Below are 103,303 nucleotides of genomic sequence, written 5' to 3' on the forward strand. Positions count from 1 at the left end.
TTTGCTCATCATTGCAATATCATAAAACGAAGCTATTTCTCAAACCAGTATGGAGACATTCTTAAACATGTGTTGCCACATTACCATGACCTATTTCATCACTGTAGTCAACACCGAAGGACATGCAGCAGTACCTGCTTTTATGGACATTCATTTTGAAAGAAACATAGATATAAATCATAGAGTGAACAGGGTGAAAACACCAGCAGAACGAGTATGGGAACAGATCTGAAATTCAGGGGTGAAAAAGTACTCAGCTGTTGGAACACCACTGAGAAGGGCCCTCGTCCTACAACTGATAAATCACAGGTCAGAAGGTAATGCCATCCTCCTAGGGAATGCTATGAACCTGGGAAGCTGCTGCATGATTCAACCTTTGGTCCGAATTTAAGAGGGATCATATTGCACTAGCCGCCTGGTTATCCCTGTCCTGATTACTCTGGAAAGGAGCCTCTTATGAATTAGAGCAAGAGAAAGAACTGAAAACCTTTCTTTCTCTCTCTCCCCTCCCCTAGTCTTAAAATCAGATTCGAGAAGCCAGACAAGTAAAAGTTTCCAAAGCCAATCTTCCTACTGCAAACCACCCCCTACTTTCCTGAAAGGGCTCAGGCAGCACGGCATCAATATTTCCATTTCTAGCCATGAGGAGCTTCCTCTGTCTTCCCATGTCTCTACCCCAAACTTCACCAAAATGGAAGCACATTTTTTTTAAAGATTTTACTTATTTATTTGACAGACGGAGATCACAAGTAGGCAGAGAGGCAGGCAGAGAGGGAAGCAGGCTCTCCGCTGAGCAGAGAGCCCGATGAGGGTCTCGATCCCAGTACCCTGGGATCATGACCTGAGCCAAAGGCAGAGGCTTTAACCCACTGCGCCATTGTTTTACCCAATAATGGTGACTGTTTCTTTTTCTTTATTTTTTTTTTAAAGATTTTATTTATTTATTTGACCGACAGAAATCACAAGCAGGCAAAGAGGCAGACAGGGTGGGTGGTGGGGGGAAGCAGGCTCCCCGCTGAGCAGAGAGCCTGAGCAGGGCTCCATCTCTCAGGACTGTGGGATCATGACCTGAGCTGAAGGGAGAGGCTTTAACCCACTGAGCCACCCAGGTGCTCCTCTTTTTCTCAATTTTAAAAGCCAAAAATAAACACACAATCTTTCAAAAGAAAAAAAAGAAAGGAAGAAAGATAAAGGAAAAAAAAAGAAAAGAAGATTAAAGAAAAGAAAAAAGACAAAAGAAAGGAAAGGAGAATAGAAAAGATAAGACAAGAAAAGAAAAAAGAGGGGCGCCTGGGTGGCTCAGTGGTTAAAGCCTCTGCCTTCAGCTCGGGTCATGATTTCAGGGTCCTGGGATTGAGTCCCACATCGGGCTCTCTGCTCGGCGGGGAGCCTGCCTCCTCCTCCTCTCTCTCTCTGCCTGCCTCTCTGCCTACTTGTGATCTGTCTGTCAAATAAATAAAAAATAATAATAATAAATAAAAATTAAAAAAAGAAAGAAAAGAAAAAAGAAGGAAAGAAAGAAAAAAAGTTTGGTGCTAATATGTAACTTCTATTGATTTTTCCTCCTACAGGTCAATGGCTGCTCCCTGCAGCAGGCCAGATAATGCTTCCCCTCAGGGCTGCCCTGTATATTGGCGGATGTTTAGCAGCATCTGTGGCCTCTACCCAGTGACATGTGACTCTACCACCCTGTGACAACTAAAATGTATCTCGTTGCCAACTATCCCCCGGGGGTATAAAATCACCCCTTTGAAAACCACTGCCTTCCAGGATGGGCCTTCAGGATAACAGACTAATAAAACATTAGCATGAGAATTATCAAACTAGGCCTAGGGGTGCTGCCCATCTTGTGATCCTTTTGCCCTTCAACACTTCTTCTTTTCTTAGCTTCATTCCATCTATCTCTGATCTCTCCATTTGTCTACCGTGGTTGGGATCCATACACACATATATTTCAAGAACACCCCTCCTGAAGGAGCTTTCCAGGCGTGATGGGAATGATCTATAAATTAATAGGGATTTAGGTTACACGGATCTATACATTTGTCAAAACTCATGGAATGTACTTAAGATGTGTGTGTTTCATTGTATATACACTTTACATCAAAAGAAGAAACCATAGACAAATATTGAACTCTAGTTAATGATATACATCTGAAGTGTTTAAAGGGGAAGTGTCCTGATGTCTGCAATTTACATGGCAGAGCATTAATAAAATAAGATAGACTGGCAGGTGGAGAGAAGAATATTTATTATGCTTGTTTTATATATGTGATAAATATAGCATAATGTAGGATCTAGGTGATAGATAAATGCATGATTGCTATAAAATTATTTAATCTTTTCTTTTTAAAGATTTTATTTATTTATTTGACAGAGAGAGATCACAAGTAGAGAGAGACAGGCAGAGAGAGAGGAAGGGAAGCAGACTCTCCGCTGAGCAGGGAGCCCGATGTGGGACTCGATCCCAGGACCCTGAGATCATGACCTGAGCTGAAGGCGGAGGCTTAACCCACTGAGCCACCCAGGTGCCCCAAATTATTTAATCTTTCATGAATGTTCAACATTTTTTCACACTAAAATGCTGGAAACACACACACACACCATTCGTCACAGAAAATCAAGAAACAACATTTCAGAATGCAAAGTTGGAATACATCGCCGTATTTACTCTTTTGCTTTTTTTTTTTTTAACTTTTTAACATCAAGGAAATTTTCTTTAGCTGAAGGAATCTGCTTTTTTTTTTTTTAACTTTTTAACATCAAGGAAATTTTCTTTAGCTGAAGGAATCTTTGGTCCTCTTTAAGGATACATATCATATCTTCTTTATGGCTTTCACTCACCCTATCCATCATTCCCTTCTCTGGCTCCCACACACTATATTAACCTCTCCCCTAAGGCAGCTGTAACTTGAAGACGAGTTACATAAATTCCTCTTTCCCCCACTCAGAGACAGAAACAGGACCTACGTCTTCATATTTTCCCAGAACCTAGAGCCAAGTTCTGCATGCAGCTTAATTTAGAGTAAACTCTCTCTGGTTATAAAATCCTGGAATATTCTGATCTAATTCTTTGCAGCTTTGTGAATACTGTAGAGTTTGGTTCTAAAGAAAGCGAATTGTGAGTTACTCCTACAAAGGATACATAGAAAAAGAACAAACTGGGGCTCCTGGGTAGCTCCATCGGTTAAGCATCTGCCTTCGGCTCAGGTCATGATCCCAAGGTCCTGGGACTGTATCTGGCTCCCTGCTCCAGAGGGAGTCTGTTTCTCCCTCTGCTTCTCCCCCACTTGTGCATGCTCTCTCTCTCTCTCAAGTAAATAAATAAAGTCTGTTTTTTTTTTTTTTTTTTTAGTTTATTTTTGAGTGATAGTACAAAGTTCCTGAAGAGGGAGGGGTCGTGATCTCAGGTCTGGGAGACTGATGGAGGCTGCATGGGGCTCCACGCTCAGCAGGGAGCCTGCTTGAAGAAGCCTCCCCCTCCTCTCCACTCCCATACTGTCCCTCTCTCTCTAGGATGGGTAAATAAATCTGTAAAAAAATAATATAAAGCATATACACAGGGTGCCTGGGTGGCTCAGTCATTAAGTATCTGTCTTCGGCTCAGGTCATGATCCCAGCATCCTGGGATAGAGCCCAGCATGGGATTGGCTGCTGCTCAGTGCAGAGCCCGCTTCTCTCTCTCCCACTCCCCCTGCTTATGTTCCCTCTCTCACTGTGTCTTTCTCTGTCAAATAAATAAATAAATAAATAAATAAATAAAATCTTTTTAAAAACAAGCTTTATTTTTAGATGTTACAGAAAAGTTTAAAAATAGTATGGAAAGGAACGCCTGGGTGGCTCAGTTGGTTAAGCGACTGCCTTCGGCTCGGGTTATGATCCTCGAGTCCTGGGATCCAGTCCCACATGGGGCTCCCTGCTCCACAGAGAGTCTGCTTCTTCCTCTGACCCTCCCACTTCTCATGAGCTCTCTCTCTCTCATTCTCTCTCTCAAATAAATAAATAAAAATCTTTAAAAAAAAAAAGTATGGAAAGATCCTGTATACCCGTCACTTAACTTCCCCTAATGTTAGCATCTTAAATAATCCTAGGAGTATCAAAATTGGGAACATATTGACAGAATGCCGTTGACTAAATGGTAGACCTTATTCTAGTTTCACCAGTGTTTTAATACTCTATCTCTGGTCTGTTACCTAATTCAGGATTGCACACTGCATTTGGTTGTTATGTTGTTATGTACAATGGCTCAGTTGAAGAGCTTCAGTCAGTTATTTTGTAGAATGTCTCTAAATTGGAGTTTTCAGATGTTTTCTCATGCTCAGATTAAGGTTCTATTGAAATGTGCTTTTAATTGTTGATAGTTGCATAAATTGTGTGATTTCATACACAGTCACATTACACTTGTGGTTTGTAGCATTGCTGCCCTAGAAACGGGAATTCTGATCAATCATTTTTTCATGTATTCACAACAAAAGAGAAGAAATGGTACGTGTTAAAATTGCATAGGCTGTATTGTTGAACAATTTACATTTTGACGAGGCATGGATGAGAACCAAACATTCCACTTAACCTTTTACCTTTTTATTTTTTTTTAAGATCTTACTTATTTATTTGACTGAGAGAGAGAGCGCGGAAGCAGGGCGAGTGGCAGGCAGAGGGAGAAGCAGGCTTCCCGCTGAGTTGGGAGCCCGATGAGGGGCTCCATCCCAGGACCCTGGGATCATGACCTGAGTTGAAGGCAGATGCTTAACCTAGTGAGCCACCCAGATGATTGGAAGAATTTTCCACTGATTAGCTTCTAGCTCCATACATTTCTTTTTTATTTTAGGATTTTTATTATTTATTTATTTATTTGAGAGAGATCGGGGCTGAGGAGAGAGAGAATCTCAAGCAGACTCCACGTGGAGCGTGAACCCTGATGTGGGACTCAATCCCAGGACCCTGAGACCATGTTGTGAGCCACAATCAAGAGTCAGATGCTTAACCGGCTGAGCCACCCAGATAGATGCCCCTGGCTACATGCACTGCAAACCTAATTACTCATTTCCTACCCACAAGTCTGCAGTGCTAAGCACTATGAGTTGCATTCATACGGTGACACAGTCTCTGGCTTTCCTACACCTGCCGCTATAAATCAGAGGGAGATTTCTTTCCCAGAGCAGTGAAAAGCCAAACAAGTTGAAGGTTTCAGAAAGTTATTCTGCCACATTTATTTTAACAGTCTTTGATCATTATGTTATATTTTAATGATAAAGATGTAACCTAATCACTCTATCTTTTGATTTTACCTAAAGTTGACCTAAACCCCTTTCCTATATCTATTGGCAAGACCAAGAATCTCCCTAAGGTTTCTGTGAATTCCTGCAGGCTTCCATTTGTGTGCAACAGATATTCCAAAAAAGGTTTGGGAAGAAGGAGTGGGTTTACAATGTGGAAGCATAAATGATAATACAGTACTTTTTAAAAATTTTAAATTCAATGAATTAACATATAATGTATTATTGGTTTCAGGTCTGTGATTCATCAGTCTTACATAATACCCGGTCCTCATTTCAACATATACCCTCCCCAATGTCCATCACCTAGTTACCCCATCCCTTCACCCTCCTCCCCTCCAGCAATCCTTAGTTTGTTTCCTATGATTAAGAGTCTCTTACAGTTTGTCTGCCTCTCTAGTTTCATCTTGTCTCATTTTTTTCTCTCTTCTCCTATGACCTTCTGCCCTGTTTCTTAAATTCCACATATGAGTGAGATCATATGATAATTGCCTTTCTCTGACTGACTGACTTCACTTAGCATAATACCCTCTATTTCCATCCATGGCATTGCAAATGGCAAGATTTCAATTTTTGATGACTGTGTAATACTTCATATATATGTGTGTGTATATACATACACCACATCCTTATCCATTCTTCTGTCAATGGACGTTTGGGATCGTTCCATAATTTGGCTATTGTGGGCATGATGGGGTGCAGGTGCCCCTTGGGATCACTACATTTGTATCTTTGGTGTAAATACCCAGTAGTGCAATTGCTGGGTTGTAGGGTAGATCTATTTTCAGTATTTTGAGGAACCTCCATACTGTTTTCCAGAGTGGCTGCACCAGCTTTCATTCCCACCAACAGTGTAGGAGGATTCCCCTTTCACTGCATCCTTGCCAACATCTGTTGTTTCCAGACTTGTTAATTCTAGCCACCATTCTGACTGATGTGAGGTGGTATCTCATAGTAGTTTTGATTTGCATTTCCATAAGGCTTAGTGATGTTAAGCACTTTTTCACGTGTCTTTTGGCATTTGGATCTCTTCTTTGGGCAAATGTCTGTTCCTGTCTTCTGCCCATTTCTTGATTGGATTATTTGTTCTTTGGGTGTTGAGTTTGGTAAGTTCTTTATAGATTTGGGATACTAGTCCTTTATCTGACAAGTCATTTGCAAATACCCTCTCCCATTCTGTCAGTTGTCTTTTGGTTTTGTCAACTGTTTCCTTTGCTGTGCATAAGCTTTGTATCTTGATGAAGTCTCAAGAGTTCATTTTTGCCTTTGTTTCCATTGCCTTTGGAGCCATATCTAGCAAGAAGTTGCTGCGGCTTAGCTCAAAGAGGTTGCTGCCTGTGTTCTCCTCTAGGATCTTGATAGATTCTGGTCTCACATTTAGGTCTTTCAACCATTTTGAGTCTATTCTTGTGTATGGTGTAAGGAAATGGCCCAGTTTCATTCTTCTGCATGTGGCTATGCAATTTTTCCAACACCATTTGTTGAAGAGATGGTCTTTTTTCCACTGGATATTCTTTCCTGCTTTGTCTAAGATTAGTTGACCATGGAATTGACGGTCCATTTCTGGGTTCTCTATTCTGTTACATTGATCTATGTGTCTGTTTGACAATACAGAACTTTAAACAGCCCTGTTCTTTTTATTTTTCTTTTTTTTTTTTTTAAACAGCCATGTTCTTAAAGTCCTTTGGCTACCCTGATACTGAACTTTTTTCACTCATCAATTTTATCTGTAAATTCTAGCTCATGACATTTTTCTCAACTCTCTCTATTTTTAAGCTTTATTGAGGTATAATTAAGAAGTCAAATGAGAAGATATTTAAAGTGTATAGTGTAGTGGCTTGTTACCTCTCTTCTTTGGTGAGTCTAATCTTCTATCCTTTTTAACTGTTAGTCTGAACTCCCAAATTTCTGTATCTTCTCATATAAGACAGTTTAGCTATTTCTTTTTTTTTAAAGCTATTTCTTTATTAAACTGTCTCTTCAGGTCTCCTTCCCCTTCCTAAAGATTCTATTAAGGTATTGTCCCAAAACAAGCCAGTTATCACCTCTAAGAGAAACTATGTTTTCCAGCTTCTAAATGCCTTTTTATTTGACTTCTTACATAGAGTAAATAGTAGTAAAACAAAATTTGTACCACTTGTAACCATGATGCATAGGAAGAAACAAGAGAACGTGAGAGTTAAGCCCTCATTCAGGGCCACATTTCCTGGGTCCAAAATCCTGGCTTATTTTTTTTTTTTTAAGATTTCATTTATTTGTATGTCAGAGAGGGATCACAAGTAGGCAGAGAGATAGGCAGGGTGAGAAGAGGAAGCAGGCTCCCCGCTGAACAGAGAGCCCCATGTGGTGCTCGATCCCAGAACCCTGAGACCATGACCTGAGCCAAAGGCAGAGGCTTAACCCACTGAGCTACTCAGGCTCAAAATCCTGGCTTTATTCAACAATAAAATAGTAAGTAACACAATTAAAACTGGGCAAAGGATTGGAATAGACATAGCTCTCTGGAAATGTTTCCAAAAATAAAATGTCCAATACATACATTAAAAGAGGCTTAGCGGAGCACCTGGTGGCTGCCTTCAGCTCAGGTCATGGTTTCAGGGTCCTGAGATAGAGCCCCACATGGGGCTGTCTGCTCATCAGGGAGCCTGCTTCCCCCTCTCTCTGTGCCTGCCTCTCTGCCTACTTGTGATATCTCTGCCAAATAAATAAATAAAATCTTGAAAAAGAAAAAGAGGCTTAGCATCGTTAGTCCTCAGGGAAAGGCAAATCAAAATGACAGTGAGACAATACTCACATCCATTAGGATGACTAAAACCAATAGACAATAACAAGTATTGACAAGGATGTAGAGAAATTGGAAACCCATATGGTGCTGGTAGGAATGTAAAATGAAATAGTGTCTTTGGAAAATGGTCCCATAGTTCCTTAAACATTTAAACATAGTGTTAACATATTATCTAGCAATTCTATCCCCAGGTATATCTCCAAACTAAATGAAAACACCCATTTACACAATTACACAGAGACTTGAACACAAATGTTATAGGTGACTTCATTACCTTCCATTGAGCCAGCAATTCCCTGGACCTTCAGTCCCTTGATCTCCTCATCTCCAAGAACCTCGTTCCCTATCTCATCCCTGCCCCTCAGTCTGTCAACACCTGGAACCATCCACCACAAACTTCCTATATTCATACCCCCCGCCATCTTGAAGGACCTCCGACTCACCTAGGACCTACAGACCATTATAGCGCCCCCCCCGCTGCCGTCACTTCCTCAAATTATCCCACCGAGACTCCACACTCATCACTTTAGTCATTCTCTTGACAATCTCCTCAGCCTCCTGGCTTGTCTCTCTGCCCCTAGAGTCTGAGAAAACCCCAACTCTCAATGAACTATCCATCTGTCTGCTTTGTGAGGCTGACTGATGAGAGCTGCTACAGAAAAATCACATTGCCTTCCCTGTTGATGCCGTTATAATATACAGCCACTGGCATCACCCAGGGCCTCCAGTTAAACCATCCATCCTTTCTTTATTTCCTTAATCCCACTGACCTAGTCTCTACAACGATTATCTCACATGTTTGCTACTCTTCTTACTCTTCTTGCCTACACTCTCAGTTTCCACATATGTCCTGGCCTTTTCACATGCACACATACACACAAATAGGGACCATGAGAAGGAAAATTCCTCAATATCCGGCTACCAAGCTCATAAATCTTTTTGAGTTTGTGCTCAGCATATCTTTCTCTCCTTCTAAGATGAATTTGTCTCCATCTCATCCTCTTCTGCTTTCTTGGGGGAACTTCATTTGTCGTTTATCTTCTATCTCCTCATTCATCATTTTTCTCTGTGCTCTTTGGAAGTGTTCCTACAGGGGCACCTGGGGACTCAGTGGGTTAAGCATTAGACTTTCGGTTTTGGCTCAGGTCATGAACTCAGGGTTGTGGGATCAAGCCCCAGGGCGGGGCTCAGGGCTCAGCAGGGAGTCTGCTTGGGATTCTCTTTCTCTTTCTCCTCCAGCTCCTGCTCTCTCTCTCTCTCTCTCTCTAAAATAAATAAATAAATCTTTTTAGGGGCGCCTGGGTGGCTCAGTGGGTTAAGCCTCTGCCTTTGGCTCAGGTCATGATCTCAGTGTCCTGGGATCGAGCCCCGCATGGGGCTCTCTGCTCGGCAGGGAGCCTGCTTCCCCCTCTCTCTCTGCCTGCCTCTCTGCCTACTTGTGATCTCTATCAAATAAATAATAAATAAAATATTTTAAAAAATTACAAAATAAAATAAAATAAATAAATAAAATTTTTTTTTAAAAAATGCTCCTACCATTCCACCTCACCCTTCTGATATGAACCTCTTCTCTCCTTCCTACCTTGGTAGAGTTGGCTACATTTTCCTTACTTTCCACTCACCCCTCAGCCTATTCCACTCCAATCAGGCTTCCACCCACCACATCTCTGAAACGTCACCAGTCATTAATATTATACTACATCTGTTGGACACATTTCAGTTCTTATGTTGCTTGACCTTTCAGTAGTGTAGACTACTTGAATACCTCTTATTTTTAACAGCTTTATTGATGTGTAATTGATATGCAATAATCTGCACATGTTTAAAGTATACACTTTGGGGCCGCCTGAGTGGCTGGATGGGTTAAAGCCTCAGCTTTCAGCTCAGGTCATGATCTCAAGGTCCTGGGATTGAGCCCCACATTGAGCCCCACTGTCTGTCAAATAAATAACTAAAATCTTTTTTAAAAAATAAAGTATACACTTTGATGAGTTTTGATCTTTGTATACACTCATGAAACTATCACCACAGTTAAGACAATGAACATGTCCATCACCCCCCAAAGCTTCCTCATATTCCTTGGTAAAACCTTCCTATCCCTCTCCACTTCCTCCCATCCCCAGGAAGACACTGATCTGTTTTCTTTCTCTCTCTCTTTCTCTTTCTTTCCTTCTTTTTTTCTTTTTTATGATTTTGTTTATTTCTTCAGAAGAGAGAATGAGAGAGAGGAAGAGCGTGAATGGCGGAGACAGAGGGAGAAGCAGATTCCCCGCTGAGCAGGGGGCCTGAGGCAGGGCTTAGTCCCAGGACCCTGAGATGAAGACCTGAGCCAAAGGCAGATGTTTAACCAACTGAGCCACCCAGGCGTCCCAGACAGTGATCTGCTCTCAATCACCACAATCTATAATCCCCATTTTGCATTTTCTAGAATTTTACGTAAATGGAATCACATAATATGCCCACATTTTGTCTGGCTTCTCTCATTCAACATAATTACTTGGAGATCCATTCAGGCTGCTGTGTGTGTTGGAAGTCTAGTCCTTATTTCTGAATAATACCTATTTCACGTGTGCATATAGAACCGCTTGTTTATCTCTTCAACTTCTTGCTGGACGTTTGGATTGTTTCCTGTTTCTGATCATGGCAAATAAAGCCATCAGGATCATTCACACACCAGTCTTTGTATAAATAAACTTTAATTTCCCTTGGGAATTACCAAGGAATAATAAGATAGGTACATGTTTAACTGACATAACTTTTTTTTTTAAGATTATTTATTTATTTATTTGACAGAGATCACAAGTAGGCAGAAAGGCAGGTAGAGAAAGAGGAAGAAGCAGACTCCCTACTGAGCAGAGAGCCCGACGCGGGGCTCATTCCCAGGACCCCGGGATCATGACCTGAGCCGAAGGCAGAGGCTTTAACCCACTGAGCCACCCAGGCGCCCGACATATAACTTTTTAAAAAAATGACAAACTATGTTCCAAAGTTGTTGCAGATTTTATATTCTCAAAAGTGGTGTGTGAGAATTTCGGTTGCTCCACATTCTCATCAGTTCTTGGTATGGTCAGCCTTTTTTATTTTAGCCCCTATAGTAAATGCGGGGTGGCATTTTATTGTGGTTTTAATCTGCTTACCCTTAATAACTTATGATATTGAGCATTTTTTCCTGTGGCTAATTAGCCATCTGTGTATCTCTTGGGGGGATGTACTGTTCAAATCACTTGACAGTTTAAAAAATGGAGTTATTTTCTTAATCCGGAGTTGGGGATTAAAACAAAATCTGACTACAAATACTTTATCAGGTATGTGATTTGCAAATATTTTCTCCCCAGATTTAGTTTCTTTTCATTATCTTTCAAAGAGAGGAAATTCTTAATTTTGATGTAATCCAACTTATCAATTTGTTCTTTGGATCATGCTTTTGGTGCCATAAGTGCTGCTTCTTGAAACGCCTTGTTAACGTGTTCTATTACGCCAGTCCCCAGCTTCCCTCCTGTACCAGTTATTGATTCATTGCCTGTCAGGACCAATTCATCCTTTTCGCCTGCTCTGTGATAGTGGAAATGGACCCTTGAAATATGTTTCTCTTTGCCATCTGGCATGATGTTAAACTTGGGTGAGACATTGCAGGAGGATAGGGGTTTGCCGGCTGAGCTCCCGAGGGGCACACACTTTCCCTATCAGCACTCAGTGGCCAGCAGCTTCCTCGTCAGTGTTTTGTAACAGAGCTCCTTCTGCGAGACACCTCCCTGTGGACAGCTTTCCCTGACACCTAACAGTAGGTGTCCAGCAACCTCTCTGCCTTTCAGTACACTCTACCTGTCCCTCTCCAGCAAGGTCTGGGAGCAAAGCCATCTCTTCCTCGGGGGCTCGCTCTCAGCCCTAAGTAGTGGCTATTTTATATTATGTTGTATTATTTCTATTACATCTGTGATTACATTTTTAATATATTATATTTTTATCTGCTCTTTTAACCTTCTTGAGAGTTCTCTTTACTTCCATCTATCACACAGGTTAACAAACCATGGGCTAAATCCAGCCCAAGGCCTGTTTTGTAAATAAATTTTACTGGAATACGATCATTCAACTACATATCGTTTAAAGCTGCTTTTACCGCTGCAATAGCACAACTGAGCGGTTGCAGCAGAGACCAGATGGCCCCACAGCCTAAAATATTTTTTCTGTACAAAAAACATTTAGGGATGCCTGGGTGTCTCAGTCAGTTAAACATCTGCCTTCAGCTCAGGTCATGATCCCAGGGTCATGGGATCAAGTCATGCCTCAGGTTACCTGCTCAGTGGGGAGTCTGCTTCTTTTTCTGCCTGCCGCTCCCCTTGCTTATGTTCTCTCTCTCTGACAAATTCATAAAATCTTAAAAAGAAAAAGAAAAAATTTAATAACCCCTATACTAGCCAGTTCCTCATTTCTCCAATCCCGTTAGGTTTCATAATTCTTGATATTAAACTCTCCCTGTTCAAGTTACTGTGTGACTTCTCTAACCCCATTGAACCCAGTCTAACCCCTCACCAACCTCTCTGTCCCTTTGTCGCTGTCCATTTTCAGGCTCACCTTCCTCTACCTACCCCACAATGTTAGTGCTCCCAAAGACCCTCCTCTCTGCTTTTGTCATAGCTTCTCTGAGCCAGTCGTTGGCTTACTCATCTTTCGTTAGTAGGTTTAACCGATGGTTTTTAATCTAGATTCTCTGAATAAAATTGCATGCAAATTTTGTGTGGATGTGCAAAAGCACAGACATACGGGGAGGTGTCCAGCCTCCTCTTTGGGCAACATGGCCTTTATCCAGGGCACAGAGCCTGGATATATCCTTCTTAAGTTTGAATCCCAGTTCTGCCACTATGGACTGGGATAATTTATTTAACCTTGCTGTTGGCTCAGTATCCTTGTCTATAAAATAGAAAAAAATTGTAGTTATTAGGGGAATTAAGGTAGTTAATAGCACTTGGACAGGGTCTGGCACATAATAAGCACCATTTAGGCATTGGCTATTGTCATTTCTTTCTAGCACTCCCTTTTGCCTCTGTGTCACAGCTAGACCAATGTTTTCTTTCTTTTTTTTTTTTTAAGATTTTATTTACTTATTTGACAGACGGAGATCACAAGTAGGAAGAAAGGCAGGCAGAGGGAGAGGGGGAAGCAGGCTCAATCCCAGGACCCTGGGATCATGACCCGAGCTGAAGGCAGAGGCTTTAACCCACTGAGCCACCCAGGCACCCCTAGACCAATGTTTTCCACTGTCCTAGTGCTCCTGCTTTCTCTGACTCTGAGCTCTCCAATGGGCTCTTCCCTCTGCTCAGAGCACTCTCGCCAGTATGTTGCCCACTAACTCCTGACCTTTCCTCAGGCCTCAGCTCAAATGCATTTCTTCAAAGAAGCTTTTCCTGATCTCCAGACCAGGAGGAGCTTCAGGCTATGACCTCCCAAACCTTTATTTTCCCTCATAACCCTCATCACAGTTTATTCAGGGTGATCACGTAAAGTTCCTCCCTGACAGGCCACAAGCTCTGAGAGGACAGAGGTCATTTTTGCCGGCTCCCTGCTGATCCTCAGTTCAGTGCCTCGTACACTGTAGGAAGAGCACATTTGTCAAATGAATAAGTGAATGAATAAGGTACAAAACACATGAAAGTCTTTTAATAAAGGTGTAAAAGCCTATACATCTATTAGGTACCACAATGAGCATTTGACAAAATCTGATGATTATTAGATAATCTAACATTAAATCAGTAAAAATTTGTATTGTGTGAAGGAAACCTCTTCAATTTCTGTAAGATATATTCATTTAAATTGAGCTTGGAACATGTTTTTCCATCAAATGGAAATGAATTATCCAGTTATTGGCTTGCTAAAACATCTTCTACATCTACCTCTTGGAAGCTAGATATAAGCCTCAGATGGCAGAGCAGGAAGAAATAATTGAACAGGGAAACTGTTTGTTCTCAAAGAATTTCCATGGCCTTAATTCAAGACAGGATTACAGACTCTCACGAGTAAGCAAAACCAACTGTACTAATCTGGGAAATTCATGGCCACCCTGGGAATTAACATATCTAATCCAAGTCACCAGGAAAACTATGGTCTGTTATCAATTAACACTCAAACAACAGGAAAATGATGATAGCATTATAATACAAAACAGATACAATAAAGCGATTCTCCTGGATAGTTCTTCAGGGATGGGTTGCTTACACTCCCCTGGAATGAAGGAATTCCTAAGGAGGAAGGATTCCCACCTCCCCACTTCCTTCCCAACTGTCAGACTCCAACGGCTCCTCTCCTGTGTAATCAGCCTCATAACACTCCCCAGACGCCAATCTTTGATCTCCAGGAGGAACAATGCGGTAACGGTTGCACGATGATAAGGGAAAACTTAACCAGGATCTGGAATTGGGCACCAAGAGCTAGAGGACTAGGGAGGTTTCACGACAACCGTGGTGGCCAGCGGGCTGTGGGAAAGCTGGACGATCCTAGAAGGCCTAGAATCTAAATAGTTGGGGATTTGTTACGTGTCGGCTTGCTAGAGCAGCCGGGAGCAGCGCCCGTCAGCCCAAGCTGCGGACTACATTTCCCAGACGGCTTTGCTCCCTGGGCTGCCGTACTAAGATTAGGGCGTGTCTGGGAGGAGCCGCACGGTCCTCGAGCACTGGTGGGGCATCTTGCTCTGCTCCTACCTCGAGACACCGCAGCCGTCTGGCAAGATGATCGGGGTCCTGCTGCTCCTGCTCCTCCTTCTACCCCTTTTCCTGTACATCGCTGCACCCCAAATCAGGTCTGTGCAAATGTATTGCCTTCTCTTGAGAAGAATTCAGGAGGACGCTAATCCTCACCGAACCTCTGTTTAAAGAAGAAGGAAAAGGAAAATCCCTGGGGGCTTTCCAAGTAGGTCGAGGCCGGATGTTCGGTTGGTTGGAGGAGGTCCAGCTGTCCTGGATACAGGGGAACGAGATCAGGAGACCCCAGGCGGTGGGAAGGGGCTGTAGTCCGGCTCACCTGACTCTGTTTCTCCCGATCCTTTTTTTCGTCTTAGAAACCCTTGCTTTCTGCTCGAGAGAACCCTGAGTGCAAGGCTACCCTCAGACACATAAGTTATCAGCATTGGGAGATTTCCGACCCTAAAGTGGGGTGTGGACCTTAACACTCATTTTCCCCTTATCTCCCACGCCTTGAACCAGCCCTATCTATCGTCTTGCTTCCAGCCTTTGAAGTAAGGTGGAGCGATTCGACCTTTTGCTCTCTGAAACTCTGTCGGTGGGAATCGTGCGGTTTGCAGGCCCGTTGCTTGCTCTCTTGTTGCAGATAGATTCGCCTTTTTTTCTGGGCGGATGTTGTAGAGGAACGAAATGGAAGGGTTTCATCATGAGCCGCATTGTGCCTTCAGAGCAGGAGTATGTGGGGGACCTGAATCATGCCCAGGGTTTGGGGGTGAGGCCGAGAGGAATAAGGGTCGTCGTCCCCGGACCTGGTGACAAATCAGCCAATGGCTGGCTGAGTGCGGCAGAGAATCGAAGAGCTGCACTAAGGGCGCCTGCTGATTGGTTCTGAGTAAATCACCAGTAGTGACGGTGAACCGGAGACTGAAGAGACAGTCCTTCCTCGGGAGCGGGGGACGGGGGCGTGGTCACCATCCACCCTCGTGCTCCTCTTTTACTTTTATTTTTCCTCCCCTCTGAACGCCTAGTGCTCCCACTCAGATGAGAACGCTTTGTATTTCTTTCCACCACAAGATCCTTTAACCCAAATAGAATCTCGAAAATAGTGCTCACACCGCTGCGAGATTTTTCTCAGGAAGATTTTACTGCAACCTTTATACTCCCAGCCACTTGGCTAGGTCAGGGGAGCTAGCCCGGAGCTGGACTTTTCATAGTTGATTGTTTCTTTCATTCCTGTTGGTAAAGAGAAGAAAGAACTCAGTAGAGGTCCTGATATGTTGTCGCTCCTGGGGCGAACCCTGAAAGGATGTGAAAAACTGAGCAGGGAGGCTTGTTCTCTGAGGAGGAAGATACCTTTTGGTGAGCACCAGTTTGCTTCCTTACGGGCTTGTGTGCCCTAACCAGGTAGCTTTAGTGGCTAGGAGTGTGTGCCTTGCGACTCCCAGTTCAATGAAGAAGGCTGAAATGCTCTTTAAAAGTGTATCTCCTGGGGCGCCTGGGTGGCTCGGTGGGTTAAAGCCTCTTGTCTTCCGCTCAGGTCGTGATCCCAGGCTCCTGGGATCGAGCCCCACATCGGGCTGTCTTCTCAGCAGGGAGCCTGCTTCTTCCTCTCTCTGCCTGCCTTTCAGCCTAGTTGTGATTTGTCTGTCAAATAAATAAATAAAATCTTAAAAAAAAAAAAAGTGCATCTCCTGATCAAGAGAGTCTTTTAACTTGAGTCTTGAAATTTGCAGAGAAGAAAAAAAGAACAATTTGGGACGTGCTGATCCCTGTTTGTGCATTCATTTCTTTGGAAAAGGAGGGGAGTGTAGTGCTTAGGAACAAGGACACTAATTAAACCAGGACTCGAATCCCAGCTCCCATTGGTACTGATTTATGTCTTTTCTTTGTCTTATTTTTAATTGTGTGTATGTGCGTGTTTCTGTTTGCTTTACCACAGCAAACAAACTTCCATAATTTTAACTTTTTGTATTGGATTAGCTGCATATCAAGGCCAAAAAGTGCCAGTTGTGGACAGATTGTCATAAGTGGACCAGTTCTTGCTTCTTCTAGGCTGAATCTTATGATTCCGTAAGCCTGTCAGAAGGCTCAAACTGAAGCCGGGTGCCTGGATAATCAAATACTTCCCCAGTTCTTGTACTGCAGGGGGCAGCTCTAAGGTTTGCCCTTACAATAGAATCGTTTTTGTTCCCAAGCAAGAAGCAGAAAATTTTAGAGCAAAAGCCCTTGAGCAAGAGCAGAAAATTTTTCTTCAGTCTTCCTTAAATCTATAAAATGACAGCACTAGAAAGAACCAAAGCAAACTCTAGTCTTGGGATTGGAAGGCATGGTAGTTACAGGAACCTCTGGCTAAGACAAGAACGAAGAACTGATGAGCTCTCCTTCTCTACAGGAAAATGCTGTGTAGTGGGATGTGTACATCAACTGTCCAGCTTCCTGGGAAGGTAGCTGTGGTCACTGGAGCCAACACGGGCATTGGAAAGGAGACAGCCAAAGAACTGGCTCAAAGAGGCAAGCTCATCTGCTTCTAATTCCCTCCTACTCCTGCCATTTTATCCCTCACAAGGATGACCATGCTCATTATTCCCTCCCAGTCTTGGAATTCAAGAACTTTCCAAGTGTCCCACAGATTCACTGCTCTGAACCTAGTATAATGCTCTCTATATAACGGACACTTCGTATTTTGGTTTATTTTTCTTTTTTGTTGTTGTTGTTCATCAACTACCCCTGTCATGAAGTAGGCATAAAATTCCCACTAAAAAAAAAAGTAGGGGCACCTGGGTGGCTCAGTGGGTTAAGCCTCTGCCTTCGGCTCAGGTCATGATCTCAGCGTCCTGGGATCGAGCCCTGCTTCCCCATCTCTTTCTCTGCCTGCCTCTCTGCCTACCTGTGATCTCTGTCAAATAAGTTAATAAAACTTTTTTTTTTTTAAAAAGTAGAAAATAACATTTATAAGTCTGTAGGTTTATAGCGTCCACTCAAAAGCAGAGCTGACAGTGTGTCTCTTTTACGTATTTGTTGACAGGTGCCCGTGTGTATTTAGCATGCCGGGATGTGCTAAAGGGGGAATCAGTAGCCAGAGAGATCCAGCTCATAACGGGGAACCAACAGGTATTAGTACGAAAACTGGACTTGGCTGATACGAAATCTATTCGAGCCTTTGCTAAAGACTTCTTAGCAGGTAAGTACAGAACTGGAGATTATGTTGTTGATCTTGCAATCAACATGGCAGATTGGGTTAAAGGAAACGATCCTTCTCTTTAATACATAGAAATACTAGGTAAATTATAATAAAAAATTTCATTCATAGCTGAACTCCTTAGTAACAAGTGGGAATCCTCAAGAAGCAGCAACAAAAAAGGAGTTTAAAAAGTCATAGCAGTGCATAAGAACTAAAGCCAAAAACTTCACAGGAGTATCAGAACTCAACATGAGCTTTAGGATCTGGAGTCTAAAGACTGAAAGGAGATGAGGCCTCAGGCCCTGAGAGTGGGGAGCTATATCTTGGGCTCCACATAAGGTTGAGACTCACAAAAACTCATCAGGTCCATGGTATGGGGGCTTAAAAAAAACAGGCCACCAGATCCAAGACATGGCAAAGAAGCTTATCTTCTCTTTAGGACATAGTGGTTAGAGAGTCAACTGCAAAATATTAGAACCTCAAGTTGGCATCATCTATGGGGGAGAATTTATTACATCATCAAACAGTGTAAGAATCTTGAGCTGAGGAGTTAACATAAAACCCTGTAGTATCACATCAAAATCAAACCCAAGAGTACTCTGTAGGCATAACCCCTCATAACACATGGATCTTGGCCTCCCTAGGTAAAAAATGTCTATAGATATGAGCTCATAGTTAGAAACTACAAATCATGTGAGAAAATAAACCACGAAAAGAGTTGCCAGATGCAACAAAGAGTTGAAACCAATATTTCTTTTGGCACCTTTTGGAGTTCTCCGGTGGCAAGGGGTGTGTACAGAACAGCCTGTTAGTTCTTGCTTTGACTCTTCTGATTCAGCTCGGGAAGTCCTTCTATTAGGAAATGTGAACAGAACTTTCCCCCAAAGCAGTGAGTGAGTAGCTCCCTAAATGGAAAGATCGGAAAGGCAACTTGGTTGTGTAAGATGGAATTTTGCTCTGTAGTAGGTAAACAATGAAAGTCTTAAACAATGAAAAATGATACAAACCACATATGAAGGAGAAATGGAGGAAGAGTAAAGTAAGTTATGCATCCCCATTTTCAAAGCCCGGATGTAAGGCAGATTTCTCAGATGTAACTGCTATGGCTGGCTGCTTCCCCCTCACATCTCCTCTTCCCTGCAGAGGAGAAACATCTACACATTTTGATCAACAACGCAGGAGTGATGATGTGTCCCTACTCTAAGACAGCAGATGGCTTTGAGATGCACATGGGAGTCAACCACTTGGGTAAGAAATCTAGTCTCATCACAAAACTAGAAGAAGCTTAAAGTTCTTCTTGAAAAACCTAGGGGTCAGACTGAGCTGCTTCTGGGCCCTAAGAGACCATAAGTGGATAGTGAACATTCTGGTCCTTTCGTGATAGCTCAGAGATAAACTTGGGCCTCCTCAAGGTGCCACCCACTTTTTAATTTGCAATCCAGATTCAACTTACCTTGGGGCCTTTTTGAACAGCCTCATTGGACTGGGGGCTGTGCTGCTTTCTTTGTGGGGAACCTCATGACCAGCATCAGGCAGAGGCTGCCTGCTCTTCAAGAGTGATACTAATCCAAGTTGGAAGGAGACAAGAGTTCATATTCACATAATCCAGACCCCCCTCATGGAGGGATGGCTGTCCTATTTCCCCAGACGCTCCCTGACCTTGTTCTGCAGTTTATAATGAATTAATAAGGCAAAAAGCCTTGTTCCTGTGTTCTCTCCAAGGGTCACTATGACTCCCTTCACCCTGGCATTGGTCCTGAACTCTGTTAATTCTAGTTTTTCCCATAGGTCACTTCCTCCTGACCCATCTGCTGCTAGAGAAGCTGAAGGAATCAGCCCCATCGAGGATAGTGAATGTGTCTTCCCTAGCACATCACCTGGGAAGGATCCACTTCCATAACCTTCAGGGCGAGAAATTCTACCATGCGGGTCTGGCCTACTGTCACAGCAAGTTAGCTAACATTCTCTTCACCCAGGAACTGGCTCGGAGGCTCAAAGGTAGGCTTAGAAGAAGTAATTATAGAGATACCAGTCAATGGAAAGTAGCAAAAATACCGTTTTCTGGAGCCCATTCCCTGGACAAACCTGCTGCTATGACTATAACTGGGTATTATTTTAGTAAATAGCCCACAGCTGACTATTGGAGGTGGCTGGCAGGAGATGGGGACATTCTGACTTTGAGCTGTAAGGCTTGACTTTTAGTACTTACTGGCTGTGCGACCTGCAACAAGTTTCTTAACTTTTCCAGACTTATTTCCTCATAAGTAAAATAGGACTACTTTATAGGTTATTGTCCTCATTAAGTCGGGCCTCACAATCAAGCAAGGTTTTTTACTCATAATGAGACTAGATAGAAGGGAAGGACCTGGGGGCGCCTGAGTGGCTCAGAGGGTTAAGCGTGTGGCTCTTGGTTTTGATTTAGGTCATGGTCTCAGGTTGTGAGGTCAAGCCCTGGGTCTGGCTCTGGGCTCAGTGCAGAGTCTGCCTGAGATTCTCTCCATCCCCCTCTCTGCCCTTCCTGCACATGTGCTCTCTTGCTCTCTAAAATAAATAAATAAAATCTGGAAAAAAAAAATGGCAGAGGGAGGGACCTGAGCTGGCACTAGATACAACCATTAGGATAAAAAAGGTCCTGGGACTATGGGGGTGGTGGTGGCAGGGGAGTGTCTTCCTAACAGCAAAAGATTATATAAGAGAGAAATGTATGCTTGAAGAGGTCACAAATATACAGAGGTCCTTAACACTGCCTACTCTGAATTTTCGAAAAAGAAGGGTAATTCAGGGTGGACAACTAGAGTCACTTAGGAGTTGCGGTAGGAGGAATTCTGGTTAGGAATCAGACACAGGAGCCCCATCGTTGATACGGGATCATCAAGCTACATGGAAATTAGATGAATTACAGAGTGGGTGGGATGAGGCATCTGGGGATATTGAGAAACATTCCAGGCAGATGGAAGAGAATGCACAAAGGTCTAGGTTTAGTTTGAGTAACTGAGAGGCTGCTGTGATTGAAATGTAGAAAGCAAAGGGAGCAGAGGTCTGAACTGAGACAGTGGACAAAGTCAAAACCCTTAGAGTCTATGGTAAGGACTTTAGTGGAAGAACAGGAGAGACTCTTCAGAATGAAAGCCTTTTTAAAATGGGGGACCAGAGTGTGTGCAGCAGGTGATTTCTGTAGTCTAGGTGAGAAGTGAGGGTGTCCTGGACTAAAGTGGTGGAGATGGAGGGTAATGGACACTCCTAAGAGATAGTTACAATGGGAAACCCCCAGGGCTTGTTGACCGATATGTGTGGTAAGGTGGGGAATGGTCAAGAACTGCTCTGTGTGCCTGCCTGATTGGGAGTTATGGAACATTGCAAGATCCAGGTTTGGCCTTTAAAGTATGAAGTTAGTTTGGGGCCTCTGTGTCAGCATTACTATGGGTCATCTAGAGAAGGTATCAAGGGACACCTGGGTGGCTCAGTTGGTTAAGCCTCTGCCTTCGGCTCAGGTTATGATTCCAGGGTCCTGGGATCGAGCCCCGCATTGGGCTCCTTGCTCAGTGGGGAGCCTGCTTCTCCCTCCGCCTGCTGCTTGTGCTCTCTCTCTCTCTGACAAATACATAAATAAAACCTTAAAAGAAAAAAAGAGTAGATGTCAAATTGGAAATAATATATGTCCATAGTCCTTTATCTGCAATCATGAAATCCACAAAGACCTGAGAATTCAATTTTTTCAGAAGCTTGACTCCAAAGCTCATTTGGCAACAAAACCTCCCTTGTACCAGGGAGATTAGGTAATAAGAAATATATGTGTCTGTGTCATATTATTTTTCTAAAATCAGTAAAAATTTGGAAACCTCTCTGGCCCCAAGATTCTAGTAAAGAACTAGGGACCTGACCTAGCACATGCCTAAGTTTCATTTAGCACTTACCATGTACCAGAGACTATCAAGTCTCTTATAGATATGAATCCATTTAATCCTCCAAACCACCTTGTGAGGTGCAGGTATTAGGATTATCCCCATTTCTTTTCTTTTTTTTTTTTTTTTAAGATTATTTATTTGTTTATTTGACAGAGAGAGAGATCACAAGTAGATGGAGAGGGAGGCAGAGAGAGAGAGAGGGAAGCAGGCTCCCTGCTGAGCGGAGAACCCGATGCGGGACTCGATCCCAGGACTCTGAGATCATGACCTGAGCCGAAGGCAGCGGCTTAACCCACTGAGCCACCCAGGCGCCCCTCCCCATTTCAAGAGGAAAGTGAATCACAACATAGGGAGCTTGCCCAGGGTACAGCTGGGATTTGAAACTGGACAGTCTGACCACAGAGCCCATGCCCTTAGCCACTCAGAGTCAGCCAAGAGTTCAAAGTAGTACAATGTGCATAAAAATGCATGCCATATAGTTATAGAGAGGGATTTAGCAAGATATGGGAGCTCCAGCATTTGCAGTTTGGGTAGAAGATGAGGAACTGGTCCAGGAAACTGAGAGGAAGCAACAAGAAAGGTTTGGAAAAACAGAGAAGTGTGGGATCACAGCAGCCAATAAAAAGGCAGCTTTGAAGAAAGAGTGATCCCTAGAGTCAAAGTGCAGGAGAGATGTTTGACTCCTGGCTCTAGTGTTTCCTTTATTATTATTATTATTTGTAAGATTTTATTTATCTGTCAGAGACAGAGCACAAGCAGGGGGAGCAGCAGAGGGAGAGGGAGAGGCAGGCTTCCCACCAAGCAGGGAGCCCAATCGGGGCTCGATCCCAGGATCCTGGGATCATGAGCTGAGCCGAAGGCAGTTGCTTAGCCAACTGAGCCACCCAGGCGCCCCTCTGCTGTTTCCTAACAGTTAATAACCTCTTTGAGCTTTAATCCTAACCTGTGAAATAGGGAGGTGTAAGTTACTGTGAGGAGTGCTTGTAATACCATTTTGGGAAGGGAGTCTTCCTGGGGTTAAATGTTTATTCACGGCCCCTGCTGTCCTAGGCTGTCCAGCAATATCAAGTCCTGCCTTCCTCTCTCTGTGGGGTACCCCCATTAGGCTCTGGCGTCACGGCATATTCTGTCCACCCGGGTACAGTCAAGTCTGAACTGATTCGGCACTCATCGTTCATGAAATGGATGTGGTGGCTTTTCTCCTTCTTCATCAAGACCCCTCAGCAGGGAGCACAGACCAGCCTGTATTGTGCTCTCACGGAAGGACTTGAGGTTCTAAATGGGCATCATTTCAGGTATGAATGTGTCTGTTTTTGAAGATGGGGTTTTTATGGCTCAAGGGAAATAATCTGGATTTGTCTGGTATACTGTACTCCTAAATTGTGCGGCATAGCTTATGTCTTTTGACTAGTGTTTTTACCTTGTAGTGAGGGGGTTGACTCATTTGCATTTTTCATGGTACTGCTGGGTTTGGTTTTCTCTGTGGCTATCTTTTATGATGTTTTCTGGTTGTTTCTGTTCTTCCTACCTTTTGTTATGTCCGTCGAGTTTTCTTTGTTCCTTTTTGGACTCCTAGTTCAATTTTTTTCCCCCTGTACGTTAGAAAGAATTAGAGGGGTGCCTGGGTGGCTCAGTCCTTAACTGTCTACCTTCAGCTCAGGTCATGATCCCAGGGTCCTGGGATCAAGCCCTGCATCAGGCTCCCTGCTCAGCAAGAAGCTAGCTTCTCCCTCTCCCACTCCCGCTGCTTGTGTTTCCTCTTTCTCGCTGTGTCTCTCTCTGTCAAATAAATAAAATCTTTAAAAAAATTTAAAAAAAAAAGAATTTGAATCTGTATTTCTCTATTGTCTTCAGGAGTAAAATAGTATCGATGGACTCCCTTCATGATTAAGTGAAGACTTTTAAAACTTTTTATTATAGAGAACTTTGAATATGTGTAGTAGTAGATAAAACAGTTGAACCCCCATATACCCATAATATGGTCTCAACAACCATTAAGCCATGGCCAGTACTCCCCCATCCCCATGCACCAGCCCTTCCCATATCTTTTCCCTCTCATACTATTTTTAAGCAGGTCTCAAGCATCATATTAGATTGAAGTTTTAGGGGCACACCTGGATGGCTCAGTCAGTTAAGTGTCTGCCTTTGGCTCAGGTCATGATCTCAGGGTCCTGGGTTTGAGCCCCATATCAGGCTCCCTGCTCAGTGGGGAGCCTGCTTCTCCCTCTCTCTCTGCCTGCTGCTCCCCTGCCTGTGCTTTCTCTCTCTCTCTCTGTCAAATAAATAAAGTAAAATCTATTTAAAAATAGAAATTTCAGCACGTTCTTACCTCCCCCTTCAAGATTTTATGGAAATAACTTGAAATTTTATAGAAAGTGCTATAAATAAAATTGGAAAGAAAGGTAGAAAGATCATGAAAGGCCCTTAACGCCAGGCTTGGAGAGGAGGCACAGAAGTTGTTCCAGTGGAGAGAGAAATAATCTGCGCAGAGAAACATCCCTGGTGACTTTGCTTGATGAATGAGTAAATAACCCAAGTGAGAGAGAATGAATTCCTGATTTAGGGTAATGACAGTTGGAATACAAAGAAGGTTTAAGTGGGAGAGGCCCTGAAAAGGTGGAATTTTTATGGCTTGATGACTAAATGAGCGAGGGGTCTGGGAAGAGTTAGTGACCTGGGATCAAGCCTGACTTACTAGGAGACTGATGATGACATCAACTGAGACAGCAGACTTGGAAAAATCATGGGTAGAGCTTAGAGTTCTTTGATTCCAGAGCAGTGGAAACAGACGCATGCTAACTTAAGTAAGAAGGGAATTTATTAAAATATGGGCGTTCTCCTAAGAATGAAAGAGAAGACTGAAGAGCCAAGCTTAGAACAGACAGAGTGGCCAGTCAGCTGGCTCGGGCACTGCTGCTGGAATGAGTATAAGCCAGTTATCCTCAGTCTTTGTTTTGTTGCTCACCATTCCCCTCTAGCAAGGAAGCTCTACATCTTCCATCCTCTCATCCTCACTCCCTTGGTTAGGCAGAGACAGGCACTCGATTAATGGGGTGGGAAAGAGGTCATTCCTCAGAAAAGGATCAGGTTGCTGTTGCGAAAAGAATGTGGAAGCGGGGGGGCGGCGCCTGGGTAGCTCAGTTGGTTAAGCGTCTGAGTCATGATCTTAGCTCAGATCTTAACCTCAGGGTTGTGAGATCGAACCTTACATCAGACTCCATGCTGGGCATGGAGGAGGCTCTCCTCCTCCCTCTGCCCCTCTCCCCTTCCCTCTGCCCTCTTCCCTCCTTAAAAAAAGGAGAAAAAAAAAAAAAAAGAATGTGGAAAGGATCCGTTGCCCACTACGTAGTAAACCTGGCTCTGTCCGTGTTCAGTGTGTATCCATAAGACTCCATGTGAGTAGAAGTGTAGAGCAGATGGAAATGTGCAGCTAAAATCCAGAGAGATAAATTTACATAGTTTTATATACTAGAATGATTTTCTATGGGTGACTGGTTTCTTCTTCCCTGGAGATTTTGAAGTTTTGACTAAATAGCTTAAAGCAAGTGAGCCTCAAATCCATGACATAGTAATTATTTAATTGACTTTTGAAAAGCCTTTCCAGTGCCATGGATTCTTAATTTTAAGCATTTTGGAGATCCAGCAGCAACTGTGTTGACCACAGTCAAAAAATGAACATAAGTCTGTCTTGACTGAAGCATTAGAAACTTTGCACTGGTTATTTTTCCTGACTGAGACAACAATTCTATTTTTTGTCTCTATGGATCTGCCTGTACTGGACATTTCCTATCAATGCAGTTATAATAGTGGCCTTTTGTGACTGGCTTCTTGCTAAATTAGCAGAATGTGTTCAAGGTCATCCACCCCAAAGCATGTACCAATACATCATTCCTTTAGTTGCGAAATAATATTTCATTTTTGGATATACCACATTTTATTGATCCGTTTATCAATTGTGGACATTTGGTTATCACTTTTTGGTTAGTTGAATAACGATGCTGTGATATTCATGTACAGATTTTTGTATGGTGATTTCTCTTGGTTTATATACCTAGAAATGGAATCCCACTGAAATATGGGTCATATGTCAACTCTGTTTAACTGTTGAGGAACTATCAGATTGTTTTCCCAAGTGGCTGCACCATTTCGTGTCGCCACCAGCAGGGGATGAGGGTCCCAATCTCTACACACCCTTCCTTACACTTATTATCTGTCCTTTTGATTTTAAGCCCTCCTGGTAAGCACGGAGTAATTTTTCTACTCAAGTTTTTCTAGTTTTTCTCATTATGGTTTTCATTTGCATTTTCCTGCTAATGATATTAAGCATCTTTTCATGCACTTATTGTCCATTTGCTTATCTTTGTTGGAGAAACATTTATTCAAATCCTTTGCCCATTTTTAAAATGGATCATTATCTTTTTATTATTTAATTGTAAGAGTTCTTTACATAGTTATAAATATATATATACGGTTCTTTATATAGTCTGGATGCAAGTCCCTTATCAGATGTGTGATTTATAAATATTTTCTCCCATTCTTTGGTTTGTCTTTTTATTTTCTTTATGGTATCTTTTGAAGCAGAGAAGTTTGATGAAGTCTAACTTACCGATTTTTTCTTTGGTCACTTGTGCTTTTGGTGCCGTATCTAAGAAACCATCGCCTAATCGCCTAACCAAAGGTCACGAAGGTTTACTACTATGTTTTCTTCTAACACTTTAATAATTTAAGCATTACATTTTGGTCTATGATTCATTTTGAATTAATTTTTACATATGGCGTGAAGTAGGGATCTGTCTTGACTTCATTTCATTTTTGCATGTGGATATCCAATTGTCCCAGAACTGTTTGTTGAAAAGATTATTCTTTCCATTGAATTTTCTTGGTAGCTGTATTAAAATTCCTTGGGCTGGGGCACCTGGGTGGCTCAGTTGGTTGAGTGTCCAACTCTTGATCTTGATCTTGGCTGTGAGTTCAACCCCCTCATTGGGCTCAAAAAAAAAAAAAAAAAAAAAAAAATTCCTTAGGCTGCTATAACAATATCAGAAACTAATTTTCTCACAGTTCTGGGAATGGGAGTTCAAGATCAAGGTGCCGGCAGGGTTGGTTTCTGGTGAGGCCTCTATGCCTGGCTTACAGAAGGCTGCCTTCTTGCTGTGTCCTCAGATGGCTTTCACTCTATGTGTGCACACTCCTGGTGTCTCCTCTTCTTATAAGGACACTAGACCTGTGGAATTACGACCCTACCTTTATAACCTTACTTACCCTTAATTATCTCCTTAAAAGTCCAATCTCCAGCTACTTATAGATTAGGGATTCAACATATGGACTTAAGGGGACATGATTCAATCCATAATAGATTTATCAAAAATCAATTGACCATAAATGTAAGGGTACTTCTACACTTTCAGTTCTGTTCTATTCATTTATATGTCTATCCTTATGCACAGTGTCTTGATTACTATGGCTTTGTAGTAAGTTTTGAAATTGGTCTTTTTATATATACTGATTGATACTTCTCAAAACCCTACTGGAAATACCAGCACCATGACTGTACTGATGCCATAACCACACGTAAGTAGCTTTTACTCAGGTATTTGAATAACTTTTACAGCATGTCATAAATTATGACACAAGGCACCTTCCTGTCCATGTGTCATTTGCTATTCATCGTAACCTTGCAAAGAACATAAGGCATCATGCAGTAGAGGCTACAGAGGCTTACAAAGGCCAGCTCATTTCTAGAGTCTTACAGAGCCTTTGGCTCTCTGTGATGGTCTTTCTGCTCAGCAGTGGCAGGTTGTGCTGGTCATGCTGGTAAGTTTCCTTAAACAGCAGTACTATACTTACAAGGCTTGTTTTGTAATTGTGAATGTATCTTTAAGTGGTGTTTCTCAAACTTTCATGTGCTTTAGAACCATCTGAGGAAGTGCCTGAAGACAAATTCCTGGGGCTCTGCCCTCCAGATTCTGATTCAGCAGGTTGAGAGGGGACCTGAGAATTGGCATTTCTAACAAACTCCCTGATGATGCTCCTGCTAGTCCATAACCTACTCTTTGATTAGCAGTGTCTTTATGGACATAGTGTTAAGAGTTTGCTTCATGTACTTTTTTCAGACTTGCCAACTTTCCTTTCACCTTCAGAATTTGCTAAGGATGTCCTGGAAGCAGTTCTCTTGAAATAGTATATAACTTCTTACATTGCTTCTTACGTGACTTAAAAGATTACAGTCCATTTACTCAATCACTTTTCAAAAACCCCTTTATTGAATACCCACTGTGTACTAGATGCAACTAATGAAAAATGAGTAAAATGTTCTTTGAGAAAATTTCTGAGCAGTGCAGAGTTTGAATACGCCTCCTGCATTTAATGGGGATTTTGAATTATGGAGATTACAGCAATGAAGAGAAGGTATATGAAACACACAGTATTTTATTGTTACATTTCTTTTATGCTATCATCTTTGCCTTCCTTCATTGTTTATGAGGCTGGCTTTACTTGTTATTTGAGTTTAAAAACACTTATAATTGGGGGTGCCTGGGTGGTTCAGTTGGTTAAGTGTCCAGCTGTTGGTTTTGGCTCAGGTCATGATCTCAGGGTCATGAGTTTGAACCCTGCATCAGGTTTCACGCTCAGTGGGGAGTCTGCTTGGGATTCTCTCTCTCCCTTTCCCTCTGCCTTTCCCCTGGTACACACTCTTTTTCTCTCAAAAATAAATAAATCTTTTAAAAGATTTTTTAAAAAGTTGGGATGCCTGGGTGGCGCAGGAGGTTAAGCCTCTGCCTTTAACTCATGTCATGATCTCAGGGTCCTGGGATCGAGCCCCGCATCAGGCTCTCTGCTCAGCAGGGAGCCTGCTTCCCTCTCTCTCTGCTTGCCTCTCTGCCTACTTGTGATCTCTCTCTCTCTCTCTCTGTCAAATAAATAAAATCTTTAAAAAAAAATTTTTTTTTTGAAGTTATAATTGCAGTAGGCCAGAAATAGTAAGGTGTTTTTTTGCTGAGCAGAGAGCCCAATCGGGTTTTGATACCAGGACTCTGAGATCATGAGCTGAAGGCAGAAGCTTAACCCACTGAACCACCCAGGCACTTCCAGGAATAGTAAGTTTTGAAGGTGGTTTTGTTTATTTTTACCACTCCAGGCATCTGTAACCAGTGTAATCTCAGCAACAAGATACTGTACAAGGTCTTGTGTGAACAGCTGGACATACATAGGTGTCAGGTGGACACTGATATTAATTAAATATATATATATATAAAGGGGAATATAAGGACTAAATGCTATGCATTATGTATCAGACATTCTGGTCAGAGGAAGTCTAGTGAGGAGATCTACTAAACAGTAATTACATTTTCTTTTGGGTAAGGATTAGAGAATGAAGAGAAGACAAAGACTGGCCCTATGAAGTGTATAGAGGACATGTGATCCCTAGGTTGTTTTTCTGTCACATTCCTTGTTCCAGGCAGAGAACAGACTCCATTCATAAACCCTGTGTTTTAAGCCTCTCTCTTTTCCTTCTAGTGACTGCAGTGTGGCTTGGGTCTCTGCCCAGGCTCGGAATGAGACGATAGCAAGGCGGCTATGGGACGTCAGCTGTGACCTGCTGGGCATACCTATGGAATGACAGGTGGTGGCAGGTGGACTCAAGAGAAACCTCCAGCAGACTACTTAGTACTCCCTGCCAAAATGATTCTCCTTCATAATGGCCAAAACCTCCAGCACAAAGAAAACAAACCTTCCAGGCTTGCCTGCTTGATGTCTGATAAAAGCCCAATGTACAGCCAGATTGATCAAAACACCCTGCATTAGTCCAGATTGACTTTGCTCTTGTTACTGCCAGACTTACAGGAGGTATCCTAGGATAAGATCTTCATATGACCTGCAAACTCATATTTGCCTTCTGAAACCTACTACCTGGGAGAATCTTAGCTATGGCAGGGTCAATTTATGGCAGTTTTGATTAGTTTCTACCAACTTTGTTAACAATATAGTTCCTCCCAGCCACCAGCCAGCTTTTTTTTCAGGAGGGCTGTACTGCAACCCTAGTTCAACTCCCACAGTCAATAGTGGGTTGGCTAAAGAGCAGGGCTCATCCCTCACCTGCTAAGAAAACCATCATAAGCCAACATCTGGATTCTTCCAGGAAACTCTTAACTACATCTGGATTATGGCATGAGCTTTATCTCCGGCAACCTAAAGCCACTGCTGTTAAGACACCTTTACATGTCTGGACCACATAAGAGCTTCCTTTTCTAAGAAGTTTGTGGGGTTGGGAGGATGGCAGAAATTTGGGGGAAGGCAGAAATAAAAATCAAGTTTAAGTCACCATTTTCCTACTGTTTCTCAGGCCAGCAAGTGGGTAAAGAAAGGAGCAGTACTGGAAGGTAGACCACCTACCTGTCTTCAGTTTATGGACCCCAGACCCATGGAGGCCTTCATGTGCCTTAGTTTCTCTTAGAAAACCGGAAGAAGAAAAGAAAGGCTATTTGGTGATTGTCACTGAGTATATCTTTGTATGTGTTCTTATGTAGCATGCAATTGGGATTATTTTTACAAAATTCAAAATAGCTACAAAGGATCAGTATTAAACTGGACGCTGGGGCAGGTAAGTGTTCAAAGATGGAGTAAACAGTGTCATCCAGTCTTTAATACAAATGGGTGGTGCTACAAAGGGAAACACATTGTGTATATGTGGATAACTACTCACCAAAATGCACATGGGTAGCAGGGAAGAAGTCCAAAAAAGAGAAGAATCCTGGAAGATAATGTGAACAGTGAAGGGACTAGTTAAGGAATAAAATGAACAAACAAACAAACAAAAAAAAACAGCTAAAGATGGCAATATGTAACTATGGAAGAATTAAATTAGCAAGACTGATCCTACACTGTCTTTAACAAGTGCCAATCAACCAATGTGGTAGAAAAAGACCCCAAACAAAAAACCCCAATTCTTTATTAGGCAAAATTGTCCTAAGGACTGATACTATAATTTACAGTCAATTTAATAATCTTCAGGGCACTTCCTTACATTATCTTGACAAGATTAAAATGTCTATATGCTGGGCGCCTGGGTAGCTCAGTGGGTTAAAGCCTCTGCCTTCGGCTCAGGTCATGATCTCAGGGTCCTGGAATCGAGCCCCACATCGGGCTCTCTGCTCAGCAGGGAGCCTGCTTCCTCCTCTCTCTCTGCCTGCCTCTCTGCCGACTTGTAACCTCTGTCAAATAAATTAATTAATTAAATAAAATAAATGTCTATATGCTAAAAACCTACATTTAATTTGGAGAACTTTTTAAAAAGATTTTATTTAGGGGCGCCTGGGTGGCTCAATGGGTTAAAGCCTCTGCCTTCAGCTCAGGTGGTGATCCCGGGGTCCTGGGATCGAGCCCCGCATCAGGCTCTCTGCTCAGCAGGGAGCCTGCTTTCCTTCCTCTCTCTCTGCCTGCCTCTCTGCCTACCTGTGATCTCTGTCTGTCAAATAAATAAAATCTTCTTTAAAAAAAATTAAAAAAAGATTTTATTTATTTGACAGAGGCTCGATCCCAAGACCCTGAGATCATGACCTGAGCCAAAGGCAGAGGCTTTAGCCCACTGAGCCACCCAGGTGCCCCTAATTTGGAGAACTTTTATCAAAGGTAATGCAGCCATAGGAAATGGAGGAATTAGTAATGTTCCCATCACTTGTTTGGAGTATTCTAATAGTTTGTGATTGTCTTGGACTGACAATTACATATTCACTTTGGTGGGGGGAAAGAGTTATAGGACCACAATCTACTCATATTTGTAAATGAATATTCTTTTGTTGAGCTTGCTTTGACTTTTAAGGTATATAATTTAGAAATGGTCATTTTATGGAAAAATTGGAAAATTTTAATAATAGTTAAGTAGCATCATTGAACTAATATTTTACTTAATTTATGTTGAACTGTCAATGACAAATAAAACTTTTTTGATTACTATGTTTTTATTCATCAAAATAACTAAGAATTAAATGAAAGTTTAGAGTCAACAGAAGAAAACAAAGTTTAATTATAAGAAGAGAACACTTTTCATTATTATAGTTATACAATCGTTTCTCATTTATTTTTTTTTATTTTATTTTTTTTAAGATTTTTTATTTATTCATTTGACAGAGATCACAAGCAGGCAGAGAGGCAGGCAGAGAGAGAGGAAGAGAAGCAGGCTCCCTGCTGAGCAGAGAGCCCAATGTGGGGCTCGATCCCAGGACCCTGAGATCATGACCTGAGCCGAAGGCAGAGGCTTTAACCCACTGAGCCACCCAGGCGCCCCTCGTTTCTCATTTAAGGATAATTTGTCCCCAGAATCTAGCCACAGTACAGCCTCAATTCAGATGTTCTAACTTAATGTTGTGTGATAATGTAATTGTTGATTCACCCATTTGTCTACTTGTCTTTTATGGTACTGTTCAAAGATCCCTTTTTTTTCCACATCTCCTTTTTGTACCTGCCCCTTCTCTAACAGTGCTGTGGGACTTATGACAGTACATTTCCACTATCTCAGATTTTGCTGTCTCTATACTCAGTGAACATTAGGAGCTCAATGTATGTGTTCAATCAGTGGTCAATGAATCAGTCTAATAAAAATAAAGGTCCAGGAATTATAAATCACTTCATTTCCCCCTGAACAGTCATATATCTTTTAATATGTCTGGGCTGTTTTATATCTTGGGCTGCCAAGCAAATACTTCAGAAAGGGCTTCGAAAGGAAAATCATGAAATAAGTTGAAAACCGGAATTTCCCGCCACTGAACCATGAAAACCCATGAAATGCAGAAAAGGACTCTGTGATTGTTAACACATTGCATGGTGGGAAAGAGACATGATGAAGCCGGGCCCGCCTTGCTCACCACATTATAAAATAACCGCGCGCGGAGTGGCTCTTTTATTCAACAACGTATGCCCCTACCTGGTGTGATGACTACGGGTAACATTGACAAAGACCTGCTGAGTGAAGGAATGCACTAGGCGAGCCCAGACGCGAGAGGCTGAGTGTGTCTTCGGGAATCACACTGGAGACCATTTCTGAAAGCATATGACCCTGGTCAGTTGACTTGCCCAGTGAAAGTGCTTTACCGCTCGAGGGCAAGCTGGAACCTGGCCCGGCTAGCTTTCCGGGGTTGAAAGCTAACGTTTAGTCAGGACGCGAACTGAGGAAGTCAGAGCGGCCAAACAATGAGATGACAGTGAAGATAATTTCCAGTCGCTTGCCGATACCAAACTATAGCGTCTCAGCACAATCCACTGCGGCTGTGGCGCCGACAGAACCACCGCCCCCACCAACGCGTGACCACGGAGTCGGGCATCTTTCGCGCCGAACTACAGCTCCCAGCATGCACTGCAGCGTTTCGCCCCCACCCCAAGGCGGAGCCGTGGGGACAGGTCGGCGCGCTGCCCGTCCCGCGGGTCCTCATAGTCCCTTCTGCTGTGACGCTCTCTCCAATCCTGGACAGGGTATTTCCGGGGTTTCAGGACTGTCTCTAGCCCGGCCCGCTGCCACCCTCTCAGGAATTGTCCGGGCGGGCAGCCAACCCGACTTTCCGTCAGGCTTTTGCGCCCGGCGCTCCCTCAGTGACGGAATGTAGGGAGGGTGGGCATTCCGGCTCGGGAGGACCCCGCCCCGACCCCGGAAGCGTCTCGTCCTCGGCAGTGGTGGAGGTAGTCGCCGTGATGTCTGCGGGTTTGGGCGGCTGACCGCCCGGATAGGAGCGGGCCCAGTGCCCCAAATCTCGGTGGCCAGTGCTGGAGCGCGGCCTGCGCCATGGCCACCTCTGCCGCCTCCTCAGAGCATTTCGAGAAACTTCACGAGATCTTCCGCGGCCTCCATGAAGACCTGCGAGGGGTGCCGGAGCGGCTCCTGGGGATGGCCGGGACAGGTGAGGCGAGGGCGGGACGAGCCGTGGGGAACTCGGCCCCGCGCGGGTCTAGGGAATAAGAGGTCCCCCCCACACCCCCACTCTTCTCCTGAACCGGGTCTCTCTTCCCATCCGATGCATATTCAGACACGCCCCCTAGGGTTGGCTGGGTCTGGGCGCTCAGTATTTCCCTGCTACCACTTGAGGGTGCTCGGGAGTGAACCTCGGAGTGTTGTCTCCTAGGGATTCTTCCTCTTGATCCTGCTGTGCCGTCAAAATTTTCTTGTCTCATTTTCACCCTGGCAGGAAGAGCATAGGAGACTGGTTTCTTTCACAACTGCCTGTACTTTTTATTTTGTGCATTTAAAAGCGTTCCCAAGAGAAGTCTGTAGTTCTCACCCGACTGGCAAAGGATCCATAGCACCAAAAGGGCTAAGAAGCCAAAGGAAAAATAACTTTGGGGTTGGTAAAGTATCAGGTTGGGGTAGGGAGGGTCTTTAAAGTCAGGATTGTGGGTTTAGGTGTGGATGCTTAAAATGTTTCCTATTCCTTGATTCCAAAATTCAGCTGGATGCAAGCTTTGCCTGGTGGAGTTAGTTTTCCTATTAAATCTCTAGGAAGACCCGCCAGGTTCTTTGCCAGTCAGAACAAATAGATCTTGATGTCAAGACTGATAAGACTTGGTTTTGTTTTTACTTAAGGTTCAGGGCTTGAGAGTGTTTGCGAGTTTCCTGAGGTCAGGTGAATTGAATGACTCTGGTGAGAATGCCAGAGAATGTTAAAGGTATTTATTGAAAGAGACTCCTGTGTTCCAGGCACTCTGGTAAATGCTGGTAATATTGCAAATTATTGCAGTGAGGAGACTTACAAATTCTTGTTCTAGTGGGTTGATGATATATAAATATTAAGAGGAAAGTAATGCGGGTCAAAGGAATGGAAGAGAGGACTCTAGTATTAAATAGGGCGGCTGTGAAAGGCTTTGAGAAGGTGGCATTTGAGCAAGGACTTGAATGAATTAAGAATATGTGAAGGGGCGCCTGGGTACTCAGTGGTTAAAGCCTCTGCCTTCGGCTCAGGTCATGATCTCAGGGTCCTGGGATCGAGTTCCGCAACCAGCTCTCTGCTCAGCAGGGAGCCTGCCTCCTCCTCCTGTCTCTCTCTGCCTGCCTCTCTGCCTACTTGTGATCTGTCTGTCAAATAAATAAATAAATAAATCTTTGGAAAAAAAAAGAGTATGTGAAAATTTGGGAGAAGTGAGTGTGAGGAGGACACAATAGCATTGCAAAGGTCCTTAAGCAGAAATGAGCTTGGTGGGTTCTAGAAGGAGCAAGGAGGCCAGTGTGAAATAAGCAAAGGAGACAGTGGTAGCGGATGAGGCTAAATAGAGGTAGGCAGGGCCAGATCACCTGTGGCCTTATAGACCCCAGTGAAAGAGTCACACTTTTTTCTAAATATGATGGGATGCACTTACAGGGTATTGAGCAAGAGAGTGATGGGATCTGATTTACATGGTTGAAAAATAGACCATTTTTTCAGCTCAGTGCTGAATTAAATTTTGCAGTGTTCATTTCTGGAAGGGTTAATAGCACAAGAGGGTATTCCATTTTGAAAAACAGAAAACTGAGTTATGTTCACTTTTATCATCTACCTAACCTTCTCATTACTACAAAGAGGACAGTTAAAAAGGTATGAATGTGGGGCGCCTGGGTGGCTCAGTGGGTTAAAGCCTCTGCCTTCGGCTCAGGTCATGATCCCAGAGTCCTGGGATGGAGCCCCGCATCCGGCTTTCCGCTCCACGGGAAGCCTGCTTCCTCCTCTCTCTCTGCCTCCCTCTCTGCCTACTTGTGATCCATGTCTGTCAAATAAATAAATACAATCTTTTTTAAAAAAAAAGGTATGAATGTCTACCCAAGAACACAATACTCTTAATACATGTTGCTGGAAATAGACTTGATTGTTTAATGGGTAAATAAATACAATGTACACATATCCATAGATTTAAAAAAAAGAATTTCAACAGCTTTCAATCTCTGCTCACTACTTTGTTCACACTGTTCAGTAAATGTTTGTTGAATAAGTTGAATTTAGCTGAGCAAACACACAGTGCCTCATCTCTGAATCCTTTTTTCTAATTCTGAGATTACTTCATAGGCTTTTCAGAGCTTTATTTTCCATCATGAATTATTAGGTTCTGAATAATGTACAAAATACAGCTCTTGTGTTTGTTCATGCTCTATAAATGAACTCCATCTGGTTCTCAGTAAATACTTAAAAATTATTATGTATCGGTCACTGTCCTGGGCCTTACGAAGTTTCAAGAGTTCTTGCCTTAAATGGGACCAGATGTACACCAGAGTTTGTGATTGGTCCTAAGATGGTTTTGAGACCATAAAGAAAAGGCTTACTTGAGTGTTGGGAGAGGGAAGCTTAGCAGAAAGGAGAACTGAGTATAAGGGGTTGAATGGGAGTTTGCCAGACAGAGGGAAATGGGAAGAAGCAACAACAGAATAGAAAGTTGAATACTCACAGCCAGACAGAGCTTAGGGTATGTGTGGGAGAATAATCGTAGATGAGCAGAGTAAGACACAGCCAGATTGTGAAGGGACCTGTATATCTCATTAAGACATTTGGGCTTCGGGCACCTGGGTGGCTCAGTTGTTAAGCAGCTGCCTTCGGCTCAGGTCATGATCCCAGGGTCCTGGCACTGAGGCCCACATGGGGCTCTCTGCTCGGTGGGAAGTCTGTTTCTCCTCCTGCTCCCCCCTGCTTGTATTCCCTCTCTCTGTGTCTCTCTCCCTGTCAAATAAATAAAAGTCTTAAAAAGAAAAAAAAAGACATTTGGGCTTCTCACAAAGTACTTGACATATATAAGAAGTACTCAGGAGAGGCCCCCCCGGGTGGCTCAGTGGGTTAAAGCCTTTGCCTGCAGGTCAGGTCATGATCCCAGGGTCCTGGGATTGAGCCCTGCATCGGGCTCTTTGCTCAGCCAGAAGCCTGCTTCCCTTCCTCTCTCTCTGCCTGCCTCTCTGCCTACTTGTGATCTCTCAAATGAATAATAAATAAAAATCTTAAAAAAAATAAAGTACTCAGCAAAACATTTTATTTGTCAAATATTTATTGAGCACATATTATGCAGCCTTCTCTGAGCTAGGTGCAGAAATACAGTAGTCAAAGACACAGTCTTTGCTCCTATGAAATTTAAGTGCAGAAGAGAAAACTTAAAGCAAATATTTGTTTAACTTTCATTCATCAGATATTCACTGAATATTTACTGTAAGTCAAAAGCAAATAATTACCCGAGTATCTTTCTGTATATAATTGTGATCACTGGTCTGGATAAACAAATTACCTATATGGAAAAAAAAGACATTTGGGCGTGATATGAAGAATCAGTAAAGAATTTTAAGCAGCTAACTAATATGGTCAGATTTTATTTTAGAAGGAGAATGCTGGTGGCTGAATAGAGAATGAGGGAGAAGCATAAGACAATGGATAGAGTGGACCATGTTAGGAGCCTTTGTGGCAATTCTCTGAGTAACATAGGAATCTAGAGTGTCCTAAATCCAGTTTCTGAGGCAGAAATTAACCAGACTGTTTGGACATGGGGAGTGAGAGGGAAAGATTCAAGGTGTCTGCATTTTCTCACTTGGTCATTGGACTGAATGATAAACTTAAATGAGAAATATAAAAGAGGAGGCACCTGGGTGGCTCAGTGGGTTAAAGCCTCTGCCTTTGGCTCAGGTCATGATCTCAGGTCCTGGGATTTAGCTCTGCATCGGGCTCTCTGCTCAGCAGGGAGCCTGCTTCCCCCCTCTCTCTCTGCCTGCCTCTCTGCCTGCTTGTGATCTCTCTCTCTGTCAAATAAATAAATAAAATCTTAAAAAAAAATAAAAGAAACATGCTTATTTGGGTTGTAGATGAAAGCATCAGGGTGCTTCTAGAATAGAGAGCATAATGTATATCCAGTCTAGCCCTTCAAAGCCTTCAAAGTAGTTCTCTTGACATTAAAAATAACATTTAGGAAGAAGATACTATGTGAATTGAGAGGCAGTATACTACAATATTTAATAGCAAGGATTCTAGAAACAGACTGCCTGGGTTCACATCCTGGATCCATCTCTTAGTAGCTGTGTGACCTTGGACAGCTTACTTCAACCTAACTACTTTCTCTCTTCAAAATGGGGATAAATCATGGTATTTTTTTTTAATAAGGGTTTTGTGAGGATTAAGTTATTTAATATATATAAAGCCCTTAAAATACTGCCTGACAAGAGCCATTAGCCATTGTTACTGTTCTTGGGAATTTGGATATTTTATTTAGATAAAACTTAAGAATACCAGCTCTGTATGCAGCTATTATGTTGTACTACTTTCTTTTTTTTCCTAGAGCACTTACCTTCTAACATACTAGACGCTTTGTGTATTTCTGAAGTTTATAGTGTAGTATTTGTCTTCCTTTCACTAGAACAGTGTTTTTCGAAGTGTTATCCCTGAACCACTAGCATCACCATCATTTGGGACCTCTTTAGAAATGGAAATTATTGGGTCCCACCCAAGCTTTACTGAATTATTAACTGTTTTGAACAGTTTGTTTTTGTTTGGGTTTTTTTTTTTTAAGATTTTATTCATTCATTTGACAGAGAGGGAGAAGACAGTGGAGAGAGGGAATACAAGCAGGGGGAGTAGGAGAGGGAGAAGTAGGGTTTCTGATGAGCGGGGAGCCTAATGCGGAGCTCCATCCCAGGACCCTGGGAGCATGACCTGAGCCAAAGGCAGACGCTTAACAACTGAGCCACCCAGGTGCCCCTTAACAGTCTGTTTTAACATCCATCCAAAGGATTTCTGATTCACGTCAAGTTTGAAAGCAACAGCAAAAACCAAGCTCTCTGTTTTCTTCACATCTTTGTTAACACTTGTTATTTCTTATCTTTTGTTAATTGCCATCCTCTGATAGGTGTGAGGTAGTATCTCATTCTAATTTGATTTGCATTTCCCTGATGATTGTGATGTTGAGTACCTTTTCTGGTACTGTTGGCTATCTCTATGACTTCTTTGAAAAAATTCTATACAGATCTTCCACCCAATTTTTTTAGTCAGATTGTTTAGGTTTTTGTTTTTTTTTTTTTGCCCTTGAGTTGTATGAGTTATTTATATATTTTGGATATTAATCCATTATCAGATACATGATTTGCAAATCTTTTCTCCCATTTGGTAAATTGCCTTTTTATTTTGTTGGTAGTTTCCTCTGCTGTGCAGAAGCTTTTTAGTTTGATGTAGTCCCACTTGTTTATTTTTGCTTTTGTTACCTTTTGGTTGTCAAATCCAAAAAAATCATCACCAAGACATGTTGAGGAACTCTTATGTTTTCTTTTAGTTGTTTTATGGCTTTAGGTCTTACATTCGAATCTTTGGCCATTTTGAGTCAATTTTGTGTATGGTATAAGATAGTAGTCCATTTCCATTCTTTTGTATTTTTCTGTAAAGTTTTCCCCAAACTGTGTATTGAAGAGATTGTCTTTTCCTGTGAGGTAACACAAATATATATATAGATATATTGGTCTCTGTCCCTGGTTCCTGCGTAGAACCCCTGAAATCCTTGTCATTTCCTAAGTGATAAGAACACCAGGAGCATCTTTTGTTCTAAGGAGATGACTCTGGGTGGCCTCTTGGGTGGGGACTGGTTGTCAGAAAGACCAATCAGTGATTAGAAGCTTGGATTTCAGCTCTACCCCTTGTCCTCCAGAGAGGAAAGAGGTGCTGAAATTGGAGTTACTAATTGACCATGCCTATGTGAGGAAGCCTCCATAAAATCCCAATAGTATATAGGGTTCAGGGAGCTTCCAGGTGGGTGAACATATCCAGACCTGGAGGGTGATGCACCCCAGCTCCACAGGAACAGAAGCTCCTGCACTTAGGACCCTCCCAGACCTCACCCTGTGTATCTCTTTATCTGGTTGTTCCTCTGTATTCTTTATCATAACCCTTAATAAGTTGGTAAGTGTAAGTGGCCATCTCCCTGAAGCGGGTGAGCATATCTAACAAATTAATAGAACCTGAAGAGAGCGTCATAAGAACCGCCAATTTGTACCCAAATTGGACAGAAGCTGTGGGTTAACCTGGGGACTACTACTTGTCACTGACATTTAAAGTGTGTGTTTGGGATGGGGGTAATCTCGTGAGACTGAGTCCTTAACCTGTGGAATCTGATGCTGTCTCCATGCAGATAGTGTCCGAATTGAGTTGAACTGTGGACACCCACTTGGTGTTGTAGAGAATTGTTTGGTGTGGAGAAAAACCTCCATATATTTGGTGACCAGAAGTGAAGTGTTCTATATGAGTAGTAAAGGAGAAACTTAAGAAGCATACACACAGGGTTTTTCTCTATACAGAGAGAAAGACACAGGAGTGGGAAAGACTGGGTTTTCCCCGTATAGTTTCCCATTGTATATTCTTGACTCCTTTATTGTAAGTTAATTGGCTGTGTGTCAATGTTTATTTCTGGTCTCTGTATTCTATTCCATTGATTTTTTTTTTTCATCTGTTTTATTACAGTACCATACTGTTCTGATGACTATAGCTTTGTAACATCCGGAAGCATGATACTTCCAGCTTTGTTCTAGTTGGGGTCTTTTGTGGTTCCGTACAAATTTTTGGATTGATTATGCTATTTCTGTGAGAAATGCTTTTGGAATTATTTATTTATTTATTTATTTTTAAAGATTTTATTTATTCATTTGACAGACAGAGATCACAAGTAGGCAGAGAGAGGCAGGCAGAGAGAGGAGGAAGCAGGCTCCCCGCGGAGCAGAGAGCCCGACGTGGGGCTCAATCCCAGGACACTGGGATCATGACCTGAGCCGAAGGCAGAGGCTTTAACCCACTGAGCCACCCAGGCGCCCCTGCTTTTGGAATTTTGATAGGGATTGCAAAGTCTGTAGATTGCTTTGGGTAGTATGGACCTTTAGCAGGATTAATTTTTCCAGTCCATTGGCATGGACTATCTTTCCACTGATTCGTCTCTCCCGTTTCTTTCCTCAGTGTCTTATAGTTTTCAATATACATGTCTTTAACTTCCTTGGTTAAATTTAGTGGTTTTTTTTTAAGATTTTATTTATTTATTAGAGAGAGAGAGAGCGAACAAGAGTGGGGGTAGAGGGAGAGGCAGACTCCCCACTAAGCAGGGAGTCTGATGCAGGGCTCGATCCCGGGACTCCAGGATTATTACCTGAACCCAAGGCAAGATGCCTAACTGACTGAGCCGCCCAGGCTCCCTAGTGTTTTACTCTTTTTGTTGCAATTGTAAATGCACTGTTTTCTTAATTTCTCCTTCTGATAGCTTATTCTTAGTGTATAGAAATGCAGTCAGTTTTTATATATTGATTTTGTATCCTGCAGCTTTACTGAATTTGTTTATTAAGTCTGACTGCTTTTTTTGGTGGAGTCTTTAGGGTTTTCTGTGTATAATATGTCATCTGCTAATAGTGACGGAATTTACTTCTTCCTTTCCAATTTGGATACCTTTCATTTTTTCTTGCTGTTTGCTCTGGCTAGGACTTCAATACTATGTCGAATAAAAATGGTGAGAGTGGGCATCCTTGTCTTGTTCTTGATCATAGAGGAAAAGCTTTGAGCTTTATACTCACCAGTGAGTATAATGTTAGCTGTGGGCTTGTCACGTATGGCCTTTATTTTGTTGAAGTATGTTCCTTTTGTATCCAGTTTGTTGAGATTTTGTATAATAAATGGATGTTGAATTTTGTCAAATGCTTTTTTTGCATCTTTTGAGCTAATCATACGATTTTTACCCTTCATTTTGTTAATGTGGTATATCATGTTGATTTGTGGATACTGAACCGTCCTTGTGTCCCTTGAGTAAATCTCACTTGATCATGATGTATGATTCTTTAATGTTTCATTGAATTCGGTTCGATAATTTTGTTGAGGAATTTTGCACCTGTGTTCATCAGGGATAGTTTTTGTCGTATCCTTGTTTTCTTTTGGTATTGCCATATGCTGACTTCATAAAAGTTTGTATGTGTTCCCTTTCTTATCACAAGCTCTGTCTTTTGTCAGTTTTGTTTATTGTGTATCCTAACCACCTAGAAGAGTGCCTCATACATACGAGGTGCTCCATAAATATTTGTTGAATGGTTGTATAAGTACTGTGAATTGCTGGGGAGAGACTATTAATAATATATGATTGGGTGTTGAAACTGAGTGTAATTTTATTTTTATTCTGCCACGTTTTCCACATTTTTATCACTTTTAAAAATTTTTTTAGATTTATTTACTTACTTTAGAGAGAAAACACGCATGCTAGGGGAGGAGCAGAGAGTATTTTAGGCAGACTCCAAGCTGAGCGCAAAGCCCAAGGCAGGGCTCAGTCCCACAACCCTGAAGATCATGACCTGAGCTGAAACCAAGAGTCAGTTGCCCTGCCGACTGTGCCACTGAGGAGCCCCGTCATTACTTATAAACTAGGTATCCACACCTATTTAAACAAAGGATTGAATAATAGACAAAATATGTTACTTTTTAGGAAGTTTGTATGGCAATGACAGTCTGTTAATATATGTGATTATTAAGCCATTTAATATTATATTAAACACAGCCATAATTTCTAGTTTTAGTTTTGTAGCATCTGAAGTTCTCTCCAAATACCTCAGAATGCTACAAATTATTATCCAGATAATACAATAAATGCCCCTCATCATGTTCTAGTTTTGATTTCCTAGTGCCTGAAAGCAGCTCCAAATATATTAATGAGTGTTGTAAAATTATTGAAAGCTTGCCATTTTGATTCACTCAAATTGTAGTATGTGTCCACAGGACCCCATTATTTTGGGAAACAACAAAAATAATCACCATGGATAATCATATGCAACTGGTTGGTGAACACCAATTACTCATTGAATTAATTTTTCTTTTTTTTTTTTTTTTAAGATTTTGTTTATTTATTTGACAGACGGAGATCACAGTAGGCAGAGAAGCAGGCAGAGAGAGAGGAGGAAGTAGGCTCCCCACTGAGCAGAGATCCCAGGACCCTGGGATCATGACCCAAGCCAAAGGCAGAGGCTTTAACCCACTTAGCCACCCAGCCGCCCCTGAATTAATTTTTCTAATACTTCATATTCTTTGGTGAATTTTGTTTTTGCTCTTAGTGTTCCGTCCCATCTAAGGATTTACTTTTAAAAATAATGGTGGTTACTGTTTATGAAACTCTTAATATGCCTAGCATTTACTAAGTGCTTATTATGTGTGTTATCTTTTAAACCTTTCAGACAACCCTACAAGGTCAGTACTGTTAAATTTCTTTCCTGCAGCTAAAGATAAGGGCTTAGAGGGCTCTAATACAGGCATCTCTTATTTTGTTGCCCTTCACTTTATTGTACTTCACTTCATTGTGTCTCTCAAATACTGCATTTTTTTTTACAAATTGAAGATTTGTAGCAACCCTGTGTTGAGCAAATTTATTAGTACCAATATTCCAACAGCATTTGGTCCCTTTGTCTGTCTCACATTCTCACAACACTTCAGACTTATATTAGGCCAATTAATAACCCTACCTTGACCTCTTAGTGTTCAAATGAAGAGTTACACATCTCTCACTTTAAATCTAAAGCTCAAAATGATCAAGCTTAGTGAGGAAGGCATATTGTAAGCTGAAATAGGCCAAAAACTTCAGCCTTTTCAAAGAATTAGCCAAGTTGTCAACGCAAAGGGAAAGGCTTTGAAGGAAATTAAAAGTGCTTCTCCATTGAACACATGAATGATAAGCAAGCAAAACAGCTTTATTGCTGATATGGAGAAAGTTTTAGTGGTCTGAATAAAAGATCAGACTAGCCACAACCTAATCCAGAGCAAGGCCCTAACTCTTCAGTTCTGTGAAGGCTGAGACAGGTAAAGAAGCTGCAGAAGAAAAGTCTGAAACTAGAAGGGGTTGGTTCATGAGGTTTAAAGAAAAAAGCAGTCTCCATAACATCAAAGTGCAGGGTGAAGCCCCAAGTGCTGATGTAAAAGCCACAGCAAGTTATCCAGAAGATCTAGATAAGATAATTAATTAGTATCTCCAGGGTATGCCTGTGCTTTTATCTTTTATATGTAGTATGAGATCAGGTAAACTATTGTGTACAAATAGAGGATGTAGGTCCTAGAAATGCCACAGTGGGGCGCCAAAAGCAAATTAACCACTTGATCCTGGTGAAACTGAAGTTTTCACCACAGCTCTAATGGGTCAAGGTTAGTCATTCTTGGGATAGTAAATGAGGAAGAGAGGCTGCCACCTTAGTTAAACATTAAGGTAGGCTTTCTCTAGCTGTTTCGGAGCTGACCCTTTCATGATGCCCCCATCCACCCAGTTTACCAGTTAGTGAGTCTTAGAGTGAGTCATGGCCATGTGACTACTCTGGGAAGGCATGTGGGATGGGAGATAGTGTTTGAAATGGCTCACTCTTTTTTTTTTTTTGGTGCCCATTCCTCTCAGCATGCAGTCTTGCAATTTTGTAGTTAACTGTGGTGTTAACTCTAACTCCGCAAAAAAAGGTCTGAACAAGTTTTCTGAAGGCTGTTCCCTGGGAGCACAAAAATGTCCCTCAGTGCTATATATAATATACAGAAGCCTTGGATTGGGAGTCAGGAGACTTGCATTCCAGAACGAGTATCACTACACATTTGCTCTTCCTATGACCTTAAGAAAGGCAGTTTCTCCAGGCTCTAGTTTCCTCAGCTATAAAATGAGAAGGTTAGATTAGATGATCTCAGAGATCCATTTCCACTCTAACATTTGTGGGTTTCACAATTCTGAGACTTAACGTATAAAGAAGCACCTACTGATAACCTCTCAGTTGGGTAGAGTTCAGCCTCTTTTGAACCTTTAAATATCTTCCTCCCTGGCTTCATCATCAGAAGGCGGAATTTCAGAGGCTTTTTTTTTTTAACCTTAGGATTCCATAAAGGATCTCATAATGTGGTAAAATTCTTAAAATTGTTTTCACAGGGAGCATATTTCTTTTAAAAATATACAGGCTGTAGAACACTCCTAAGAGAAGGTATGCCTTCTGAAATTAGGTAGAGAGTGGAGTACCCCACCAAAAAGACCGAGGAACAGAATCAAGGAGAAAGGAAATAATCAAGGTGAAAGGATCGAGATTCTGTGAGCTGTTCTTTGCTCCCTATTCTTAATTATGTAACCACATTCTTTGAATCATTCTGGAGTTAGCCTCTTAAAAATGCAGATTTTCCTGTCTTTAGCAAAGGAAGAATAAAGAAGGAAACTTTATGACTAACAGTTGTAGAAAAATCAAAGCTAGGAAGGGAATGCACTTACATGTAGAGTATTTCTTGGATCAGAAGTGAGTGGTTGAATGTGGAGATGGTGCCTATTCAGAGGCGTAGTGACACTCAGCGACAGCGTTTTACGGAGTAATAGGATACCTCTCCATTGAAGTAGCCATTCTTGATTGCAGATTTTATTTCACTGCTGGTGTCTGAAAACACTACTCCGGGATAGTGACAGCTGCTTTTGTGCTTACATCAGTTACATCATGGATGGTCAAGATGCAGACCATTTGCCATGGCTGAACTTTCTCCTATTTAAAACAACAACAAACCCTCGGTTTTGTGAGCGGTATAAAGTGAGAAATAGTTCACTTGGAATGTCTTATGTGTATTAAGGGTATGTCGCATAACAGTGGAGGAGGCATAGGAAAGGGTGCATTGTCATTTGCTCTTGCAGGCAGTAGTAACATCTAAGGAACCTTCTGCCAGGTTAACAGTCCTGGAAGCTATGGGATTTATAAAAGAAAAAGTAAATTTCTCTCTTATAGAGGAGTTTGATCTCCTTGTGAATATAGAATGTCCATGTCCAGAGTGGTTCATGATCACTTAAAAAGCAGCTGACAATTGACATGATAGATGCTGTTGTGATTAACAGAATGTAAATCCATATAAAGCATTACAGTGATATTATATCTTATATGGGATTGTGTTCAAATACTTACGATGACAACTAGGGTAAAGAAAATTAGCCAAGAAAATCTGAGGACAGCATGTTGAATACCCACATGCCATCCCTCCATAAGCCCAACTCAGCTGTTTTCTTTGGCATTGAATAAAATTGCTCTTTTTTCAGTTGAAGTGCTGGCTTGTATTTAGGAGTCACAATGAATAAAAAATAACATAGCTTTGAAAGAACATGTCTGCATACACATGATGCAGCATGGATGAACCTTGAGGGCGCTATGCTAAGTAAAATAAGCCAGACACAAAAGGACAAATATTTTATGATTTTATGATACCTAGACTCATCAGATTCATAGATATAGAGAGTAAAATGGTGGTTACCAGAGTTTGGGGGAATAGGAAGTGGAGAATTAGTGTTCATTGGGCATGGAGTTTCAGTTTGGGTGGTGAAAAGGTTCTGGAGATGGGGTAGTGTTGATGGTTGCATAACAGTGTGAATGTACTTATTGCCACTTGGCTGTATACTTAAAAATGGTCAAAATGGTAAATTTTATGTTATATAAATTTTACCAAAATAAAAAAAAGGCTATATCCCCAGATTGTAAAGATAATTCCAAAAGATGAACTCAAAAAAACAATGTAAGCAGTGATAACTTTTTGGTAGTAAGTAGGTTGCTTGTATGTAGATTTTCAGGGAGAATATTCATTCGGATGCACACATTTTTAGAAATGAAACTGCTCATAAGTAGGGCTAATCTTTGCTTGTTAATATGAAGGGATGACCTGCCTCCTGTTTTATACTTAATGAAGGAGGTCAGGTCCCAAGGAGACGAAGAATTATTATCCAGGCTTACATGTCGAGTCAACCCCAAGGAAAGGTCCAAAATCTAACTCCATTTTCACACCAGCAGTTCTCTCTTACACAAATGTTTACCAGGTGATACCATGCCAGTACTCCCTTCATCATTTTTGCCATGTCCAAGTACCATTTTTTACTGTCACTTAATTGTTTTCTTTATATCAAGTTCTAAAATAAATTTACTTAATATATAGTTATTTTAAAAGGAAATTTCACATTACTGCTTTAAATGGAAAATCTTTTTTTTAGTTTGAAGTATTTGAGTGTTTATGTAAATTTCAATTCTCCAAATATTGCTATTTAATTAAATTTTTTTTAGAAAGATTTCAATTTTATTTGACAGAGAGCATGAAAGAGCGCAGGAGCACTAGCAGGGGGAACTGCAGAGGAAGAGGGAGAAACAGGCTTAGGGAGCCAGATCCCAGGACCCTGGGATCATGACCTGTGCCAAAGGCAGATGCTTAACAAAAAAAACAGTGTTTTTGTTTTGTTTTGTTTTGTTTTTTTAAAGATTTTTATTATTTATTTGACAGAGATCACAAGTAGGCAGAGAGGCAGGCAGAGAGAGAGGAAGGGAAGTAGGCTCCCCGCCGAGCAGAGAGCCCAATGCAGGGCTCAATCCCAGGACCCTGGGATCATGACCTGAGCTGAAGGCAGAGGCCCCAACCCACTGAGCCACCCAGGCACCCCACCACCCCAGTTTTTTAAAATTTATTTTTCTTTTGGCTTTTTTTGATGTATAATTAACATAGTGTTGTATTAGTTTCAGGTATACAATATAATGATTCAGTAATTCTATACATTATTCAGTGCTCATCAAGAGAAGTGTACTTAATTCCCTTTATCTATTTCACCCATCCCCCATCTGCTTCCACTTTAGTAACCATCAGTTTGTTCTCTGTGTTTAAGAATCTGGTTTATTCTTTGTCTCTTTTTTATTTTGTTCATTTGTTTCTTGAATTCCAAAATATGAGTGAAATCATATGGTATTTGTCAGGGGGCCTGGGTAGCTCAGTCGGTTAGGCGTCTGCCTTTGGCTCAGGTCATGATTGCCTGGTACTGGGACTGAACCCCGAGTTGGGCTCCCTGCTCAACAGGGAGTCTACTTCTCCTTTTCCCTCTGCCCCTTCCTCCTGCTCATGCATGCACACACTCGTGCTCTCTCTTTCAAATAAAATCTTAAAAAAAAAAACCATATAGTATTTGTCTTTCATTTTGACTTTCTTCACTTAACATTATGCCCTCTAGATCTACTCATGTTGTCGCAAATGGTAAGATCTCATTCTTTTCCTTTTTTATGGGTGAATCATATTCCATTTTGCATATTCATATACACATACACACACACCCCACATCTTAATCCATTTATCTATAGGTGGACACTTGGGTTGCTTCCATATCTTGGTTATTGTAAATAATATTAAACATAGGGGTGCATATGTCTTTTCAAATTAGTATTTTTGTTTTCTTGGGGTAGTTAACCCAGTAGTGGAATTACTGGATCATATGGTGATTCTATTTTTAATTTTTGAGAAAACTCCGTACTGTTTTCCACAGGGGCTGCATCAGTTTGCATTCCCACGAACAGTGCATGAGGGTTCCTATTTCTTCACATCCTTGCCAACACTTATTGTTTCTTGTGTTTTTCATTTTGTTTTATTTTATTTTATTTCTTTTTAAAGATTTTATTATTTATTTGACAGACAGAGACAGAGAGCAAGCACGATCACGGAGAATGGCAGGCAGGGGAGAAGCAGGCTCCCTGTTGAGCAAGGAGCCTAATGTGGGGCTCAATCCCAGGGTCCTGGGATCGTGACCTGAGCCCAAAGGCAGCCGCTTAACCGACTGAGCCACCCAGGCTTCCCTTGTGGTTTTTTTTTTTTAGCCATTCTGACAGGTGTAAGATATCTCATTGTGGTTTTGATGTGCATTTCCCTAATGATTAGTGATGTTGAGTATTTTTTCATATGTCTGTTGGCCATCTGTAGGTCTTCTTTAGAAAAATGTTTATTCAAATCCTTTGCCCATTTTTTAATTGGATTATTAGGGGGGTTTTTTGGTGTTGAGTTTTCTAAGTTCTTTATGTAGTTTGGATATTAACCCCTATTGGATATATCATTTGCAAATTCAGTAGATTGCCTTTTTGTTTTGTTGATGGTTTACTTTGCTGTGTAAAAGCTTTTTCTTTTGGTGTAGTCCCCAAAATTTCATTTTGCTTTTGTTTCCCTTGCCTGAGGAAACATATCTAGAAAAAATGTTTCTGTGGCTGTTGTAAAAGAAATTATTGCTGGGGCACCTGGGTGGCTCAGTGGGTTAAACCTCTGCATTTGGCTCGGGTCATGGTCTCAGCGTCCTGGGATCAAGTCCCATATCGGGCTTTCTGCTTGGTGGGGAGCCTGCTTCCCCTTCTCTCTCTGCCTGCCTCTCTGTCTACTTGTGATTTCTCTCTGTCAAATAAAGAAATAAAATCGTTAAAAAAAAAAAAAAGAAATTATTGCTATGTTTTCTTCTAGGAGTTTCATGGTTTCAGGTCTCATTTAGGTCTTTATCCATTATATATGTGTATAGTGTAAGAAAGGGGTCCATTTTCATTCTTTTGCATATAGCTGTCTAGTTTTCCCAGCACCATTTGTTGAAGAGACATTTTCCTGTTAATATATTCTTGCTCCTTTATTGTAAATTAATTGGTCATGTGAGCATGGATTTACTTCTGGGCTCTCTCTTCTGTTCCACTGATCTATATGTCCATTTCTTTGCCAGTACCACACTGTTTGATCACTACAGCTTTATAGTGTATGTTGAAATCTGAGATTATGGTACCTCCAGCTTTGTTGTTCTTTCTTAAGATTACTTTGGCTATTCAGGGTCTTTTGTGATACTATGTAGATTTTAGTATTATTTGTTTTAGTTTTTATGAAAAATGCTGTCGGTAGGGTGCCTGGGTGGCTCAGTTGGTTAAGTGACTGCCTTTGGCTTGGGTCATGATCCCTTAGTCCCGGGATCAAGTCCTGCATTGGGCTCCCAGCTCCATGGGGAGTCTGCTTCTCCCTCTGACCTTCTCCCCTCTCATGCTCTCATTCTCTCTCTGAAATAAATAAATTAAATATTTGGGGAAAAAAAAAAAAGCTGTTGGTATTTTGATAGGGATTGCATTAAATCTGTCAATTGCTTTAAGTAGTGTGGACATTTTAACAATATTTGTTCTTCCAGTCCACGAGCATGGGATATCTTTCTGTTTGTCAGGTTCAGTTTCTTTTATCAGTGTTTTATAGTTGTCAGAATACAGATCCTTCACATTGTTGGTTAAGTTTACGAGGTATTTTATTATTTTTGGTATGATTGTAAATGGGATTGTTTTCTTAATTTCTCTTTCTGCTACTTCATTATTAGTGTACAGAAATGCAGCAGACTTTTGTACATTAATTTTGTTTTTTATGACTTCACTGAATTCATTTATTCTGGTAGTTTTTTGCTGGAGTCTTTAGAGTTTTCTGTATATAGAATCATGTCATCTGCAAATAGGGAATTTTTTACTTTTTCCCTACCATTTGTATGCCTTTTATTTCATTTTGTCTGATTCCTGCAACTAACACTTCTGGTACTTTGTTGAATAAAAGTGCTAAGGGTGGACATCTTTTTTTTTTTTTTTTTTTTTTAAGATTTCATTTATTTATTTATTTATTTATTTTTAAGATTTTATTTATTTATTTGACAGAGATCACAAGTAGGCAGAGAGGCAGGCAGAGAGAGAGAGGAGGAAGCAGGCTCCCTGCTGAGCAGAGAGCCTGATGTGGGGCTCGATCCCAGGACCCTGGGATCATGACCTGAACCGAAGGCAGAGGCTTTAACCCACTGAGCCATCCAGGTGCCCCAGATTTTATTTATTTTTTTGACAGACAGAGATCAGAAGTAGGCAGAGAAGCAGGCAGACAGAAAGAAAGGGAAGCAGGCTCTCTGGCAAGCAGAGAGCCAGACATGGAGCTCGATCCCAGGACCCTGGGATCATGACCTGAGCCGAAGGCAGAGGCTTTAACCCACTGAGCCACCCAGGTGCCCCAAGATATCTTTGTATATCTTTGTCTTGTTCCCCCTTCTTAAAGGAAAAGCTCTCACTTTTTCTCCGTTGAGTATGATGTTAGTTGCGGGTTTTTCATATATGGCCTTTATTATGGTGAGGTATGCTCTCTCTAAACCAACTTTGTTGAGAGTTTATCATGAACAGATGTTGTACTTTGTCAGATGCTTTTCCTGCATCTACTAAGGTGATGGTAATGGTTTTTTATTCTGTTATTGATGTGATACATCACATTGATTCATTTGCAAATACTGAGCCATTCTTGAATCCCTGGAATAAAGCCCACTTGATTGTGGTGAATGGCTTTTTTAAGGTATTGTTGGATATGGATTGCTAATATATATTTTTTAAAGATTTTATTAATTTATTTGGCAGAGAGAGATCACAAATAGCATACAGACCGGCAGAGGGAGAAGGGGAAGCAGGATCCCTGCCAAGCAGAGAGCCTAATGTGGGACTCGATCCAGGACCCTGAGATCATGACCTGAGCTGAAAGCAGAGGCTTAACCCACTGAGCCACCCAGGCGCCCGGATTGCTAATATTTTGATGAGGATTTTTACATCTCTGTTCATCAGGGAAATTGGCCTGTAGTTTTTGTTGTTGTTGTGTCTTACCTTTTAATATCAGGGTTATGCTGGATTAGAATGGATTTAGAAGTTTTCCTTCCTTTTCTATTTTTTTGGAATAGTTTGAGAATAGGCATTAACTACCCTGTACATGTTAGAATTTGCCTGTGGAGCTCTCAGGTCCTGGACTTTTGTTTGTTGGGAGTGTGTTGATTACTGATTCAATATATTTGCTGGTAATCAGTCTGTTCAGTTTTTATTTCTTCCTGTTTCAATTTTAGTGATCTATATGTTTCTAGGAATTTATCCATTTCTTCTAGGCTTTCCAGTTTTTTGGCATATAGTTTTTCATAATCCTATAATTGTATATCTTGGTGTTGGTTATTTCTCCTCTCTCATTTATGATTTTGAGTCCTTTCTTTTTTTTTCTTAAGTCTGGGTAGAGGTTTATCAGTTTTGATTTTTTTTTTCCCCCCAAAGAACCAGCTCCTGGTTTCATTGATCTCTTCTGTTGGTTTTTGTTTCTGTCATTTATTTATGCTCTAATCTTTATTATTTCCTTCCTTCTGCTGGTTTTAGGTTTTGTTTCTTGTTCTTTTTCTAGCTCCTTTAGGTGTAAGGCACTCCATTGTTTTTGAGGTTTTGTTTGGTTTGTTTTTATCTCTGTTCCATTTATTTCTGTGCTAATCTTTATTATATCCTTTCTTCTACTGGCTTTGGACTTTGTTCTTTCCCTTGGTCCTTTAGGTGTAACGTTAGGTTATTTCTTTCAGAGTGTTCTTATTTCTTGAGGTAGGCTTGTATTGCTTTAAACTTCCCCCTTAGAACGGTTTTTGCTGCATCCCAACAATTTTGGACCGTTGTGTTGGTCTCTATGTACTTTTTTAAAAATTCCAGTATAGTCAACATACAGTGTTATATTAGTTTCAGGTATACAATATAGTGATTCAGCAATTCTGTACATTATTCAGTGCTTATCATGATAAGTGTCCTCTTAATACCCTTACCCTTCACCTATTTTCCCCTTCCTCCCTCCTTCCTCACCTCTGAAAAAGACCAGTTTGTTCTTTGTATTTAAGCATCTGGGTTTTTTCTCTTTTTTTTTTTCCTGTTTGTTTTTTTGTTTTTAAGTATTTTATTTATTTATTTGACACAGAGAGAGATCACTAGTAGGCAGAGAGGCAGGCAGAGAGAGAGGAACGGGGAAGAGAGAGAGAGAGAGAGGGAGAGGAAGGGAAGCAGGCTCCCTGTTGAGCAGAGAGCCCAATACAGGGCTCGATCCCAGGACCTTGAGATCATGACCTGAGCCGAAGGCAGAGGCTTAACCCACTGAGCCACCCAGGCGCCTCTTCCTGTTTGTTTTTGTTTCTTAAATTCCACATCTGAGTGAAGTCATATGGTGTTAAGTCTTCCTCCAGCTGACTTATTTCACTTATTAGCATTACACCCCTAGATCCATCTATGTTGTTGCAAATGGCAAGATTTTATTCATTTTTATGGCTGAGTAATATCCATGTGTTTGTGTGTGTGTGTGTGTGTGTGTGTGTGTGTGTGTGAGTGTGTGTGTGACATATCTTACCCATTCATCTGGGATAGACACTTGGGCTGCATTCATGTTTCTTGGCTAGTGTAAATAATGCTGCAGTAAACATAGGGGTGCATATATCTTTTTGAGTCAGTGTTTCTGTTTTCTTTGGGCAAATAGTAGTTGATTTACTGGGTCATAGGGTAGCTCTATTTTTAATTTTTTGAGGAACCTCCATATTGTTGTCCACAGTGGCTGCACCAGTTTGCATTCCCACCAACACCACATCAGGGTTCCTTTTTCTCCACATCCTTGCCAATACTTGTGTCTTAATGTATTTTTTTGATGTCCTCTTTGTTTTCTTGGTTGACCCATTCATTGTTCAGTAGCATGTTATTTAGCCTCCATATATGTGTTCTTTCCAATTTTTTCTATGATTGATTTCTAGTTTTGTACCATTGTGTTCAGAAAAGATGCATGATAGAATTTCAGTCTTTTTAAATTTACTGAGACTTGTTTTGTGGCTAATATGTGATCTATCCTGGAGACTATTCCACGTACACTTGAAAGGAATGTGTATTGCACTGTTTTTGGATGGAATAATATATATATCTATTCAGTGGAAAATCTTTCAAACCTACCTAAGTGATCAGAAAAATACAGTGAAGGCAGAACAGTGTTGTTTTAGTTAGGTGTTACTGCTTGGCAGCTGAAGCCTGCTCTTTTTGTTTAAAGAAGAAATTAGTAGTTTTAGGTATTAAAGACATACTAGTCAATTAAGCGTATAAAGACCAAATGACAAGATAAAGGATTGAAACAGAATTGAAAGGGGAATGACTCAACTATGTGAGTCAGTGGTATTTGCATCATTTTACGTATTACCATCAGTGGGTATGGCCAAGAAATATGTACCATGCCATGCACTCTCCCCAGCAAGCAGAGTAGGTGAGTTTTGAATTTGTTTTGCAGAAAAGCAGTTGATAAGGGTTATATAAAGAAGTGTTTTACAGTGGAGGTAAAAGTGGGGACAAGGGTCCACCTGGGTGGCTCAGTCGTTGGGAGTCTGCCTTCAGCTCAGGTCATGATCCCAGGGTCCTGGGATCAAGCCCCGTATTGGGCTCCCTGCTCAGTGGGAAGCCTGCTTCCCAATACTGATTTCAAATAATCAGTATTGCTAAACATTCTTGTTGATGAAAGTGTGCGTGATCCTTCTAGGGGACCATTAATCGACAGTGATTAACTTAGACCTGTACTGTTTCTTAGTAGGATAATACTAACCTTTGGGGTCAGATAATTGTCATGCAGGAGTGTCCCAAGCATGGATATTTTTGTTCCCTGAGTACTAAATTCCATTCATAATACCTACCCTTTCCCTTCCCCCATCATCATGATAACAATTTCCAGTGCTTTTCTAAATGCTTTTTACGGGTGGCCAGGTGGCTCAATCTTAAGGTTAAGCATTCAACTCTTGATTTTGGCTTTGGTCATGATCTTAGGATCATGAGATACAGCCCCACGCCACATCGTCCTTGTGCTAGATGTGGAATCTGCTTAAGATTCTTTCTCTCCCTCTCCCCCTCCTCCTCCTTACCCCCATCAGCTCACATGTACTTGTGCTAAAAAATTGTAAAAAAAAAAAAAAAAAAAAAAAAGAAGAAGAAGAAGTACTTTTTAGAGATGATTAAGTACTACTAGTCCCATCAGGGGAGGGTTGGGCAGTTTATTCTAAGCAGAGGGAATGACCTCTAAATATATGAAAAGAGGACTTAGCACTTAAAACTTGTCTCTCCTTTCTAGAAGAGAAGAAGAAGCTGATCAGAGATTTTGATGAAAAGCAACAAGAAGCAAATGAAACGGTGAGTACAGGGAACAAAGCCTTACTTTTTCTATCTGGAGTTAGTCTTTTCTAGAAGTAATGCTTATTACCTGATCACAGATTAACTGTTCCTGTCTATTGATCTTGATTTTGATTATTTCTTACTAAATGAGGCCATTGGTTGGGTACGTGATGAGGGAGTTTGACAAACACAAATGGATAAAGCTTGGATACTCTCTTAAAATGAGTCTTTGATACATAATACATTACTGATATGAGTTAGTAAGGGCATTCTCAAACCTTTACCTGCGTGGTCTTTTAAAATTTCATTTAGGGGCACCTGGGTGGCTCAGTCTTTTAAGCGTGGTTTCATCTGGGATCATGATCTTATGGGCCATGGGATTGGGCTGTATCAGTCTCTGCACTCAGCAGGGAGTCTGCTTTAAAATGCTCTCCCTCTGCTCCCCCCACATGCACACACTCTAGAATGAATAAATAAATCTTTAAAAAAAAATTGTGGGTCCCTGGGTGGCTCAGTCAGTTAAGCATCAGCCTTTGTCTCATGATATCAGGGTCCTGGGATCGAGCCCTGTGCAGGGCTCCCTGCTCAGCGGGGAGTCATCTTCTCCCTCTGCACCTTCCCCCTCTCTCTCTCAGATAAATACAATCTTTAAAAAAAATAAAAAATAAAATTTCATTTAAAAAGCTGGCCATTGGGGCACCTGGGCAGCTTAGTTGGGTGTCCAACTCTTGATTTCAGCTCAGTCTTGATCTTAGAGTCATGGCATCAAGTCCCAGTTGTCTCATGCTGGGCATGGAGCCTGCTTGGGATTCTCTCTTTCCCACAGCCCCTCTCCCACATTTCCCCCCGTCTTCTCTTTCTCTCTCAAAAATAAAAAGCTGGCCATTAAAATCAGTTATTCTTGGGGCGCCTGGGTGGCTCAGTGGGTTAAAGCCTCTGCCTTTGGCTCAGGTCATGATCTCAGGGTCCTGGGATTGAGCCCCACGCCAGGCTCTCCGTTCAGCAGGGAGCCTGCTTCTCTTTTTCTCTCTCTCTCTGCCTACCTCTCTGCCTACTTGTGATCTCTGTCTGTCAAATAAAAAAATAAAAATAATAAAATAAAATCAGTTATTCTTCTTGTTAAACTTACTAAATCGCCAAAAAACTGTACCTCAGAAGTGGTTGTAGCCACATTCCCTTTTGTTTTAAAAGACATCTGCAAAGACATTAGCAAAATTAACCAATCCAACTCTGTCCATCTCAAGCAGATGAAAATAATTTATAGCCTCTTGAGAACATGTGTGGGTGTTACATTTTACTTACCCAATAAAATGGAAATCTGATTTGGACCCTTGGTTATCCACATGGAGACAAATGACTGATTTTCAGAAAGAAGAGGAAAAAAGAATGCCAGACCCCTATCATTTGTAGTATAGTAGACTTCAGAGTGCTTCATGATAGCACTTGAACCATAACAAACAAACAAATTGGTATACTGAAAAGGGAATTTGGAGATTTGTGGAATCTTGAGCAGATTTCTTCAATTCTTATATATGAAATAGAAGTAGTATCTCCTACCTTATTGAGGGCAGGGGAAAGATTAAATGAGGATTAAATAAAATAATGTATATAAAAATGTTTAATAGGAAGTAAGATCCTTGTTAGTTTTTTCACTCATTCATCACATACTTTTTGAATGCCTCTTCTCTGCATGCTAGGCACTATGCCAGGCACTCAGAGAAAAGAGGTCGACATGTCACATGTGATCCCTGCCTTCGTGGAACACAGGGTTGAATACTTATTTGCAGTTGCCGTGGTTTCGTTAGTCCAAACTAGGCATATGCCCAGATGAGAGAGAAAAATACCCAGCCCATCTGTTCTCTACTTTCTGCCTTCCTAGCTGGCAGAGATGGAAGAAGAACTACGTTATGCACCCCTGTCTTTCCGTAACCCTATGATGTCTAAACTCCGAACCTACCGGAAGGACCTTGCCAAACTCCATCGGGAAGTGAGAAGCACCCCTTTGACAGCCACACCTGGGGGCCGAGGAGACATGAAATATGGCTCATATGCTGTAGAGAATGAGCACATGGTAAGCTTCAATTGTTTTTTCCCCTTACGGGCCTGTGGCACAAAGATTAGTCATGTTGTACAGTCTTGTTCTTCCCACCTGTTTCCTGCATCCAACTCCCCTTTGTCTCTTGGGTAACCATCTCTACTCTATTTAATGCAGATCTTTCCAATCCATGCTTATTTAGATTTCTTAGTATCTTTTATGTACTAGTACTTGGTGCTTAGTGGAAGAATACAAGTGTTTCCTATTCTTCATATCCGGATTTTGATCCAGTTTTTCATTGATCCAGTTTTTCACTTACACTAAAAAAATTCAGTTAGGTTTTTAATTTATCCGGAGTATTGTTACAGGTTAACCCTAGCTGTCCTTTACATTATATCAAGATGGCCCAAGACCAGAGACCTAGTAGAGAAGGCAGGAAGCTTCTCAGGCGGGTGCTAATAGCTCATTTAGTTGTAATGGAAAGTAAGCCATAGTGCCTTTCTAGACTCCACTATTCTGATTTATAAAATTAGATGGACAGAATTGAAAATCTATATTTTGAAACTATCTAGAGAAGCTCGATAAAGGAATACAAGTTTACAAAGATTAAATGTGATGTGTTGCATTTGGAATTAACACTCCACTACACAAAGTATAAGTGGCCTGGCAAGTGGTTTGGCAAATAGTGTGGAAGAGAGGTGGAGGGGGCCCCACAACCACAGACTGCACATATGTAGAAAGGCTAATAGTGCAGTGTTAAACAATCCTGTTTCATGATGCATCCTGATTGTGATTCAGAAGACATTCGTATGATACTGGTCTGACATTGCTGATGTCAAAACTAGAGGGAATAATAGAAACTTTTCAGAATTCAGTTGTGAAGAGAGACTGGGAAATGGCAGTCAGATGAAGCTTGTTAAAGTAAGATGAGAGGTATAATGTGACTTTGGGTGTTTGTTACCAAAAATCAACAGTAACCCCAAAAAAGGGGAGATAAAACCAAACAATAATTTGCTTTAAAATTACTAGTTTCAGAAAATATAAAGACAGTTTATACATATGACCCTCATGGCATTATTGTTCCAAACCTGGGGTTGATTTATATGATCTTACTGCTCTTCAGTCTAATTAGTTAAAAATCCCCGTCTTTTACTTGGAAAAAAAAAAAATCCTTATTTCTGCTTCTTTTAAGCTAAAGTTAACTGGGGTTAACTTTAGGCAGTGTCATGCAGTGGTTCTGTCGTCCACTGATGTGTATGCCAAATATGAAAAGACTAGTTACTTATCTGAAAACTCAGTATTTTGGTTTCTTGATGTGGTATCTAGTTCGAGGAGTCACCTGTTTAGTAATAGGCCCTGTGAACCAACCCCTTTGTGAATGTGTAAGTGCTTTGAATAGTGAAGAACTTACCCATTTGTCAGTGGTTAATTCTGACTGACAAGGGCTACTTCTGTCATCTTGCCTTCTATGCTTGGGATTATAGGTGAAGTAAAACTTTGGCAGGGATTTAGAAAATTAGGGCACTTGGGAAATGAGGGCAGCTTATTTGGACCCAGATCCTCCTTCCCTGAGAGCAGTCACCATTGTGGCAACTTCAGAGTTTTGTTTTGTCTGAGGTGAAATTCTTTTTGGGTTTCCAAGACTGTAATCGCTTAAGTGTCTTCCAAAATGCGATAGTGTTTCAGACTTCTATGTGAATTCTGTATGTGCTGCAAATGAATAGCTTATTCATGGTCGCTCATTCCTCAGTACTGGTCAGGTGGAAATCTTCAGTGAATTAATCTAGTTCTAGGCTGTGGAGTTAAGTTGGTTGGTTTGTTGCCCTGTCAACAGTTACAGGTTGTACGCATATTCGGATAGCTCCTGCACCCCAAACTTGGGCCACTGCCTCTCAGTTGTTGTTAGTCCACAAGTCAGTTCAAATTCACCACCAAATCAGGGAAAGTGCTCTGATGTTTTTAATTCTTTTCTTCCCTCACATTTAAGTATAACAAGCAGTGGCATAGGAGGTATGTGATCTTGTATTGGATTCTAATAATTTATAGTTAGCATCTTTAAAGTCTTAAAAGTAATGAAAATCACTACATGCACTATATCCCTTCTTACATCAGAAGGGTCACAAGGAATGTGCTGGTAAATGAATATAACATTTCTCTTCCTTACCGGTTCCTGTCAGAACCGGTTACAGTCTCAAAGGGCATTGCTTCTACAAGGCACAGACAGCCTGAACCGGGCCACACAGAGCATTGAGCGTTCTCATCGGATTGCCACAGAGACTGACCAGATTGGCTCAGAAATCATAGAAGAGCTGGGGGAACAACGTGAACAGTTGGAACGTACTAAGAATAGGGTAAGTCTGAGCAGATAGGGGAAAGTAGGTGGGCCCTTTATATCCTAATGCCTTGCCACTGTCAGAAGCTACAGCAGTTCAGAATTCAGGGTTAGGACCTCTTAGACGGTTACACTTTTCTCAGCTGAGAGATTTATCTTGAAAATAATTTTACCCCTTGGATTTAGAGGTCACTGGAGGCCAAAAAAAGACTGAAGAAACCCAGTTTCTGCATTTATGGAAGATTGTCAACTCTAAGATTGTAGCCACTCTGTCCTTCAATTCCTAGATTACCAACCTGAGATTTTTCTCATATTAATCTATCTATAGTAGGATATTATGCTGTTCTTATGAAAGCACCATCCACTTAAACAATCCTAGTTTTTTTGTCCTTTAGATCCAAGGCTATTTTCCACATGTCATAAAATAGTACTGCTGACAGAGTAGAGGTTCAGTCCTGGACTATAACTCTGTTGTTACCCAAGGTAAGCTAGATTGCTGTGGGAAAAAAACGGGAAATAACTATATTAAGGCCTCTGAAAAACATCTCCTTCCTCCCTTTCCATACACCTGCATAGGAATTTTAAAAATAGTACAACTTGCCAATAGAATGTTATATTCTTAACATTATGAGGCCAATACAAATTGAAGAACAGATACTATTGGCAAGACTTGGATGACTTCCTCCATGTGGGGATTGGAGAAGATTTCCTCATATATCCTAAGAGTTGCAGTTCTCCATTCTTAAATCAGAATGACACCTTTGCCTCCCAGTAAAAATTCACAACCACTGAATTCAAGGTATACTGTAGAGAAGGCAACTTGTTTACCGACTAGGTGGTTTTAACACATTAGATGGATTGGTTGAATTTAAAAGCCAAGGAACAAGCTGAGCGATCAGCTTACTTATGGCCACTGGGGAATGGAACAGATGGCAGATGGCATCTGTTGAAATATCCCCCAGCAATCTAGATATTAACAGGCAACCAAAAGAAAGTAATTTTTTAAAAAGCTTTTAAAAGAATGATCCCTTTCACAATTCAATGTATCTGTAAAAGGGCTAAAGAAAAAAGAACCAGATCCCAAAAGTGGAAATCCACCAGCCTACAAAAACAAAACCTCAAGAAGCTCCCCTGGAGTTTGGCTGATGAAATTCAAATCTGAAGTTTCCTCACAGTTATCGACGGAGGTACACTTGAAGTCTTTTTCTGTTTTGAGTGGCCAAGGTGAAGAATCAGTTTGGTCCCAGGAGTTCTCCACAGTAACCTTGAGATATAAGAATTCCTAAGCCTATTTACTGAGTACTCGAGTATCTTGTCCTTTCCGGTTTTTCTACATATATATTCAGAGGCCATCATTCTAATTGGTTTGATGGAATTTTTCAGAACACACCCTTTAATGCCCATGGTCAGTTTAGGAACCTTCAAGTTCTACAGTATGTACTTTAGAAGGGGGAAATAATTGCTATTTTCTCTTCCCAGCTGGTAAACACAAGTGAAAACTTGAGCAAAAGTCGAAAGATTCTCCGTTCAATGTCCAGAAAGTAAGTTTGTTTTCTTTTTTTAAAGATTTTATTTGACAGAGAGGGAACATGACAGTGAGAGAGGGAACACACAACAGCAAGAGAGAGAACACAAGCAGGGGGAGTGGGAGAGCGGGGAAGCAGGCTCTCTGCTGAGCAGAGAGCCCGATGTGGAGCTCGAACCCAGGACCCTGGGATCATGACCTGAGCTGAAGGCAGATGCTTAATGACTGTGCCACCCAGGCGCACCCAGAAAATAATTTTAAAAATAGAGTTAAGACGGGCGCCTGGGTGGCTCAGTGGGGTAAAGCCTTTGCCTTCGGCTCAGGTCATGATCCCAGGGTTCTGGGATCGAGCCCCACATCGGGCTCTCTGCTCAGCAGGGAGCCTGCTTCCTCCCTCTTTTTGTCTCTGCCTGTTCTCTCTGCCTACTTGTGATCTCTGTCAAATAAATCAATAAAATCTTTTTAAAAAAAGATTTGAAAAAAAATAGAGTTAAGAGAAATTTTGTGACTAAGACAAACAGTGACTTGCAAAGGTTCTGATAAAGTATTATCTTTTCTAATTAAATACCCCAGGGCAAAATTCTTTGTTAAAAGTATATGCTGCTCTGGGGCGCCTGGGTGGCTCAGTCAGTTAGGTTAAGCATCTGCCTTCAGCTCAGGTCATGATCCCAGGGTCCTGGGATGGAGCCCCAGGGATGGGATGGATCTGAGCAGGGGGTCTGCTTCACCCTCTCCCTCTGCTCCTCCCCCACTTGTGCTCTCAAATAAAAAATCTTTAAAAAATAAAAAAGTATATGCTGCTCTGACTTGAGTAGTGAGAAATTTGTCCACTTTTAATCCCAGCTTATATTTTTCAGAGCACATGGGACTCATGGAGCTTTATATTCCTTGAAGTATATTTGTATAAACTTGGTTAGAAAAAAACTTTTTACTACTACTGCTTAGTACTTGCTTTTGGCTCTGCTTGTCCTTCATGGTAGTCAGCCTCTTCCTTATCAGGGAGTTCTGCCCTGTTAGCAAAAAGTCAACTTTTAAAAAAACAAAAACAAAAAAAAACCCTAAAGTGGGTAGTTAGTATACACAAAACTATAACTGAGCCATGAGGTTTTCCTAAACAATGGTAAATGCCTTGTCAAACAAAAGGAAACCTTCAATTTAGAGTGAACGTGAGAACCAGAGATGACATTCTTTGTTAACAAAAGAGTAAATTTTTGAAGCTCTTACACTAATTTTATAAAGATGTTCATTTGGGTTGATGGAGGAAGAATAGTTAGCAGTATCATATTTGTTTTTTTTCAAATATGATTCAACCTGATTTCAGAAATATTTTTCAGGGCACTCACTTCATTGGTTGAGCGTGCAACTCTTGAGATTGTGAGTTCGGGCCCCATGTTGGGTGTGGAGCCCACTTTAAAAAGAAAAAAAAGGGCGCCTGGGTGGCTCAGTGGGTTAAAGCCTCTGCCTCCAGCTCAGGTCATGATCTCAGGGTCCTGGGATCGAGGCCCGCATCGGGCTCTCTGCTCAGCAGGGAGCCTGCTTCCCCCCCTCTCTCTGCCTGCTGCTCTGCCTACTTGTGATCTCTCTGTCAAATAAATAAATAAAATCTTAAAAAAAAAATTTTTTTTTCTGGAAGGAGCTATTTATAAAAATATATATTAAATATGAAAAAGTGAGATTTTTTAATTTAAGTAATCTCTAGAGCCTGTGTGGTGTTTGAACTCACGACCCCGAGATCAAGAGTTGCATGCTCTTCCAACTGAGCCAGCCAGGTACCCCTAGAAAACCCGTTTTTAAAGTGAGGAATTAACTACTATTTGAACATATTTTAAAATGAAGAAACCATTTTTATGTGTTGGTATCTGTTATCATCTGTTATCCCAATCATCAGTATTTCTGTGAGGTAGTGTTACCCTTAAGTTAAACTGAAAAAAGCTTTCAAGTTGGCATTTACCAGCTAAAGAACTGCTGAGTGGCTGTGTGATTTACAAAAAACAATTCAGTGTGCCTCACAGTATATCCAGCCTTGGCTACATCGTCAAACCCCTGAGTATTAAGAACAGAAAGAAATAAGGTCATCCACACTTCTGACTGTTCCCTACTTTGCTTCTCTCTGTAGAGTGACAACCAACAAGCTGCTACTTTCCATCGTCATCATACTGGAGCTGGCCATCCTAGGGGGCCTGGTGTACTACAAATTCTTTCACAAGCACTGAACTTCCTAGAGGGAAGGGTTTGTGGACCAGAACTTTGATCCTGTGAATGAACGGTGTTAAAGATGGGGAATAAGCATAGTGCTGCTCTGAGGTAATGGTTCGAGGATGCTCTGTGTAGCCAGACCGTGGGAGGTGGGAGGGAAGACAAAAAACCGCATAACTGTGAAGGAATAGCAACAAGACCAGTATGATATACCAACGTAATAAATGCTGTTTATGACGTCTTTAAATTTACGTAGTATTCCAACATATTAATACTCTGTGAACTGCAAAAAGAAAAAACAAACTTACAGTAGTATTATTGGTCACCAAAATGGAGGAGGAAAGGAAACTTTACAGTTGTAAGAATGCGCAAATGTTCTCATTAAGGCAGTATTGACCCAGATGACCAGTTAGTATGTGTCTCCTCAAATGCCTCATAATTCTGGAATGTCTTTCGTGACAAACATGTCAGCACACAGAATTTCCTAAATTCTCACACGTTCTTCCCTTTCTGATTCATCTGGTGAACTGGGAGTAGGAAGTTGGTCATAGACAATGTGCCCTCCCTCTCTTGTCTGACCAAAACTTGAAGCAATCACATCCACTGCCAGGCTAGCTGTAGCCTTGGCCTCTTCCTCTGAAGCCGCCAACTGAGGATTGACTTCAACAAGATCCAGTGCTGACAGCAACCCTGAAAGAACAAAATATGACAAACCCTCAGAAGCTACCCTAGCTGTTACTTTCAGGGTAGTAGAGGGTCATCCCACTAGACAGAACAAGCCAAGGTAAAAAGTCATTTTCTACTATTAAAATTACACACTGTCAGGAAGCTCCTTATACCTACCTCGTCTTGGGCAGGAAGTTCAAACACTGTATACTAGAGTAAGATTACAATTTATCATCCCTTTTCAACCAACTTAATAGGCAGAGCTGTCACGCTGTCTGGATAAGGAAAGAGCTTGTGGGGAAGAGGTAGACAAGGATTTTCCCACCTACATGGGAAAATGTGTGCCATGTCCAGTATTACTAGGAACCTTCCAGATGTCTGTCTAGAGTTGTATGAAGAGATCATCTTCCCTCTTTTGAGCCATCCCATTTTTGAACTCCGTTGCTCTCTTAAGGCACCCCACATGCGCTAAGTATAGTCATTAGTGCATCTCTTAGTCTTATCCCTGCAGGTCTGAGCTGTCCCATCGTAGTGACCCAATATCTTGCACTTAGTCAAGGGAATACTTGGCCATACTTTAATTTGAACTTACTGCCTTCTGTGAGGGGTTAAGAACTTACACTAAAGGGTTTGAGAAGGGAAGAAGAACCTATCCAGACCTGCCTTCTACTTCATACCCCTAACACACAAGCCTACTTCTCTGAGGTATTTAACTTTTTAGTTGGTTATTCTGGATGAAGTTAATCTACCTCTTCAAGTCATCTGAACTAGTTTGGAGAATACAGGTATGCAAATACTTATGGTAGCTATCATGCCTAGAAACACGGGCATATAGATCTGTTTAGTGTGCAGTCTTATTAGGAGTGCATAGTCCAAGCATGTCATTGCAGCATTTCCACTGTGCGAACATCTGGGTGTTTGATGATCTGTGTGTCTCATTTCAGCTAAACCTGAGTCTTTGGTATAGCCCAGAAGTAATCAAGAATGTTTGAGCTATTAGAAATAGCTATTACCTATGTTTTCCAGACTACTGTCACCCTCTAATTTAAGCAAAATGCTTTATGTAGCTAGTTAACACTGTTATGATAGTCTTTTGGAATAGAAATAATGTAGCAGGGGAGGGAGCGATGAGGTGTAACCACTACCCCACCTAACTACTAGACATTACTAACCCCTGCTCTAAGTAGGGTCATTGGGAACCAAAATGGAAGATTGAACACACAGGTTCAGTGGCCACTAACGGAAGGACAACTGATAACATCTAAGACTGTGGGTCTGAAAATGCGACTATCTTACCACTGTCAGACCTGATAAACTAAGCATTCTTTTCCTTCCTTTAGTGTCTGAGGTTCCAGTAGGCTCCAGAGAGAACATTCCTCAATTTCCCTATGTATCCCAACCACTCAAGGGTTTCCCATAGCACTAGACCTTTCATTGTGGGCTCTCTGCTGTTTAGACCCCAATTTCATGAAATGGTATTGAAGTATCATGTGGTAGTTGTTTAATTTTTGCAAGGAAAGGTCATTTAAAGTAACCTTCATGGAAGTAGAAGCTTTCTGACAGAAATGGAAACTGCAAACTAGGATGAATGGGGTGACAGTAACCTGTGTAGCCAACTCATTAATCTTTGTCACCATTCATCTTTAGTATCCCCATATTAAAACTCCTATCAGGGGAGCCTGGGTGGCTCAGTGGTTTAAGCCTCTGCCTTCGGCTCGGGTCATGATCTCAGGATCCTGGGATCGAGCCCCACGTCTGGCTCTCTGCTCAGCAGGGACCCTGCTTCACCCTCTGTCTGCCTGCTTCTCTGCCTACTTGTGATCTCTCTCTCTCTCTATCTCTCTCTCTCTCTCTGTGAAATAAATAAATAAATAAAATCTTAAAAAAAAAAACCTATCAAACATTAAAGCTCCTATCAAAGCTCTGGTATAAGGCATAACCTTTATGAAGGGACCCGAGATACTGTCCAGCTTTGAAATATCTTTAAGAGGGCGCCTGGGTGGCTCAGTGGGTTAAGCCTCTGCCTTCGGCTCAGGTCATGATCTCAGGGTCCTGGGATCGAGTCCCGCATCGGGCTCTCTGCTCTGCAGGGAGCCTGCTTCCTCCTCTCTCTCTCTCTGCCTGCCTCTCTGCCTACTTGTGATCTGTCTGTCAAATAAATTAAAAAAAAAAAAAAAAAGAAATATCTTTAAGAGAAGGTTTAACTCCCCATTCTCAACTCCAAAGGGAACTAACTTATTTTAATGTTAGGGTAAGCCTCTTGGCCTTGCCTTTTAATCTGAGTCTGCCTTTAGACAGTTCAGATGCGAAGAACTACATCGGTTTGTCAAGTTATTCTTGTATTTAATAAGTATTTAAGTAGACAATTTTTTATTCAGTACTTCTTATATTTTGATATGAGCCAGGTCCATACATGCCTTCAAATGACTATCCTTTATTAGCCTGACCATGGGGTTTTTAAAGAAGTTTAAACAAAAACAGTATCTGTAATGATTTGAAATAGTAGAAGAAGCCCTCCAGAATGCAAAAGGCATCAGCGTATTTACTCACACAGTTAGCAGGTTGATCCCTTCTTACCTGTATTGTGTATTTCCTCAGTAATGTACATGCCTTCTCGGTAGGTCAGTCCTCCAACAACAGGGGTTCCTGTGGCTGGAGCCAGGGTAGGGTCAAAGGCATCAATATCAAAACTCAGATGGATTGGCCTTTGTCTTCTTGAGGGGAAGATAAGAACAGTCACTTGGGTGTGCTTGGACATTGATCCTTTCTACAGTTGCAACTCCTTGATTTTGCTGCTGTTAGTCCTGGTACTTTGCTAATACACATTTCTAGGTTTTCTACTCTTGGAAGTTACTATGTATTAACATATTTGCTTCCTACATACCACCTCATAATTTTGCCATTTGTTCTTTGTGCCTTGGACTGACTCCAGTTTGTATTTCTGACTTAACCTAGGCATTAGAGCCTTTCGCATTAACAGTTCTTCACTTCCCCATGAGACTGGGCTCTGACAGAGTCTGACTCACATTAGACTGACCTAGGTTACAGTTGCTCTTACTCTCTCTGTGTAACGACAGCTGAATGGAATTGATGTGGTGTCTGCAATCTTATCTCCCAGTTTTAGCTTCAGTTTAGCACAGGTATCCTAAAGTAGAAACTAGCAACTGACACTTATATTGTAGATAACTAAATTTCTTACAGCTTAAGAAATGACATACTACTAGGTAGCAATTACATTAATCACTTGAACATAAAGTCTTAGCACTGAGAACATCTTAAAACTAGCCTTTGACAATTCACAGACCTATACCCCTGGGGCTAATAATACATTATACATTCATTAAAAATTAAAAAAAAAAACCTAGCCTTTGATTGGCATTTATCTGCCATCTTTCTATATTACCAAAATGTGCTCAATATAAAACTTGCAGATGTATCAACAGTGAGCTTAGGAAGAAGGGGGCAGTTGTGAATGCTTCCCGTCTCAAAAGATGGGCATTAAAAATGGAGCTAAAGAGAAATTCATGAGACACAGAGGAGGTGGCCAGTGACTTCAAGGAAACCCCATCTCAACCCCAGAGGAAGAATAGGACCTATGTTTCATAATCTCCCTTTCCAAATTATTTGAGTGTTTTCTGTGTGTACATATTTTGCTTTTATTTTAAAAGAAACGCTGCTGTCCTTAAGAGCTAGGCTAAAGTGTGTTGCTCACTGGGAGTCTGCCCTATTTCCTTCGGGACTTTTCCCTTTGTAAGTAGACATCCATTATAAGTTACTTACTTGCCAATTAGCAGATCAAATGTCTGTTCCATGACCTTCTGAATACCAAGTCGATCTATGTCTCTCATGGAAAAATACTGGATATCATAATTCTTTAAAATAAAACTGTGAGAGATAAAGGAAGGAGTCCTTGGTTTAGTATATGTGCTGCCAAAGCAAGCACAGGAGTCCTTAGTTTAAAGAACATTTTTAATCAAGTATATTGGGGGGGGCGGGGCGGTGTCTGTCCTGTTAGTGACCTCTAAGAGATTAAGGCAAGGAACACCCTGTCAAAAACATAAATGGCTGGGATAGACCCAAAGCTTAACCCCAGTGTATCAACTTACTGTTCAGGAGGGTCCACATCTCTTAGACCAATATACACAATACTTGGGGAAGAGATACAAGGTTTGATCCAGGAAAATCCTGGGAGTTGTGGTACCTGTCAAAAGAGGAATGGACAGGACTCATCAAGGATTCTTGGTCTCACCAGGATAATCACCGTGTGTTTCCCAATATATGCCATCTGCTTTCTCCTCCTACCTACAGGACATGCTTAAAGCAACACCAGACTCACCTGATCTGGGAAAGAGAACTTAAAAAAGTAGAAATGATTCAGAAGGCAGCTGAAGAACAGATTTCTCAGAATAAAAAAAAAAAATTTCTCCTAAGGTAGCCACGGTTTCTCATTAACTTACCTAAATAGCAGGAATACTGCTGATTAGCCCTTTTCCACCCCTTTGTATGTTACTGAATTGTTTACAGATTGGTTCTTGAAACACAATCTGGTTGCCATCTTAATTTGTCTACAGCCAAAACACAAATTCTGCCTAATGAATAACTTTTGTACTATCCTGGTTTAACTTGGTCCCTCACTGAGGGGAAGAATGTATACAGATTCTAGTCTGTGCTTAACATGGACTCCCATGTCTTCTGACCAACCTAGGAAAATATTACCTAGAGATAATCGTGGTTTTTGCTTTCCTCTAGACCAATGGGTCTGAGAGTGAGGCAGGCCTGGGAGCCTCTAACCAAGAAGTCCTCCTGCAGAGGGTGTATCAATCATTAGAGTTACTACCCACTGCCACTTTCCTTTCTTGCAAATTATGACTGATGCGCGCGCGCGCGCGCGCACACACACACACACACACACACACACACACACCCTCCCCCCAGAGCAGGGGACCTTTTCCTAGTAGTCTTTATATCCCTAGCATCGACTAGACTGCTTAGCCCATAATAATGTTTGATGAACAAATGAAGGTATACTAAACATTTCTACCACCACCCTCAGCCCATCCTTCATAGAAATCTTAACCAAACTAGTTCTCAAAGCCCCAGCATAACCCCTACAAAGCCTTTTCATTTCAGCCCACTGACCTTGTCCTGTAGTTCTCTGAGAAGAAATGAAACTGGCTGTCCATGGAGATTTCCAGATGAAGTGGTGAGGGGTGTATTGATGTCAGCGTGGGCATCAACCCAGATCACACAAAGATCTGGGCAGTGCCGGGCGTGGCCACTAATGGTACCGATTGCCAGGCTACAAGGAACAAACACAGTAATTGAGGCCCTCTGTTTGGCAAACATCACTAATAACAAATATCCTCAGTCAGTGCAGCTCACACTTTGTCCTCCGGGTAAAGTTAGGGCCCCAGACTAGGGCTGGATTTGGATGATCAAAAGTCTCCAGGCCTGTAGTTCCCAAAGATTAACCTTGAATGAGGGAGAAAGAGAAGGTTCCAAAGATTCAAAGCTTGTTGACTGGTTACCCTTCTAGTTTGACAGATGTCTGTATTCCCCCCACAAATCCCTAAAATTTCATTCATTAGCCCTGGCCCAGAAAAGGACCTCAGTATTGTTCAGTGAATGAAATCCAGTTAAATGAAAGAAAAAATACGTACATATACATCCATACATGTGTATATGTATATAATTAGAGGAAAAAATTTTCTGAGTATATGATTAGTTAGCATGTATATCCCCCATTTTACCTGTGAATTCTGTTATTCTTTTATTAGCAAAATAACTAATACCATAAGCCATGAACAAAATGCCTGTAAAATCAAAGATTTTTTTTCCCTTCTTTCCTCTAAATTATTCTATCTCAAAAACTGGTTTTTTTTAATGGCTCCTCAATCACAGAGGAATTTTTTACTATTTGTGCCTTAAGAAAAAAAATTATGTTACACAGTCCTGAACTCAGATAAATTTCTATATTGCTATAATAAGGCAGTATCCTATGAACTTTATATATAATATATAAATGCCTATTATATATTTATATATTCAGTTCATATTCAAAATATATAACGTATAATAAATGTATAGTATTTTTTAAAAAGAAATCCAGTTAAATGATGTGTTCTACATGTAAGAACTCACAAATACTTAATACTTCTTAAGGAAGACCAGGGAGATCTAATTATTTTCAAAGAATCATTCACTTTTTAAGGATAAAAATTTGCATTATAGTTTTTTAGCAAGTAACAATTTTGACATTTCCTTTTAGGAAGTATCACATAAAGACCTTAAAGTAACGGGAACCCAATTAAAGACCTCATTTAGATGACTGAATAAATGTTTATTTGCATGTTATCTTCTATATATTAGCATGGCATTCAAATATCCATGTTTATTTTTTTGCCTCTCCTTGTCCTTGGACTCTGTGTACATTGGCCAACTGTCCTGTCCCAGTTATAGGAATATAGCTGATGAAATCCTGTTTGGAAAGCTGCCCAGCTTCCCAGTAACTGAAGAATTTGACATAGATGGGAGATGCAACTTAAGCATCTAAGAAACTAACTACAGCTCTCCTTAGTATGGCATGAGACAGCATTTTAAGCTCCATGCTCCATGTAGGGCCCTCCATGAAGGATAGCACAGTCTAGTGTGAAAAGTAGTGGATTAAGTCAGAATCGGGTTTTTCCCAGAAAGGGAAATTTCTGGGAAATTTAAGTGATTTAGGACAAATCATCTAGTTTTACTAGACAGTTTCCTTTTTTCTAGAAGGCGGCGATAATTTGTCTTATTTAAGTCAGTCTGATGTCTAAGGGAATACTTTATACTGTGTAAAAGGAGCAGGGTGACCTAATGATGCCACCTTCCTTTAAAATGTTCAGTAGCTGTTCAGTCTATATACTCATCCCTTCTAGAATCTTCAGATGACCTAGATTTGAGCACTGAACAGGGAATAAGGAATAGTGACAGGGCTGCAATAGATAGCTATAGACAAAAGAAAAGCCAAAGACTATGATAATCAGACAATCATTAGTAGGTCAATACAATTGAGAGCGAACACTGAGCTAAGAGGAATATCCACCCTCTAGTTGATTTAATTTCATCGCTGTAGAGAATGGGGACTGCTCTTACTCTACTTAAAATTTTATTCCTAATGAGGAAATCTACCTGCACTTAAAATTGTAACAGATTTCAACCTCTGTTAAGGGGGGAAAAAAAGCTCTCTGTGCACCACAGGGGAAGTTACTGGATTGGCTCTCAAAAGAAAAGTTAATTGCCTTCAGAGGTCACACTGAATTTGAATCCCACCCTGCTACTTCCTGGTTCTAGAAGTTGAGTTATCTGACCTCTGTCCCTCAGTGTTCCTAGCAGTAAATCAGGTAAAACTGCATCTGCCTCATGGCATTATGAGGGGTAAATGAGAATATATATGAAGTGCCCAGTCAGCAATCCTAGTATTTGAATGCTGTTTTTCTTTCTACCAAAAACCTTTATTACTTAGTTCAAATAGGACTCCTCTGGCCCAGAATGATCTCTCCCTTCTCTAAAATTCTGTAGAATTCAGTATATTTTTTCATCCCATGTGTATTTATTTCATCTAGTCCTACTAGGTCACAGTTTCCACAATCCCTAGCATTGCTTGAGAACACACCAAGCAGTGTTCAATAAAGTACATGCTGACTCACTAAGAGAAGGACCTATTAGTCACCTCCGGGTCCACACGGTGAAGATAGAGAACATAGTCACATGGCAAGTGGGAAATCTATAACAGGTTAGCAGAAATGCTTTAACACACACACACAAATACCTCACAAATTCAGACTACTGATGGATCCTTCTAATTCTCCCAAATGGCCAAATGAAGGTCATAAGACCTTTCTTCCTAGGAAAACTTTACAAGAGATAAGCACAAAATGAAATAGGAACATACCATGTCTAAAAACTTTGCTTAGTCTGCCTCTGAGCTTGTCATCATACTATCATATACATTGTGTCTTAACAATGAAAACCACAGGTGCCTCCAGCAGCTCAGGATCTTAGCTATTAAAATGCTATTAAGCACATCATGTCATAAAAGTTCTGAAGGGTACTGTCCTCTTAAGTGGGGAAACAAGACAGGCTAACTGATTAGCCCAAAGCACCATACAATCCAGCTCCCCCACCACCCCTGCATCCCAGCTTACCTGTGGTCTCCTCCCACAGTGACACAACTGTAGCCACTTGACACGGCTCTACTAACCACCTCAGCCAGTTCCTGGTTGGCAAGGCCCACGGAGCGAGGATTCACTATCAGGTTGTTGTAGAGATCATCTTTAGGGACTGGAGTAAAACTCAAATCTCCAAAATCTTTTAGGCGGCAGCCTGGAAACACATGGGGGAATGACAAGATTAATTGTATGTTATTCCAACTCTTACTGGCCTGGGCCACAAAACAGAACTTGTGACAAAGTACATGTCATACTCATTTTGCCACAGTAAAATTCAAAATGTCATGTGACTGGCAGGATGGTCTCATTCTCCCAGCAATCCTGTGGGGGTAGATCCCATTAGGAATGCCATTTTACAGACAAAGAAACTTGGATTTGGAAAGTGAAGTCCAGAAACATCCACTGGTTTAACCCAACAGTCACAAAATTGGTAGCAATTAGACCTTAGATATCCCAGAGTTACAGAGTACAAGTAACATACCAAAAGGAACCATAGGATTTACAGTAAATTAAGTACTATTAATTTAGATAAAAAATACATAGAAATTTTCATGTTATAAACTTTTTTTTTTTTTAAGATTTATTTGAGAGAGAGAACATGAGAGGGGAGAGGGTCAGAGGAAGAAGCAGACTCCCCGCTAAACAGGGAGCCCAATGTGGGACTCAATCCCAGTACTCTGGGATCACGACCCAAGCTGAAGGCAGTCATCCAACCAACTGAGCCACCCAGGCACCCATAAACTTTTTTTTTTTTTTTTTAATGAAAGGCCAGTCTGAGGATCTAAAGCATCCTAAAAGAGAAATGCCAAACATTTGTTACTTACAAAGATCCTAGGCAGTGTTTTAATTGCTTGATGTAAATGCTTCCTTTTTTTTTTATTGATTTTTAAAATGATTTATTTATTTACTTACGTTAGAAAAGGGAGGAGAAAGGGAAACAGAATCTCAAGCAGACTCTGCACTAAGCACGCAGAGCCGGACGTGGGGCCAGATCTCACAACCCTGAGATCATGACCTCAACCAAAACCAAGAGTTGGACACCCAATTAACTGAGCCACCCAGGCGCCCCGTTTGACATAAATTATTTAAACTCACAACAGTCCTATTGGCAACTAAAGCATGCCATTCTATAGATAAGGAAATAAAGTCCCCAAATTACATAGCTGCTAAGTGGCAGAAGCAGGACCCAAATTATCTGCCCCTAAAATGTGTATTGACTACAGTTTGTTTCCTAGAGAATCCCTCTTGATTCCTCCCTGTATAGAACAAGTGAGACCTTTTTGGAAAAACCAACAAGATACCAGAATGCTGAAGCAGCAGTGAGCCTCCTGCAGGTTCACCTACTGTGGCATACACGTAGACCACCTGCTGGCCACATCCTCCAAGTAGCTGACATGGCAGCAGTGGCAGCAGCACTCGCTCCAAAGCACCTGTGCAGAGCCAGTTAGGAGGCGGTGCCCACAGAGAAGCCAGAGATGGTGAATACACACATGCGGGACAGCAACGTCCTGCCCAAGACGGTGGGCAGCATGGTGGGCCTCGACAACAGCAGGACCTTCACCCAGGTCATCAAGCCCAAGATGATCAGCCACTACCTGGGCGAGTCCTCCCCCATGTACAAGCCCATGACTATGGCTGGCCCACCATCTGGTCACCCACTCCTCCACCTCAGTCCCCCTCAAGTAGCCCATTAGGCCAATAAAAGTATAGACATCTCTTTAAAAAAAACTGTTTTGAAAGAACTAGTGATACATTCTGACAATGTGCTAGGATATTTCACTCAGATTTCACGTATTCCGAAGAACTATGCCACCTTCACTGCACATTCATTTTGTACCTAAGTACCATTCTTGCCTGTAACCATAGATCAATAAATTGGTTGGTGCCATTTTTAGGGTTAGGCCTAAGTAATCCAACTCTCATGAACAGATCTGAACTGTCAGGGAATATAATATTACCATAGATTGTATCCTTAAGGCCCTGCTTCTCAAGCTGGAGTCCAGGTAATTTGGGGGGACAAGGGTGGGGAGAGTAGTGGTCACAGGATAGTAATACAGGCAGAGATTTTTTCTTAAAGATTTTTATTTATTTATTTACTTGACACACAGAGAGAAAGAGAGAGAGAGAGAGATCACAAGTAGGCAGAGAGAGAGGGGAAGCAGACTCTCCACCGAGCAGAGAGCCCTATGTGGGACTCGATCCCTGGGCCCTGAGATCATGACCTGAGCCGAAGGCAGAGGCTTAACTCACTGAGCCACGCAGGCGCCCCACAGGCAGAGATTTAATACTAGATTAAGATCATAGGTGCCTGGGTGGCTTAGTAGGTAAGTGTCTGCCTTTGGCTCAGGTCATGATCCCAGGATCCTGGGATCAAGCCCTCCATCAGGCTCCCTACTCAGTGGGAAGTCTGCTTCTCCTTCTCCTACCGTTCCCCCAACTTGCGCTGGCACATGTTCTCTCTCTGAAATAAATAAAATCTTTTAAAAAAAAATCTGGATTAAGAGGAGCATGGACCCATCTTGAATTTAAACTACAGTTTTGAGCTTTATACCTTTTTTTTCCCCCTAAAGTACTTAATTTGAGAGAGAGAATCCGCACACACAGGGTCAGAGAGGTGGAGAGTCCCAAGCACGCTCTCCACTGTACGTGGAGCCAGGCACAGGGCACCATCCCACAACTAGGAGGTCCCGACCTGAGCTGAAGTCAAGAGTCAGACAACTGAACTAATAACTGTGCTACCCAGGTACCCCTTGAGCTTTACCTCTTGAATCCATATTCAGTTCAAAGCTAAACAACCAAGAGAATGTAAAAATTTGAGAAGCAATGATTTGTAACAAAAGGCCATCCAGTGAATCATCACTAAAAAGAATACCAGAAGCAAAACGGAAAACCTTATTCTATTCCCAAAATTAAGAAGCAGCTACAGCTGCAGAACTCTATGTATCTTTTGGTCATTGCATTTCTTTTTTAAGGGTTTAGGATTTCTGATAACTTTTTTTTTTTTTTTAAGGTTTTATCCATTCATTTGACAGACAGAGATCACAAGTAGGCAGAGAGGCAGGCAGAGAGAGAGAGGTGGAAGCAGGCTCTCCGCTGAGCAGAGAGCCCGATGCTGGGCTCGATCCCAGGACCCTGGGACCACGACCCAAACCGAAGGCAGAGGCTTTAACCCACTGAGCCACCCAGGCGCCCCATCTGATAATTTTTTTTAAAGATTTTTATTTATTTATTTGACAGATCTCAAGTAGGCAGAGTGGCAGGTGGGGGCGGGGGAAGCAGGCTCCCCACCGAGCAGAGAGCCAGACCCCAGGACTCTGAGATCATGACCTGAGCTGAAGGCAGAGGCTTAACCCACTGAGCCACCCAGGCACCCCTGCATTTTTTTTTCTTAAAGATTTTATTTATTGGAGTGCCTGGGGGGCTCAGTTGCTAAGTATCTGCCTTTGACTCAGGTCATGATTCCAGGGTCCTGGGATAGAGCCCCGCTTCAGGTTCCCTGCTCAGCAGGAAACCTTTTCCCTCTCCCACTCCCTCTGTGTATATTCCCTCTCTGCCTCTTGTTTATATTCCCTCACTCACCGTCTCTCTCTCTCTGTGTCAAATAAATAAGTAAAAATCTTTAAAAATTAAAAAAAGATTTTATTTGTCAGATAGAGTGCACACAAGCAAGGGGGATGGCTGTTAGAGGGAGAAGCAGCCTTCCTGCTGAGCAAGGAGCCCAAGGCAGGACTTGATCCCAGAACCCTGGGGTCATGACCTGAGCCAAAGGGACCTGCTTAACCAACTGAACCACCCTGGCACCTGAGTTATTGCATTTTAAAATATAATCCTGAAAATGCCCAGAGATCTGGAAAACTGAAAGAGAAAATATTGAAGGTAGGAGAATACGATAACAGTCCAAAGTCACTGGGATCCAAGAGAAAAAAGTATGACCAAATAAAACATCTATAAAAATCCTTTGAAACGATAAAAAACCATAATGGATATGTACTTTATAAGATCTCAGTACAGGGGCACCTGTGTGGCTCAGTGGGTTAAGCCTCTGCCTTCGTTCAGCTCAGGTCATGATCTCAGGGTCCTAGGATCGAGCCCCGAGTCGGGCTCTCTGCTCAGTGGGGAGCCTGCTTCCCCCTCCCCCTCTGCCTGCCTCTCTGCTTACTTGTGATCTCTCTCTCTCTCTCTCTCTCTCTCTGTCAAATAAATAAATAAAATCTTAAAGAAAAAGAAGATCTCAGTACAGAGGCACCTGGGTGGTTCAGTCAGTAAAGGCTCTGCCTTTAGCTCAGGTCATGATCCCAGGGTCCTGAGATCAAGCCCCCACATCAGGCTCCCTGCTCTGCGGAGAACCTACTCTTCATCTCCCGCTCCCGCTGCTTGTGCTGTCAAATAATCTTTATCAGGTCTTGCTATTGGCAATAATCTTGGGCTGGACAGATTCTGAATGTCAGTTTCTCCTTCCCTATCCATGTTTATCTGTGTACCCCCTTGGGCCACATCAAGCATTTAGGTTCTTAGTAGGTATAAGACATCAGGGCATGCCTGGTGTTTTATAATATTAAGCATGTAAATAGAAAAGCTTTATTATCCAATTAATATTAACTAATTGTTGATGACTAATTTATTTAATCTTCACATGATCAATAAGAAATACCTAGGAATCAACCCAGTGGATAAGTGACAGAACTTGGGGGAACACACAAGTCCAGACATGGAATCTAGGATGTAGACTCCAGTAACTGAGAGAGAATGTAGTACTCAGCTCACTATTAAAGAAGAAAGCTGCAAAAAGCCTATAAAAGACCCTAAAGAGAATTTGACAGTCTAAGATAATGCTCTCCAAGGGAGAGAGACCAAATTTCATAAAAGGATTTGGGTCATTAATTGTGTAACTCTGTGAAGTGGATCAGCAGATTACTTCACAGCCTATATAATGGGTTCTTCTAAGATTATCCAACTCCATTTGCTCTCATTCCTTACTCTCCAAACAACCTCCCTCTGATTATTCACTTAGACTCCCTGTTGCCCTCATACCAGCAAGAGGGCCTCCTAACAGTGGATGTTGGAAGGGCTATTGCTCACTGTAATTATGAATGGGCATTTTGGTATACACATCGCAGTTAGCGTGAGTCTCTGGGTTAGAAAGCCTGATAAGCTCTGCACATAAAGATTTCTGTTCCTAACTTACTCAAAGAGGTAAATGCCCTCCTCTGTTCATTGCAGCATTTTTACAATTACACACACATACATGTAAAATACTCAGCCGGGGCACCTGGATGGCTCAGTGGGTTAAAGCCTCTGCCTTTGGCTCGGGTCATGATCTCAGGGTCCTGGGATGGAGTCCCACATCGGGCTCTTTGCTCAGCAGGGAGCCTGCTTCCTCCTCTCTCTCTGCCTGCCTCTCTGCCTGCTTGTGATCTCTGTCTGTCAAATAAATAAAATCTTTAAAATACTGAGCCATAAAAAGAATGAAATCTTGCCATTTGCAACAACATGGATAGACCTGAAGGGCATTATGCCAAATGAAATAAGTCAGACAGAAAGATACCATATGATTTCACTTATATGTGAAATCTAAAAAACAAAACCAGAAACAGACTCAAATACTGTTGCCAGAGGGAGAAGGGCAGAGGGATGGGCAATGTAGGTGAAGGGGATTAAGAGGTACAAACTTTCATTTATAAAATAAGTCCTGTATACTCAGTAATATTGTAGTAACATTGTTTGGGGACAGGTGCTGACCCCTTATGGTGAGCACTGTGGATCTACAGACTTGTCCCACTCACTATGTTGTGTACTTGAAATTACTCTTGTATGTCAACTATACTTCAATAATAAAATTTAAACAAAAACCCTTTTCTTCCTGGGTCTACAGAACTGAGGACCAGACCCCCTGAAAGGATTAATATCTTAAGAAACCCTGCCTGAGTGTCCACCCTATAGGACTCCCAATTCTGCTCTTTATTTTCAAAAAAAAAAGTGCCAGGTAAGGACTAAGGACAATGAGTGTTTAAATGACTTAAAGGAAATTCAGAGAGGATTGGGGGGTGGGGTGGGGGTCAAAGAATGATTCCCCCATCAAGTAAAGTTTATACTAGCATTGTTTTGCTATTTTTGTTGTTCTCTTTCCTTACTGGAAGATTATAAAATCAATAAGGAAGTATCTAATTGTAAAAGTCCCTACCCCACGTCCCAGGCTTGACTACTCTAGCTTTATAGACCTTTGTACATAAACACAATTCATACTATTTTTAAATAAGGTGTTGGAGTATGCTTAGCTGCTGTAACTAATCTTCCCCCACAACAATGGCTCAGACCCAGTAAACTGGTTTCTTGTTCATTTAACATCCCGGGGTGGAGGGGTGGGCATTCTAGGTCAGCAGGAGGCTTTCCTCCATGCAGTGATTCAGAGATCAAGCTCCTTCTGGCTTGTGGCTCTGCCATCACGAGAGCTTTGCCATCTGTGTGGCTAAGGTTGGGTCTCCCTGGGGCCAAGGCAGCAGGAGAGGAAGAAAGAAGGCTCGTCTACTTTTAAAGGCTCTGGCCTAAAAGTGGCTCATCATACCTGCTCACATGGCACCAGTCAACAAAGGCAGGTCTAACTTCTGTCCAGAAGAGAATGGGTTTTGGCAGACAGCTAGCCATCTCTGCCACAATCTCTACTTTTAATATCTACTGCCATAACCTTTAAGTGATTAAGAACTCACAGTACTAAAGCCTATGTTGCGGATTCTAACTCTTGGCAATCCTAACTATTCTAGTTCATTACAGAGCTGAGTTGGTGAACATACTAGGCCATCCCGATAAAGCCTCTTAGGACCTTTGTCCTCCAATGCCTGCTTTACCAAAACCATCCTAGCACCAAAGGACCAGTGGAGAAGAGCCCAGGATTGGTTTCTAAAGAATTAACAAGGTTCTGAAAGAAGTCACTCAAGTCTTTCCAACAGGGAAAGACTTGAGTGACTTAATAGAAATGAGAAGTTTGCCTATGGGAGTAATGCAAATGAGGCTGAAGAGAACAGGCATTGTAACCCATAGGGCAGCATTTTTGAGGAGTGGGGAGGCTGACGGGAGGTTCATGGTTTGTAAGAAAAGGGTGAACAGTAATAATGAAGCTATTACTTTATCAGAGTGCTGTGGCGATTTCTTTCAGTTAGGAAGGCCCAAGAAATGGTCTCACTGATTTCTAAAGAATCTTAGAGTCCTAGTGAGAAGAGCAGATATTACAATATGGGAAGAGTGTCTATCTGTCATGCTTGAAGGAGCTGTCCCCTTGTTGGACTTTGTGGCTCAGGTCAATTCATCGGCAAGTCTAGATCAGATGAGATGACGTTGCCCTGCCGCTCTTTCTTCCCAGAAGACATTGTAGGACAATGGTAGGACAACTTAAGACTTCAAAGAAGCTCTCCTGACAAACTGATTTGAACCAACCTGAGAGGGCTCTCACGTTTACTTGCAGTGGGGAAAGGACAGCTCTGCAGACACTGGCACAGCCTCGCTGCTTCTCTCTGCAGTGAGGGTAATAAAAATCCACGGAATACTACAGATCTTTTAAGCCGAAATGTCACCTTTGGCCTTGATAAACCCCTCCAGGCTCCATCAGAGAGGAGTGAGGACACACGTACATCAGCAGAATGATGCAACCCACTGGTGGGGAAGAAATCAAAACAGCCCTCCCTGACCTTAGCAGTATCTGGGGACAGCACTTCTGTTCCAGGGCCCCAATCTCTGGGGAATCCCTGAAGGAAGCCAGTGATAGGGAAAGGAACAACCGTTCTAGATGTTTCACAGAGAGCAGCCAGTCCTCACAGCCTCAGCTGCTATCAACATCCACCCAGTGGAGAAGAGGAAATTCAGCCAAGTGAATAGCTCCAACTGTGTAGGACAAGCCTGAATCACCCTCTCACTAGAGACTCGCATGAGACAGTGTTCTGAGTCAGCAGCTCCTAAAGGGGCCCCATTCTGTCTCCTGCTCTGACTTCCACTCACAGGGAGCTCTAACTGCTTCCAAGGCTCCCAGCAAGGTAAGAGAAATGGCCTCAGGAAGAGGCTGACACACAGAAGAGTCTGCCACACCACAGGGAGCCCACTAGCAGAATAACAGATTTCAAGAAAAGCTAGGAACCGAGTAGTGTGCAGTTTTTTTTAAACTGTCCCCGAAGGGTAGCACCTGGGTGGCTCAGTGAGTTAAAGCCTCTGCCTTTAGCTCAGGTCATGATCCCAGGGTGCTGGGATCGAGCCCCGCATCAGGCTCTCTGCTCAGCGGGGAGCCTGCTCCCCCCCCACCACCTCTGCCTGCCTCTCTGCCTACTTGTGATCTCTGTCAAATAAATAAATAAAATCTTTAAAGAAAAATAAAACAAAATAAACTGTCACTGAATAGGATGGCATGTTTATTATGAATTGTCAGGAAGAACAAGTCAGTGAAACTTGAAGAAAAAGACACAGATCTCACTTGGAGCTGGGAGGATACAAATATTAATGGCTTTTTAAAAGTTACAGACTCAAATATCATACAGGACAGACTTAGCCCCAAAGGGAATTCCTGGTATTATAAGGGAATGTAACTGCTAATCCTAAGAACCTCAAAACTGTACCTACAAAACAAGCTTATTGAACACAAAGTTGCGAGGTTACCAGAGGTCTAAAAGTTAGGGAAGAAGGCCAGAGTTACTTCAGGCCATTTGAAATAAGAATTTCTCGCTTATCTCTAAAATGTGATGTGGGTAATAACCTTTGAAGAGGCGGTTACTTAAGGCAAAGTCGTTTGATTACCACTAAGAAAATACAGATGTCTGCATTTTAGTAAGTGCATCTGACTGCAGGGGCTGTACAACCCCCAGAATCAGGAGTCCCAGAGGCCTCTCAAAATCCGCTCTTTGCTTCTTAGTCTCTGGCTCCAAAATAAGCTGAGTGTATCGGGGAAAGAAATCCCATCACGAAGATAACACCTATTTTTTCTGATTCACTTCTGGGTCTCTGAGAGGACTGCTTTAACCAGGGCTCTCAACATCTTCTTTCTCACCCAATTGTCTGAGGCAGTGAGGAGCCAGCTGAGGAAGACCAGGGCAGGGAGAGTGGCTTGAGGAGGAAGGGTGACCCCGGGCTTCTAGGCTTCATGTCAGACACGTCCATCCGGCATGCACCAGAGTTCATCTCAAAAATCAAATGATACAAACATGGTGTCCATAGATGCCTCTGTAGGAATGGGATCCTTGAGTAAAAAATTCTAAATACAGGACTTGAAAATTCAGTTCAAGACATGTAACGGAGATGACTTGCAACACCATTTATAGTTTTCTTGCTACTTGGTTCTCTGGCTACATTGGTCCTTCTTTCCTAAGGAGAAGAGAGTGTCACTGTCTGAAGATAAGCTGAGTAATGTATGCCCTCTGGACCAAACTCAAGTCAACCCTCGAAGCTCCTCTAGACCGTGGCGAACCAGCTCAGGCTTTTGCAAATGGACCGTTAGCTAGTGGCACCCCAGCAGCCTGGTTCCAGCTCAGGCAGGGGTGGAGGGAGAGGAGGGTGTCTCTGGCTTCCCAAGTCATAGCAACATAACCATCTCCTCCATTCAGAACAAGATCGTTGAGTTTCTCTGGAAGAGAGATCTGCTAGTGGTAACAGCCCAACAAAACTTCAGCCTGCTCCAATGTAGAACCACAGGAAGAGACAACAACAATCCCTGGGGATAAAGAACCGCTCTCCAGAAAATGTGATCTTTTCTAAGTTCTTCATATTTGACCTTGTTCCAGAAAAGATTTGAAGGGAAACATATCAGACTAGTGACTGACTACAGCTTCACGAGCTAACAGTTCTGATGTATAGCTCCCAGCCCCAGAGTCTGGGCTGGCATCCTAGGGAGTGTTCCCAGGGAACTTGGAACCAGACAGACCACATTCCAGACCCCTCTGGGCGGAAAGCAGAGTGCGTACAAGATAGCCACAGGAGGTCAAGTGCCACAACAGACGCAAAAGGAAGAATTCTTGCCCTCTGGCCCCTAACTTCCTGGATGAGTCAAAATCGCCAACCAAGTTCAGTTTCTGAGCTTGTCCTATCTCACATGCTCTTAGGAGTATTACCTGAGATAACAAGGGAAAGCCTCCACATGCTAAGGTTTCTAACTTAGTTCAACTGGATGAAGCATCTTTGTGGTTTTGTGCCCCACCCTACCGCTTCTCTTTTCCTTGAAACTGATGGCGTAACCTAAGACTTCCCAAAACCTGTTTGTAATAGACTGTCATTTTGATAAAATCAGGTTTTGGTGAGAAGTTGCAAACACACACAGGCCCACAGATTTCATACTGAAACGGCTCCTAGAGTCTCCAGCTCTCACACACAGCTTGAATCTTCCAAATCTACGAAATACTACTAAGGCAAAGCCAATTAATCTTGGAAAGCCGGCTCTCTGAAGCCCTAAGCACAATGCCATCCGCTCTGTGACTCAGTTCTTGGGTCACACAGGAAGGAGTTTTTTACTTCTTTTCCCTCTTCAGTGGTTTCTGACCTTGTGGCTTAGGGGAAGGAGCCAAGAAGATTTGGTCTGTCTGCTCCCAATCTGAGCATTACCACACCTGTTATATTAATACACCCTCATATCTGAATCTTGAAGGTATTAGCCAGCAATAAAAGCGGAAGAGGGAAAGGCTTACAAGCAGAAGAGGCACAGAATACCTTCAGCCCTATAGAACAATTCACAATTCCCGGGAGCCCAGGGTTCCTGGGAGGACTGTGGAGAAGAGGGGGGTGGGCAGGAGGTATGCAGGTGTTGCAAAAGGAGAGTGACAGTGGGTAAGGGGCAGGACACAGATCCTAAGCAGGGAGCTACTAAGGTTTCCACATCAAGAAGTGACCAATCAAATCTGTGCTGCAGATTTAGTGCCCTGGGGGCCTGAGGGAAATGGATTGGCCCAGAGAAGAGCAGCTCCACAAGGGGGGAAAAAAAAGACAAGGCCATAGGAGAGGCAACAGATGCTGGTAATACTTACAGTGGGAATGGAGATTAAGGGCCCTCACACCAGCTCTCTGGCCTACTACCAGAGTTGAGGAGGACACAGGGGAAGGGAGTGAAGAAGATGAGAAGTTCGGTCCTGGATAGATGGCCTTGAGGTGTTAGAAACTATCTTTTTGAAACTACATGGAGTGGCACCTGGGTGGCTCAGTTGAGCATCTGCCTTTGGCTCAGGTCATAATCACATGGTCCTGGGTGGAGCCCTCTTAATTGGGACTCCAAGCTCAGCGGGGAGTCCGCTTCTCTTCCTCTCCCTCTGCCCCTCCCCTCTGCTTGCTGGCTTGGCTCTCTAAAATAAATAAATCTTAAAAAACAAAAACAAAAAAAGGCACTGCCATGTATTGATGATTGACACTGGGTAACAGATACAACAAATTCACTAGGTCACCATCTCTATTTGGTTATGTTTGAACATTTCCATAATAAAGTCAAAAAGATAGACAGAAGCCAACTGGGCTACAGGTTTGGAGCTGAGCAAAGAAACAAGTGTTGGAGATAAAGCTTTGGAGGCATTAGCATACAGGTGACAGAAAAGCCATGGGAAATAGACAAAATGCCAGCTGAGAGAATATTAAAGCAAGAGAATCAAGGGCAGAACCCCGAAGAACACCAGCAGGTAAAGGGCAGGTAGCTGAAAATCTAGTCAAGGAACCTGAAGAGCTAAAACCAGAAGAACATGGGGTCTGTTTCAATAAGGAAGGAGTGGAGGGGCGCTTTGGTGGCTCACTCGTTAACTATCTGCCTTGGGCTCAGGTCATGGTCCCAGGGTCCTGGGATTGAGCCACACATCAGGCTCCCTGCTCAATGGAAAGGCTGCATCTCTCTCCCATTCCCCCTGCTTGTGTTCTCCCTCTTGCTGTGTCTCTGTCAAATAAATAAAGTCTTCAAAAAAAAAAAAAGATAAAATAAGGAAGGAGTGGCCGACAGTGATGAGTGAGGTGAATGCTGCAGTGTCTCCCCTGATAGAACATAGGAGGTCCAAGACCACAGCAAAACCAGTTTCGTTGCAATGATGGCCCAGGACATCAGACTATAGCAAGTCAAAGTGTGCAAGGGCAGTGGAGAAACCATGATGGTAAGATCTGCAGTTAATTACTGAAGGGATGGGTTTGAAGTTGAGGAACAAGAGGAAGGAAAGGGTAATTGCTAGAACAAGAACACTCTGAAGGCAGGAGAGATAGGATCTGGAGCATAGGGAGGTGGTGTGACCATTTGTTCCTTGGCCAAGATCTGTTCTTCACTTCTCCGGTGAGACAGCGGACCTCTAGTTGGGAACATGACCTTTGAGAATTAAGACTAAACTCACCATCTTCCTCTGTAACTGGGTGTGGCCATATGACCCATCGGGGCCAACAGGATAAGCAGGAGTGCCCTGCAGCTTCTTGGAAACTTTCCTTCAGGGAAAGCACAAGTTCTCCCTTCACCTGCTTCTGTCCATTCTTGGCCCCTGCTGCCAGATAGGACGCCACACCATCTGGGACCATTAGATGGAGGCCTTGCTGGTGGAACAGCGAGATAAGAATTTAGGTCCAAACTATAAAAACAGAAGGTCCAAACCTGCTCTGGACTTCTCTCCAGACCTGTTTACTGGAGAGTGAGTTTTTTTTTTTTTTTCCTACGATTTATTTATTTGAGAGAGGGGGTCAGGGAGAGCAAGGGAGGGTGCAGGCACATGAGCCGAGGGAGGAGGGAGTAGGAGAAGCAGACTCCCCACTGAGCAGGAAGCCCGATGTGGGGCTTGATCCCAGGACTGCAGGATTATGACCTGAGCCAAACGAACTGAGCCACCCAGTGCCCTTGACATGATTTTTCTAAAACCGCTGTTATTTTGTGCTTTATCACATGCAGTTGTATCTACCCGATACAAGGAGGATGGGATCCCTCATCCTCTGAGGGTGTAAAAGAATCTTGGTCCATACAACTAACTGGGGGGAGTCATGGGGAAAAGGGCTGTTAAGGGAGTTTGTGCCTGAGTCAGAAAAGACAAGACCCTGAGGATTGTGGGTAAAGACCTGAAACAGCCGTCATGGGAATCATGGGAAATGTGAGAGGGAGTACACCAGGAACACGCAGGACTTTAAGAAGTAGGAGGCCATACACTTATGATGGAGCCAATCTTGAGTTTCTTCCACCACCACAGGAGCTGAGAAGGCAGCCGACTGCCCCAGTCCAGGGATTGTGTTGTACAGGGCAAGAAATCAGTCTCTCTTACTCTACTACTGACTGTATCACCTAGAGAAAGTTTCTCATGGTTTCCAGGACAGACTTTTTTGGTTTGTTCATTCTCAGATTTATAGAGCAAAACAATGTGCTAAAAAGCTGAAAAAAAAATCATTTTAAGCACATGGCATGGTTATGTCCTAAGAAAAGCTACAACCTCTGGCTCATTCTTAACTCACATTATATTCGAACTTACTTTAATTCTCCTTTAAATTGTGGTAAAATACACATAAAAATAATCACTTTTAAGTGGTATTAAGTACATTCACATTATTGTATAACCATCACCACCATCCACCTCCAGAATTCTTTTCATCTGTACCCATTAAACAATATTTCTTCATTCTCCCTTCCCCTGGGGCCCTGGGCAACCACCACTCTGCTTTCTATCCCTATGCATTTGATTACTCTAGGTACCTTGTAAGTGGAATACAGTATTTGTCTTTTTGTGACTGGTTTATGTCACTTAGCATAATGTTCTCAAGGTTCACCCATGTTACAGCATATTTCAGAACTTTCCTTTTTAAGGCTAACATTCCATTGTACATTTGTATCACATTTTATCCATCCATTCATCCATCAATGGGCTCTTGGGTTCCTTCCATCTTTTGGTTATTGTGTGCAATGCTATGAACATGGGTGTATAAATATCTCCTCTAGACCCTACTTTCAGTGCTTTTGGGTAAATGCCTGAGGTGAAATTGCTGATATGTTAACCATTTTTAATTTTTTGAGAAGCTACCATATTGGTGTTTCGTTTCTTTTTTTTTTTTTAAGATTTTATTTATTTATTTGACAGAGAGAGATCATGAGTAGGCAGAGAGGCAGGCAGAGGAAGCAGGCTCCCTGCTGAGCAGAGAGCCCAATGCAGGGCTGGATCCCAGGACCCTGAGATCATGACCTGAGCCGAAGGCAGAGGCTTAACCCACTGAGCCACCCAGGCGCCCCTGCCATATTGGTTTTGACAGCAGCTATATCATTTTGCGTTCCCACTATAGTGCACAAGAGTCCTAATATCACCACATCCTCACCAAGTCTTGTTATTTTCGGGGATTTTGTTTGTTTTTGTTGTTGTTTTTATTGTTTTTGACACTGGCCATCTTGATGGGTATCATTTGTTTTTAACAAATTAAGAATGACATAGTAGCAAGAGCCTAGCACAATGTCCAGAACATGGCAAATGGATAACAACTTTGAAATGAAAAGTCTAAGTTAAATTCTTTGCTGCCTGCTCCCTTTCTAAGAAGGAAAGATTTGGTTTTACTGAAATTTGCTAAATCCCAATAATGCCTTTAAGAGATTTACCTACATCTGCGACCTAGGCTTTTGCTACAGCATATTACTCAGCAAATTACCTACTGAAGAACGGCTTCACCACCTTCCAAAAAGAAACCAGCACCCATTGCCAGCCACTCCCCATTGCCTTCTCCCCACCTGTCCCCAAATTAGTCCACTTTGTCTCTTTGGATTTGCCTATTCTGGACAGTTCATATAAATGGAATCATAGAACATGTAGCCTTTTGTGTCTTTCTTTCACTTACTATAATGCTTCCAAGTTTCATTCCTGCTGTAGCATGAATTAGAAATTCATTCTTTATGATTCAGTAATATTTCACTGTATGGATATAGCCTTTTTTTTTTATTAAAACAACTTAGATCTCCCATAAAAATTCAGATTTCTGTTTTTTCTTGAAAAATTGAAGAATAGAAGGCCTTCCCCTTCCCACAGAGCAATCACTGGCTAGAGCTCGATAATAGCATCTTGTTCCCTAAACATTCCCAGGCACCTTTCTGTCTCTGGGTCTTACTGTTCCTTCTGCCTGAAATGCTCCCAATTACATACCTTGTGCCTTTCTTCACCTGCCAAAGGTCTGCTCACAAGACTCCTTCTTGCTGAGGCCTCCCCAACTACATACGCAATGCCTACTCTATCCCCAATACTTGCTATCCCCCACTACTTGCTTTCATTTTTTTATCATCTGACATACTGTATGTTTTACTTAAGTCTGTTTCCAACCCCCCTTCATTAGAATGGGTGCTCCAAGAGAACAAGACTTTATTTTTTCCACTATTATATTCCCAGTACCTAAACCTTAGCAGTGCTCAAATTTTTGGAATATAGAAATTAGCGAAAGAACTTGTTATAGTTTTTAGTGACTAAAAGCTGCTCCTAGAAAAGTAAACCTAAAAATGATATTTAAAATGATTTGATACGTACTTTATATTACTTACATCTTAAGTTCAATCATTTTAACAGATGTCTACAGTCTTATAACTCTATTAAGATATAGGCTTAAGATCGAGAACACTGAAAATGATTTAAGTCATGGTAATACACTAAAGTTGGTCTGTTTACTAGTCAGGCATGCCCAGAACTTAAAAATGTCTTTAGTTAAAACTTGAGGTGGTTTTCAGGAGTCACATTAAGGAACGTGATGGTTCAAAAATCAAAACACCAAGGAACAGGGAGCTGCTAAAACCCAGAGAGACTAAGATCTAGTCCTAAATTAACTAAAGGCCAAAGAAACTGTAACCTAATGAGTTATATTAACTTATAAGAAGACTGTGTCAAGTACTAGGGGAAAAAGGCAAACAAAAGAACAAGAATTTATTATCAAGAGACTAGAGAGAGGACTTAGAGTATCCCAGTCCACATGGCAATTTTTCTCACTAGAATTTGTAAACTGTATCAATCGGGATCTCTAAACTGCAAGCAACAGAAACCTGTTCGAGCTAATTACAGCAGAAAAGCAATTTATTCAATTTGGGTAACTCCCAGAATCTTTAAGAGGGCTGATATCTGGGTTAAAGGCCACAGTACCAGCAATTATGGCTCCCGAAGTCCCACTGTAGGACTGTCCAGTAAAGATCTAGAGCTCCACTACTCAGGAAAGGCACTGCATGCAGCTGGCACGGCTGACCCCATGACGCTGGACAGAAGCCACTGCTGGCACTGTTACCACCCTGCCCATCACAGAATGAATTCTTTGCTACCCCTTCTTGAATTTCAAGTCAAAGTTTAGGATGCGTGCTTCTATATGTGGAGCCTAGGTCAAGGGCCCACAACTCTAGCTGCAATGAGAATAAGGCAGAATGTGTGTAGGGAGAAGTCTAAAGACAGATGAAGGTCAAATTGCGGTGCTGTGTGTTCTACACTTCAACCTAGGGGTCGAAGGACAAATAGCAAAATGTAAAACTATTAAATGAAACTGGATTAGAAAAATGTATCTAGTACAAGCCTGAGATTTCATTGCTTATTATAGGTTCAGACTACGTTTAAAAATTATGAACCTTTAAAGCCAATTTTAAGAAATACAAAGTGAATAGTATGGCAAATTAGAAAAGATGGTATATGAATGACAAGACTGAAAAGCATGGACGCATGTAAAAGAAAGCCATGGAAAGACTAAGCAAAGGATAAATGGTCTTAGAAAGCTTACTCTGGGGGCAGCGAAGAATGTGAACCAAGTAAGATAGAAAAGGGACAAAAGAAACCAAAGGAAAGTTACAGTCAAGTGTGAAGAGAGAGAACTACAGCAGCATCGTTATGGCGAAGAACTCTACTCTTTTGGGGGGGGAGAAAAATCAACAAGACTTTGTGACCAACAGATGTAAAGCACAAAACAGAAGGAGCAAAGAATTGTGATGGTCTTTTTAGGTTGACTTGAGTGACTGGATAATGGGTGACAGCATGAAACAGACAACGGGAGACAGCAGGAGAAACAGATCTGAGGAAGAAGAGAAGGAATTTTGTTTTGAACAAGTGCAGTTTGAGACATCTGTGAGAGTGCGATGAGGGTCCTTAGAACCAAGCTGGAGAAACAATGGGGTCAGCATTTAAGGGTTGGGAAGAAGAGGAAGATCCCACAAAGGAGTCCAGGAAGGACTAGTCAATGGAGACAAGAGACTCAAAAGAGAGGGGTGTCTTTGCTCACAGTATTTCCTGAATAAAGCGATCAGTTGTGCAATAGAGAGGCCCAGCAAAATAAAGGCTGACAGATCAGTAGGCTTGCTCAAGGTAATTTCAGTGGAATAGCAAGGTAGAGGCCAGGCCAAGTATCACGATCACACAACTAATGAATATTAACACCCCACTGCAAGCAAGTACATATCCCGGAACTCACATACCAATCTGTACCGAATAGTTCTCAGATCTTCCTGTTAAACTACCTCAGGCCCTCAATCAGCTCTTCCTGAAGCAGACCAGATTCTGGTCCCAACCGAAGAGATTCCTGGTCTGTTGTCTGATGGAGCACCAAATGGAACAGGAAGGACAAATGTCTCTAGCCTAGTCGAGAGGAACCAGAGGGGCTCCCACATGGCTTCCAGAACTCCAGCCTAAGTTAATTTAAAGAGTTGTTTCAGTGGCTGGCATCTCTTTTCAGTACCTCAGCTGAGTCAAATTACCTAATTACAATGATAAAGCCCTCAAACTGTACATCTCCGTTGACAGCTACCCCCCTCCCCCCAGCAGAACACTCCTTCAACTTCCAAAGAAAAAAGGGGCCAATGATCAATGACCGTGGCTTTCAGGGCTCACGAGAATCAGAAGCAGAGGCACCGAATCTGAGCCTTGGCAGGCCAACTGCCTCTTCATCTCTCCCAGGCTCTCTGCATACGCTCAGATAAGGGGTCACCTGAGAGAGGAGCCGAGTGTCCTTACTAAACCCAGGGTAAAAAAAAAAAGGGAAAACCAAACCCAGACACTAAGTCAAATCCATTCATTCCAGAAAACAGGAAGTTTGACCAATGCCATGGCAACACCAGCAGCCTGTGACATCAGAGCTGAGGGCAAGGAACAAAGGGATTTGTGAAAGTTTTCTTTCCGTGGGTCCTCTCGGCCTTGAAATCTGACCCATGCTGCCTGTTTGAAAGTGCTCTGGTACTTCAGTACTGGTACCTCAGTACTGCTTCACAATAGAGTAACTGAACTTCTCTTGGTACTTTTCTCCAATCTATTTTTTGGAGATTAGCCAAAATCACACGCTACAAATGTGCTGAGTGCCACACTCTTATTAATATGCAATGAGATTCTATTCTGGGCTGCTGGTCATACTGGCCTACCAGTCAGCTACAGTGCAAGGATATAAATTGTAAGGCTAAAAAAAACTTAAAGAGAAGACCAAAATAAACTGCAGCTTCCCCATCACTTTAGGTTGAGAGTAGACAGAGGAGGTATTTGAGGGAGTAGTGTTTAAGGGAGAATGGCTATTCCAGGTTGAAGCGGAAAAGTACCATGAGCTAGAACAGGAAAAGTCCACAAAGCATGAGCCACAGATGTGCCCCTCCCCCTCATTTGGCAGCCTCAACTGAACATTATAAATGTGTTCTGTGTAAGAGGCTGAAACTGATTCTTGTCTCTAAAGGTAGAATTGAGGACTGAGCAGGCAATTCAAGCAAGGCCAGGCCCAGTTCATCAGAAGGGCTGAGGGGTTTATCCAGTATTTAAAAAAAAAAATAGTGATTCCCAGAGATTATGGTCTTCAGTGTAAAACGCTGCCTTTTAAAAAGGCTGAGGGGCCCCCTGAGTGGCTCAGTTGGTTAAGCAACTGCCTTCAGCTCAGGTCATGATCCCAGAGTCCTGGGATGGAGCCCTACATCCGGCTGCCTGCTCAGCGGGAAGTCTGCTTCTCCCCCTGACCCTCTCAGCCTCTCATGCTCTCTCTCACTCTCATTCTTTCTCAAACAAATAAATAAAATCTTTAAAAAAACTAAGAAGGCTGAATGTGTACAGCTGATTTAAAGGGACAGGATCCTCATTTATAAGCAGGAATAGAAACTTCTTCCTGTTAGGTAACTGATGACACATTAAAACTGAATCTTCACTTCTCTTTCATCTTTGGTGGTAAGCCTAGAGAGTCATTAAAAGAATTAAGAGATCCTACTGAAGAAGGATCTGTAATTATTTAACAGAGAAAAGTTTTGAGTAGTGAACCAAAGACACCACATCTAGATCTAGCCAGAGGTGTACAGGAAGTACACCTCAGCCCAAGGCGCTTTTGGTGACTTCACTCGTCCTGTGTTTTAGAAGAAAATGGTCCACCCCTGGAATGGACTCAGTTTTCAAAGCAAGAGTGGGGAAGAGATTTATAGTTAACCTAGATTCCCCATTGCTATCTGCAGCACCCACAGCTCGCTGCTGCCACGCCTTCTGCGCTTACAGCTTCAGAAAAGATCTGGGAATTGTCCTCATATAAATGGAGGAAATGGCTTTAAACAGCAGCTAGAAACATTCAGGTTAGGTAAAGGAGCCTTCCTATCATAACAGTTGGAATTTGGTGTCCTCTTACCAAAAGAAGGGTTCTCTATTACCATATAAATGGCATTTATCTTTGGGTCAGGTTCTGTAACTTTACAGTACTATCCTCATTACACGACTGCAACTGTCTTGCAGATTACCTGGGAGCTTGTGAAAATGCACATGTCTGGGTCCCACCCAGAGCCAATAAATCAGACTATTCAATGGAGAAGCCTAGGAACCTGTATTTTTAACAAGTAATGCAAGTGATTTTCATCATCAGGGAAGTTCGAGAAACACTGATCTAAAACTCCGCTTATAGTAATAAAAAGCTATTCACCCTGGGGAGGAAATGAAGGAGAGGAAGAGAGGAAACTGGCTAGGCTGATGAATCAGAAGCACACCCTGATGGAGTTCCGAGAGCTGGAATTTGAGAGGGAAAGCTGACTGAGCAGTTAGAGCTGAACCTAGCCAGTATTCTTCCCACTGCTTGCTCCAGACCCCACGTCACTCCACCTCCTTGCCTTCTACACAGTTACTCTCTTTATTGCCCACAAGACTTTGCCTGAAGACTCCCAGATCTTAAACTGCAAATGGAATCAAAGGGAGGAGAGGCTTCCCAAGTACAAGCAGACACTGTGCAGTCCCTAGACAGGAGAGGAGACTGAATGGCCTGCTACCAGCCATCACAGAATCTAAACTTCAGCCACTTACCCAAATTGGACAGTCTTTTCATCAAGCCAGCCTCTCTCACGGCAGCAGGACCATACTCCACTCCTTTTCTTTTCTGTCACATAAATTACACAGATGTGAAAGAAGTGGGTTAGAAAGAAGACCACTTTATTTCGCAAAAATACAGAAATCTGCTATTCTATACTTAGTTCCCAACAGATCCCTCTGAAAACCTGTGACACCATCAGCCCTTCCTTTTATTATTTTCACCTGAGGTCTGCTCGTTTCAACCACTTGCAGGGGAAGAGCAAAAAAAAATTACTGGAATCAAATCAATCTCCAAGCCCCTGACTGTGGGAAGAGCAAGCGGAGGCCAAGACAGGGAAGGGCCTTAGCCTGGTCTGGATCCGGTGCTTGGGAGGTGGGGGGGAGGGTGTGTGTGGCTGGCGGAGGCCTGAGCCTGGGCTTCTGGAGCAGTGAGGTCTCCACGACTGCAGGTTTCTTCCATTGACGAGAACAAAACAGCCCCTCCCGTCCCCCGGCCGCTGAAGACCGCAGCTCCAATTTCCCCGCCAATGAATGGTTTCTGAGAATGCACCCTGAAGCCTTAAATCCCCGGTCTCTCACTTGAACCTCTTCTCTCTGGACATTCCACCGGGTATTCTGGCCGATTTGTCCCCCTCCAGCCCCTCCCTGAAACCCTGCCCCAACTCCCCCAGCGGGACCCACCACTTTCCCTCTCCTCGGGAGGAAGGCCGCGGAGACCCGCCAGCCCGCGGCCCCTGCCCGCAGCGCAAGCAGGATGCCCTCCATCTCCTTTCTCCTTCCCCATCTTCTACCAGAGGAAACCCCACGTGCTCTCCCGGTGCCCAATCGTGGGAACCCACCACCTCGTCCCCCTCTCTGTTCCTCCCCATCTTCTCCTCGTCTCCCCGCTCCTCACCCCACCCCCGCTTTCTCCTGGTTCTGCCCCTCGGTGCCAGGTCCCGATTCTCACCTGTCCTTGTGAAAACGGGGCTCCGATCACAGCCACCGAGTGAACGGACTTCTTCAGGATGGAATGCACTCGCGTCCGGAGGAGACGCGACAGGCTGCTTCTCAGGGACATGACTGGCAGCACAGGAGTGAAGCTGAGAGAAAGGCTACGCCGTGCGGCTCGCCGCCTTAACTGAGCGCTGCCGCCCGGCGCCGCGCTTCACCTACGCGGGCGCCCCCTGCACGGCCCCGCCCTGTGACGTCACCGTCGACCTGCCCCGCCCCCCACCAGCCCCCGACACACCTTCCCGTAGACCCCGCCCACTGCTCCCGGCCTAGACACGCCTTCGCTGACGTCACCCCGCCCCAGCCCGGGCTCTCCCTCCCGGCAGAAGCCCCTGCCGCCGACGCCACAGGGCTAGTGTCAGTGTCGGGCCAATAAGAGCGAGATCACGGACAGATATGTCCCTCCTCGGGAAGCGGCCGGCCCCCGCGAAGTTAGCGAATTCCGCGGAACAGGGGAACCAACTCGCAACACGCAGATCGCGACTCTTCACATGCATTTGCATGCCCGGCAGGTGCCAACTCTAGGGAAGGGCTGCCCGGGCTGGATCTGGGCTAGTCTGACCCCGCTTGAGTGCTCTGCCAAGATGAAGCCAGCATCCATCTGCTCTGTTCCATCTCAGCTCTGAGTCCAAAAAAACACACTTACCCATCTTTGGGCTTTGAAGGCTAGGAGATCAAATACAGAGAGAGCTCTCTGGGCCGGGAACGTTAATAAAAACTCACCTATTCGGGGTTGTAAAAAAATAAAAAATAAATAAATAATAAAACTCACCTATCCTAGGTATTTTGGTTGGGGAGATTAGGATTTTACAAACAACCACTTTCCAGGTGTTTCCAATTCTTCACCTGAAAAACGGGAGCACTATTACTAAAAACTAAGCAGTGTATCTGGACTCTTCCTAAAATTTGGGGAGGCTATAGAACTGAAAACAACTAGAGTCGTAATAATAATATTTTAATAATCATAGCCAACTTAAGTTCCAAGAACGTTTAGGCCTCTAACAATTCCATAAATCGGGACTATTTTAAAGAGGAGGAAACAAGATCAGAGAAGATAACTTCCCCCAAGTCATACAGCTTGTAAGTGACAGAGTTGTGTGACTCCAAGTTCTTCCAACCAAGTTCTTACCAAGGGCGGGCTTGCAGAAATTTGGACATTAGTCCTACCAAAATACATTTTTACCTAAACAACAGAAAATTATCTCACCTGATGCCAACTTACATGCTGCTCTCCAAAACAGTTCAGAAATCTCCATGGCAACATCATAACTCCAAGGAGCTTTAGTATTATAAGGTAGTTTATTTCTAGAGGATAAATTTTATACCTGTCTCCCCCTGCTGGTTTAACAAAGACATGCCTGAAGCTTTAGCAAAATAAGCAAACCATTACTGTAAGGCAGTAGTTCTAAAAGTGTGATCCTCGCACCAGCAGCATCAGACTTTACATACTTGTCAAATGGAATATGTTGGGCTCTTCCCCCAAATTTACTGACTCTCAGTAACTCTGCGGTGGAGTACCAGCAACCTAAATTTTGACAATCTCTCCAGGGTTAGAAGCTGTGGGGAGCAGTAGGGGTGTGGTCAGGGATTCAGTCACTGATGCTGTCACACTTGTTTCAGATCCTTGGAATTATCTTGGTACCTTTTTCCTATCCATCACCACATCTAATTTTTCCCCCTTGATTGTATTTTCTCAAATTGATTCGGGCTCTCCTGGACTCCAGCAAAACTGGTTTCTGGAGTACCTACTTTGGGTCACCAGATTGGCCTTTCTTTTTTTTTTTTTTTTAATTTATTTATTTAACAGACAGAGATCACAAGTAGGCAGAGAGGCAGGCAGAGAGAGAGGAAGGGAAGCAGGCTGAGCAGAGAGCCCAATGCGGGGCTGGATCCCAACACCCTGGGATCATGACCTGAGCTGAAGGCAGAGGCTTCAACCCACTGAGCCACCCAGGTGCCCCCAGATTGACCTTTCTAATGTACTACATTAATCCTGCACATCATTTCAGTGGTTTTCCATTATCTATAGTTTAGTCAGAAGTGAATTATCAGTTCCACATTATTATGGTCCAGGGGGGTGGGGGCGGGCAGTAGATTGTTATATTACTATTGTCCTTTAAAAGTCTAATTATTGCGTCCATACGTACGAAACATTTTATAATTCATTTTTAGACCCTGAAAAATGTGGTCTGCTTTTGTTTTCAAAATAGGCATTTATTTTTTAAATAAGCTATTAAAGATAATATTCTAAAGTTGTAAAAGTCATAGAAGAATAAGTTGTTTTAGAAATTTACAACTTGGTGGCTCAGTGGGTTAAGCCTCTGCCTTTGTTCGGCTCAGGTCATGATCTCAGGGTCCTGGGATCGAGTCCCGCATTGGACTCTCTGCTTGGCAGGGAGCCTGCTGCCTCCTCTCTCTCTCTCTCTGCCTGCCTCTCTGCCTACTTGTGATCTCTCTCTGCCAAATAAATAAATAAAATCTTTTAAAAAAAAATTTACAACTTGTACTTTGTTATAGCGTAAGTGGAGGACCCCTCCTCAGATCCAAAACAAGTTGCTCTGCTTTTCTTCTTCCTTTATTGGAGGACCTAAATATTCTCTCTAATTCAGTGGCTGCCAACACACACTCTATCCTTGACAGGTTGCTGTCAGTGTGTATGTGTGTGGGGAGTGGGGCGGGGGAGCCCGGTGAATAGGGAAGCCCTGATGATGGTGTTTGCCAGTTTCCAGGTATATATACTCCCAAGCTACCATTGTGACGTCACTGATCATGGAGTTGGGGAAAGGCGCTCCTCATATAGTATTTCCACCGTACAGATATGATCAACATAAATAACCTCAAGAGCACAAATAATAACACTAGGTTTATAAAATAATTAGGCAATGACAAGTTTCGAATGTATATTATCTTTGTTTTTAATACAATTTACTTGTAAGTTTATATAATTTGATTTTTAACGATTTTTAACAACTGGCTTGAAATAGTCTTGAAAATTTAACAATAGGGTTTTGCAGGTGGCAAGCATACCTTCAGTATGTCTCCAGCAGGATCCAGCATACCGCTGTTTACTGAAAATCCAAGGAACACAGAAAAGACTAAGCTGGAAATTCCCAAGGGCTGGGACCATAACTCTTTCTGCTCATCATTTTATCCCACTGAATACAGTGCTTGGTACATAGCAGGGGCATGGCAAATAATAGACCTTCCAGATTTTTTATGAAATCCTTACTCATGTGCTTTGGTCTCTGGTTCTGATATGGAAGTCCCCAAAGATTTCTTTCTGGATTTCTACTTTAACATCCTAAAGAACTGAGCTCACCAACTACACCTTTAGACTCTAAAATTTAGAGCCTCCTTTCCGTTAAAAAAATGTGTTTGTTCAATCATTTATTGCCAATAATTACTGAGCGCTTTGTGTGTGCAAAGCATTGTTCTATGTGCTGTTCAGAGAGATGAAAACATAATAGCTCAACACTCCCAGTGCTTACATTCTAGTGGGGGAAAAGAATCAAGTAGTTAAATAATTTCAGATAGTAGTAAGTGCTATAGGGAAGATAAAGCAGGGAAATGGGACACAAGGTGCTGTTTTAGAAAGGCATATCAAGGAAGATCTCTCCAAACTAAACTTTGAGCCAGACACCTGAATGATGAAAAGGAGCTGGTCATAACAAGTTCTGGGAATAGAGCCTTCTAGGTTTACAGGAACAGCAAGATCCAAAACCATAAAGCTAAAACATGCTAACGGATCAAAAGAAGAACAAGAATGCCTGTGTAGCCCAACTGTGCAGAACAAAGGGTGTATAGTCAATTGAATCAGATTCATAGGCAGGAAACAGATCTCAGAGGCAACAGTGAAGAGCGTGAATTTCAGAGGAAGAATTTTTTTTTGTAATTTATTTATTTGACAGACAGAGATCACAAGTAGAGAGGCGGCAGAGAGAGAGAGGAGGAAGCAGGCTCTCCGCCAAGCAGAGAGCCCGATGTGGGACTCGATCCCAGGACCCTGGAATCATGACCTGAGCCCAAGGCAGAGACTTTAACCCACTGAGCCACCCAGGTGCTCCCAGAGGAAGGATTTTTACACAAAGGTAGAGGGTTAAAATTTCTGAATCTACGTTAGGGAGTTGGGAATCAGGCAGGGGAATAACTCTAAGTGATGGTTTCATCGTCTACCCAACCCACAGCCTGGTCTGGAGGCAGCCACCTGAGCCCCTTTCATACTCCTCACCGGCCCCAACACCACCACAAACAGAGGGGTTTTATCACAAGCGTCGATCAGTGATAGGGGTGTGAAAGCAGAAACATGGCTGCCATCAACATATAAATGAAACTTAGGTGTGAAATCTGTTTTAGCACCAGTGGAGGCCAGGCTTCAAAGGACACCTGAATGCTTTTTCCTTTGTTCAGGTTCCAAACTGAAAACAAGTTTCTTAAGCCCTCTGCACCTGGATGTTCTATTTGGAACATTCTGTAGCCAAACTAATGAGAGTTCTCTCCTTGGTGAGTTACAGAGAGAGACTGCACTAGGTGGAGTTGTCACACAAAGGAAACTTTATTTGCAGCAAATCAGGAGACCATGGAGAATAACTTCCAAAGCTAGCTTCGGTAGTTAGTGGGTTTCTTTGAACAGAAGGATGAATATTCAGAAAGGGGAGCTTTGTCATTGCATGTAAAGACGGGCATAAGGTTGCACAGGTACATTTAGAAGACATGCCTACACAGGGATCCCGTGTTATGTTAATGAAGCTCGTGCTCCTCCTTGGGCAGAGATTTTAAGGGTATAATGAGGTCCAGGTAATTGTCAGACATTCCATGGTCCCTCTGCTCCAGTGTGAATCGGCGGTCAATCTCACAGGGCTCTAGGCTGCGGAGTTTTCCCTGTTGTTTGCCTCAAAAAGATAAGATTAACATTCCCATGAAGAAGAACGGGGTCCATAGGGGTCTGGCTGGGGACAGCTTTAACCTCATAAGCTTGGGGCACAGTTTGACTTCCTCCTCCCTCCCTCCTTTCCTTCACTTAATTTCTTCTCTTTCCATGTCAAAGTCCCTTCTCTGAAGAAGCCTTTCCAGACCTCCCAAGTTGAATTAGACATAATCACAGAATTTGCTAAGGTTACTGAATGTTACCATATGCTAGATCCCTGCCCACCACTTCCCAGTTGTTATTTAATCCCCATCACAAGGCATGCGATAGGCACTATTATCATCTCCATTTCAGATACGGTAACTAATGCTTGCAAAGGTTAACAAATTTGCCAGAGCTCACACAGGAAGTGGCCAAAAGCAGAATCTCAAACTCGAGATAGATCAAGGGTTTTAAATACTCCTGGCATGGTTCACTTAATCCTCTGAATTATAATTGTCTATTTATTTGTTAAGATTTTATTTATTTATTTGACAGAGATCACAAGTAGACAGAGAGGCTGGCAGAGAGAGGGAAGCAGGCTCCCCGCTGAGCAGAGAGCCCAACACGGGGCTTGATTCCAAGACCCTGGGATCACGACTGGAGCCGAAGGCAGAGGCCTAACCCACTGAGCCACCCAGGTGCCCCTATAATTGTCTATTTATTTTTTTATTTTTTTAAGATTTTATTTATTTGACAGAGATGGCAAGTAGGCAGAGAGGCAGGCAGAGAGAGAGAGAAGTGGAAGCAGACTTTCCACCGAGCAGAGAGCCCAATGTGGGGCTCGATCCCAGGACCCTGGGATCATGACCTGAGCCGAAGGCAGAGGCTTTAACCCACTGGGCCACCCAGGCACCCCTAATTGTCTATTTAAAGGACTATCTCCTTCTCCTTAAGAGCAGCTTCTTTGAGAGCAGGAATGGTGCCTTACTGTCATTTAATACCGTGCCTAACACGAGAGGTGTTCAATAAATTTGTATTGGATGGTTAGATATTAAATGGCATATGAAAATGTCTTTTTTAGAAAAAGATTTATTTCTTTGAGAGAAAGTGCTCACAAATGGGGGCGAGGGCAGAGGGAGAGAATCTTCAAGCAGACTCTCTGCTGAGCACAGAGCAGGACTCAATCTCATGAACCATGAGATCATGATCTGAGCTGAAACCAAGAGTCTGACTCTTGACTAAGCAACCCAGGTGCCCCTGAAAGCGTCTTTTTTTAAAAAATAAGTCCTATCTCGTTATGTTATGAAAGTTCTGATGATGGAATTACCATTCTTATATGGGACACAAAAGATTTCATGGAATTAGCATTCGAGGGGAGCATTAAAGATTTTCTAGAAGGAATCTGCAGGATGTTTGGGGAATGGTGAGAATACTGATGTCAGCTAACAGGCATGAATTTGATTGATAGAAGACGAGGAGAGTCAATAAATATTTGAGAGCCCATTGGTCAGGCAATGTTCTAGGGATACTGTGATAAACAGAGTCCAACCTCTCCTGAAGATAGAGATTATAGGTACTAATAGGTATGAAAATAAAACAAGGTAATGTGGTAGAGGGTATGTATGAGGAGAACGTTAACTAGTGTGGTCATGGGGATGAGGGACAGATGTTAAGAATACTGTACAGGTGCAGTCAATAATACTTAGCTATAGATTAGGGAGGGAACTAGAAAAGGGAGAGGTGTTAAACCTGGATCAGGGTGAAAATGATGGTACTGGAGTAATAGTTGTTTTTTTTTTTTCAAGATTTTATTTATTTGACAGACAGAGATCACAAGTAGGCAGAGAGGCAGGCAGAGAGAGAGGGGGAAGCAGGCTCCCTGCTGAGCAGAGAACCTGATGCGGGGCTCCATCCCAGGACCCTGAGGTCATGACCTGAGCCGAAAGCAGAGGCTTTAACCCACTGAGCCACCCAGGCACCCCTGGAGTAATAGTTCTGAAGGGAGTATTATTTCTGAAGGGATTAATAGCTCACCAAAGTAGTGTAAAAATTACTTGAAACAGAAAATTTCTGAGGAGCAGCCAAAAAAATAAATAATAAAGCAAGAAACTTAAGCAGAGCCTTCTGAAAATACGGCTGCCATGTTTCTCCATCCCTCACCTCACTGAGGGAGTTTCTTGATGGGGAAAGACAGACCTTCATAAAAAGTGTGACTTCCACTGCCCATTAGCTTCAAAAAGTCCAACAGAACTTTTCACACTTTTAAGTACGAAGTCCTAATGCCCCTTTTCTTAGGTGTTCGTCATAGCTTTATCTCTGGCTCATATATCTTTTGTTTTTTTTTTTTAAAGATTCCATTCACTTACTTGACAGACAGAGATCACAAGTAGGCAGAGAGGCAGGCAGAGAGAGAGAGGAAGGAAAGCAGGCTCCCTGCTGAGCAGAGAGCCTGATGCGGGGCTCTATCCCAGGACTCTGAGACCATGACCTGAGCCGAAGGCAGAGGCTTAACGCACTGAGCCACCCAGGCGCCCCTGGCTCATATATCTTTATCTCTAGTAACTCATTACAGAACAGCTCCCTTTTTTCCTGTTAATGCATCTATTGTCCGGTAATTTGCAGGTAATTCACATTCAACCGTGTGAACCTGAGATGGTAGAGGAAAAGATTTCTTCCCAACTGTTCTCAGCCCTGGCAGTTATTAAAAATAACCTAAGCAGCTCCCAACAAATGCTCATGTCCATACCCTCCCAGTCCCCCACCCATTCTTATTCAACTATTACCAAGTAACAGAGTTTTTAAAAACTCCTTAGGTGCTTCTAATACACAGTGTACAGAATCCATTATTAAGTGTTTTATCTTTCAGTGCTTCTCAAGTTTTAATGTACAAGCAAATCACCTTGAGGATCTTGAAAACTCAGATTCTGACTCTGCAGGTCTGGGGGGAGACCCAAGAATCTGCATTTTGAATGAAATCCTAGGTGTTGCCAATGCTGCTGATCTACTTACTACTTTGAATAACAAGGCTTCCTGCAACCAAGGTCTGTTCCCCTTTCCTTTTAAATCTTCAGAAATACCTTCACCTGAGGTAACGTATTACCTAGGCTACACAGCTGTGGCTTGATCGAAATCACCTATATAAGTCATTGCTATTGACCACAAGAAATTGAGCTGAGAGTGTAATGGTCTTTGAACCTGTTTGTTAAACCTATGTCCATCAAGCTAGAGCATTGTTTTAACCAAACTTTTCCACAAGCTTGGTTTATTCCACTTAAAAAACCTTTAGTGTGCGATGACATAAGGTATCTTGAAATTACAAGGGGAGAGAAACCTTCCATATAAAAACCAGGTGTGTTCCTCAACTTAAATTGAAAATATTAAGCTTTACCTATGTTATGCCCCAATAATGGGTCCGTGATTAAAGGAGCGAGACTGATATAAAGCGAAGGTCAAGCAAAGCTTTATTTCGCGCCAAGTATCAAGAATCTAACCCAATGTTCAGGGACGCACATCTTACAAGAGAGGGCGACCCTTCTCTGTTTGACAGACTAGCTTTTAAGGGCAAAGTCCATGCGGTCGGGCCTGGCCACGCACAGATGGCCAATGAGATTATAACACACACAGGAAACTCCACAGTGATGCTAGGTGACCAACTAGTAGATATTTGAACCAGCCTATTATGCCTTGATTAGGATTGGCGCCAAAAAGGATCCCAAAGGGCGGGGGCCCATACTCCTTGGTAGCTAGGAAGACAGTATGCATCCCCCCACTGATCGATGTCTCCACCTGGCCTGACCCACCCTTGTGTCTGGGCTTTGTTACCTGGAGCTGTTTTCCGGGACTTGTTTTTTAAATCCCCTGGGGGAAGGGGAGCAGGGACAGTTAACTTTAATGAAAGCCTCTTGCTAAATAGGTCCTTACAACCATCCTAGAATGCCACATGATGGGGATGTGACTCTATGAAAAACAAAACACATCTTACTTTCTGCTATAACTATTCTAATAGGTTTCTTTCTATTTCTGTGTCTCTATTTTTCCTTTCTCCCCTAGTTGTCTGTTTTTTCCACTGTCATTCTTCCTTATTTGAAATAATTACTAGCCATTTTCACCAGACAGGAAAACAACAGGGTGACACTAAATAAGCAGTAGAAAATTAACAAGACAGAATACTATGCAGCTATTTTAAATGGTATTTATTTCAAAAATCTGTAGAAATACGGAAAATGTTTGGGATACCTGCGTGGTTCAGTTGGTTAAAACACCCAACTCTTGGCTTTTAACTCAGGTCATGATCTCAGGGTCACGGAATCAAGTCCATTGTTGGGCTCTGTGCTCAGGGCAGAGTCTGCTTGTCCCTGTCCTTCTGTTCCTCTCCCACTTGCTCGCTCTCTCTCTCTCTCTCTCAAATAAATAGTAATTTTTAAAAACTAAAAAATAAATAATAAATAAAATCTTTTAAAAAAGGAAATATGGAAAATGTTTGCCAAGCATTAATTTTTAATAACTGTTAACTTAATTAAACAAGGAGGGCATTAGACAGGGTGTTTCTAATAGTTCAGCTGCCTACATAAGCAAACTAAAACCAAAGCCTGTAAATGCCTCAAGATTAAGAAATCTAAACCCAAGCACAACCAATCACAGTCAACAAATAAGTTCTCAAATAAGGCAACCGTAAGCTATAGGCAATCACATAATTTCCTTGCTTTGCTTCCACCTCTTCTAAAAGTCTTTCCCCTACCTCCTGTCAAGTGGAGAGCTCCTAACTACTTCTGGATTGACATTGCCCTATTCAAACTTTTTTTTTTTTTTTAAGATTTTATTTATTTGACAGAGAGCACACAAGCAGGGGGAGCAGCAGTCAGAGGGAGAGGGAGAAGCAGGCTCCCCGCTGAGCAGAGAGCCCTATATGGGGCTCGATCCCAGGATTCTGGGATCACAACCTGAGCCAAAGGCAGATGTTCAACCGACTGAGCCACCCAGGATCCCCCAAACAGATTTTTGCTCAAACTTAAAAAAAAAACTTTTTTAAAGTAGGCTCCATGCCCAGCACAGGCTTTGAACTCACAACCCTGAGATCGAGAGTCAGATGCTTAACTGATGGAGCCACCCAGGTGTCCCAAACTTAAAATTTTTAATATGCCACAGTTTACATTTTAACATTACAAATGTCATACACACTATGTCTACAATAATTTTTAAAAAGTGCAGTAATTAGGGGCGCCTGGGTGGCTCAGTTGGTTAAGTGTCTGCCTTCAGTTCAGGTCATAATCCCAATGTCCTGGGATCGAGTCCCATGTGGGGCTCCTTGCTCAGTGTAAACCTGCTTCTCCCTCTGCCTACTGCCCCCCAACTTGTGCTCACTCTCTCTCTCACTCTATTTCAAATAAATAAATAAAATATAAAAAAAAAAAGTGCAGGGGCACCTGGATGGCTCAGTAGATTAAAGCCTCTGCCTTCGGCTCAGGTCATGGTCTCAGGGTCCTGGGATCGAGCCCCACATCGGGCTCTCTGTTCAGCAGGGAGTGTGCTTCCCCCCTCCCCCGCCTGCCTCTCTGCCTACTTGTGATCTCTCTCCGTCAGATAAATAAAATCTTTAAAATAAAATAAAATATTAAAAATGTGCAATAATTAAGAGATGGAATGAGAGAGTAACATGTAACACTGAAAGGTTTTTAGGTTTGGGTATAATATTTTTCTCTCATTCAAAAATTTTCTGTATTATGTCATCTTTTCGACAATAAAAACATTAAAACAAGAGGACTTAATGCTTGGGAAATGAAGATTTATTGGTTTAGGTGGCAGGGTGATAG

At 42.2% G+C, this 103,303-nt stretch overlaps 3 protein-coding genes across 5 annotated transcripts; 2 read left to right on the forward strand and 1 right to left on the reverse strand.

The window, feature by feature from the left end:
• Window positions 1–14,316: 14,316 nt before the first annotated feature.
• On the forward strand, window positions 14,317–30,876 carry RDH11 (retinol dehydrogenase 11). Of its 2 annotated transcripts, none has more exons than XM_032875128.1 (7): window positions 14,317–14,423; window positions 17,125–17,243; window positions 17,758–17,913; window positions 19,057–19,161; window positions 19,702–19,911; window positions 22,924–23,113; window positions 29,337–30,876. In XM_032875128.1, exons 1-7 carry the CDS (start codon window positions 14,419–14,421, stop codon window positions 29,437–29,439), a joined length of 888 nt encoding a protein of 295 aa, XP_032731019.1. In that variant the 5' UTR covers window positions 14,317–14,418; the 3' UTR covers window positions 29,440–30,876. The 2 variants fall into 2 exon arrangements, with proteins under 2 accessions (XP_032731019.1, XP_032731018.1); XM_032875127.1 differs by lacking the exon at window positions 14,317–14,423 and adding an exon at window positions 14,722–14,851.
• Window positions 30,877–33,435: 2,559 nt separating this feature from the next.
• Window positions 33,436–62,845, forward strand: VTI1B (vesicle transport through interaction with t-SNAREs 1B). The gene is made up of 6 exons (XM_032875129.1): window positions 33,436–33,706; window positions 54,470–54,528; window positions 56,390–56,581; window positions 58,723–58,896; window positions 60,357–60,418; window positions 62,519–62,845. The coding sequence occupies exons 1-6, from the start codon at window positions 33,592–33,594 to the stop codon at window positions 62,613–62,615; spliced, it is 699 nt and encodes a 232-aa protein (XP_032731020.1). The 5' UTR covers window positions 33,436–33,591; the 3' UTR covers window positions 62,616–62,845.
• Window positions 62,809–92,742, reverse strand: ARG2 (arginase 2). Of its 2 annotated transcripts, none has more exons than XM_032875126.1 (8): window positions 92,604–92,742; window positions 91,649–91,721; window positions 71,445–71,622; window positions 68,404–68,563; window positions 67,371–67,465; window positions 67,045–67,149; window positions 65,842–65,975; window positions 62,809–63,288 (listed from the first exon to the last, which is right to left on the reverse strand). In XM_032875126.1, exons 1-8 carry the CDS (start codon window positions 92,712–92,714, stop codon window positions 63,083–63,085), a joined length of 1,062 nt encoding a protein of 353 aa, XP_032731017.1. In that variant the 5' UTR covers window positions 92,715–92,742; the 3' UTR covers window positions 62,809–63,082. The 2 variants fall into 2 exon arrangements, with proteins under 2 accessions (XP_032731017.1, XP_032731016.1); XM_032875125.1 differs by having other exon boundaries at window positions 65,842–65,978.
• Window positions 92,743–103,303: the final 10,561 nt, after the last annotated feature.

The sequence above is a fragment of the Lontra canadensis genome, unplaced genomic scaffold (assembly GCF_010015895.1).
Source record: "Lontra canadensis isolate GAN:19392208 unplaced genomic scaffold, GSC_riverotter_1.0 scaffold55, whole genome shotgun sequence".
NCBI classification, from domain to species: domain Eukaryota; kingdom Metazoa; phylum Chordata; class Mammalia; order Carnivora; family Mustelidae; genus Lontra; species Lontra canadensis.

Coding starts and splice junctions, on each gene's coding strand:
- RDH11 (XM_032875127.1), top strand. CDS start 14,781: ATGATCGGGGTCCTGCTGCTCCTGCTCCTCCTTCTACCCCTTTTCCTG. Junction 17,244..17,757: donor CAAAGAACTGGCTCAAAGAG/GCAAGCTCATCT, acceptor ATTTGTTGACAG/GTGCCCGTGTGTATTTAGCA. Junction 17,914..19,056: donor TGCTAAAGACTTCTTAGCAG/GTAAGTACAGAA, acceptor TCTTCCCTGCAG/AGGAGAAACATCTACACATT.
- VTI1B (XM_032875129.1), top strand. CDS start 33,592: ATGGCCACCTCTGCCGCCTCCTCAGAGCATTTCGAGAAACTTCACGAG. Junction 33,707..54,469: donor CCTGGGGATGGCCGGGACAG/GTGAGGCGAGGG, acceptor TCTCCTTTCTAG/AAGAGAAGAAGAAGCTGATC. Junction 58,897..60,356: donor TGGAACGTACTAAGAATAGG/GTAAGTCTGAGC, acceptor TTCTCTTCCCAG/CTGGTAAACACAAGTGAAAA.
- ARG2 (XM_032875125.1), bottom strand. CDS start 92,714: ATGTCCCTGAGAAGCAGCCTGTCGCGTCTCCTCCGGACGCGAGTGCAT. Junction 91,722..92,603: donor CCCCGTTTTCACAAGGACAG/GTGAGAATCGGG, acceptor TTTATGTGACAG/AAAAGAAAAGGAGTGGAGTA. Junction 65,979..67,044: donor TTTGATCTGCTAATTGGCAA/GTAAGTAACTTA, acceptor CTTCCCCTCAAG/AAGACAAAGGCCAATCCATC.